Below are 144,179 nucleotides of genomic sequence, written 5' to 3' on the forward strand. Positions count from 1 at the left end.
ACCCACAATTAAAATTGGATGCAGGGTGGTATATTCTAATGGTGGGCGTACCACACACTTTTTCTGACAGAGATTTCTTCTCTTTTTTTCCCCATTCAGCCCACAGACTGCATACAAAAAAAAAAAAAAAAGGAAGAACAACATAGCATATATACCCAACAAGAACCGGGGACCGGCGACATACTGGTACATCACTGGATTTGAATGGTTATACCAGGATGATGCTTATAGCTGCAGGCATCATCCTGGTATCGTTTCTTTCAGCTGGCGATCGGCTGTCATGTAAAAAAATCCTAGTGACTAATTAGCTGCAGGATTGCTTTTACAAGCAGCGGGAGATGATGCCCCCCCTCTCTCACTGCCTTCTAAAGCCTTCTTGGGCAGTCCCGTGCCATCAAGGGAACCTGAGAATGCAGCTGGTGTTTCTGCCAGCTGACCATAGAGCTGATTGGAGACCAGAGTGGTGCCATTCATCTCTATAGTCTAAGAAATCAGAAGCTACAAGCATTTCATCGCAGGCCTTGACCCTATGCCGACATGTAAACAGCGGTTGCACCATGCATGTGAGGTATCACCTTGAACGTCAGATCAAGGGTAGTAATTCTAACACTAGACCTCCTCTATAAATCTAAAATGGTAGCTTGTAAAGGCTTTTAAAACGTTGCCTATGGATATTAAAAACATATGCAGTTTGTCGCCATTGCACGGGGCATGCTCAGTTTTAAAGCATGTCATGTTTGTATCTATTTACTCGGCATACCATCATCTTTTATATGTTACCAAATAATTGGCCAATACATTATGTTTTTGTGCATTAAAAATTGTCAGTTAACCCCTTCATGCCGGCGCCTCCCGGCCCTTTAAGGGTTCAGAAGCCGGGAGGCGGGGCGGGGTTTAGAGTCATGTGACTGCTGTGACACAACGTCATGGTGGTTACATGATCGGGAAAGGTCCCGATCGAAAGAGAAGATCGGGACCTTTCCGTGAATAACGGACATGTGTTCTGAGAGCGCGCGCTCTCAGCACATGTTCTTTTTTAAGAAAACGCAAAATGTGTGGCCGCTCGGCGCCTAGGCCCAGGCGCCGGGAGGCCGCACATTTGCATTCGGCCAGCGTGAAGAGGTTAAACTAGCACAGCGCTGTATAGCAAAAAAAATGGTGTAAATTGCAGTATCTATACCATAATTTGTAGACACGATTACTTTCACACAAAACAATCAATATACACTTATTGGAATTTTTTTTACCAAAAACATGTAGCAGAATACATTTTGGCCTAAATTTATAACTAACTTTGAGTTTACTATATATTTTTTATAGCCAAAAGTAAAAAATATAGTTTTTCTTCAACATTTTCGGTCTTCTTTTGTTTATAGTGCAAAAAATAATAAGCGCACAGGAGATCAAATACCACCGAAAGAAAGCTCTATTTTTGTGAAAAAAAGGACTTAAATTGTTTGGGTGCAGCATTGCATGACCGCGCAATTATCAGATGAATTAGTGCAGCGCCAAGTAGCAAAAAGAGGCCTGGTCATTAAGGGGGGGGGGGGTAAATCCTCTAGAGGGCAAGTGGTTAATTCTTAATTGTAATATTTATTCTTTTTTAAAACGCTTTTTTTTTTTAATTCAACTTTATTGTTATTACGAATGATGAACAATATCCCTTGTTACAGATTGGCCAATGACAGGTACTCTTTATTGAGCGATCAAGAGATCAGGAGGTCTATAAACTCCCAGTTCCTCCCCTGCCCTCAAAGTCAGCCAATCAAACACAGATCTGTTGGTAACAGCCAGGTAAACAAAGCTTTCAACAGTGGGAGCACTCTTATGCTGAATTCCCCATGTCATGCACATTTATGAAACCACAGTCAAGTATTATTTGTATTTAAGTGCTCTGTAACTTTCAAATGCTCTGCCCAAGACGTGTGCACCTCAGATAAACCCCTACAATGATCTTAAAACCATAGAAGCTAAATACCATAATACCTGTCTTCTTATCGTTTACATTAGGATTGTATTACAGCCTTCATTCTCAGTCTGTTGTCAGGCAAAGTAACAAACAGTGCACTTTGGAATGAGTACATACAGTATGTTTTGCAATGCAATTAAACAACTTGTTCCAGGGATGCCTTGCTCGCATGTACTGAAAAAAGTCAAACGCATTATGCAATGGTTTGCAGGCAGCAAGTTTCATACTGTTTGTGTTAAAGATCACTATGGAAAATAAATAAAAGGCAGAATCACATAATTTAAACCTGTAATGAAACCAACTTCATAAATTGCATTAGCCCCATATCTTTTTAGCTACACCCAGTGTTCAACTATTGACATGTTTGTCAAATAAAAATCACTTTCTCAGGATATGCACTGAAGCCTGGGCTTTGTCCTTCTTGTCCAAACTGAAGTCATGGAAAAAAATAAATCTGAAAACATACAATCAATAGTAATACTGTCCACACCTCTGCAGGAAATTAATTCTCCCCTCTCTGGATAAAAAACACTTGGCTCCGCCCACACCTGGTATAAATTATTATTATTATAATACAGGATTTATATAGCGCCAACAGTTTGCGCAGCGCTTTACAATATAAGGGAGACATTACAATACATTTCAGTACAGAAGGAATGTGAGGGCGGAATAAGAGGGCGGGATATGCCCTACTCGGTTGGCACAGATGGGGAAGCAAGGAGCACTATGCCACCATTAGTAGTGGCCTTAGCTCTGGTGCCAAAATTTAACAGGTCCAACAGCTCACTGATGAAGTGGGAGGAAAGTTTAGAGAGTGTTATTCTTCCCTACCACATACCCACTCAGTTGATTGCTGAACTGGCTATTAACTCTTTAGAGGATGATGTCTGCTAAGTGGTTATGGTGCTACCAGAGGATGGACATGTTAGCGAAAATCATGGCACGGCTAGTAGGCCTTTTTGGGGAGAATGTGACCTTGACTGGTTTGAGACGCAGGTTCTTCATCTGCAGGCAACAAAAGGGCAAGAATCTCACTCTCTTGCTCTAGCCCTCTAAAAGTTATGGAAACGATTGGAAAAGACGGACTTGCAAAAGTGTTCTGACATAGGTGCTCCAGATAAACGGCTATGGGGCCAGTACATTGGAAGGGTGAGTGTTGGCCTCATCCAGCAAGCCCTAAAAAAATGAGTGAGATCTTAACCCTCTCTCACCTTTGATATTGTGGTAGATGCTGTCGGTGGGAACAGGAGGACACAAAAATCACTATTGCCATGACAGAGAAAAGTGAGCCCCTATATGTTAGAGACGAGGCTTTGACCCCTTCTCCATTTTCATCCCTGCAGGCAAGAAATGGCCACATTTAAGCAGGGAACCATTTCTCAAAGGGCAGGAATCCACTGTGGTGATATCCAGATGAAGACGGGGGGGTGCTCACAGTACGGGCACTATGAGTACTGGGCCAGAAACTGCAGCAGCCCTGAGAGTAAAAGCTGTTAAACTAGAGGTTCTAGGGGTAGAAGGAACAGCACACCAATGTCTCACAAGACAAGAGAGCATGGTTCCCCCAAGCCCTGTAGTTACCACCTTAGTGAATGGCCAGCTGGTCCCTTGCTTAATCAACATTGGATCTGAAGTTATGATCATAGAATATGACTATTAAATACAGTGGTTAGATCCATCACTGTTGACTCTGAAAGCAGCCAACAACTTACAAATCATGGTGGAAGGGGTTAAGGTCCAGATAGTCGATCAAGTAGTGGAGTGAGGCGGAGTCGTAGTTACCCACAGTCTGGTAGTTTCTTCAGTGTCCATTGTCCTGGGTATGAATGTCCTGAAAAACTTGGACTTGCTCTGCTTACTAGCAGAGGTTGAGCAGTTGAGTAAGCCCAAATGGGGTTGTGGCTTGTGGGCTGTCTGGCTCAATGTGATTCGGGTCTATGAGGCCTACTGCTGGGCAAATACACGGCAGACCGCACATGTGGGTATTGTTTACACACCAATAAAGCAAAAGGTACTATTGTCCCTCCTTCCAGATGTTGTTTGGCCACTGCCTATCCTGGCTCACAAGAAGCTTCAAGGGTCTATGGTCATGGCAGAACCCCACAGGTCCCCCAGGTTTTGAATGAATGGTTAATGGCTTGCACCCTGTCCAAGATTCATCAGGATAGCATTTTGGTCCAACTAATCAACTTGAGTACATCCCTTGTGCTCCCACTGCCAAACAGCATTTGCCTCACAGAGCTTTATGTGGTACCAAAGCAGTTAAAGCTATACAGTATGTGTCCTGCTGCAACCTACTATGGCCTCCTTGGATGTTGATCAGTTGCAGGAATCTGTAAACTCCCTTCCATGTTAGCCTATGTGTCCGTGCACACTATAGGCATTTTCAGATGTTTAGTGGCAGGAGAGTTTACAGCTAGAAAAAAACATCACTTGTGGGTTCAGGAGAGGAGCTTTTGAGCATTAAAACAAAACTGAACAGTGAAAAGATGCACATTGGTGCGCATTAACGCTAGGCGTATTAACGTGCGTTCCCTCGTTAAGGCATTGCAATGGCCAGAATTCTGACCAATAGAATGCATTAACACCAGATGCGGGAACATTCATGAAAGCTCACGAACGCACATTAACAAGCTTGCAAAAATGTGTCTTTTTACCTTGTTTTTAATGCTGAAAACTTCTGTAAACTCCTGTAGGGGAAAAAATGTTTTTGAGCTGTAATATTCCAAAATAATTTGGAATCTGCCATTGCTGACTCTCCCTCTGTAAAATGTTACTTGCCTGGCTGTCATGCTGATCCAGCGACTTTAATATTTTCTCTGGTACAGACCTGGGCAAGTATGGATGGTAGATCCAAAGCTCTGACTTCACTCTGACTCTAATCTTCATGCTGATTTTGGCTTAGTGATTTGAAGTATAAAAACAAAAGAACTGGGAAACTGGCATTTAAATAATAGTATGACATTGTGTTTGCTAAAGTACCATGTATACATAGACACCATTATTGTATTTAAAGTGGTTGAAAAGTTCGGTTTTTAAAAATTCGCTGACAGGCTGGGTATTTATGACAGAAGAGATCCTATTGTGCTCTTCTGTCAAAAAAGCTTCCCCCTGCCTGTCAGCCATTAAGTACGCTGAGCCGTACATGTGCGGCTCATGATACACTTAAGGCCCCAATCTGTGCAATGGTGATGCGATTCCAGTGCCCATGTGCAGGAGTGACATGAAAATGACTGATGGTACAGTACCCGGAAGGAAGAGCGGGTAAAGATGGATGGGCCCACCGGATCGATTTTGACACAACACTGGAAGGTTTCTTTGGTAGGCAAATCTGTCATAATGTGATAATATGCATTGCAAACTAGCACATTATGGCGTAACCCACTTGGGGGCCCTTAAGAAAAAGAAAAATTAAAAATTGCAGACTTAACTACTGCTTTAAGTGCTGCAGATAGTCTACATGCTCTATGTTCCAGCATCAGCTACCTATTATAGACAGCAAATACACTATCCCAAGTGTTATAATAAAAAAAAAAAAGCCAGCACTTCCCAAACTGCCAGTAGTAACAATTCAATAACCCACTTCACAATCCAATCTAGGCACTGTAGTGTCTTTAATTCTCATAAGAGGATTATCTCATGATTGCAGTACTCTCCCTCTATCTACTACTATACCAAACAGAGTGCAAATATACTATTGCATTGCTTTTTCAACTATCTCCAAGATGTAATCCAAAAACAACCGTCCTCTTAATAGTACAAATATATATGCACATCCACATATAGAAGCATACCCACAGGTAGTATATGTGAATGCACTATGCAATGTTGGGGAGTCAGCTGATTGCAGTGCACACAGAAAAGAAGCACACTGCAATGGCTTCCATATATCAGTGCCCTCAACCCTCTGCAAACAAAATAGTTACAACTTAAAACAAAAACCTGATAGATATTCCTATGGGCATATATCAGTTTAGAGATTGTGACATATCTCACAGACTAAATGCAAGGAAGACCAAGAATGTAGCTCATCCTCTTCATCTCAGAACACAAGCTGAGGCCGAGCTGTGTCCTGCTCTGAAAAACTGAATAGTGTAGCCTCACTCTCACCTCCATGTTTCCTTGATTATTAACTGATTAATTGTCCTTTCACATGGGCGTTCTGTTTTTTTTCAATCAGTTCAGCAATGTTTTTTCAAAGAAAAAAATGGGTCAGTGTTTCCTCAGTTTACATCAGTTTTCACATCGGTTGTACATCAGTTTTTACATTGGTTGTACATCTGTTTTTTATCAGTTTACATCGGTTTTTCAGCAGTTTACATCAGTTTTTACATCGGTTGTAAATCAGTTTTTTATAAGTTTACATCAGTTTTTATCAGTCTACATCAGTTTTTACATTGGTTTTACATAGGTTGTACATCAGTTTTTTATCAGTTTACATCAGTTTTTACATAGGTTGTACATCAGTTTTTCCATTGGTTTTACATAGGTTGTACATCAGTTTTTTAGCAGTTTACATCAGTTTTTACATCGGATGAAAAACAGTTTTTTACCAGTTTACATTAGTTTTACATCAGTTTACATCAGTTTTTACGTAGGTTGTACATCCATTTTTTATCAGTTTACATCAGTTTTTACATAGGTTGTACATCAGTTTTTTTCCAGTTTACATCAGTTTTTCCATTGGTTTTACATAGGTTGTACATCAGTTTTTTATCAGTTTACATCAGTTTTTACATCGGTTGTAAAACAGTTTTTTAGCAGTTTACATCAGTTTTTACATTGGTTTTTTTTATCAGTTTATATCAGTTTTTAAATCGGTTTTACATCAGTTTACATCACTTTTTACATCAGTTTGTACACTGTTTTTTCATCGGTTTACATAATTTTTTTTGGCCCCTTTCACACTGACGTCCTGATTGGGTCCACCTGCCCCTATCAGAACCTTATTCTCTATGGAGCGGCAGGTGTAAATGGACATGTGTCCGTTTACACCAGCCAATATCCAATCCGATCTGCCAAAAAAGAGATGGGGATCTATTCCCCTTCCATCCATCAGATCGGATGGGATGGCAGTTGGATGGAAATGGAAAGGCGGTCCGTTTCTATCTGACCGCTCATAGAGGACAGTGGGCTGTGTCTGTGTCCATTCTGCAGTGGCAGAGCGGACACAGACCTGTCATCCTCTTGCTCAGCAGAGACCAGTGGAGAGATCCCCCGTTGAGCAAGCGGATCCGCTGATGGGTCCACTCCGTGTGAAAGAGGCCTTTACATCAGTTATTATATTCACTACCAATGCAGATTGTTTGTCTGTTGTTTTTTTTTTTTAACTATAGCGTCTTATTAAAATGTTTAAAGGGTAACACAATTCATATTATAATTGAATGTTATTAAAAATTACCTTATCTTTTCAATCGGCAGCTCTGTCATTTTCTGTAACATGCAATGTAATGTGGCTACCTGGAGGTGTTCTGTGCACAAATGGTATACAGAACGCACAAAGACAGGCAAGGTGTCCAGTGCGCCCCCTCACCAACAATTCAACAGTGCAAAAAATGGCCACTGCCCCAGTCTATAACTGGCCTTCACAGCAAGGAGCCCGTGGAAGGGCGAAGCATGTCAAACAACAAAAGAGAAAAATTCCCAGCTCAGCTTACCAACCAGCTTGCAAACAAACCGAATTAGCCTGTTTAACAGTATAGGTTAAAAACAGGGGGTTTTGTAATACAGAACGCCCCCCAACAACATCATTTCCTGCTCTTGTGATTGATTAACTGATTTTTACAGAAGTCTGCACTAAGATACAAGTCAGATTTTGAGCATCTCCTGAAACAAAAATGTCATTGTTGGTGAACTTCTACTGTTAGGAAATCACACCTAAAGGGATGTAGACCTTACTATTTTGCTCATTAGAGGCCTGAATGTGCAACAGCTGATAGGTAATTATGAAATCACTCCCATGCATATTCCCATGGACACAGACAAACATACATCTATTTCTTCATAATAACAAAAGGTAGGAATCTGCAACAAAGTTTGTTAAAACCTTTGCAATGTACATAGATCACCCAGAGGGGAAGGTATTTTCTCAACAAAAGTGGAGTTGCTCTTAACCTTGTGACAAACAAAAGTACATTTCGGTATACAGCAGCATCAGTAGTAAAGGCAATGTAGTTCACACATGATGGACTGTCAACATCAAGATTAAGATGTCAAGATCTGTATAAAGCATTCATATTTGCAGGAGCATAAACAGATCAGCAAAATAACAAGACTCCCCCAATCTACCCTGTGCAAGGAAAGGGAAAAGGGTAGGGAAGGGAAAAAGAGGAGGAGGGGAGGAGAGTAGCCCCAGAAGGAGCTAGTGGGTAAGGACACCTGGGGTGCACTTCAGGGTTCCTGGATAAGTATGCAAACCAACCAGAGAATGGCATTAGCAAATAAAAGGGCAACAGATTTAAACCTTGGACACCAATCCACTTGCTCCAAATCTCATCAAACTTATGGGAACAGTTTCTACTAGCATAAGCTAGCTTATACAGAGGTAGGGATGTGTTAATGGTGGCCTTCCAATCTGAGAGCGTGGGTGGGGAAGGGGATTTCCACTTAAGGAGTTTTTTCCATCTGGCAAAATATAAGACATAAAAAATGTAACAACTTAGTGTGCTTAGGTACTGTGAGCATATCCTTAAGACCTAGCAGTAAAATTAAAGGGTCCCTAGGTAAAGACAGTATATTGAGAGCATTGATAGTATTCACCACTCCTTGCCAGTACTTTTTGTCCATTTACATCTGCCTCCAGTGCTTAGGGCACTAGTCCATAGAGAGTGTGCTCAAGCAGGAACACAATTCCAGTCACCTCTGACCTGGTGTAAAATGGTATGGAGTCAGCCATCTCCTAGCCTGCCTGTCCCTGGAGAGCCTTCCAGAGTCTATAGACCAAGGTGGCCCCTGTCTACCAGGAATACCAGCTCCACAGCAGAATGACAGCATTGGACATAGGACATTGCATAGTTTCTGGGGTGTTTGGGACAGGGGAGGACTGGTAGCTCTGAGAAGTGTCTGCATACATTACACAGAGTTGCACCACCAGCTACAACAACATTGAGTTCTGTCCTGCATTCTTCTCAGCTGCTATCCTATTTGTCCAGTGTACTGTGTAGGTGATGTACTGTTTCTGCGCACGCTTGCTGGACCACATGCTTGTGGTCATGTTGACCCTGATTCTGAGATTGTGGTCCAGCTGGAGGAGAGCAGGAGTGGCCTTCTGGGCAAAAAATGGCATCTATGTATCTGCCTTTGTGGTGCAGCACAGGTCATGAACTGGTGGGGGGATGTTGGTACAAAAAGAGCAGAACCAAAAACCTATGCTGCTGAACTAATTCACAGTTTACCACTAGCAAATATCATCTTTTCCCTGCTAGAGGCTGATTTAGAAGATTTCTGTAATGAATAACTAGGCGATAGCCCCCCGAAAGAAATGTTTAAGAAAAGATGTTGGTAATGTCGAGATCCAGAATATAACCACCTACCCAGTTGAGATACCAGTTTGGCAGGATATGGATGAAGTTTAGGTTTCTGAGAAGCAATGATTTGCAGGTTACTAATGCAGCTGTTTGCTGCAATTGAAATCAAGTATTATTATTACAAGTACTTATATAACGCCATCAATTTACGCAGCGTTTTACATATATATTGTACATTCACATCAGTCCCTAACCCTCGAGGGGCGTACAATCTAAGGTCCCTAACTCACATTCATACTGTACATACACAGTAGAGGGAATTTGGTAACCGGGAGAGGAAGGTCATTTGTGCTGGCAGGGAGGATGGGGGGAATCTGTGCTGAAAGGGGAGGGATTTTGCAAGGTGGCAGAGGATTTGTACTGGGAGGTGGGATTTTGGGGGAGGTTAGGATTTGTGCTGGAAGGGGGGATCTGGAGGAAGAGAGGATTTATGCTAGAAGAGAGGAATTTGGCAGATGTGTGTTGGGAGGATGAAAAAGATTTGTATTGAAAGGGGAAGATGTGGGCATTTGTGCTGGGAGGGTGGATTTGGGGAGAAAGGAGGATTTGATCTGGGGGCAGGATTTGTGTTGAGAGAGAGGATTTTGGGGGGGGGGGGGTTCTGGGCTGCAAAGGCTGAGCTTGTTCTTCTGAAACTTTTTTCGTGAGGGATTTTTGCTGAGTGGGAAAGTGGCTGAGGGTATTGTTTGCAGGGTGTATTTTGCACTCTCCTGACCCCATAGTCTGTGCATCACACAGCACTGATTTTTCACCCTTTGTTTGTCATTTGTGTCCACTGCCCTCTGTGCATTACTCCTGCCAAAGATTTGTGCTGGGAAGGAGAGAAAACATTTGTACCGGGAGGAGGAAGTTGATGGGGTAATAATCTGTGGTGGGGTAGGTATGTGCTGGAGAGGGGGGAGATTTGTGATGAAAGAGGGGATTTGGGGGGTTGATTTGTGCATGTAGGGATGATTCCAGGAGACCAATAATTGCACAGATAATGCATATACTTGTGCAGTTAGTGCTCATACCTGTGCTCATGTGCTTGTGCCAGCAAACAGATGGCTTTTGGCCAGTAACCAGCATGCACTGACACAGCGGTGCATCCGTGTGTACTAATGCACATCAATGTCCAATCCAGGGAATAGAACTAAGCTGCCTATTTAAAGAAAGTCCTGATGTGTGCTAATCCCTGGGTGTTTTTCATCTTCTTGTGACCAGTGTTCCTGCATTTCTGCTCTTGTTGTCTGATCTTCTGTTGCTGCCCTGGCCTGCTCCTGGCATTGCTTTGTGGATTCTGGTCTGTCCTTGGCTTGCCTCTGACCACGTTCTGCTATTTTCTTGGTATTGACCTTGGTCTGCTGCTTGACTACGCCTACTCCTGCTCCTCCTGTATGACTCTGGCTTGGATACTGACTACATCATGTGACTTGACATGTCATATGGGGTGTTAACATCAGCCCTCACCAGAAATGGCATTGCTGATGTAGCACCTTCCTAGATAGGCACTAGGATAGGTAAATATAGTTTGGGCCTATTGTAGTCAATTAAGTTAATTAGTTCTATAAGGCAAATCTGGTTTGACCCACTGTATCCAGTGGGGCTGCAATTTGTTTGGGCTTTAGTATAAATGTTAGGGTAGGTAAATTGAATTCTGGCTCACTGTAACCAGTGGAGCTGCATTTGATTCCTTTGGTTTGCTTCAACCTGTTCATTTGAAGGAGCTCTGGGTAATAGAGGCAGAAATTTTCTAATCAGCAGGTTAATATTTATGTGGGCCTAGCCAATTCTTGGTAGTCCTGGCCCAGAGGATTTTGGGAGAGTGTATAATTACCCTGGAACAGAGAGCAACCTTGTCTTCTTCCAAAGGGAAGGATCACTGCCATGTGCTTGCTAAGTGGAGGTCCCCGCTGAGTGTTAACTGAGGGGCTGTCATTTGAGGATCTGGTCAGGTACTACTTGGAGCATGTGCCTTTAGGATACTGGTAGGAGGCAGCAATTTGTCTGGAGACATCAGTGAGTACAGACAAGGGTGAGAGATCCTATAGGCTGAGTTCTGCTGCCACCCCTCCTGTGTGTTAGAAAGTTAATGTTTGCAAAGGAAATATTGGGGTATATTCAGAAAAACTGAAGAGTGCAAGTCTGCATAGAAACCAATCAGCATCCAGATTTTATTGCCAAAGCTTAATTGAGCAAGCTGAAGTTAGAAGCTGATTGGCTACCATGCACAGCTCCACCAGATTCTGAGTGAACAAGTTTTAGTAAATCTACCCCATTGTGTCCTGAAGAGCATTCCTTGTGAAGAGACTTTGCTTGGACTGTCCATAGAGGAAGAGTATCAGAGGATCAAGCGAAAAGAGATGGGCACTGTCACCAATACTCATCATGGCCAGAGGTTGCGTGCTCCCGCGCACATAGGTGCATGCAGGGCACGATCGCACACACAGGAGCGCTAATGCGTGAATTACACAGGACCCAATCATTTCTGGTGCTCATTTTCCTTTAAAAGGACTGCAGCTCTGACCACTAGTTGCTGGATGACTGCCCCCCCTGTGTCCCTGTGCCTTTGCCTTGTGATTATCCGATTTCCTGTTGCTGACCCGGATTGCCTCTGACCAGTCTGATCTTCTCTCCTGACTCTGACCCCTGACTTGTTCTACTGACTCTGCTGCTCCCTGATCATCTGTATATGACCTTAGCTTATTCTCCTGACCTCGCTCCTGCATGATGTCTTGTGTTTGACCTTCGGCCTGCTCCTGACCTTGCTTCGGCTTCTGATTGATCTCCTGTGCATGACCTCGGGCCTGACTTCGACTTTGATCCCTGCGTGCTGCCAAGTTCTGCCTGCCACATCTGGGGAACGTGTATGTGCTGTCAAATTCTGCATGCCAAGTCTGGGGAACATATACCTGCTGCCAAGTTCTGCCTGCCACGACTAGGAAACATCAGCTCTGCAGCTCTTCACCCCAACTCTTTGGGCTCAAGACAGCTGGCAACCCATGCTTCTCTGGGCCGAACACCCCCTGTTCCTACCTACAGGAGTGTCCCGCACTCAGCTGCAAAGGGAGCCCTCTCAGCACTCTGGCCTCTGACCAGATACGTGACAAAGCATTAATCTCCTCAATACTGCCACTGCAGAGCCTGTCTGACAGGTGATTTTACAGGGACTGTGCTGTGTGCTAAGAAGCAAGTTCAGTTGTCCTGAAGGTTCTTACTAGATGTTATTGGAGTATCCCATCATTTCCCGCTGCTATCCAAGTTCAACCTTTAATAAAGCATCAGCAAATCATCCCCTAGACTGTTTCTTGAGCCAACGGAGTGACTGTCCATGTGTGCCTGACTGTGGGGCAATTATGGGAAAAGGCCTAGGGACCTACAAAATTGCTGGCTCCTATGAGGGGACCACTACATTAAGAATGGCTATGTTCCCATAGTTGTGATAATGAAAATGAGGCTTGACTAAATTTGTAATGCGCAAGATTACAAACAAAGAAACCAGAGAAAAGGCAGAAGTTTACTGTGTGATGGAATCAGATGAGAACACCTAAGATGGTGCAGCCTTCTGCAGAGAGACAGCAGATGTAGAGTAGGCAAAATTATAGAAATAAAACAAGATAAGGGGAACATTTCTACTGCAATGTGTTTATATAGCAAAGGAATAGTGGCCTTGTATGTATTTTGAATTGTGGTGCCTTAGTTTACTACTGCTTTAAATATCCCCCAGCAGGGGCGGACTGACAACTCATGGGGCCCCCGGGCAATAGGGGATCATGGGGCCCGTGTCCTTGCCCAAACTCAAAAAAGCCTATGAAAAAGGTACCAGGGGCATCTCATGGGGCCCCCTACTGACTCCAGGTCCTCAGGCAGTGCCCGAGTTTCCAAATGATCAGTCCGCCCCTGTCCCCCAGTAGTGTCCAGCTTCCCTTGCTCCTTCTTTTACTATAACTTGCCTATTAGCCTTAAAAATGACCAGAATGTGAGAATGAGTCACGTCCACCCCCCCCCCCCCCCAAGGACTTCAATGCTAAGTATGGATTTCACACAAGCCTCAACGAACCCTCCATGGATCAAACCAAGCCAAATTCACTGAAGACTATGGCTTCGAAACCCCTACAACACCTTCACTTTCTGTAATAAACTCAGTTCACCTACTATCAAACCAGATAACTCCCTTCACCTCTGTCAAGTAAAAACACTTGCTTCACCTGGGTCAGTCAGAAAACTCACTTCACCTCTGTTAATAGGAAAATGGTCTTGTCAGCAAGAAACCTCGCTCAATATCAGCCAGAAAGGAAACTCATTTCACTCGTGTAATGTCACGGAACATAATCATTAGCTAAAAGTCCTCTGACCTCTTCTGTGCATTTATGTATGGTGTAACTAAAAGACACCAGTAAGCAAAATAAATCCCCTACCCAGAAATACAAAATCACACACATATATATATATATATATATATATATACACACATGATTTTGTGTACCACTGCTGCCCTGTAGCAGTATATCTGCTATAGGGTGGTGGGAAAGCGGTTAATAACGCTCTTAATATGCCGTTAATTCACGCATCCTGATGTTGTGCCTCGTCATCAGCATTCATAGCATTGCTTTGCAATACCGCAAGATTGCTGATCCATACTTGTGTTCCTGAAACACCCATGTGACTTGATAGGCACTATGATAGGTAAATTTAGTTTGGGCCCATTCTAATCAATGGAGTTAATTTCTTCTGTCAGGAAAATTTAGTTTGGTCCAAAGTATGGAGCTGTAATTTGTTTGGGTTGTGGTATAACTGTTAGTGTAGGTAAATTTAGTTCTGGCTCACTGTAACCAGTGGAGCTGGACTTGATTGTTTTGGTCTGGTCTGTGTTCCAGATGCTTTCCACTGTTTACCTGGAGGAGCTCTGGGTAATAGAGGTGGGAAGATTCTAATCAGCAGCTTAATATTTATGTAGCCCTAGCCAATCCCTGGGAGGCCTGGCCCAGAGGATTCTGGGAGAATGCATTGTAGCACTACCTCCTTAAAGGTTGCTTAGTACTTTCTTTGGGTTCCCTGTCAATCTGAACCTTTTGTTGTAAGCCCAACCTCTGCTGACACCACCTTGCTCCCGTGACCAAGTAAATCAACTGTAAAATGGACTAACGCACAAGATAGTGTGAACCAATATGAAGTTTATATTGGAATCAAAAGTAACTTGGTCAAAAAGAACAAAATTACATTGATATAAGTATGCAGCAAATATAACCACTCTTGGTAATTGTGAACAAACGTAATGACATTCACCATAAAGCACCAATAACTGTTAGCAGGCCTGCTTTCTGATATAATCCACTGCCTCCAATCTGAGGGGACTGCTGTATCCCCAGTGAGCAGAAAACAACTATCAAGAAATAGGTAAGCTCACTGTGGGTCCTCAGAACTAGATGACAAGGATTAGATGTGAAGGAAAGAGAATTCTCATTTTAAATTGAGCACTGTCCCTTTAAAAACACTACAATGCACACTCTTTGGGGCCCAGTTGGTATGAAGTTGAGTTGAGGAGTATAGTTCCTTGGGATAGTAACACAAAGATAGCGAAGGAAAGAGGGAGATTTAACACTTTCCCTCTTGATGTTAGCAAATTAGGGCTGGGTCTCCTTTAAAGCATTAAACATAGGGCAGGCTTGATGTAATTATTAGCAACAATAGCCATAAATGTAAATAGGCAAAGACATCTGCCTCTGTACATCAAAGGAAAAAATGAACATGGGAATCCTGCTTTGTTGAAGAAGGGAAACATATTGTTTCAGTTGGCACTGCTGTATCCTGGCCTGCAACTGCATGTCCTGTGGTCAGCTTGTACAATAAACTGTAATGTAGATGTATCACAATGATGGCGGCTGCGAGAACTAGGCCGCAAACTGAAGCAACTATATGTAATGTTCACAACTATGGGTAGGTAATGTGACAGGAAGCCAGGAAGAACTAGGGGATGTGTCCAGGATGGAAGGTATATTTGTCTCAGATACATGCTGTACACTGACTGTTTTTCTTTTTGTGTTGTGTAGTGAGCCTGTTTGGATGAGCTCAGATGTAGCATATTAAGGGCTCTGGGCTCTATAAAACTCCCAGGCTGCTTAGGGAGAATGCTCCAACATAGAACCAGATTTTTGTGCAGGTCAGACTGGGGAGCAACCAAGTAGGGCTGTGGTGAGATTAAGTGTGGCTATGGACTTTGAGATACTCTGTGTGAACGCCATGGCCCTGATTTACTAAGAATTGAGTCTACAAGCAGATGCTGAACATTCAGGCAGACTCAATTCAAACCATAAAACATAGCAGCATGACAAGAACAACACTGCTCACAAAGAGTGGTTATTAGAAAATCCAAGTGGAGTAATAAATCCAAGCGGAGTAATTTATTACTCCGCTTGGATTTTCTAATAACCACTCTTTTTGAGCAGTGTTCTTGTCATGCTGCTATGTTTTATGTAAAGCTTTTGGGTTTATAAATTCTCACTATCAGTGAGACGGAGATATTTATATGGCATATATTTACGTGTCATGTTAGGTGGCTACCCCCCTCCTTTTTTCAATTCAAACAATCTAGACCTGTCAGTCTTCTGAAAGGCGTCTACTTGTAGACTCTTTCCTGTTAGTAAATGGAATTGTGTCTGGCACATTTTTAGGTGCAAATATGTTAGGTGGCGCACAACCACAGGCTTTGTTGGTGGTTTTCTGTTTGCATATGAGAATACTTATAATTTAAAGTAAAAGTACACCTCTAAAATATATATATATATATATATATATATATATATAATATATAATTTTTTTTTTTTTTTTTTTTTTTTTTGCTGTTTCTCTAAAATGATCAGACAACTAATGCATTTCCTAATGAGTGTCACATTCTATTTTCAAAGGTCAAACATTTTCACACTTCTATCTCAAATAATTGGGAATATCTAGTTCTAATTTCCCAATATAATTATATATCTTCCTTCTCTTTAATCATGTAACTATTCTATGTTAAAGTAATGGTGCAGTGCTATAAATGCATGTTATCAATCATAAACACATGTAAAATCAAAAATGTGCAAATAAGTACCACACGTGCCATTCATAGGCACTCTCTGAGTTGGTACTCACACACGAAGGACATTCCATTATTCAGGAATGATTGTATGAACTTTTTTAGCACCATTTACCAGTTTACATAATTATTGCACTTATTTGCACTTTTTATTTTACATGCGTTTATGATTGATAACATGCATTTATAGCGCTGCACTATTACTGTAACATTTCTGTTCTGGGACTGTTGCCAATACCCTGAGTGCTAGCTGCTACCTTCATATCTATACCTAGATTTATATTTATCTTGTGTAATACCATTTTAGTAGTCTATATAATTTTACCAGCGCTCGCTTTATAATTTTTAAACAATGTAACTATTCTACATTGCAGCTCAAACTCTGTCTCCCTCAGTGGCGTAGTGGTTAGAACTCAGAATTTACAGCACATGGGTCATGGGTTCTAATCCCAGTCATGGCTGCACCTGTCTGCATATCAGTTTGCATGCTTTTTCTGCACAGGTGTGTTTCTGCCAACACTCCAAAAATATGCTGTTAGGTTAATTGGGCCTGGTATATGTCTGCGTTTCTGGTCTTATGCAGGCCATAGATGGGTCAAAAGCTGTTTTTTTTTTTAAATGAAAATTCGATCATTCAATAAAAAAATTGGCCGATTTTTGTCCCGTCTATGGCCGGCATTTTTACTTCTCTCCCTTGCAGAGAGCTCTGCTATTATATTTTACATGAAAAGTCTTGCGGTTGCAACAATGTATCCATTTGTATCCATTTCGGATACATATGTTTTTATTCGGATACAAATAGATACATTGTTGCAACCGCAAGACTTTTCATGTAAAATCTTCTTCTTCCAGGACACGGCTCATGCGCATATTTTTATCGGTAAAACAATCGCCCGATTTGCCCATCATTGCCGGGAAAATCGGCTGATAGTCAAATTCGTCCACGTCCTGTTATTCTGACACGTTTGACACTTTTTCAATCTTCCTTCTGTTTATATTTCATTGCAACTTTATCTTCTCTAAGGCAATGTTCACACTAGCTTTGTGAGCAGGCGTCAGACAGGTGTTTGGGAAGCGTTTTTTACTCTTTTCAAATGCCTATGAAAATTCTGCACATGGCAGCACACAGTGCTGTTCACACTGAAGCGTTAGCATTGCATCATAGCCAAACTGGTGCCTCATGTCGAGTCAGGAGGAGTTGAAGCCTCCCATTCAAGTCTATGGTTCCGCTCCTCAAATGCCTGGCAGACATTTGCGGTGTGGTTGCGAGGCATTTTCGGAGCGTTAATACCATTTAACTTCATTACAGGAATTTGTGGTGCAGTTTTAACATTTAGTAAATGCTTATCACATGCCTAAAAACTGCACATAGGGCGTTTCGGGAGCATTTGAGGAGCATTAAAAACGCTTCTCAATCACCTGTCAAACACTATAGGGCCATTTGGCAAGAGTTAGAAATAAAGTTAAGTGTGAACGAGCGTTTAAACTCTCTCCTTATACAACTTGACCCCCTCCCCCCACCCCCGTCATCACCTGTTCCATCTGCCAATCTATGTATCCCCACCCCACTCTTTTTATTTAACTATTTATTTACTGATCAAGTTAATGTCTCATTTCCTATCACCTCCAGTTCAGATCTCGCATTATGTGATTCCAGATTTTATCTCACCACTAATTTGATTGAATTCACAATTCCTGGTCAGTCCTGTTCCCTGACCTATAATAACCTTTAGGGCCAGTTCACACTTCATGTGTTTCAGTTGCTTTTTTTTTTGCATCCAAAATGCACAGAAAGAAGGTTATATGGTTGTCAATGTCATAGTTCACATCAGCGCTTGCAGTTCCAGTGTGTTGCAGGTGCTGCCAAAAAAGACGAACAGGCTGCATTGTTTATGCATAGAACTGTACTGGAACGCGGTAAAACGCACATGTCCCTAACTAAATTTAAGAAAAAGAGGGGAAAAAAATTAACTGGAATGCATAAAAAAATGCACTGGAACATGTCAAAAACACATCCCAAATGCACTGGAACACGCTAAACATGCATCAAAAAAGTGCATGCAAAAACATCTGGAACACATCTAGACTGTTTCTATATTGTGAACTGACCCTTAGGACTTGTTCACACCATTTGTGGTGCAGAAACACATGCATGTTTTTTCCAGCACAGCAAAGAAATGCAATGCCCTTTGCAGATGTGCACAGGTACCATGGTGAAAACTTAATTGCACCTCCACATGTCTAGTAAATACAGAGGCATTCACAGCCACCAACGCATGGCATGACACTACTGTGCGGTTAGGTGCAACACACTTTTAAAATAATATGCCTGCAGTGTTTTTGCATGTTCCCACACATAGGCAGCCTATTAAAATTAATGAGCTGAGGAAAAAAAGTAAAAAATTCCCCATTCAGACAAGTCCTCTGGCCTGTACAACATGAATGAGGGGGTTGTTCATGTGGCTAGAGCCACCTGTTACACTATGGGGAAACAGCAGCTGTATAATCACAGGTTGTCATCTGACAGGTGTGAAGGCGTGGGGAAGTGGCCCTGAATGCTCACTGTCTGTGTTCAGGGCTGTACACCTGCACCCATATGCTTGTCAAATTATGACCTGCAGTAATTCTATAGTGTAACATAGGTTACCTGCAAACGGCAATAGCCACAAAAACAAACCACTGTTTCCCACTCTACAGGCCACAGCACCCATGAACACAAGACCTAAATTACACCTCAATTACACACAGCTTCATTTATGAACTGAGTACAGTTTTATCATTTAGATTTCACAGGAATTTGGTTGGGATTATGTCCATTAATAATTTTTTTGTGTATTTTTACCATAAATATAATCTGGATATTTTCTCTGGCGGTGGGGGGCTGTCAGGTATGCTGTACGGGGCCCCGTGATATCTAACAGTGGCCCTGGGTGTATGCTTGTGTCTGTGCCGCCTGTATAGTTAGGAAGAACCTTGAACCTCTGCTATGTACCGCAATGGATCTAGGAATTGGACATGTTTTCAACTGAAAATACAATTATTAGCAATGTTTCCCCAGCAAATGAGGGTCAGCTCCTCGGTGGAGAACAGCGATCTCGCCATGTCCAGATGTGGTCTGGAATTCCACAAAAGAACAATTCACAAAACTAAAAAATAGACTTGCAAATTACCACTAAACTCTCCTAACTACACTCCCATCCACTCACACTCCCCACTTCCACTTCCGGGTGTGTGCAAACGTCCTTCTGCAAACGTCATGACTTATTTCCGGTATGACAGCTGCTCTAGCGCCTCCTCCAACAGCCATCTTGGCGTTGATTTGTGCACCATAGCAATTTTACATGCGGCTCCATTGTGTATGACATTCGCAAATATATGTTTGCAGTTCTATTGTGGATTTGGCATTTGTGACTGTATGCTTGCAGCTATACTGTGTATATGACATTGGCGAATATATATTTGCTGGTAAAGGCCCAAAGTCGACATAAATTGGGGGCCCAATTTATTACTGTTAAGAGGATTGTAGAAAAATAGCTAGATGGACATTGAACACGACCTATTCATTGGTACTTAACATGGTCTTGTGGTGCAATAGGGGTTGGTTTATTTTGGACATACATGCATATGTGTGCTCTAACAAGGAAGACTTGGGCATATTATATAGCTAGCAAAAATAAGAGTTAAGGGGTGCTAGTAGATTTATTTATGGAACTTATATAGCGCTGTCAATTTACGCAGCGCTTTACATATATATTGTAAATTCACATCAGTCCCTAACCCTCAAGGGGTGTACAATCTAAGGTCCCTAACTTACATTCATACATATACTAGGGCCAATTTTGACAGGATCAAATTAACCTACCAGAATGTCTTTAGAGTGTGGGAGGAAACTGAAGTACCCGGAGGAAAACCACACAGGCACAGGGAGAACATGCAAACTCCAGGCAGGAGGTGCCGTGGCTGGGATTTAAACCAACAACCCTAGTACTGCCAGGCGGAAGTACTAACCATTTAGGCACTGTGCTACATTCAACTAGAACATGAAATAATCCCCCAAAAATATAGTCCAAATGTTTATTGATCAAATACACATTCCACATTTATTTGGACAGCAAAAAGTAAGTACATTCAATTTCTTGGTTAAAAAAAAAAAAAAAAGCAGGATTGATGTTGCTAAAATAGAATGGTCCTGCTCATAAGAGTTTACAATCTAAAAGATTATACTTCTAATGAACTGTGCTTTCACAGGTTACAGCAGGAAACAAACAGTTAATATAAATCACGTATTGGGCTTATCTATCCACAAAACAAGCTGCAGATCGAAATATCAATATAAAAATACATACGTGCCAAAATAAAAACACCTCCCCAAATCCCCCACACATACATTTCTCACCATGTTTGTCTGAAGACTGCATTTCAGTCTAAATAAAGCAAACTTGGAAGAGCAGAGCAATGGACATGTGTTAGGATTATAATAAAAAGATAATAAACACACAATCATTGTACAATAACACACAAACACACCTTAGAAGGAAGAACATGCAAAACATTTACAGCCCACATCAAAACACAGCGTGAGCATGGCCTGGGGCAATTCACCACATTATCTCTTCCTCCCCAAGCCACCACAGACAAAGACTTGCAGAAAATAATATGCCTGTGCAAGGAAAAATCACCCACTACTGCATCTCTTTATATAAGGTAGGCCACACCCACCACTGTCAATCATTTGGTCAGAGAAAGTGTTTGCACCTGATTAATCCTCTTCCCACCTGCGTTACCCCTTGGTACACAGGCCCCACAAATCAGAGTCAGAAAGAAAGCCACAGTGAAGTGTACCTGTGCAGCATACAACAGAACATTGAACAGGGATGTGAAAGGGAATCCTATTGGCAATATTTCTTGGCCCTATGGGCACAATTCACTCCAAATTACCACATGTGTTAAGGCAGTCACATGACCACATCTCGTATGCAATACTGAAAATGTCAATTCACTTTTGCTAGTATGCGGCAATTTCCCATAGATCGGAAAAGACTCAGGAAATCAAACATAAAAAGGCCTTACACTGCAGTCACATCAAAGCGGATTTAGAAATCGTGCGACTTACAGTGAAGATGACGATTTTCCTTGTGATTTGCAAGACATCTGACATCAATATCTATGCAAATCGCCACAAAAGTAGTACATGTCCTACTTTAAAAATCAGTGTCGGAAGCGCACCCATGTGACTGCTCTAGTAGCAGACAATAGGGTGCGACTTGGCATATGATTTGCAAGCCTCATGTCATGCAAATCACATGCCAAGTCGCACTCAATGTGACCGCTATTAGAGTGTTCATATTGGTGTGGTTCAAACTTGGTTGGAGCCGCAGCAATTTCTAAAGTAATGAATACACTACTTTTCGTGAGTTTTGCAGAGAGATCTGTGTAAGATGTCTTGCAAATCGCACTTTAAATCAGCATGTCCCCCGACTTTGAAATCCTGTGACGTCACTGTAAGTCACATGATGTGACTGTAGTGTAAATAACACCACTTAGAAATCTGCTTTAATGTGACCTGGTGGCCCCCAGTAACATTGTTTGCGATTTGGCATGCAATCGGCATGACAGGCAACTTGCAAATCGTAGACCAAGTCGCACCCTACTGTCCACTGTAGGCTCTGTTCACATCCAATTGGATTGTGAACTTGTGCAACTTCACTGCAAAGTTGTGCAATTGCCACATCAAATTAGATGTGACAGTGGTGTTAGCCCCCAATAACATTGTGTGCAATTTGCCATGCAAATGACAAGTTGCTGGCCATGCCAATCGCATGACAAGTTGCATCCAGGGTGTACAATTTCAGGTGCGATTTGTGAATTGACATCGTACTTGATATCGGATATAATGAATGTGAGTGTATGAATATACACGATTTGTTGCAGCACGATTTCAAAGGTAGTTCTTGTCGAACTTTTGGGCCATTTAGTAGCAATTTCACATCTAGACTCCAATAGAAATTACAATGTTAAACAAAATTGAAATCACAACTAGTTTGAAAATCTCTAGAAAACGGTGAAATTGGCAACTTAACGCGCAATTTTCAATTGCATATAGTGTGAGCGAAGCAGCTAAATCAACAAAGGAAATAAATCTTTGAAGGCATGTGGTACCTGCCTGCTCAGATAAGTGTCTGCTATGCATTTGGGGGAAAAATCGACGCCAGTATTTGTAACAATTTTGATGTGTGGATTACCCAGCCAAGTCTTTTCTCTCTCTCACTCTTCTGTATGTCTCTTTATCACTCTTCAGTATGTATCTCTCGCTCACTCTTCTGTATGGCTCTTTATCACTTTTCAGTATGTCTCTCTCTCTCTCTCTCTCTCTCTCTCTCTCTCTCTCTCTCTCTCTCTCAGCTCTTTGCTTGTCAAATCCTTCACAAAAGGGGGTGGAGTGTAAACCAGCATTATCAAATCTATTAGTAGTCCAGGCCCTTATCTCATCCCATTGTATGACATTCACATTAGGTGCAGCTTTGAAGGTGTTTCGACAGACAAGGCCTCATTCTAATTCACATTCTAGGGATCATTTAGACAGAAAGCAAAGATGTTGCCAGAACATCTATTTGAAGACAGCCACACAGGGAGATCATGCTACTTTCTTGCCGTGATTGGGATTCAAACCAACAACCCTAGAGCTGTGAGGCAGCAGTGCTAACCACTAATCCACAGAGCTGCAATACTAATCCACCCTGTATTTCTGTGCTGTGAATCAACCCTAAGTCCCTGGGCAAGGTCAGTGTAACTAGCCAGATATCTCCAATGTGACACAAATGTTGTGCTATGTTGCCAAATCTGATGTATGTTGGTTCTATGTATCCCAATACAAAGGATTGCAATACTAATACAGGCGTACCTCGGTTTACGCCTCGGGGAAAGTCATATTTGGTGTACAAATGCCAAACCATTTAAGTTAATTGGTCGGTTTACAAATGTTCGAATAATTTGGTTCACAATACAAAGTATATGTCGGTGCTGATTTTTCAATGCTAATGGCGTGCCTTTTTGTCCTTCACTATAGTTCACAAGCTTAGCTGTCACTTTCCCTGAAGTTACAGAACAATTTCTTAATTTTAATTAACTAAAAGTCAACCTTGTTACCTTTAAGCAAATAAACTCAAACAAAACTTTCTCTTTGAGCCAGGGAAAGTGACAGCTGAATTTCTGAGCTATAGTGAAGACCAAAAAAAAACAGAATTACATTAAAAAACCAGCACCATAATAAAAAAAACAGTGTGGGGTCCTCTGTCCCATCCATACCAAGCCATTTGGGTCAGGTATGGATATTAAGGGGTAACTCCACGCCGAAATGTAAAAAAACAGCGTGGGGTTCCCCCCAAATTCCATACCAGACCCTTATTCGAGCATGTAGCCCGGCAGGTCAGGAAAGGGGGGACGAGCGAGCACCCCCTGATCCATACCAGGCCACATGCCCTAAACATGGGGGGGGTGCTTTGGGGGCAGGGGGGCTCCCCCCCAAGCACCTTGTCCCCATGTTGACGGGGACAAGGGCCTCTTGCACACAACCCTGGCCTGTGGTTGTGGGGGTCTGCAGGCGGGGGGCTTATCAGGATCTGGAAGCCCCCCCTGCCCACAGACCCCCACAACCATCGGCCAGGGTTGTGGGGAAGAGGCCCTTGTCCCCATGGGGACAAGGTGCTTTGGGGGGAGCCCCCCTGCCTCAAAGCACCCCCCCATGTTGAGGACATGTGGCCTGGTATGGTTCAGGAGGGGGGGCACTTGCTCGCCCCCCCCCCCCCCTTGTTTCCTGACCTGCCGGGCTGCATGCTCTGATAAGGGTGTGGTATGGATTTTTGGGGAAACCCCACACTGTTGTGTGTGGTTTTTATTTTATTGCAGACCTTTATTTTTACATTCAGCTGTTAAAATAAATATTATCTAGACCTTCAAAATAAGTAAAATCATTACAGAAATAATTATAAAGGATAAGAAACAAATAGAATCAATAGAACTAAGGAAATCAAATTAGAATACATAAAGATATGCCTAGTGCTGTTTGTTAAACACAGACTTGATCGAGTGCCGTCTGTCAGTGGACTCCACACAGAGCTTAACTATTGAACAAGGTCTAAAAAGAAAACTCCCACAGAAGACGTCTAAAATGTGTTCTGCACATGCTCAGTTATATCCGGCTATAGACACTGGAGAAGCGTCTAGTTCTTCACTGTGACAACTTGCTTTAAAAAAATTTTTTACACCTTTTAAAAATGTTTTGAAATGTCAGATATTGTTTAAAGTGAAGTCCTGATATTTGGCAAGGCAAATTTCAATGTGAACATGTCTCTGCAGTGATTGGTTTTTTTTTTTGTTTTTTTTTTTGTGTTAAATGTGCTTCTTAGCAAGTCTGCTTTTTGAGTCTGATTCCTGGGCTGTATCTGGTTAGTAAATTCGATTTGGAGTCTACTTGTTGACGCTTCACTTTAGTAAATGTCTTTGCAGTCTAAAAGTAGACGGTCGCTATTAAAAGGTAGACGTTAGCCCACAGAAATGCGCCCAGGCACAATAGTAAATCGGGGTCTATGTGTCTGAGCAGTGGTAGGCTGTATCCAGATGAGTAGTTAGGATCCTGTGTTTGCAGTTAGATGCCCCAACGTGGCAAGGCTTTATTTTCTGTTTTTGTTTTACTTTTGCAGTTGTGGATATCTGCACGTTGTGATCACAGACCTTGTAAATAAAGTACCATTTGATTCACCAAGATCCTGCTGTGCCTTTTTCACCATGCTCTGACTCATCCAGGGGTCAAGAACAACCGACTACTAAGCTAATTCTTCACAGTAGATAGCTGCGGTGGCAAACTGTTAGTATTTACTTGGTTAGTGGGTGCATGGGTCTCTCACACCATCAAAGTAGTCTGCCAGATCGTAGCGGTCTGTCTTTCTCTGCAAACTGGGTCAGCCAACAGACTCTCTGCTCAGATTTGGCATCCCATCTGGTCTCCTGCTGTCAGATTGGCCTGCTGGGCACTGTGGCCGACCGAGTTGTCAGTAGCCTCTTCCTCTGTCCAACCCTGACCTAGTTTAGCACGTCAGTCATGAGCATACTTCCTTCTCCTTCAGTCTCTCGCCACACTCTCCTGGCCAATCTCCTGCTATACAGGATATAAGTTCCATGTCCATTTTTATGTTACAAATAATAACATTTCAATGGGTTACACACTCCCCCCACTTGAAATCTTTGGTCCCCAAAAAACTGGAACAAAACAAACCGAAAACGTTTGGCATAACATATTTACATTAAACAAAGATAAGCCCCATCAGTCAGGAGATGCAATCATTGGCAAATACACACTATTACTCAGCTGCTGCACTAGTGACTCCCACTCTTTGGATTATAGTTCTTACATATTTAAGAACTGTCAAACCACTGGAGCAGGCAGACGGCATGAAGCCATTGTCGGGAACGGAGCTTTTTTTTATTCATTTTTTTTAGGTCGGCGGCGGCGGCCATCATGATTGACCTTGGATCTACTGTGTGGGACATTGTGTTCCTTTTTGTGTTTTTTTTCTTTTTTTTTTTTTTCTTTTCCACACTACACTTTGTTTTTTGGGAATATGTACCCCCATACTCATTCACATAGGGGGAGCCAAGATTTGAGGGCATCCAGATTCTAAAGCCCCCTGCCCACAGACCCCCACAATCACCGGCCAGGGTTGTGGGGAAGAGGCCCTTGTCCCCATCAGCATGGGGACAATGTGCTTTGGGGGGGAGCCCCCCTGCCCCAAAGCACCCCCATGTTGAGGGCATGTGGCCTGTTATTATTCAGGAGGGGGGGCTCGCCCCCCATTTCCTGTCCTGCCAGGCTGCATGCTTGGGATAAGGGTCTGGTATGGATTTTGGGGGGACCCGCATTCCATTTTCTAAAAAATGCTGGCGTGGGAGTTCCCCTCAAAATCCATACCAGACCCGAAGGGCTTAATATGGATAGGAGGGGGGACCCCACGCAGTGTGCTTTTCTGTTTTCTTTTTCTTTTTTTTTTTTTTCTTTACTTTCTTTCTTCACTATAGCTCAGAAATTCAGCTAACAGTTTTCTTAGTTTATTTCCCCAAGTTGAAAAAAACAATGTTTCCTTTTAGTTTCTTAAAAGAAACAAAGTTTTTTTCTTTAACGCCAGGGAAAGTAACAACTAATCCTGTGAGCTATAGTGAAGAAAAAAAAAAGCAGGCAATTGCATTTAAAAATCTGCACCGACATACACTTCGTATTGTGAAAAAAAATTAGTAAAGCGAGGCATTATTGTCAATGGATTTTCATTCGTAAAAATTACGTTGACCGAGGTATTCGTAACAGTATTACTGTATTTGAATTCCCGTTTTTTCCTTTTGTATAATAAATAAAATTTGTATTTTATGCAGTGTCACAGAAGTGAGTACTCCCCTCACATTTTTGTACATATTTTTTATTATATCTTTTCATGTGACAACACTGAAGAAATGACACTTTGCTACAATGTTAGTGAATGTACAGCTTGTATAAGGCTGGCCATACGTGGGTCGAAAATCGACCTATTTTTCGTCCAAAAGTTGGACATAAGAATAATCTGCTTATTTTGGCTGGGTACCAGCCGATTTTCGCAGTTCCTCCCCTTTTCGGTGATCAGGCATGTTGGAAAATTCGTTAAAAACGACCGATTTTCGACTCCATGATGGTCAAATTGTACAATCGTTTTTCTGAAAAGAATATGCACATGAGCCATGACCTGGAAGAAACAGAAGTTTTGCATGTTATATGGGGTGAACTTTATGACTTGGTCGGACGATTTTCAAAATCAATGATGGCACCACCGGATTACCGAGCGAACATTTCCAATTTTCGGACGAAAAATCATTCCAAATTCGAACCATGTATGGCCTGCATAACAGTGTAAATTTGCTGTCCCCTCAAAATAACTCAACACACAGCCATTAATGTCTAAACCGCTGGCAACAAAAGTAAGTAAAAATGTCCAAATTGGGCTCAAAGTGTCAATATTTTGTGTGGCCACCATTCTTTTCCAGCACTGCCTTAACCCTGTTGGGCATGGAGTTCACCAGAGCTTCACAGGTTGCCACTGGAGTCCTCTTCCACTCCTCCATGATGACATTATGGAGCTGGTGGATGTTAGCGATCTTGCGCTCCTTCACCTTCCATTTGAGGATGCCCCACAGATGCTCAATAGGGTTTAAGTCTGGAGACATGCTTGGCTATTCCATCACCTTTACCCTCAGCTTCTTTAGCAAGGCAGTGGTCATCTTGGAGGTGTGTTTGGGATCGTTATCGTGTTGGAATACTGCCCTGCGGCCCAGTCTCTGAAGAGAGGGGATCATGCTCTATTTCAGTATGTCACAGTACATGCTGGCATTCATGGTTCCCTCAATGAATTGTAGCTCCCCAGTGCCGGCAGCACTCATACAGCCTCAGACCATGACACTCCCACCACCATGCTTGACTGTAGGCAAGACACACTTGCCTTTGTACTCCTCACCTGGTTGCTGCCACACACGCTTGACACCATCTGAACCAAATAGGTTTATCTTGGTCTCATCAGACCACAGGACATGGTTCCAGTAATCCATGTCCTTAGTCTGCTTGTCTTCAGCAAACATTTTGGGGGGGGGGGTTTCTGTATCTTTAGAAGAGGCTTCCTTCTGGGATGACAGCCATGCAGACCAATTTGATGCAGTATGCGGCGTATGGTCTGAGCACTGACAGGCTGACCCCCGACCCCTTCAACCTCTGCAGCTATGCTGGCAGCACTCCTACATCTATTTCCCAAAGACAGCCTCTGGATATGACACTGAGCACGTGCATTCAACTTCTTTGGTCGACCATGGCGAGGTCTGTTCTGAGTGGAACCTGTTCTGTTAAACCACTGTATGGTCTTGGCCACCATGCTGCAGCTCAGTTTCAAGGTTTTGGCAATCTTCTTATAGCCTATGCCATCTTTACATAGAGCAACAATTCTTTTTTTCAAATCCAGAGTTCTTTGCCATGAGGTGCCATGTTGAACTTCCAGTGACCAGTATGAGAGTGAGAGCGATAACCCCAAATTTAACACAACTGCTCCCCATTCACACCTGAGACCTTGTAACACTAACGAGTCACATGACAACGGGTAGGAAAAATGGCTAATTGGGCCCAATTTGGACATTTTCACTTAGGGGTGTACTCACTTTTGTTGCCAGCGGTTTAGACATTAATGGCTGTGTTGAGTTATTTCGAAGGGACAGCAAATTTACATGGTTATACAAGCTGTACACTCACTACTTTACATTGTAGCAAAGTGTCATTTCTTCAGTGTTGTCACATGAAAAAAAACAGAATAAAATCTTTACAAAAATGTGAAGGGTGTAATCACTTCTGGGAGATGCTGTATATACACCTGAGTGTGTTCCCCTTTAATGCCAGCAAAGTCCAACATTTAGGTTTTTTTCTGATTATAGATTTGACATTTATGGATGTGGCATTTGAGAGGTTTACTATGCCCTATATTTAAAACTGTAAATGGGAGCTTCTAAGATTCTTTATCTTCCATGGAAGGCTTCTTCAGAGCTTTCTCCCAGAACATTGTAAGTCAGTCTTTTGGGTGCCCTTATCTCCCTTCATTCTCTAAACTCCTACTGAGGGGAAGCACTCTCTGCCTCTTCTGGGTTTAAGAGTTTGGCAGCATGCTTTGCTTTAAGATCCTGTTCAAATGACCCTTTAGGGAATCCACTTTAAATTCAGGAAAGAAGGAAGTCTTCAATATTGAAGCTTAATGAAGAAGTGGGCTCAGCAAGTCCTGGGAGGATTGCTTCTGAGGAAGATGGAATCTCTGGATGAAAACTTGTAGAAGGGGCAGTTGAACTCGAGGCAGGGGTGGTTGTCAAAAGGCCATCTTTTATAGCAGTCAGCAGTGATTGCCAGTCTATACCCATTTCCACCCCCTCCTCCTCTTCTAGAGCCCTCAACTCTCTGACAATTCTCTGGTACACTTGGCAAAGCTGTGGGTGTATGCTTTCTATACAGTAGGTACTGTTTTGTTCAGTTAGTGGAGTAAGGAGTCTATGTACTAAGTTGGTGTTGGTCCCAATAAGTTGTGAACACTGCTTTATCCCCACGGGTTTGGGACAATCACCAGAGTGTCAAGTCTCTGCTCTTCTTGTCATGATTAGCTCAAAGATCAAACTAATAGGTATGTAATTGTCTTAGGGGCACTTTGGGGTCATGTGTTCCCCAGATCTCTAGTTCCTCTAACGTCTGGAAGGAGACCGGCTTCAGATGTTTTTCATAAAAATCCCTATACAATAGTCACCTGGGCCCCTGTGTCCAACAAAGCTTTGGTGTATACTCTCTACTTGAATGGAGACCACTGGAGATCTCAGGTTGAGGCTTTTCACTTCTGATGTAAGCTTTCCCAAGTTTGGTCGCTCACTTACAGAGTTTGCTTTTCCCACTTTCTGGAGTGGTGTGCATTGATTTGCCACGCTAAAATCCCAGTCAGTGGGGTTGGGATCTGACTTGGCTCTGGGGGACAGCTGTGAACAGGAGTCTGTGTTTTGGGCTCTAAAGTCTGTTCCTTGAGAGTTGGAGCTCAGAATGTTCATTTATTAATGTCCATTTTAATGTATTGCAAGTAGTAATTCACTGAGGTACAACATAGATACCCTGATGCTGAGAGCAGCTTGTCTTCTTGCACAGGGAAAGATCACTGCCATGTGCTTGCCAAGTGGAGGCCCCAGCTGGGAGAATGGAGGGCCTGGAGCTACCAAAAGGTTGAGAGTTAACTGAGGGGATGTTATCTAAGGTTACTACTGTGAGGAAGTGCCTGCAGGATACTGGCAGGAGGCAATCATTTTGTCCAGAGGCATCAGTGAGTACAGACAAGGGTGAGGGCTCCTACAGATGGAGTGCTGCTGCCACCCCTCCTGTTTCACTCAGCTGTGGTCAGCTGAGTGAAAAAATAGTGTCCCAAAGAGCATAGTCTAATTCCTTGAGAAGGGACATTGCTTAGACTGTCCACAGAGGAAGAGTTAACCTCCTAAATACTGTCACTGCAGAGCCTGCCTAACACCTGTATTATAGGGACTGTGCCCAGTGTTCTAAGAAGCAAGAACAGTTGTCCTTAAGTTTATTACTAGGGGTTATTGGAGTATCCCATCCTCCACCACTCCTATCCAATTTCTTGGGCCAACGGAGTGACTGTACATTTGTGCCTGGCTGTAGGGAAATTACAGGAAAGGCATGTACAAAATTATTGGCTCCTAGGGGGGTACCACTTACACTAAATGTTTCTATAGTAGCGAAGCGATAATAAAATTGAGGCTTGGCTAAATTTGTAATGTGCATGCGCAAGATTACAGACAAGAACAGGCAGAAGGTTACTGTGTGATGAAATTAGAAGAGAACACTTAAGATGGCACAACCTTCTGCAGAGAGACAGCAGATGTAGAGTAAGCAAAGTTATAGAAATAAAGCAAGATAACGGGAACATTTATACTGCAGTGTGCTTATATAGCAAAGGAATAGTGGCCTTGTATGTATTTTGGATTGCAGTTCCAGAGTTTACTACCGCTTTAAATATTCCCCAGTAGTGTCCAGCTTTCCATGCACATTCTTTTATAATTTCCCTATTAGCCTTAAAAATGACCAGAATGTAGAGTCAAGATCCCCTGCTCCATCAAAGACTTCAATAGGGTTGGATGCCAGGTTTGGCTTTTGCACAAATGTCAACAAACCCTTCACGGATCGAACCAAGCCAGAATTACCGAAGACTATGACTTCAAAACCCCAACATCCCCTTCTCTTTGTGTAATAAACTCAGTTCATCTACTGTCAAACCAAGAAACTCCCGTCACCTCTGTCGGACAGAAAACTTGCTTCACCTCTGTCCTAAAAAAATGGCTTCACTGGGTCATCCAGAAAACTTGCTTCACCTCTGTCAATGGGAAAACTATCTTGTCAGCAAGAAACCTTGCTCAACATCAGCCAGAAAGGAAACTCCTCTCACTCGTGTAATGTTGCGTAATATAATCATTCGCTAAAACTCCTCTTACCTCTTCTATATATTTATGTATGGTGTAAATAAGACACCAGTAAGCTGTACACATTAGATGGTAGTTGTACCATGCATGCCAAAGTCTGTCTTAGCCTGTGCAATAAAACACAAATTCAAATGACTTCTTAATGCAAAAAGGTGACAATCTTTCTTAATCCCCAGTTAATCTTGAGGGAACAGAGATAAGAAATATAGATATAATTTTTTTTTTTTTTTTTTTTTCCCCTTAGATTTGTCTGCTTTCATGGGAAGGTATTAATACCATCAATGAACACTTTAAGACAAACTTAGAGAAGTGACTATCTACCTGAGCAGCATGGGAGAAGTCAAAGATCACCATGCACAGTGTCACCCAATGTCTCCTCCTCACCACCTGGTTTAAACCTATAACTGCTGTACTACCACACCCCAATCACATGCATTGTACGGCAGTTATAGATTTAAATAACTCAGTATTGCCTCTTCACCACCTATCAAACATGCTTGGAGACAGTGCCTGCTGCCCTTGTGAATGAGCCCTTAGTTGCATTTGGTGGTGGCAATCTAAGGGATCGTTCACACATGAGTTCGGGGTAAGGGGGTGGTATAATTGTGCAGTCGAGACATGGGTTTACCATCCCCAGTCCCTACCCCCTCCAGCTGCAGAGGCAGAAGCCAAGGGTGTAAACATGTGATGGCAGGGGTTATACCCCCTGTGGCTTTCAGTGGGAACTACCACCTGCCAGTCATGACCCATTCAAGTGGGGCCACTCTGCAAGCACCCTCCATCCGCATGCAATGCAGGCGGTTGCAGCGTGCTAGTGTGGGGTCCAAAGATTTAAAGCAGGTGATGAGGAGATGATACAATGCCTCCTCACCACCTTCTTTAACCCCTTGGTCGATTGTATTGTACAAGGTTGCAGGGTGCTTGCAGAGTGACCCCATTCACTGGAATGTATCACGCTTGGTGGGCGATACACCCACCAAACGTGACACAGCATTTATTTCCTTCTGTGACCGTGGCCACTGCAGCGTCCCTGGCTACTGCCATTTATAGCACTACTCCGGCACTGGCTACTGCTAGTAAAATATAGCCCCACTCCTACTGCTTCTCTATAAAGCTCCTCATTCTGCAGGTGGCGGGTCGATCAACCAGTCACCTGGCCGCAATCCACTGGTAGATCTCAATCCTGTGATTTGTGAACTTATGATTTGCTCAGGCACTTTTATTTTTCACCCTCATTATTTACTGCAGCTGTTGGGAGGAATATAAATTTGAATAATCTATGAATCACTGGGGTCATAGTGCTCATGAGGCTATAGACTCAGCTTGTGAGGGCACTGGCTGGCCACTGGCACATTCTGCAAATTGTATGATCTTTCAAGGCTGAGCAATTCTTCAGATACTGGTGCTAAAGGAAACATTAGGTGAGCATAGGAAAGGTAAGTGTGTGCTGCCATTCCAGTCAGGTTTATTTTTGTCTAAATCCATTGGGGATGTTTTCCAAACCTTTTCTGTCCCTATGATGCCTGTACTAGAAATGGGGGGGGGGTGGACAACACCAATATGCATAGATAAATCTAACATAGATAAGAACTTGGGTAAATATATTATTTGTATCCTGATTGCAGCTTAGATGTATTAGATTTGTTTTAGAAAGGTATTGTATTTCTGAATGTTCAGCTAAAAATGTTCAGCCACTTTTGGGTCACCATGAAAACTCCTGGCAAGCTGTTTGTATCATTACATACCAATACAATTATAAACCCTCCACAGCGCAAATAAATTATATATAAAAATTAAAATACTATAAATAAAGTCCAAAAAAATTTTAATTACACACAGTGCTGTGAAAGTATTTGCCTTCTTCCTGATTTCTTTTTGCATATTTCTCACACTTAAATTATATTCGGTTAACTGCTTTCCTGCCACCCTGTAGCAGATATACTGCTACAGGGTGGCAGGGGTGTGCAAAATTATATATATATATATATATATATATATTACAGTGGGATCGCAAGTTTGGGCACCCCAGCTAAAAATATTTATTAATGTGCATAAAGAAGCAATGGAAAAATCTCCAAAAGGCATCAAATTACAGATTAGACATTCGTATAATATGTCAACAAAAGTTAGATTTTCTTTCCATCATTTACACTTTCAAAATCACAGAAAACAAAAAAATGGCGTCTGCAAAAGTTTGGGCACCCTGCAGAGTTAATATCTTGTACTGCCCCCTTTGGCAAGTATCACAGCTTGTAAACGCTTTTTGTAGCCAGCCAAGAGTCTTTCAATTCTTGTTTGAAATATCTTTGCCCATTCTTCCTTACAAAAGTCTTCCAGTTCTTTGAGATTTCTGGGCTGTCTGTCACGCACTGCTCTTTTAAGGTCTATCCATAGATTTTCAATTATGTTGAGGTCAGGAGATTGTGAAGGCCATGGCAAAACCTTCAGTTTACGCCTCTTGATGTAATCCCCCGTGGATTTCATGGTGTGTTTTAGGATCATTATCCATTTGTAGAAGCCATCCTCTCTTTAACTTCAGCTTTTTCACAGATGGCATCAAGTTACCATCCAAAATTTGCTGAAATTTTATTGAATCCATTTTTCCTTCTATTCATGAGATGTTCCCTGTGCCACTGGCTGCAACACAACCCAAAAGCATGATTGATCCAACCCCATGCTTAACAGTTGGACAGAGGTTCTTTTCATTAAATTCTGTGCCCCTTCTTCTCCAAACGTACCTTTGCTCATTCCGGCCAAAAAGTTCAATTTTAACCTCATCGGTCCACAGAACTTGTTTCCAAAATGCATCAGGCTTGTCTATATGTTCATTTGGCAAAGTTCAAACGATGATTTTTGTGGTGAGGACGTAGAAGAGGTTTTCTTCTGATGACTCTTCCATGAAGACAATATTTGTACAAGTATCTCTTTATAGTGGAATAGTGTACCACAACTCCAGTGTCTGCCAGATCTTTCTGGAGGGATCGTGCAGTCAAATGTGGGTTTTGAATTGTTTTTCTCACAATCCTGCGAGCTGTTCTGTCTGATATTTTTCTTGGTCTTCCAGATCTTGCTTTAACTTCCACTGTTCCTGATGACTGCCATTTCTTAATTACATTCCAAACAGAGGATATTGACATCTGAAGATGCTTTGCTATCTTCTTATAGCCTTCTCCAGCTTTGTGAGCGTCAACTATTTTCAGTTTTCTAGACAACTGCTTAGAAGAACCCATGGTGCTGATTGTTGGGGCAAGGTCAGATGAGTCTGGGCATTTAAAACCTTTGAGATTGACATCACCTGGTCTTCCCAGACGATGATTGAGAACAATCCATGACACTGGCAGGTCTCAGCTTCGCAAAGGGGGCAGTGCATGCTATAAATTCTGCAGGGTGCCCAAACCTTTGCAGACGCCATTTTTTTGTTTTCTGTTATTTTGAAAGTGTAAATGATGGAAATAAAATCTAACTTTTGTTGACATATTATAAGAATGTCTAATCTGTAATTTCGATCCCCACTGTGTATGTATGTATATGTGTGATTTTGCATTTCCAGCTAGGGGGGCGTGCGTGCGCCCTACACGTGCCACTATTTGCGGCCTCTGCTGTCAATCACCAGGTCCCGGATGGTGATTGCTCGACTGTACCTGGTGATCAAGGAGCATTACCGATGGAGGGAGAGCACTGTATGTAAACAATACAGATCTCTCCCCTGTCAGCTCCTGCACGCTGCTTTGCATAGAAGAGCCATACAAAGCCGTGTGCTTACAGTGAAGCGCACATACACAGAGCACACAGTTAACCCTTTGATCGCCCCACATGTTAATCCCTTCCTACCCAGTGCCATAATTAGTACAGTGTCAGTGCTTTTTATTAGCACTGCTCACTGTACTGTGTCACTGGGGATGTGAGTGACAGTCAGTTCCTCCCAGTGTCAGAATGCCTGCTGCAGTCCTGCTATAAGTTGCTGATCGCCGCCATTACTAGTAAAAAAAAAAAAATCCCAGTGTGTGTATATATACCGCCACTTGTAAGCGGTATAACTTTCATGTAAACCAATTTACACGTATTGGGATTTTTTTTTTTTTTTTTTTAGCAAAGACATGTCACAGAATACATTTTTTTTGTCCTAAATTTATGCTGAAATTTGATTTTTAATTTTTTTTATTGGACATGTTTAATAGCAAAAAGTCAAAAATATATATATTTTTTTTTTCCTCAAAATTGTCGGGTTTTTTTTATAGCTCAAAAATAAAAAATGCACAGGCAATAAAATACCACCGAAAAAATGCTCTATTTGTGGGAAGAAAAGGACACAAATTTAATTTGGGTGCAGCATTGCATGACTGCGCAATTATCAGTTAAAGTAACGCAGTGCCGTATCTCAAAGAAATGGCCTGGTCAAGAAGGGGGGTAAATCCTCTGGAGGGCAATTTAGTTATTAGGTTATTATTGCTATTAGTTATGATTACTTTTTTACACTTAAATGATTCAGATCAACACCCGAATAAATACAAAATGCAGTTTAATAAATATGCAATAAAAAAATCAGGGAGGGGGCAAATACTTTTGACAGCACTGTATTTGGGGGTAAATCCTCTGGAGGGCAATTAATTAGTTATTAGGTTGTTATTGCTATTATTAGTAGTAGTATTATTATTAGGTTATTAGTTATGATTACTTTTTACATTTAAAAACTGCATTTTTGTATTTACTCGGGTGATTATCTGAATCGTTTAAGTGTGATAAAAAATCAGGGAGGGGGCAAATACTTTTGACAGCACTGTATTTGTCTATACATTCTATATCATACATGCAGGTTAAAAATTAAAAGTCACAGTATACGTTGCTGTGTTAAAGGTGTAGGTGAAAGGTGTGTGTGGTTTTAGTTATATTCCTACAGATCTCACACAGGACTTTTTTTTTTTTTTTTTTACGTAATATTTTTCAATATTTGTAGGCAAGGCTTCTTCGAATTTAAGGCTTTGTTTGCATTGTAAGGTATATAAATACATTCCAAAGGGTACTGACCACAACTGAGCTTAGGAGTTACTGAGAACAAGAGCTGAAATACAATCCTAACGTGAAAGGTAAGACGTAGTCATGAATGGTGTTAAAATCATTTGGGGGGGTTTATCTGGAGCACAATTATTATGCAGGGCTTTTTTTTTAAGTTTCTGAGCTTTTTGATAAATACAGCTAACGTTTAATAAATGTGCATGCCACTGGGAATTCAGTATAAAGGGCCAGCAATTGCTAAAAAAAGTGTATATAGACAACTGCAACTAATGAAAACAGGAGTTTAGTACAATGGGGGGGGGTGCTGCAATTGATAACCACCTTCTAAAAAAAAAAATTCATTTTTTATATGCTTCCTTGGCTTCAATACTTTGGTGGAGATTTAATAAAACTGGTGCAGCTGTGCATTTTAATTATTATTATTAATAGAGATGAGCGAAGTATTCAAAAATTCGATTCGGCGAATTCGTGGAAAATATTCGATTCGAGTCGAATATATTCGCTGTGAATTTAACTTAAAAAAGGGTGTTTCTAGGCTTCAGAGAGACTTAATATTAGTGCAGAACACTGTACCTTTAATTTAAATGCCCTTGGAGTCTGCTGGGGAAGAGAAATAATACTGTCAGTCAGTATGACATGCAGATGAGTGCCGTCGATCTTAGAATCACCGCACACTTCACTCATTTGGGCAGTCACGGGGCCAAAACCAGTGTTTGGAGCCACAGTGTGGCGGTGGAGGCAGCAGCAATGGGAGGCCATACAGCAACCTATGACAAAATGGAAACCAGCAGGAGTGTGAGGAGACCTCAAAGTGGCACATGGCAGAGTGGGAGCAATGGGAGGCGGTACAGGGACCCATGTCACACTGTGGACCCAGCAGCAGCGTGACCAGGCGGTACGGGGGCCCATGGCAGATTTGGGGCCTGGCAGCACCTATGGGAGGCCTGTAATCTGCCAGCAACCTATGACAAAATGGAAAACAGCAGGAGTGTGAGGAGACCTCAAAGTGGCACATGGCAGAGTGGGAGCAATGGGAGGCGGTACAGGGACCCATGTCACACTGTGGACCCAGCAGCAGTGTGACCAGGCGGTACGGGGGCCCATGGCAGATTACAGGCCTGGCAGCAGCAATGGGAGGCCCGTAATCTGTCAGCACCCTATGACAAAAAATGGAACACACCAGCAGTGTGTGAGGAGACCTGAAAGTGGCACATGGCAGAGTGTGGCGATGGAGACAGCAGCAATGGGAGGCCGTACAGGGACCCATGAGAGACTCTGGACCTGGCAGCAGCATGAGGAGGTGGTATAGGGGCCCATGGCAGATTAGGGGCCTGGCAGCAGCTATAAGAGGCCCGTAATCTGCCAGCACCCTATGACAAAAAATTCAACACACCAGCAGTATGTGAGGAGACCTGAAAGTGGCACATGGCAGAGTGTGGCGATGGAGACAGCAGCAATGGGAGGCCGTACAGGGACCCATGACAGACTCTGGACTTGGCAGCAGCATGAGGAGGCGGTATATAGGGGCCCATGGCAGATTAGGGGCCTGGCAGCAGCTATGGGAGGCCCGTAATCTGCCAGCACCCTATGTCAAAAAATTCAACACACCAGCAGTGTGTGAGGAGACCTGAAAGTGGCACATGGCAGAGTGTGGCGATGGAGACAGCAGCAATGGGAGGCCGTACAGGGACTCATGAGAGACTCTGGACTTGGCAGCAGCATGAGGAGGCGGTATATAGGGGCCTATGGCAGATTAGGGGCCTGGCAGCAGCTATAGGAGGCCCGTAATCAGCCAGCACCCTATGTCAAAAAATTCAACACACCAGCAGTGTGTGAGGAGATCTGAAAGTGGCACATGGCAGAGTGTGGCGATGGAGACAGCAGCAATGGGAGGCCGTAAAGGGACCCATGAGAGACTCTGGACTTGGCAGCAGCATGAGGAGGCGGTATATAGGGGCCTATGGCAGATTAGGGGCCTGGCAGCAGCTATAGGAGGCCCGTAATCTGCCAGCACCCTATGTCAAAAAATTCAACACACCAGCAGTGTGAAGAGACCTGAAAGTGGCACATGGCAGAGTGTGGCGATGGAGACAGCAGCAATGGGAGGCCGTACAGGGACCCATGACAGACTCTGGACTTGGCAGCAGCATGAGGAGGCGGTATATAGGGGCCCATGGCAGATTAGGGGCCTGGCAGCAGCTATGGGAGGCCCGTAATCTGCCAGCACCCTATGACAAAAAATTCAACACACCAGCAGTGTGAAGAGACCTGAATGTGGCACATGGCAGAGTGTGGCGATGGAGACAGCAGCAATGGGAGGCCGTACAGAGACCCATGAGAGACTCTGGACTTGGCAGCAGCATGAGGAGGCGGTATATAGGGGCCTATGGCAGATTAGGGGCCTGGCAGCAGCTATAGGAGGCCCGTAATCTGCCAGCACCCTATGTCAAAAAATTCAACACACCAGCAGTGTGTGAGGAGATCTGAAAGTGGCACATGGCAGAGTGTGGCGATGGAGACAGCAGCAATGGGAGGCCGTACAGGGACCCATGACAGACTCTGGACTTGGCAGCAGCATGAGGAGGCGGTATATAGGGGCCCATGGCAGATTAGGGGCCTGGCAGCAGCTATGGGAGGCCCGTAATCTGCCAGCACCCTATGTCAAAAAATTCAACACACCAGAAGTGTGAAGAGACCTGAATGTGGCACATGGCAGAGTGTGGCGATGGAGACAGCAGCAATGGGAGGCCGTACAGGGACCGATAACAGACTCTGGACTTGGCAGCAGCATGAGGAGGCGGTATATAGGGGCCCATGGCAGATTAGGGGCCTGGCAGCAGCTATGGGAGGCCCGTAATCTGCCAGCACCCTATGTCAAAAAATTCAACACACCAGCAGTGTGAAGAGACCTGAATGTGGCACATGGCAGAGTGTGGCGATGGAGACAGCAGCAATGGGAGGCCGTACAGGGACCCATGACAGACTCTGGACTTGGCAGCAGCATGAGGAGGCGGTATATAGGGGCCCATGGCAGATTAGGGGCCTGGCAGCAGCTATGGGAGGCCCGTAATCTGCCAGCACCCTATGTCAAAAAATTCAACACACCAGCAGTGTGTGAGGAGACCTGAAAGTGGCACATGGCAGAGTGTGGCGATGCAGACAGCAGCAATGGGAGGCCGTACAGGGACCCATGAGAGACTCTGGACCTGGCAGCAGCATGAGGAGGCGGTATATAGGGGCCTATGGCAGATTAGGGGCCTGGCAGCAGCTATAGGAGGCCCGTAATCTGCCAGCACCCTATGTCAAAAAATTCAACACACCAGCAGTGTGAGGAGACCTGAAAGTGGCACATGGCAGAGTGTGGCGATGGAGACAGCTGCAATGGGAGGCCGTACAGGGACCCATGAGAGACTCTGGACTTGGCAGCAGCATGAGGAGGCGGTATATAGGGGCCCATGGCAGATTAGGGGCCTGGCAGCAGCTATGGGAGGCCCGTAATCTGCCAGCACCCTATGTCAAAAAATTCAACACACCAGCAGTGTGTGGGGAGATCTGAATGTGGCACATGGCAGAGTGTGGCGATGGAGACAGCAGCAATGGGAGGCCGTACAGGGACCCATGAGAGACTCTGGACTTGGCAGCAGCATGAGGAGGCGGTATATAGGGGCCTATGGCAGATTAGGGGCCTGGCAGCAGCTATAGGAGGCCCGCAATCTGCCAGCACCCTATGTCAAAAAATTCAACACACCAGCAGTGTGTGAGGAGATCTGAAAGTGGCACATGGCAGAGTGTGGCGATGGAGACAGCAGCAATGGGAGGCCGTAAAGGGACCCATGAGAGACTCTGGACTTGGCAGCAGCATGAGGAGGCGGTATATAGGGGCCTATGGCAGATTAGGGGCCTGGCAGCAGCTATAGGAGGCCCGTAATCTGCCAGCACCCTATGTCAAAAAATTCAACACACCAGCAGTGTGAAGAGACCTGAATGTGGCACATGGCAGAGTGTGGCGATGGAGACAGCAGCAATGGGAGGCCGTACAGGGACCCATGACAGACTCTGGACTTGGCAGCAGCATGAGGAGGCGGTATATAGGGGCCCATGGCAGATTAGGGGCCTGGCAGCAGCTATGGGAGGCCCGTAATCTGCCAGCACCCTATGTCAAAAAATTCAACACACCAGCAGTGTGTGAGGAGATCTGAAAGTGGCACATGGCAGAGTGTGGCGATGGAGACAGCAGCAATGGGAGGCCGTAAAGGGACCCATGAGAGACTCTGGACTTGGCAGCAGCATGAGGAGGCGGTATATAGGGGCCTATGGCAGATTAGGGGCCTGGCAGCAGCTATAGGAGGCCCGTAATCTGCCAGCACCCTATGTCAAAAAATTCAACACACCAGCAGTGTGAAGAGACCTGAAAGTGGCACATGGCAGAGTGTGGCGATGGAGACAGCAGCAATGGGAGGCCGTACAGGGACCCATGAGAGACTCTGGACTTGGCAGCAGCATGAGGAGGCGGTATATAGGGGCCCATGGCAGATTAGGGGCCTGGCAGCAGCTATAGGAGGCCCGTAATCTGCCAGCACCCTATGTCAAAAAATTCAACACACCAGCAGTGTGTGAGGAGATCTGAAAGTGGCACATGGCAGAGTGTGGCGATGGAGACAGCAGCAATGGGAGGCCGTAAAGGGACCCATGAGAGACTCTGGACTTGGCAGCAGCATGAGGAGGCGGTATATAGGGGCCTATGGCAGATTAGGGGCCTGGCAGCAGCTATAGGAGGCCCGTAATCTGCCAGCACCCTATGTCAAAAAATTCAACACACCAGCAGTGTGAGGAGACCTGAAAGTGGCACATTTTTGAGGCATGATTCATGGCGGATTTAGTCAGTTGTGTCAGGAACTGGTGGTTTGAAATCCAGACTAATCCACGCCTGATTCATTTTCACAAACGTGAGTCTCTCCACACTTTGGGTGGACAGTCGTGTCCTCCGCGGAGTTACAATACCTCCTGCCGCACTAAACACGCGCTCCGATGCCACGCTACTGGCCGGGCATGACAGCCTTTCAAGGGCAAATTCAGCTAGTTGGGGCCAAAGGTCAAGTTTCTTTGCCCAGTAGTCAAGGGGATTGTCTACCTCGGTTGGCAGGGTGCTGTCCAAGTAGGCCCAAGCCTGTTGTTTGAGGTCCTGCTCCAGGTCCACCTGATGCTGCTGCTGCTGCGGCTGGTTAGTAGTTTCCTCACTGCGCTGGTGAAGAAAGCTACTCATCATCGACTGCAGACTGAGGCAGCCGCTGCTGGTGGAGCTGCCACTGCTCCTACCACCCCTCCCCTCCCCTGCTGCCATGGCAGCGGAACGCGAGCGCACAGGGCCCACAGTATCTGAGGATGGACATTGGCGCACAAAGGCAGAGACCAACTGACTACATAGGTGGTTTTTATAGTACGTTATTTTGGCCTCCCTCTCAGCAGGTGTGAAAAAGGCCACCATTTTTGAACGGTAGCGAGGGTCCAACAAGGTGGACAGCCAAAAGTCATCCCTCTGTCTGATGGTTATTATTCGGCTGTTGCTACGCAAGCAACCGAGCATGCTATGGGCCATTTGTGCCAAGGAATGCGAGGGACTCCCTGCCTCCATCTCCACAGCATACTGCCACGGTGCGTCTGGGTCCTCTGTCTCCTCCTCCTCCTCCTCTACCAGATGCTCCTGCTCCTCCACTCCTGTCCGCTGAGTGGAAAAACCACCCATTTCACTCAATAATTCCTGAGCACAAATGTCCTCCTCTACCTCCTCCTCTTCTTCCTGTCCTGCCCCCACAGGGGTCATGTGGCGTTGAGATCTGTGCGCCACGTCTACCGCACCCTGACCAGCCATTGTTAACAGCATTTGTTCAAGGACGTGCAACAGAGGAATGACGTCGTTCATCCCATAGTCCTGCCGACTCACGAATAGCGTGGCCTCCTCAAAGGGCCTGAGCAAGCGGCAGGTGTCACGCATGAGCTGCCAATGGCTGACATCGAAGTTACACAGGGGAGTACCTTTATCCGCTTGTAACATCAGGAAATCGGTGATGGCCTTTCGCTGCTCGTAAAGGCGGTCTAACATGTGTAGGGTTGAATTCCACCTTGTTGCAACGTCGCAGATCAGGCGATGATGTGGAATTCCGTTCTGCCGCTGCAGCTCAATGAGGGTGTGCTTTGCGGTGTAGGAATGGCTGAAATGCATGCAAAGTTTACGTGACATTTTAAGGATGTCTTGCAGTGGGATGGTGGATTTTAGGAACCGCTTGACAACCAGATTGAACACGTGAGCCATGCATGGCGCATGGCACAACCTTCCTTGACGCAGAGCAGACACCATGTTCTTTCTGTTGTCGGTCAACATGGTTCCGATTTTCAGTTTGCGCGGAGACAGCCATCTGTCGATTTCTCTGTTCATTACACTGAGAAGTTCCTCCCCTGTGTGACTACGTTCGCCAAGGCATACCAGGTGCAGAACAGCGTGCCACCGTTGCGCCCTGCACATGTGATATGCCGGTCGGGTAATGGGACTTGGCACGGGGGTGGCGGCTGAGGACACGGCGGAAGAAGAGGTGGTAGAGGCGGACATCTTTTGTGGACCAAGGACGTGCAAACATGGAGGCAAAAGCGGCGTGACCTGTCCAAGTTGCTGGTGCGGCTGTGACGGCACCACGTTCACCCAGTGGGCCGTAAATGACATGTGCTGTCCCTGACCGTAGTTACAGCTGCACACGTCGGCGCTGCCGTGCACTTTGGCAGAGACCGACATGCTCAAAGACTGGCCCACCATGTCTTCTACATGTGAATGCAGGGCTGGCACTGCCTTTTTGGCGAAGAAATGACGGCTTGGCACTCTCCACCGCGGCGCGGCACAAGCCATCATTTCTCGGAAAGGTGCTGAGTCCACCACTTGGAAAGGGAGGGACTGCAGCACCAGCAACTTAGACAGGAGGACGTTCAGCTTTTGCACCGTTGGGTGCGTGCTCGCAAACTGTTGTCTCTTGGAAATGGATTCCAAGAAAGACTGCTGACGGAATCCGTGAAGAGGAGTAGCAGGAGAAGGAGCATCTGAACGAGCGGAAGATGCCAACGAGCGACAACTCCCCTCAGCAGAGGTGTTGGAGCCTTGACTGGCTGATGGAGGGCGATTGACGTCGGGTGACGGAGCAAGTAACGGAGCGGGTGATGGAGCGGGGGCTGGGGCGGGCAGAACCGCCGTATCTTTATCACGGTTTTCCCAGGCCAAAAATGGCGACGCTGCATATGCTGCCGCAACGCTGTAGTCCCAACATGGGCCCCCTGGCCACGCTTGACTTTCTGGCCACATAGTCGACATACGGCTACGTTTACTTCCTCGGGCGGCTTGACGAAAAATTGCCACACCGCCGAGTAGGAAACTTTGCCCCCGATACTCCTCACTGGCTGACTGCTGCTTCCTCCGTGCACACCGGCACCACTACTGGCCGTGGTGGTAGGCTGCAGTGGAGCTGGTGCTCTACTCCGTGGCCGTTTGGCTCCACTGACACTGCTGCGACCCTGCTGCCTCCTGGGCAACCCACCGACTGTTTCGCTCGCTGCCAAGCTGCCACCCTCTTCTCCTGATGATGCGGAAGAAATTGCCTGATGACGACCAGGCTGCCAAGTGCGATCAACCTCCTCATCATCAAGTAGGGTCTCCGCCTCACTACTAGCCCCCTCGGCTGCGTCTGGGTCAGGAGACAGACCTGTCTCTAGACCGGCTACCGAGCCACTCTCCTCGCCACTACTTCTTCGCCTGGCTGCTGAAAAGGCGGATGTCTCCCCCCGTTCCTGACTGCCCTCTGTTAGCTCTTCCTCACTGTACAGTGGGGCTGAGCCCACAGCATGCGATACTTCGCTTGGTGAGGGAACACCAAAGGACAGGGGCAGGTAGAGGACACGTGATTTCAGTGGGCTTGGTCCCGGGCCATGCCAACTAACGGTTGTGTCTGACGTACCCACCGACCGTTGGCTGTAGGTGTCAGAGGTGACCTGGGAAGAGGAAGACGACCGAGCCAACCAATCGATGACGGCAGGGTTGTCGGTGGAGACACGACCGCTGGATGACACCGGGAGCACTGGCCTCTGGCTGCGAATAGTGCTGCCTCGACCCCTTCCTCTGCTGCCACGTCTGCTCGCTCCTAAAACATTGCCTCCTCTGCCACTCCTCTGCATGTTGTCTGACATACTCTATAATTCAACGATTCTGTGTCCCTGAGTAACAATTCTGTGTCCCTGAGTAACAATTCTGTGTCTGTCCCTGAGTAACAATTATGTGGCCCTAAGTAACAGTTCTGTGGCCCTCAGTAACAATTCTGTGTCCCTGATTAACGTTTATGTGGCCCTAAGTAACGGTTCTGTGGCCCTCAGTAACAATTCTGTGTCCCTAAGTAACAATTCTGTGTCTGTCCGAGTAACAATTCTGTGGCCCTAAGTAACAGTTCTGTGGCCCTCAGTAACAATTCTGTGTCCCTGAGTAACAATTCTGTGGCCCTAAGTAACGGTTCTGTGGCCCTCAGTAACAATTCTGTGTCCCTGAGTAACAATTCTGTGTCTGTCCGAGTAACAATTCTGTGGCCCTAAGTAACAGTTCTGTGGCCCTCAGTAACAATTCTGTGTCCCTGAGTAACAATTCTGTGGCCCTAAGTAACGGTTCTGTGGCCCTCAGTAACAATTCTGTGTCCCTCAGTAACAATTCTGTGTCTGTCCCTGAGTAACAATTCTGTGGCCCTAAGTAACGGTTCTGTGGCCCTCAGTAACAATTCTGTGTCCCTCAGTAACAATTCTGTGTCTGTCCCTGATTAACGTTTACGTGGCCCTAAGTAACGGTTCTGTGGCCCTCAGTAACAATTCTGTGTCCCTCAGTAACAATTCTGTGTCCCTGATTAACGTTTATGTGGCCCTAAGTAACGGTTCTGTGGCCCTCAGTAACAATTCTGTGTCCCTGATTAACGTTTCTGTGACCCTAAGTAACGGTTCTGTGGCCCTCAGTAACAATTCTGTGTCCCTGAGTAACAATTCTGTGTCTGTCCGAGTAACAATTCTGTGGCCCTAAGTAACGGTTCTGTGGCCCTCAATAACAATTCTGTGTCCCTGATTAACGTTTATGTGGCCCTAAGTAACGGTTCTGTGGCCCTCAGTAACAATTCTGTGTCCCTGATTAACGTTTCTGTGGCCCTAAGTAACGGTTCTGTGGCCCTCAGTAACAATTCTGTGTCCCTGATTAACGTTTCTGTGGCCCTAAGTAACGGTTCTGTGGCCCTCAGTAACAATTCTGTGTCCCTGAGTAACAATTCTGTGTCTGTCCGAGTAACAATTCTGTGGCCCTAAGTAACAGTTCTGTGGCCCTCAGTAACAATTCTGTGTCCCTGAGTAACAATTCTGTGGCCCTAAGTAACGGTTCTGTGGCCCTCAGTAACAATTCTGTGTCCCTGATTAACGTTTCTGTGGCCCTCAGTAACAATTCTGTGTCCCTCAGTAACAATTCTGTGTCTGTCCCTGAGTAACAATTCTGTGGCCCTAAGTAACAGTTCTGTGGCCCTCAGTAACAATTCTGTGTCCCTGAGTAACAATTCTGTGGCCCTAAGTAACGGTTCTGTGGCCCTCAGTAACAATTCTGTGTCCCTGAGTAACAATTCTGTGGCCCTAAGTAACGGTTCTGTGGCCCTCAGTAACAATTCTGTGTCCCTGAGTAACAATTCTGTGGCCCTAAGTAACGGTTGTGGCCCTCAGTAACAATTCTGTGTCCCTCAGTAACAATTCTGTGTCTGTCCCTGAGTAACAATTATGTGGCCCTAAGTAACGGTTATGTGGCCCTCAGTAACAATTCTGTGTCCCTGAGTAACATTTCTGTGGCCCTAAGTAACGGTTCTGTGGCCCTCAGTAACAATTCTGTGTCCCTGAGTAACGTTTCTGTGGCCTTAAGTAACAATTCTGTGGCCCTCAGTAACAATTCTGTGTCTGTCCCTGAGTAACAATTCTGTGGCCCTAAGTAACGGTTCTGTGGCCCTCAGTAACAATTCTGTGTCCCTGAGTAACAATTCTGTGTCTGTCCGAGTAACAATTCTGTGGCCCTAAGTAACGGTTCTGTGGCCCTCAATAACAATTCTGTGTCCCTGATTAACGTTTATGTGGCCCTAAGTAACGGTTCTGTGGCCCTCAGTAACAATTCTGTGTCCCTGATTAACGTTTCTGTGGCCCTAAGTAACAGTTCTGTGGCCCTCAGTAACAATTCTGTGTCCCTGAGTAACAATTCTGTGTCTGTCCGAGTAACAATTCTGTGGCCCTAAGTAACAGTTCTGTGGCCCTCAGTAACAATTCTGTGTCCCTGAGTAACAATTCTGTGGCCCTAAGTAACGGTTCTGTGGCCCTCATTAACAATTCTGTGTCCCTGATTAACGTTTCTGTGGCCCTCAGTAACAATTCTGTGTCCCTCAGTAACAATTCTGTGTCTGTCCCTGAGTAACAATTCTGTGGCCCTAAGTAACAGTTCTGTGGCCCTCAGTAACAATTCTGTGTCCCTGAGTAACAATTCTGTGGCCCTAAGTAACGGTTCTGTGGCCCTCAGTAACAATTCTGTGTCCCTGAGTAACAATTCTGTGGCCCTAAGTAACGGTTGTGGCCCTCAGTAACAATTCTGTGTCCCTCAGTAACAATTCTGTGTCTGTCCCTGAGTAACAATTATGTGGCCCTAAGTAACGGTTATGTGGCCCTCAGTAACAATTCTGTGTCCCTGAGTAACATTTCTGCTGCCCTAAGTAACGGTTCTGTGGCCCTCAGTAACAATTCTGTGTCCCTGAGTAACGTTTCTGTGGCCTTAAGTAACAATTCTGTGGCCCTCAGTAACAATTCTGTGTCTGTCCCTGAGTAACAATTCTGTGGCCCTAACTAACGTTTCTGTGGCCCTAAGTAACAGTTCTGTGGCCCTCAGTAACAATTCTGTGTCCCTGAGTAACGTTTCTGTGGCCCTAAGTAACGGTTCTGTGGCCCTCAGTAACAATTCTGTGTCCCTGAGTAACAATTCTGTGTCTATCCGAGTAACAATTCTGTGGCCCTAAGTAACGGTTCTGTGGCCCTCAATAACAATTCTGTGTCCCTGATTAACGTTTATGTGGCCCTAAGTAACGGTTCTGTGGCCCTCAGTAACAATTCTGTGTCCCTGATTAACGTTTCTGTGGCCCTAAGTAACGGTTCTGTGGCCCTCAGTAACAATTCTGTGTCCCTGATTAACTTTTCTGTGGCCCTAAGTAACGGTTCTGTGGCCCTCAGTAACAATTCTGTGTCCCTGAGTAACAATTCTGTGTCTGTCCGAGTAACAATTCTGTGTCTGTCCGAGTAACAGTTCTGTGGCCCTCAGTAACAATTCTGTGTCCCTGAGTAACAATTCTGTGGCCCTAATTAACGGTTCTGTGGCCCTCAGTAACCATTCTGTGTCCCTGATTAACGTTTCTGTGGCCCTCAGTAACAATTCTGTGTCCCTCAGTAACAATTCTGTGTCTGTCCCTGAGTAACAATTCTGTGGCCCTAAGTAACAGTTCTGTGGCCCTCAGTAACAATTCTGTGTCCCTGAGTAACAATTCTGTGGCCCTAAGTAACGGTTCTGTGGCCCTCAGTAACAATTCTGTGTCCCTGAGTAACAATTCTGTGGCCCTAAGTAACGGTTCTGTGGCCCTCAGTAACAATTCTGTGTCCCTGAGTAACAATTCTGTGGCCCTAAGTAACGGTTGTGGCCCTCAGTAACAATTCTGTGTCCCTCAGTAACAATTCTGTGTCTGTCCCTGAGTAACAATTATGTGGCCCTAAGTAACGGTTATGTGGCCCTCAGTAACAATTCTGTGTCCCTGAGTAACATTTCTGTGGCCCTAAGTAACGGTTCTGTGGCCCTCAGTAACAATTCTGTGTCCCTGAGTAACGTTTCTGTGGCCTTAAGTAACAATTCTGTGGCCCTCAGTAACAATTCTGTGTCTGTCCCTGAGTAACAATTCTGTGGCCCTAACTAACGTTTCTGTGGCCCTAAGTAACAGTTCTGTGGCCCTCAGTAACAATTCTGTGTCCCTGAGTAACGTTTCTGTGGCCCTAAGTAACAATTCTGTGGCCCTCAGTAACAATTCTGTGTCTGTCCCTGAGTAACAATTCTGTGTCCCTAACTAACGTTTCTGTGGCCCTAAGTAACAGTTCTGTGGCCCTCAGTAACAATTCTGTGTCTGTCCCTGAGTAACAATTCTGTGGCCCTAACTAACGTTTCTGTGGCCCTAAGTAACAATTCTCTGGCACTCAGTAACAATTCTGTCTGTCCCTGAGTAACAATTCTGTGGCCCTAATAACGTTTCTGTGGCCCTCATTAACAATTCTGTGTCCCTGAGTAATGCTTCTCTGTCCCTAAGTAACGTTTCTCTGTCCCCAAGTAACGTTTCTGTGGCCCTAACTCTGTCCCTAATACAGAGCGGTCTGCCTCTCTTGAATGACTGGAGGCAAATGAAGAATTCTAAAATGGCCGCTATTTATAGCTCGACCATTACACAGTGCTGGCTGGCTGGCTGCTGATTGGCTAATGCGATCACATGTCATTAAGGAATGCATTATGGGTCAGCGCGCCTTGTCTGCGCGCCTTCCCAGACATCCCCGCTCCGTCGCCGCACATGTCCGCCGCCATTTTAGGAAAAATTTCGATTCGCGCGTCCGAAGTCGGCTATTTTTCGGATTCGGCGCGAATCGAAAATTTTCCAATATTCGACTCGAATTCCACTTCGCCTACTTCGATTCGCTCATCTCTAATTATTAATAATAATAATAATAATTAAAATGCTTATTATACAGGATTTATATCGCGCCAACAGTTTGCACAGCGTTTTACAATATAACGGGAGACAATACAGCAGGTTGTTTGTCTAATTCATCTGATGTCTTTAATAGATACATCTTGGCTAGCTGGGACTGGTGTAAAGATGAAGTTTATTATTTTACAGCAGGGAATACAGCACCAAACGCAATCATTATCCATAATGGTGTGTGATGGTAATGTAGTCTATTTCCTGCAGACAGCTTATTCGGGTAAAATCCTCCTTACTGAGTTCTGTCATTACACTGCACTTATATAATGTGATTCATTGTTGGACAATATTAGTATGAGTTCTGTGAATGGTGCAGAAGGTGTAGGTGGGTGGCACAACTTTTCTCAGTAGCAGTGGCTGTTGACATTTACAGTGTCCAAAGGCAGCTGCTCAGTGTAGTATTTGGTGGCTTGGAGGCACAGCAAGGAAGATTTGTAACAGAAGCAGCTGCCTGCAGTTAATGGGATACATACTATTAAGTGTTCTTGCATGGGAAGACCACTTACTGTTATCTCACATATATACTGTATTCTTATTAATATAACCAAATTTACCACCCTAACTCCTACCACAGTTTTTACACTACATAGACAGTAATATACCGAAACGTGCAGATTGTTCCCGATTGGTGTGCTATAACTTTGTGGAACGTTTCGCCAAACGGTTCAGGAAATATCGGTGTTTTTGTGGTGAAATTGGTCCCATAGGAATGAATGGCGAAATGTTCAAAACTGGAGTGGGAGCTGACAAAAGCTAGAGTGTGAGCTGAAAAATCAGGACATGATTTCTAAACTGCCATCACTCCCTCATTTTCAAGCCCACCTACACAAATCTTATATCAAAACGTTCAGCTATCCCTGCTGCCACTAAAAATGTCCACGCCTAAGCCATAGTCCTGATAGTTTTCACAATATGACCATTTGTTTGCAACGCACGCCGCCCATTGACCTTTTCACACAGTTACTCCAACCACACAATAGTTACTCAAGCCACTCCACCCAGTTACTCCGCGAACTGAGCGATCAGTGGTCATGTGATCAGTTCTTGGTGTAGAGCCGGCGGGGGACTGCTGCAGCTCAGATCCATACTGCAGCCATTTAGGTGAGTATGTAGATTTTGTTTTTTTCAGAAACCCACACTTGTTTAAACTGCCATTGATCGAAAAACTCCCACCAGCAGTTAAATTTGGTAAATCCTCTAGGGGACCCAGTTCACCTAATACTTTTCCCTGTTAACATTCATGCTGTGGTTTTGAAAAAAAAAAAGCTGCTTTTTTTTTTTTTCTTGTCCGTGCTGAATGTAGCTGCACCCCAGTCAGAAGCCCAAATTGTGGGCATTCCTGTGTGGTAAGTGTAAGCAGCTATAAAGTCAGTCATCCCTCCATTCTGCAGCTCTCCCTTCCGTGCAGCCATGTGCCTCTTCTCCATTCTTTGTAAAAGTTTGAGCCCCCAACCTCCTGCAGCCGCCAGTTACTTCAGAGAAATTCATTAGTTTTTGGCAACTTGTGAATAACAGCGACTACATAGGCAGGTGGAGACTGGAGTACATTCCTTCAGCCTGTAGGGGGCATTGTGTCCCTTTTCTATGTGCAGAGGAGTTCGATAAGGAGAATTGTCTCCCTTGGTGGACTCCAACAACTGTGTTGGGGAGGATGGCTGTCCAAATGGATGCTGAAACCTCACAAAGTTTGAGATGGCCATCTTGATGGGGAGACCTGATAAAAGAGGCGCCCTGTGTCATTCGGGGGGATCTGCAGTCTGTGTAAAATGGAGAACCTTGCTGGCTAGGGACAGAAGTGTAGTGCAGGGAGAGGTTCCCGATAAGAAGGGACAGAATAGAGTTCCCTTGCCATGTGCAAATATATTCCGGTATTCAGGAGAGGATTTCTGGACAGCTTCTTACAGCAGGAATGTGTATAAACTGTGCCAGCTGGCAGTACCACCACCCCTCTACAGAAGTGCTGCTCAGTGTGTGTAAGTCAATCAATCCTGTGAACCTAAATACCATCTTTGGATCTCCATTCTGGTTTCTGTGGCCATGTCCGAGGGATTCCGCTAGGGTGCAGGCTGGGAAAGGAGTCCATTTGGACTCCATGCAATCTATAAGAGCAAAGAAAGTGTCCAGAGTTTTTTAGGGGTTTGTTTAGGGTCCTTTTTGGTAGCTTATTTATCTATTTCATTTATTTTTGGTCACTTTTTTTTTTTTTTTTTTCTAAGGGTTGCAAATTGTTTGATACATCAGGATTGAAGCACACTCTAAATATGCCAGTAATGAATATATTTTTTACTAAGTATGATGAGATCTGAGGTGGTCACTGGCTTTATAGATATATACTTTGCAGTACATTTCTCTTTCCTTTTTGCCCTTTTCAATCTTCACCTGGTGTTGTCTAATTAAAGCAGAGGTTTATGATGCAATATATCTCCTCTGCAACAGAGAATCCCTACCTCCATGACTAAGCCCCATGGGAAGGGCGAAATGTATCAGAGGTGGCTTACACAGTCTTGGCTGCGGCGATCGGGACACTTTGTTTGCGCTCAGTCAATCCTATGTTGGTCATTTGTTTATAGCCACTCTGCTTGTACATCTCATATCAGCGAATTGCTGTACATTCTTGTAAAATGTGATTTCAAGTGACAAGATACTTAGTGTTGACTAAGTTTGTGTGGTGGTCACTCCCAAACTGGAGACCCTCGTTAGGCCTCACCTACATAAAATGGAGCATCATTATACACACACAAGCCCACAACACAAGCCAGCTGCTACACTAGTCTCTCTCTGACAAATGTAGTAGCCGGAATGACGTTGTGGGCTTGTGTTTTTGTGATTTACAACACAAGCTGCCAGCTACTACTATAATAATCTTCTCTGTGGGAAGTTGTGGATAGATAATCATTTATCAGTACAAAGCGATCAGAGAAGGTACAGGGCTGCATGGCAAGCAGTGCTGCATATGTTCCATCTGGTAGAGTTTAGAAGAGGTGGGGGCTTTACAGGCTCTGTGCTCAGTATGTCACATCCCCTCTCCTGTCCTGTAAAGCTGGAAATGTTCTTATTCAATTTACCTTCAATCAGAGGTGTAGCTTGCTGCCTGTGGGCCCTGATGTAAAAGTTGACCTGGGGCCCCCCACTACCTCCAATCGTGCGCCAAGACATGATAGTTGTATGGTGGCTGTCTTTCTTCTCTCTCTCCTGCTGCTGTCTGCACGTGCACAGAGTGGGGGGCAGGCAGGCCATACTCTGAACTGTCGGGTGAAAGCTGTAGGTCTGTTTGTAAAATAGGAAACTCAGCAGGCACTCTGACTTCCAGATCCACATACAAGCCCACCGCTTTCATCCAGCAGCTCATAGTGTTGCCTGCCTGCCCCCTCCTTGTGTGCACGTGCAGGGCTGAACAGTGTGCCACTGCAGATATCGCGTTTTTTTTTTTTTTGTTTTTTTTAAATGCCTTTATAAATTAACCTCCCTAGCGGTCTGATTATGTCAGTATTTCTGTGCTCAAAGCGGTACATTATTTTCAATGGAAATTTGTTTTTTATTGTAGGCCTGTAATTCTTAGGAATAGCTCACTGAAATCTGTCCAAACAAGAGTCTAGTAAACATCCCCGGCATGATAAAATTTGAAACACAATCAAATTATAATATAATATTCATACAAAATAATATAATACATTTTATTCAATAATGTAATCAAACCAAAAACTGAAATTTGAAATATAGCGCCAAGTTCGCACATCACTGATCTTAGTCGCAAAATCGTTTTCAGTGTCTGATGCATTTCCCCACAAATCATAACTCGATTCTGCAAGTAGTTCTAATTTACTATCGCTTTTGACCTAAAGGGATGCTTTTTGGACGCCATGGACATTTCTCAGTTTCAAGGCAGAAAACTGTAAAAATGCAGGCAGGGCACAGGACAAAGCACTCGGGACAAAATGTATGTGAAATGGTTTGATACGGTAATGTAATTCTATCAAATTTTAGTGTATTGAGTAACTTTTTGAATTTCCCGCTGGTTCCGGAGGACATGGCCGGGACGCTGCAGGGAGGACATCGCGTGAGCGCAGGACAAGGTTAGTTAAACAGGGATCACTGGAGAAGAGGTGCAGAGTATTCCAGAGTGTAGCTCGGGGTTACCGCTTCTGGTACTGAAAGTTAACTCCGAGCTACACTCGGGAATACCGCCAGGGAGGTTAAACAGCACCAAGTTACCTCTCTCATGGCCAGGCTGCAGTGATATGGAAGTAAAGGATACTAGGGAAAGTAACACCCCCCTTCCTGGTAATGACACATGCCTTCCTGCCTCCTGTTGGTATTGACGGATGGCCCCTCCTTCAAGATTCCCCCCTTTTCAGCTAATCATAGATCTCCACCTCCTGTACAGACAGATGACTTCCCCTCCTGGTAATGGCCCCCTCCTCCCACCAGGTAATAGCAGATGACCCCCACCTTCAGATGCCCTCCTCCTAGTAACAACACACGGCCCCCAGGGAATTACTGATCCCCCCCCCCATACCACCATCCTGGTAATGTCACATTATTCCCCCCCCATGCTGACAATGACAGATTCCCCATCCAGATCATCCTACTTAAACTGTCAAAGTGAACTCTGGAGCCCCCAGTCCCTTGGGGGCCCCTCAGAAGGTGTTACAGAATTTTGTGTGAATGTCAGCAGGAATTGTGGGGAGTGTCTGTTCTCTGCACAGATCCGATCAGTATCTTTTTACTTCCCCCAATGACAGCAGTACCAACTCCTGTACAGTGCTCTCCTCCTCCTCGCTTGCTCAGCCAAGTGACAACTTGGTGTCCATCCCTGTCTGCTTGCCCTGCCCTTCCTCTGCTACTCACTGGCTCAGGACTTGAAAATGGAGCCAAAAGCTCAGAACTTCTGCTTTCTCAGGATTCCGCCTTGCCCGTCATAGTGACAGGGAAACAGCATAGGCCCCCCCTGGAGCATAAGTGGGGTTACAATTATGACCCCTGAGGCCCATGCCTTCAATTATGTAGTGCAAGGGCCTGTCTGATTGCATACAAATTAGGTGTTTTGTTTTGACCTCATGTTATCTGGTTTTGGTAAATCTAAAGGAAAATTGTACAATGTATGGCCAGCCTTAGGCAGAATGAATAATTTTTGTCTCCTTGCTCCAGTGTGGTTGGAGAGCAGGGGGTGAAGGAGGGAGAGTTGTATAGGTGTTTTTTTGTTTATCTGGTTCAATTGTTACATCACTATTTCAAGCTGTTCATTTTCCTTAGATAACCCTATAATTAAGAACACTGGGAAAAATCTATTTTTGCTGCCCGGGGGACATTGAAGATCCTATTGGATTTCCCCCTAGGAGACAACCTGACTTGACCTGTATTAGGAGGTCATAACAATTTGGCGAGTGTTAGTTCAAGAAGTAGAGGTTCCAGCACATTGATTTAAAACATTATGGTGGTGTGGCTTGTAAGATTTATTTTGAACATATCTTAACAGAGTTTGGATCATTGGATTACAGACACTGGAATGTTTTAGATTTGCTTAATTGGTGTTGAAATACAGTGTTCATGTATTTTATGCGACAACTACATCAATATTCAGTAGGGCTATATTCTTCAACCAGTAGATGGCAGTGTTTATACGTTTGTAGCAGCATCTATGGTACTGTATACTCTCTCTCTTCTCTGAATAAAGTTTCCTGTTTGCAGTGAAGCAAGCAGATAAGCACATGTGAACTGCCTGTACGGCCATATACAGAATCTCTAACAACTGGTACATTGTATAGAGTTCTGCCGATATGTACAGTCAGGGCTTTTTTTCTCAGAGGAAAGGTGGTGGAACTCCCCCACCCAAACCTGGCCACGCCCCCATCAAACCCTAGGACCACCCCTTTAGAGAACAGGAATGCAAGTAAAATTTGGGAGGGGCTATAAAAGTAAATGTATGGAATTAACACCGCCCCCCCCCCCACATTAGTAAGAATAGCGAGTAACACTGCCCCCCCCCACATTAGCAAGAAAAGCGAGAAAAATTGTATCGCCGCTCCTTACCTGATGCTGACGATCCGCGCTATGGTAGGATCGACGAGCAGAGGGCGTGATGACGTCAGCGCGCACCGCCGGGTGTACTAAGATACACCTTTCCTATGGGGGTGGCCGCGCGCCCCCGATGTTTACACGCTGGCGGTAGAGGGGGGGGGGGTGAAGCGTGCATGTCCCCGCTCACCGGCTGTGAGCAGCGGCAGTGACAGGTGCCGGGCACGCGCAAGCATGACATAAACAAGCCGCGTCCGGCACCTGTCACTTTCGCTGCTCTGCATAGCTTGTCAGCTCTGCAGAGGCAGTCGGTGAGCGGGGACAAGAAGAAAAAGGTGGCGGAACGCAGTACCGCCGCGTTCCGGCAGAAAGAAAGCCCTGTGTACAGTATATATGCAGCATTTTGATTAGGTTATCAACCCTTTTTTTTAAAGTTTGGGCCACAGTAAAGAAGGCCTAGAACTCCTATCAGATTTTTATGACTGTCATTGTACCAGCTGAGGAGATCTACCCTTTCTATATGTATTGGTAGTCATTGAAGATAACATAAAATTAAAAATTGTCACCAAATTAAGAGGTGAGGGTAATTCTTCTAAAGGGACATCTATTGCAATGTCAGCTGCCTAATAGGGGATTTTTCTTTTCTTATTTTGGAGAGATTTCCCCTCACTTCATGTTGTCTATATGACAGGAAGTGAGGAGAAATGTCCCAATAGCAGGGGTTTTAACTTCTTTTTTGGCTTGGATATACAGGTGTACCTCGATTTATGAATGCCTCTGTTAAAGTAATTTTCGGTTTATGAATGAAAAGCCATTGAAAGTAATGCCTCGGTTTACAAATTGTTTGTTGGTTCCGATTTTTAAATGCAATTGCCGGCTTTTTGTTTTTTAAACTTCACTATAGCTCACAGAATTAGCTGTCACTTTCCCCCCAGCTAAAGGAAACTTTATTTCTTTATCTCGGGAAATAAACTAAAAGGAAACATTGTTTCTTTTAGGAGAAATAAACTAAAGTGAAACCTTTTTTTTTTTTTTTTTTTTTTTTTTGCTGGGGTGGGGGGAAGTGAGAGCTGGTTCTCTGAGCTATAGTAACGAAAAAAAAGCCAGTAATTACTTAAAAACTGGCACTTGCCTATAGTGACAGACTTTTTTTTTTTTTTACTTTTTTCTGACCTCGAACAGATTAATCGATTTTCAATGCATTCCTATGGAAAACAACCGTGTTTCGGTTTACGAATTTTTTTGCAATACGAAACGTCCTGGAGAACACATTAAATTCGTAATCCAAGGTACACCTGTACTTGAAAAACAACCCAAAGCACACCAACTTGCACATGTAAGATGTTTATTAAGGAAACAATATTAAAACTGAGTCAGATGCTCCTAAAGCAGCCTTCCTCAAACAGGGTGCCCAGGAACCCTGGTGTGCCTTCAGGCTTCTTCAGGGGTGCCTCGACAAAATGCCCCAAAATTGTATAGAATAATTCACCTCTAATGTTGGGTGTCATGGATGTGTGTAGAATAGTTTATTACATTTAAGATTGGGGTGCTTTGCGATTGTGCAGAATTTTAAAGGGTGCCTTGAGATTATCCATAATTGGTGCCTTGACTGAAAGGTTGGGAAACACTCTCCTAAAGTAACATGTCAGTTACAGTAGCAGTGAGTGAGAAGCAATATCAAGAAAAATCTCAATGTTAAGAATCTAATGCGAAAAAATCTTTTCTATTGTACATAGCAAAGTCATTGTGTTTCAGGGTTTGAAACAAATCCCAATAACAGAGAATGAGTTCCAATTTTCCCAAAATATTCTATTTTGGTTCCACAATGAACCATTACCATGTGTATAGGGATAACTATGATCCTTACTGAGTCACATATATAGAGTATTATAAAATGGCTATGTATACTCCATTTTGTCTCATCAGAAATGCTTAACCTCCCTGGCGGTATTCCTGAGTGTAGCTCAGGGTAAAGTTTCAGTACCACAAACGGCAACCCCGAGCTACACTTGGGAATACCATGCAGCATTGTTCCAGGATCTCTTCACTTACCTTGTCCTGCACTCCCGCAATGTCCTCCCTGCAGCATCCCCGGGAATGTCCTCCGGCCGATGCCGGCATCAGTCTTTCGGGTTCTGTTCCCTGCGGCGTCAGGACATACGAGGACAGAACTTGCGGGAAATTTGAAAGTTGTAAAAGCGACATTCACTAAAATCATATAGTATAACATTACTGTATCAAACCATTTCGCATACATTTTGTCCCTACTGCTTTGTCCTGTGCCCTGCCTGCATTTTTACTGTTCTTTCTGCCTGGAAACTGAGAAGTCCATGGCGTCCAAAAAGCATCCCTTTAGGTCAAAAGCAGTTTTAGACCAGCTAGAGAACAGAGATAGTAAATCAGAACCACTTGCAGAATTGAGTGATGATTTGTGGGGAAATTTGTCATCAGACACTGAAGAGGATTTTGCGACTAAGCTCAGTGATGAGCAAACTTGGTGCTCTATTTCAAATTTTCAGTGTGTTTGGTTTGATTATATTGAATTAAATGTATTATATTTTTATGATTATTTACCCCCTCTGCCTCTCCCTCCACTGGCTCCCTATCGCCCAACGCATCAAATTCAAACTACTCACTCTGACCTACAAAGCCATTCACAACACTGCCCCTAACTACCTCACCGACCTGATTCCCAAGTACCACCCTACCCGTACCCTTCGCTCTTCACAGGACCTCCTTCTATCTTGCTCCCTGGTCTCCTCCTCACACGCACGTCTGCAAGACTTCTCCAGGTCCTCCCCCATCCTCTGGAACTCACTACCCCAATCCATCAGACTGTCACCTTCCCTCCTCACCTTCAGGCGCTCCCTGAAAACCCACCTCTTCAGGGAAGCCTACCCCACCCTCACCTAACTGCTGCTCTCCTTCATTCCTCCTACCACTCCATCCCCCACAGCCACTTCCTCCTGTACCACTACCCCCTCCCTCCCAGATTGTAAGCTCGAAAGAGTAGGGCCCTCTTACCCCTCGTGTGCTGTTCGTAGCTGCTGTAATGTTTCATGTATTGTCCCCCCCTCTATTGTACAGCGCTGAGCAAACCCTTTGGCGCTATATAAACTCAATGTAATGTAATGTAATGTAATTTATTACATTATAATTTATGATTTCGTGTTTCAACTTTTAACATACCCTGGATGTTTACTAGACTCTTGTTCGAACAGATTTCAGTGAGTTATTCCTAAAAATTACAGGCCTACAATATAAAAAATACATATTTCCATGCAAAAAAAGTACTGCTTTGAGCACAGAAATATGGACATAATTGGACCGCTAGGGCAGTTAAAGCTGTTTACTGCAAATAACACACGTATCTAGATTGTAACTGTGCCAGCAGGCTTATCTAACATTTTAGGTGCAATGTCCGCCCTGGTCTTTTCATGTTGTTGTTTGATAAGAGGCTATATAAGCAGAGAAGAACTCTATGAAAAGTGGAATATATTGTTGCACATGTGTATTTCCCATACACATGTGCAACAATAAGGTTTCATGTACACGAGTTTAGGAGCTTTGGCAAAAAAATGCCAAAAGCTCCTAAACTTGAGTTTAGGAGCTTTAGGCATTTTTTTGCCAAAGCTCCTAAACTCCACTCCATAAAAGCCTATGTCCATGTACACACAGGCTTTTAGCAGAGTTTAGGAGCTGCCGCATTTTAGGTGAGGTTAAGCCTCCCTCTCCTGAACGCAGAAGATTCATGCTCAGGATAGGAACGTTTTGACTGCCGACTGCGGGAAAACGTTGCAAAATCGTGGTGCCATGTTTTGCTGCGATTTGCGTTTCCACGCACCTGGTGGTCAGGGTAGGCTCATGTACATGTAGCCTAAGTATAGTTTGAAGTCATAACTTGTCTGCAGGTAATTGTTAGTTTCCTTTAAAAAATAGAGGAACTTGAGCAGGAGGTACAATCCTCCCTATACACATGCAATGATTTACAGTTCAAAGCTTTGAGGTCTGAAGAAGGGAGTCTAACCCCTGAAACATGCTGACTGTTATATACACATACTTTCAAATTAACTCAAGATTTCTAATGACTGAAGACTTTGGAGACTTTCCTTTATGGCATCCCTCAACCTCTGCTACAGCCACCACACCTCAAAGGGACCAACAACTCTAGGGTCCCTCAAGGAGTATGTATGCACAGAAGGCCCTCTGCTACAAGTTTCAGCGCCACTCCACATATCCATAATAACAAAGTGTCATCCTTGATCTATTTTCCTAGCATATCACTTATGATTGGTATAGTGAGCCAAGGAACACATCCACTATAACTGATACAAAGCGTATCTTCTCAGCCCCTCTGATTTCCTTACTTTGCTTTTGGTTTTGTTAAGTTTATTTTATGATTTTCTTTTCTATTTCTCCAGGTTTTGCTACAGACATGTATTTCACAGATGCAGCTACTATTCTCTTTATTGTCACCTGTGTTTTGTTGGTAATTTTGTCATTCAGTCAGAAGAAAAAAGTCCATTTAAATTATCCTCCTGGACCACCATGCTTGCCTATTATTGGAAATATACACCTTATGAATCTGAATAAACCTTACCTAACATTTCATGAGGTAAGATCTTAGACTTTCAAGTGAGTGGTCAAAGTGTATGTAAGTAGAATCCAGCTCAGGAAGAACCGTTTCATCATGAGGAATATACTGTACCAGGGGATTCATAAAAGGTGTCGTAGTGTTGGTGTTGGCACCCGATTCATTTACCTGTCAGATAGGTATTTGAATCTTGCAGTGCTGGACACTCTCCTCCTCTGTGCACTCCCTTCCACCAGGCTACTGCAGCCTTCACATTGGTAGGCACATGACCAAGAAGTTTCACAGTAGGGGTGGGTGGAACTTTATGGGGAACTGAGAGATTAGATTTTTCTAGTTCAAGGCCTATTTTTTTTCTTTTTAATACTAGAATTTAGCCACATAAGCTTTTTATTTTAGTTTTTTTTTGTTTGCTACATAATGGAATATAATTGATGCACTTGTTTAATTCATCTTTGGAACATTCCTACTTGCTTTGTGTGCTCTTTGTTGCAAATATTTGGTGTTGAGTGTAGTGCAGTAAAGATCAGACTATCCTGTGCCTTAGGCAAGACAGGCTATGCAACTTCAACATTTTTTTAAAGCAGTAGAAAGTATTAAAACAACCGAAACTGCTAAACTTCTTTATTTTTTTTTTTTTCTCTAGTAGTTAACTGATTCTTGCTGTCATTGTGTAAATGCCTGCCTTTTCGAGCTACGAGTAGACAGATTACATGATTACTCTGCAGGAGTAAAACAAACATTCTCTGCAAGGCAATGGTATCACATACTAGCACATTATGTAAAACTTGCCTTAAAACTAAGTCCTCCAGCGGCGCACTGTCACGCTGGAAAGGTCTCCATCTTCACATGGTCCTCCTTCCGGGTTCACGAGCTCCGGTCGTCTGACTGGCTGAGCCATGATGACGTCACTCCCGCACATCTGCACGGGCCACAGCAGTGCTCTGAAGATATGGCACTGGGTATGCTGTTACTTCAGAGCACATGCGCCAGTTAACCCTTTGAGGACCGTAAGGTTTTGGAACGCCAAAAGAATCCATTTTTTTTGTTTTTAAAGTTCATACACTTCAGTTGCTGTAACTAACCCATTTCATGAAATAATTGGCAAAAAGCTAGATCCATTTGTTTGTTGATAAGAACTAATATTTTGACTCAAACCAAAAAAAAGCATTAAGTTCTTAATCAGATGATACACGCAATTACAAACATGGGACAAATACGTCCCTTGGTCCTCAAAGGGTTAAAGAAAACCTGAATATTTCCTAAAGAGTGCATGTAGGTAAAAATGAACAAAGTGGGTTTACTACCACTAAGCTCTTGGCTGCTGGTGTAACTACCAGAAGTGTTTTCTCCCACTGACTGTTAATGTAAGTAGGGTCTTTTTTCTCCCACTGAGCACGAATTTAAAGTGTCCTAGGCCACTGCTTCACCAACCACCAATATAAAGAAGCACTGCTCCTCTTGCCACTAATGTAAGGGGTTATTTATACTGACCACTAATATAAAGAAGGCACTTGTATTGACCAAGAGGTGTTAACAGGAAATCTTGCCCTGTCCACCAGTGTACACTAAGGGGGCTGTCTGACCATCAGTGCAAAAGTGGTGAAAATAGAAGGGATGCACAGAACCCCAGTAAATATAAGGTAAAAATTGTTGGCTATATAGACAGCAGACCATAAGTAGTAATGGGGCCTGTTTAAAAGAGTTGGCAAAATATTAGGTGCTTCAAAGATTTCATTGGAAGGGGGATTTCCTAATTTCGCCATGTGGACTGATGATTTGTAAATATGTCCCTGGCACTGGTACTTCTGAACTTGTTCTGTGGCTGGCTGCAGCAACATTGAAGCAGTTCTGCTATCTATGACTCGGGTGTTTACTAAAGATACAGTTAAACAAACAGAGTTGAGCGTTAAATATTTAATTTTTCAGTGAATAAGATCTTTGTGTCAATATACATGATACAGTTCTACATTTTAAATTTTATAACCACTTTTTTTTATTAGCTTGCTGAGAAATATGGCTCTGTGTACAGCCTACAGATGGGATCTCAGAATATGGTTGTGCTGTGTGGCTATAAGACTGTGAAAGAGGCTCTGGTTAACCATGCTGACAAATTTTCTGGAAGACCCCATGTTCCAGTTTTTCGTGACCTGTTCCTGGATCATGGTATGTATCAGCCATAATGTTATGATGACCCACCTAATATTGAGCAGGTTCATCTGTTGCCCCTAAACAGCCTTGACTTGTCATGGCATGGACTCCACTAGACCTTTGAAGATATGCTGTGGTATCTGGCACCAAGCCTTCAGTAGCAGATCCTTTAAGTCCTGTAAGTTACAAGGCGGGGCCTCCATGGATCAAACGTTTACTAGCACATCCCACAGATCTGGAGATTTTAGACTTTGAACTTGTATTCCTCAATCCATTCTTGAACCATTTTTTTCAGTATGGCAGAGTGCATTATCCTGCTGAAAGAGGCTGCTGCTATCAGGGATTACTTGGTCAGCAACAATATTTAGGTAGGTGGTACATGTCAAATAACAATCCACATGAATGGCAGGACCCAAGGCTCCCAGCAGAACATTGCCCAGAGCATCACACTGCCTCTGCCAGCTTGCCTTCTTTCCATATTGCATCCTGGTACCATCTCTTAACCAAGTAAGCAATGTACACACACCCAACCATCCACATAATGTAAAAGAAAAGGCCAGGCGACCTACTTCCATTGTTCTGTGGTCCAGTTCTGATGCTCACATGCCCATTGTAGGTGCTTTTGGCTGTGGACACAGGTCAACATGGGCACCCTGACTGGCCTGTGGGTACACAGCCCCATACACAACACAGATGCCCATTCTTCCTGCTTTCAACACATCAACTTCCTGGACAGCATAATTACTTTCTGCCTAACATATTCCACTGATTTTCCAATGCTACTGTAAGAAGATAATTGATGTTAATCACTTTTACCTGTCGGTGATCCTAAAGTTGAACTATTTGCATTAGGAAGATTCTCCCCCTCTGTTTGTCCTGTTAACCATTATCATTGAAAGTAAAAAGAAAATCCCACATTTTGGGTTGTCCTCAGAAAAGTAATAGAGGGGAAATATTTTCTCTGTAAACCCTAGAGATGGTTGTGTGTGAAAATCCCAGAAGATCAGCAATTTTTTAAATACTCAGACCAGTCCGTCTGACACCAACAACCATGCCACATTCAAAGTCCCTTAAATCCCCATTCTGATGGTTGGCTTGAACGTCAGCAAGTTGTCTTTACCACATCTAGATGTCTAAATGCATTATGTTGCTGCCATGTGATTGGCTGATTTAGCAATTTGTGTTACCAAGCAATTGAACAGGTGTACCTAACAAAGTGGCCGGTGAGTGTAAATCCCACCAAGGCTGGTGCATGTAGACGTCTCAATCAACCACAGCTGCTTTTCTGAGTTGGAAACCGCTCTGTTATTTATTGTGGAAAGGAGTTTAAATGCAAGGGAAATGCTTATAAAAATGCATTTTAGCAATCGGCACAGCAATGGGTCCAGAAGGCAACACCTCCAATTTGACATAAGTACAGGTCTGTAAATTTAGACTGCAATGGATTGTACAGTGCACAAATTAAAGTAAATTGGATACGCTGTATAAACACTAGTAAATGTGGGTGTTTTTGGAGGTTTTCTTTGTCCATATTGATTGTTGTGCTGGCAGCGAGCTGGACATCAACAGGACTGTTCATTAAGCATGAGCACTGCTGATTAGAGTGGAGCACTTTGCATGGAATTGTAACCCTTGCTAAAGCACAATGGTACAATAAAAAAAACGCCCACATTTATTATGGTTTAGGCAGTTTGGCTGTACCCTTAGCTGCCAGAGCCATTTTTGCATTTTTGGCCCTCGTGTTTAAAAACTAATTTTAGGCCTAAAGATTGCATAAAAAACCCCAAACCATTATATATTTTTTGAAAGCAAATACCCCAGAGAGTAAAATAGTGGTAGTTCCAATTTTTTGTTACACGATATTACCGCAAAATTTCACTAAAAGTTATACTAAAGTAAATTTTAGGGCACACAAACAAAATAAAATTTCCAATTTTTGTAAAATATAAAAGGTGATGGCTGCACCAAGTAAATACCCTAAATTTGCATGTGCTCATGTAATGGCCACAAACTTCAGTACCCTATATTTTCTATAGGAGACACTTTAAAAGCCCCCTATAGGTCAGTTTAGTGTTACGGAGGATGTCTGGTGCTAGGATTATTACTCTCACTCTGGCGTGCGTGGAGATATGTAACATTTGTATCGCTATCAACGTTTTCATAGATAGGCACCCCTGACGTGTGCGTTTATGTTTGTATGTGTATATATGTGGGGTGGGCTCAATTTTTTTTTAGGGGTGTGGAATTATGTGCTTTCATGTAACTTCAATTTTTTTAGAATTTAAAATGTATTTATTTAGTTACACTTTTTTTCATCAATTAGGGGACAAAAAGTCCATGTAGTAGTTTTTTTTTGGTGACAGGTTCTCTTTAATAAGACATCCAGGGTCTAAGACCCTGGGTGTTTCCCCTGTGCTCCACTGATTGTAATTCAATGCAGATGGCATATCTTTACATTCTTTTCTGATCATACCAGCTGGGGAAACTGAGAGAAGGACCTAGTAGTGACCAGGGGCGGACTGACAACTCATGGGGCCCCCGGGAAATAGGGGATCATGGGGCCCCTGTGTCCTTGTCCAAACTCAAAAAAACCTATGAAAAAGGTACCGGGGCATCTCATGGGGCCCCCTACTGACCCCAGGCCCTCTGGGCAGTGCTCGAGTTTCCAAATGGTCAGTCTGCCCCTGGTAGTGACGTCAAACACGTCGCTTCCAGAGGAGACTGTGTGTTTGCACAGTTCCCTCCCCCCCTATCCAGCAGGACTTGCTATGCCAGTCCAAGGCTCACAGATGGGCAAGCGGAGCCCAGGATACATGGCGGGGATGCGCACGGGTGGGGTTCCATTACAGGGGGGTTGTGAAAGCAGTCTGGCACCTCCTTCACCTGACAAGAGGCAGTCTGCTTGTCAGATTTACACACAATCTGGCTTCTGTGTAAAACCCCTCGCTGTCAGGTCCATCTGATGTATGGACCTGGCACTGAAATGGTTAAAGTAATGTAGCACCCTCCTAGTTAGCTAGGGGGAGCTCTAGCTTCAGTTGTTAGATAGGGGCTGAGCAGTAGCCCAGGTGCAACAGTAAGAGGGAGGTTAAATTTGGGTCAGAGCTGAGAGGCTCTGCAGGCCAGTCTCTCTGGAATTTCCCCCTGATCTAGAACATTGGAGAAAGGTCTAAAAGCAGCGGGTGGATCTAAGTGGCTGGATTGTACTCTTCAGGGATCCTGGCCAATCCCCAACAGGAGGCTTAGTAAGGGGTCAGGACAAGTCTTAAAAGTGAGAGCCTGCTCAGCTGCAGGAGAGTTCAGATGAAAGATGGAGAAGTAGGCTAAAATGCAGGAGCCTGGGAGGGAGCTCAAAAGTGGAAAGGGACTCGCCTACAGGTGGAGGAGCTGGACAGGAAGAAAGCTTGTACCTTCACTGCCCCCTGAGAGAGGACCACCTGATCAGCTGAGGAGGAGCTAGAAGGCCTGATAGCAGCCACTGCATCTATAGCAGCACAGGAGAGGGACAAGTGAATAAACCTACACCCCCCTGGGCCAGATAAGGAAAGGAGCACTCTGGTGGGAAACTAGATTAGCAAACCTGGTGGGGTGTGTGTGTGTGTGTTTCAGCATTTCGCCTAGGATTGCCCTTTAACCACTTCACATCTGGCCCATGTACATAAACGGCCGGACGGGAGCAGTGCAGGGGCAGGTGTCTGTTTATAAATGTCCTCAATTCCCTGCCTGTGCATGCTCCCCAGTTGTGTCCTCTGGACTCAGCGGAACACCGTTCGCTGTACGGGACCTCTGTGTGAGGTCCCGATCATGTGATCACTGATTGGCCAATCATGAATAGTAGTAAGCAAGATGTCACTTGCTGATATCATTGCTTACAACTAGTGAAATCTGTGAATGATTACAGGTCACATGGTACAAGGCTATTCACAACAGCCTTGTACCATGTGACTAATTCAATCACAGCCCTCACAGTATTTCTCAATGGCTGCAAGAATGCAGCCAGAGAGGAGAAATTTTTGCTATTACAGCCTTTATGGGTGCAAAAGCAATCTTTCAGGGACTGCGGGTCTCGCAGTGGCGCACAGGTCTGCACATACACAGATTGCCTAGGTGCACTAATGTGCAGGCACTAGGACCTGGGCGTCGGTGTCGGTAATTGCACCAATGACTGTGCAGGGCGCACTATTTAAACTGGCCAGACGGTGACTAGGTTGCCGCAAGGTCTAGTTCCTGTACCCGTGTTCTGAAGTGTGTTCCTGTTGCCGATCCTGCTTGTCCTGATTTGTGTTGACCTTCTCCTGCTCTGAACCCCGGCTCGTCCGTGACTACTCTCCTGCCTGTTGTATATTACTATTGGACCTCCCGTTGCTGAACCTTGGCTTGTGACCCGGCTGCTCTCTGTCTACTGTTTGGTACCTACCTGCCTCCACCGTTACCGACCTGGCTAGTCTGACTACGCTCACTCCTGACTGTCATCCATCCATCCCGCTCGGGACCTGGACTTGTCAGCCTCTTCACAGCAGGCTCACCCCCCCCCGGCACGTACCCTCAGCGGGACCCCTCTACCACAGTTGGATGCACTCATGGGTCGCGACCTGGTTTCAGTCTCGCACCAAGTCCATCCCCACCATCAGGGGCTCTGGTGAAAAGGCAGACTGGGGCTTAGACTCTGCGCCCTGGGGAATCCTGTTCTGTGGGTCACTAGAGATCCCGCCGGGCGGTGCCTGACACAATCGGTATAAGACAAAAACATAATATAAAAAAATAAAATAAAAATGTAGAAGAAAATTTAAAAAAATTTTTGGTTAAACTAATTTAGATTTTTTTTTTTTTTTTTTACTTAAAACATAGATGAATACATTTTGGCTAAGATTTCTGAAAGATTGTTTGTTTATTTGGAAAGAAACTTTTTTATTTTTTTTTTTTCAAAATGTTTGGACTTTTTCATTTTTATAGCAAAAAATAAAAATCCCAGTGGTGAATACCACCAAAATCAAATGCATCTGTCTCAAAAAAATGCTAAAAAAATTCATATGGGTACAGTGTTGCATGACCGAGCAATTGTCATTCAAAGTGTGATAGCACTGAAAGCTGAAAATTGGCCTGGGCAGGAAGGGGGTGAAAGTGTGAAGACTTGAAGTTGTTAAACTGATAAAATGTATGCGTTATTTTATTTCTTCAGGACTTATATTTTCTAATGGTAATAACTGGAAAGCCATGAGACGATTCACTCTTTCTACACTGCGAGATTTCGGGATGGGGAAGAGAAAAATAGAAGATAAGATCACTGAAGAGTGCCACAGTTTGGTAAAGACTTTAAAAGCTTACAAAGGTCAGTAGTGGTGGATTGTGGTTGTTGGTTCTGGGGCTGCACAATCCCACATACAGGCCATACTGCACCTACTGTTCAGATTCTTCACGCTTCTCACACGGTCTCTGTCTCCTTTCATTGACAGTACCCTATTCAGAAGTCAGGGCAAACCACCTTACTAGAATCATATGTTTTTAGTTGGTGTCTTGCTCCTGATAGCAAGTAGTCAGAGGCTGCAATCAGACTCTTTAATGATTGAATAACTTGAATTCCATATGAAAACTGCTGTAAATTTGAATTAGGACTTAGAAGTCTATACAACATAAATTCCAATGTATTTCCCCTGCTTGGAAAGACCAAATGCCACTTAGACATGAAGTGTGACAGTGCTCCTGGGAAAACTCATAGCATACAGGTCTATGTAAAAAAAAAAAAAAAGAATCTTAATTTTTTTGCATAAGTCATACTCAATGTAAGTGCTTACAGTGAAGGAAATAAGTATTTGATCCCCTGCTGATTTTGAATATTTGCCCACCCACAAAGAAATGATCAGTCTAAAAATCGAATGGTAGGTATATTGTAACACTGAGAGACAGAATAGCAACAAGAAATTCAAAAGAAATGCCTGTCTAACAAATGATGCACTGATTTGCATGTTCATGAGGGAAATAAGTATTTGATCCCCTTCACAAAACATGACTTAGTACTTGATGGCAAATCCCTTGTTGGCAATCACAAAGGTCAGATGTTTCCTGTAGTTGGCCACCAGGTCATCTCAGGAGGGATTTTGGCCCACTCCTCTTGGCAGATCCTCTCCAAGTCATTAAGGCTTAGTGGCTGATGTTTGGCAACTTGAACTTTCAGCTCCCACAGATTTTCAATTGGATTAAGGTATGGAGACTGGCTAGGCCACTCCAGGATCTTAATGTGCTTCTTTTTGAGCCACTCCTTTGTTGCCTTGGCTGTGTGTTTTGGGTCATTGTCATGCTGGAACACCCATCCATGACCCATTTTCAGTGCCTTGGCTGGGGGAAGAAGGTTCTCACCCAAGATTTGACAGTACATTGCCCCGTCCATCGTCCCTTTGATGCGGTGCAGTTGTCCTGTCCCCTTAGCAGAAAAACACCCCCAAAGCAGAATGTTTCCACCACCATGTTTGACAGTTGGGATGGTGTTCTTGTGGTCATAGGCAGCATTCCTCCTCCTCCAAACACGGCAAGTTGAGTTGATGCCAAAGAGCTCGACTTTTGTCTCATCTGACCACAACACTTTCAACCAGTCCTCCTCTGCATCCAAGTGTTCAATGGCAGACTTCAGACGGGCCTGGACATGTGCTTTCTTGAGACACTCCACGAGGTGAGATCTTGCATGGTGCACCAGACCTGGCGAGACTGACAGTTGTTTTGTGTTTCTTCCATTTGCAAATGATTGCAGCAACTGTTGTCACCTTCAAACCAAGCTGATTGGCGATAGTTTAGTAGCCCAGTCCAGCCTTGTGTAGGTCTACAGTCTTGCCCCTGACATCCTTGGACAGCTCTTTGGTCTTTGCCATGGTGGAGAGTTTGGAATCTGATTGATTGCTCCTGTGGACAGGTGTCTTTCATACAGGTAACAAAATGAGATTAGCAGCACTCCCTTGACTGCTTCTAATCTCAGATTGTTACCTGTATGAAAGACACCTGATAGCCAGAAATCCTGCTGAATGATAGGGGATCAAATACTTATTTCCCTCATGAACATGCAAATCAGTGCATAATTTGTTAAACATGCAATTCTTTTGAATTTTTCGTTGCTATTCTGTCTTAGTGTTACAATACACTTAACATTCGATTTTTAGACTGATCATTTCTTTGTGAGTGGGCAAACATTCTAAATCAGCAGGGGATCAAATACTTATTTCCTTTAATGTACATGAGCATTTATGTGCATGGGAAGCTGTCTGCACTTTGGGATTTCCAGGCATGGGAAATGCACCAAAATGTACTTTGCAAGAGATTAGGCACCCATTTGTGAGATGCCTTATAATTGTTTCGCTACCTATCAGCAGAGCGGGCTAGATCATCTATACATGAGATTGTCTCATTTAGAGATTGTTCTTTCTTGACTGTAACATAAATATCTAGAGGGAACCCTACATTCCCATGGTACCCCGCCTGTGCTCAAGCAGCCTGTTCCAAGAAGAAGGGTGTACATTTTGTCGAAAGCACAAGCAGTCTCAAGGAATAAGTGACTGTTGTCCAACCCAATGAAACTCCTGAACTGATACTCTCATCACTAGACATATACAGAATTTGTTTTTGGTTTTGGTTCGGTTTACGTTACTAATTTCATCTTGTTGCATTTGTAACTAAATGTGTTTGCTTAGTTCCGTTTACTCGTTTGAATATTTGAATCTAATTTGAATCGAAAATATTGAATTAATGTGAATTCATTGTGAATAGCTGGTTTCATTCTATTTGAAATTAAAATTTCGGAAGACGGGTATATTTCTGTTTTTTTTTTTTTCTATTTTATTTTCTATTCTATGCCTTTTATTTTTTATATATATTTGTTTTATATTCTGTTTTATTCTATTTTCTTTTCGAAATTTGATTTTCGTAAGACGGCTATGTTCTTTCTATTTTATTCTATTCTAATCTGTTCTATTTTTTCCTATTCTTTTAAATTCTGTTCTATTCTACTATTTTTTTAATTTTGAAATTTAAATTTCAGAAGATGGCTACATTCTTTCTATTTTATTGTATTCTATTATAATCCTATTTTTCTATTCTTTTATTTTCTGTTCTTTTCTTTCCTATTCTATTTTCTGTTTTTATGCTATTCTGTTTTAGTCTACTCTACTCTTTTTAAAATATGAATTTCAGAAGATGGCTGTATTCTTTCTATTCTATTTTTTTTATTTTCTGTTCTGTTTTTCTTCTATTGTATCCTATTTTTTTATTTTTGAATTTTGAAAGATGGCTATATTTCTATTTTATTCTAATCTGTTCTGATTTTTTTCTATTCTATTTTTATATTTTCTAATCTGTTCTTTTCTTTTTTCTATTTTGGGTTTTTTTTTTCTATTCTAGTTCTTTATTTTCTATTTTATTGTATTCTTAATTTTTTTTTTTCCTGTTTGCTCTGTTTTTAAGCTATTTGCTATTATTTTATTGTATTCTTTTTGAAATTTGAATTTCGGAAGACAGCTATAATCTAACACTAATATAGCTTTTGAAGGAAATCAGCAATATGTTTATAGTTCGAATTTATTTTTTAATTCCTGATGAAATTTTGTTTCATTATTTTGGATTTGTTTAAATTTGTTACTGTTGTAATTCGAAAACCTCCGAATAACAAAAATTTGTCCGAATTTCCAATTTATCACCTTTGACTCTTCTTCAGAACTCTGCTTGGCAGGCAGAAGTCTGCTGCACACAGCAGGGTCCACCCAGAGATATCCACCAATCTGTGCTAGGAGACATATTTTGCATTTGATAAACAAAAAGCGAACCCCTTCTTCTCCTTGTGCCCTTTTTACATTAACTTCTTTGGCCCTTGTTGCTTAGAATTGTTTATTATTTTTAAACTATAGGTTCTTAGTAATATCTTTGCTTATATTCCAGGAAAACCATTTGAAAACACCATGATAATGAATAGTGCTGTGTCCAATATCATTGTGTCCATATTGCTTGGTTATCGGTTTGACTATGATGATCCAAAACTTTCAAGGCTTTTAACAATCATCAATGATGTGGCAAGAATTTCTGGCTCCCCAATGGTTTTGGTAAGGTCTTTACTGCAATACTTTAAACATCATACTGTTGGCTCACCTTACCCTGTAAGGTGACCCAAGGTCTGAAGACAGGCAGTACCCATATACACTGATAAAACAGTGTTCCTTTAATTTTTTGAGCAGAGTATAGCATCAAGTCAATGTTAAACTCCTGGGATATTGATCTGGTCAGTTAAGTAGCAGAAGGGGTTGTTAATCAGTTTCAGCTGCTTTGGTGTTAAAGAAATTTACAGGTGCACTAGATGGGCAACAATGAGCAGACCCCCAAAACAGGAATGGTTTTGCAGATGGAGGTCACTGACATATTTTTTTTTTTTTTTTTCCCTTACTCATCTTTTCTGTTTCACTAGTTTTGCATTTGGCTAGGGTCAGGGTCCCTACTGGTAGCATGAGGCGATACCTGAACCCTACAGAGGTTGCACAGGCAATCAAACTCCTCCAGGATGGCACATCAATACGTGCTATTGGCAGAAGGTTTGCTGTGTCTCCTATGGAGGAGATTCCAGGAGACAGGCAGTTAATCTAGGAGAGCTGGACAGGGCCGTAGAATGCCCTTAACCCATCACCAGGACTGGTATCTACTCCTTTGTGCAAGGAGGAACAGGATGAACCCTGCTAGAGCCCTACAAAATTACCTCCAGCAGTCCACTGGTTAAATTTCTCTGACCAAACAATCAGAAGCAGACTTCACGAGGGTGGCCTGAGGGCCCAACGTCCTTCCTGACACCTTTAGAGCTTGATTGTCATTTGCCATTGAACACCAGAATTGACTGGTCCTCCGATGGTGCTCTGTGCTTTTCACAGATGAGAGCAGGTTCACCCTGAGCATATGTGACAGACGTGAAAGGGTCTGGAGAAGCCGTGGAGAACGTTATGCTGCCTGTAACATCGTTCAGCATGACCATTTTGGTGGTGGGTCAGTGATGGTCTGGGGAGGCATATCCATGGAGGGACGCACAGACCTCTACAGGCTAGACAATGGAACCCTGACTGCCATTAGATATCAGGATGAAAGCCTACGCTATTGCAGTGGGTCCTGGGTTCCTCCTGGTGCTTGACAATGCCCGGCCTCATGCAGGCAGTTCCTGGAGGATGTAGGAATTGATACCATTGAATGGCTTCCACACTCGCCTGACCTAAATCCAATAGAACACCTCTGGGATATAATGTTTCAGTCCATCCAATGCTGCCAGGTTGCGCCTCAGACTGTCCAGGAGCACAGTGATGCCCTGGTTCAGATCTGGGAGGAAATATCCCCAGGACAGCATCCATCGTTTCATTAGGAGCATACCCCGATGTTGTCAGGCATGCATACAAGCACGTGGGGGCCAAACAAACTGAGGACCATTTTGAGTTGCAATGAAATTTCAGTAAAATGGACTCGCCTGCTGCATCATTTTCTCACTTTGATTTTCGGGGTGTCTTTGAATTCCATACTCTGTAGTTGATCATTTTATTTTCCATCAAACGATGGGGCATCCTTATGTTCCTAACACATTACCCAGTCCACATCAGTATAGATATCCAGCATGAGATTTTTTCCCCCTTGAGATCTGATGTGTTTTCAAATTTTGTTTAATTTTTTTGAGCAGTGTATATGGCAATACAGAGGTGAGCTTTATTTTGTGTTGTCACACATACTGTATGTGCACCTGGTTTGGGCAGGGAGCAATTGCATCAGTGTGAATACACTATCACTGACAGCTCCTGGTCACATAGCAACTATCAGGAGCTGGTAAAACAGGCTCCCAATCATATGATCACTGTGACAGTCAATGACAGTGACCTCAGACGTTAAAATACTCTTAAGATACTCCTTAGATTCACATTAGCGCATCTCCAAAGTTGCACAATTTCCAGTACGACTTTGAATCTCGACTTTATTGTAACTTTTGATCTGACTTTACATTCTCTGGACCAAAGTCGCACCAAAGTAGTGCAGGCACCTTTTAAAATCGGTGCAACTTTAACTCTCATTGATTTGAACAGGTGCCATTGAAAAGCATGGGCTGCAACTTATGTGACTTTGATGTCCATGTTGCACAAGTTCTTTCCTCTGAAGATGTGCTTGGCACGCAACGCGTAAGGAGGAACCTACGCACGCCTTGACGCCACGCCGTCGGAGCACTGGGGAGCTCCGGCGGCCACTACATCTGACAGGACGGTTAGTCCTCTTTGCTTTGGCTGCTAACTATATGCAATATTTGTTGGCGGTGTTATCTATACGTTTTTACCTAACCTGGATGCATCCTGTTTTTACTTCAATAAATGTCATATATTATACCTTACTATGGGCATTTCTTTTTTGTGAGGAGTTTCTCCTCTTAGATATCGTGGATGTAAAGTGAAGGAGTGGTGGTTTCCTTTGGTGTAGCTGTGACTGCTTCCTTATTATCTTGGGAACGTATGCTTCTTAGACCTGGGGATCTTCATTGATCCGGGGATCACATCTACCCATCTTCAACTGCATCTTTTACCACAGTATATACATCATTGATCTGTGTGTATGGACGTCTGAAGCCGTCCATTCCTTTTGGGACTTTGTATTGACTTTGGAGTACCTATCAAGTATATTGACTATTCATTTATTTTATCTATTTATTTTCTAGCGCTGCACTTTTTTATTCATAATTAAGACTCTCTCCCTGCTAAATGGTAATTTTTTTAATGTGTTGCATCGACACTTGTCTCCCAGGGCAGTGCCCAGCTCCCTATGCCCGTTCTTCCACAACAGATAGTGTATTAGCATGAAAAATGGCAGTTTTGTCTTCTATAAACATTAGTAAGATGTGCTTCTAAGACCAAGCTTCACAGACTTCCTACTGGGTTCCCCAAACCTCCCACAAGGATGCCTTCACTCATCCCTACTGCGTATAACTCTCAGCATATAGAGCAAAGGAAGTGTGGCTGTTCAACATGATGTGGCCATGTGATCAGAGACACTTACATATTTATGGAACCATTTTGCAATGACATTCGACTGGAACAATTAATCTATGGAGTTAGGAAATCTGTCGTCATTCTACCATTATATATTTTTCGTGCTATAAATTTAAATAGACTGAATTAAAAAAACAAACAATATTTTTTTTTTTTACTTTTTGCTATAAAATCTATCCAATTAAAAAAAGTCATCATAAATTTAGTCTAAAATGCATTTTGCTTCATGTCTTTGGCAAAAAAAAATCCAAATAAGTGTATAATTGGTTTGCGTGACAGTTACAGCATCTAAAAATGTGTGTGTGTGTGTGTATATGTGTGTGTATATGTATATGTGTGTATATATATATATATATGTGTATGTGTGTGTATATATATATATATATATTACTGCAATTTGTATTTATTTTTTAAACTAGTAACGGCCACAATCAGTGAATTATAGCAGAACTGCAAAAGTACGGTGGGCATTCTGACACTGGGTGAGAACTAACTTCCACTGACCTCTCCAGTGACACTAACACAGTGATCAGTGCTAATAAAAAGCACTGACACTGTACTAATGACACTGGGTAGGAAGGGATTAACATCTGGAGTGATCAAATGGTTTACAGTGTTAGGGAGTGTTTAGACTGTGTACTTTATTGTGCTTTACGAAGAGACATGCTGGTTTTTATCTCCCTGTTTGCAGGGAGATAAAAACCAGCATGTTCCCACTGACAGGAGGGAAATTTGTGTTTACACTCACAGATCCCTCTCCTGTCAGCTGCTACGCAAATCACTGAGTCTTGACCATAAATCGCAGGCCAGGACCCGGCGATTGACACAGGAGCCAATGACAGTGAAGGTAGGGCGACGTGCACCCGCTACCCAGCAATGCAAAGCCGTGTATGTATGTGTATGTACAGTATGTGTATGTGTGTGTGTGTGTGTGTGTGTGTGTGTATATATATATATATATATATATATATATATATATTTGATTTTGCGCAGAAAGACCGCCCTTTAGCAGTAAAACAGCTATAGGGCGGCCGGGAAGTGGTTATAAGATAAAATAAGACCAACTTTCACTGCAACATTCAGCTTCAATCTAGAGATTTCCATGGCAGTTTTTTCTGCCACTAGGTGTCCTCCGTTTGATCACATTCATTCGACCCACTTCTTTTGAGTCTAGGTTGTCCAAGACCTACCCAGCCTGTGACTGGACAGTGAAAGGAAAAGCAGCACAGTCATACGCTCATCTCCCTATTATGTATTTCTATCGTCATACTACTTGTGAGCACATGAAGTTATTGACTCCTTGTACTGCTTCTTCTTTACTGTTGTACATGAACTGCAAAGGGCTGATACCAGCTGAAATTCAGGTACTTACTAATTAGATGTCCATTGTAAACATGTTCTTTTTGCTTGGTCTCTTCACATGGAATATTGTTACCTAACATTATCAGGAAACTAACTGTATGTTTCTTCTTTTAGTTGTACAATGCATTTCCATCTCTGGTCCGATGGCTGCCTGGGAATCACAGAGATGTCATTTCATACAGGGAGGAAATGCACACTTTTATAAGAGAAACCTTCACCAATCAGAGGAATAATCTTGATATCAATGATCAGAGGAATTTTATTGATGTTTTCCTTGTCAAACAAAAGGAGGTATATGTCATTTTATACAGAACCTACTTGTTTCTCCCTGCTCACTTTCATTAAAGCTGTTAGGAGGACAGATTCAACTGCTGGTGACAGTGGTAAAACATGCATGACGGGAACATCCAGGAACAGTCAAAGCAGGTTGTTCCAGCACCTTTATTCAAATATACAGTAAACAATGTAGCAATGCAGAAGTGTAGAATTTGTGGTTCTCAAAATCGGAATCGGGTCACCCTTGTGAAAGAACGGCAGTGCTCATCCAATGGCCTCATCCAGTAGAGGCTAATCCAATGGCCCATAGACTGAACAAAAGGAAAAAACGGCTGCTCTCCAACTTTATTCATCCAAACATGGAGAGAATCCCCACCTGGAACCTCCTCCTTTGATGTATTTTATCCACAAAGCTGGGCCTATGATTAAGCTAGCCTTGCAGGGGAAAAGGGTCTTTGGATTTGGTCTTTTTGATTTGTACAATTCAGTATAGTTAGTGTAGAAAGTCCATAGCATAAAACAAATGCAAAACATCTGTTCTTCTGAGCCATTTACAAAACAAATGCCAGTTCCTGACGAAGTATTAGTTTGGTTTCGGTTTTAACTGGGCTCACCGTGAACCTGTCATTGCTGGGCTATTGAGCTGCGAGCAGGAGAATACCTACCCCACAGCTGCATGTATACAAGGGGGCAGGGATGCTCGTAACATAATTGGCCTAATATGGTCACATGGTCATATTTGGTCATTGACATTGACCTACTAGTACCTGTATTAGGTCAATGATATCATGAGCATCTCAGCCCTTTTTGAGTGTATTAGCTGCAGGATGACACATTTTACGTTATCCACAACCCTGCCAGCCGGTGCCTCACAAGGTTAAATCTATAAAGAGAGCCTGTCACCCTTAAAGTGAATCTTAACTCCAAACGATGTTTTTGTGATTTGCTATTGTATTGATTACCCAGCGTGAGATCATCTAAGGCACTGCTAGTTTTAGAAGATATTGAGTGAGAATAGGTGATGTCACTACAGTGCTGTTCACTGTTCTTCTTGCTGTAAAGCTCTCTGCTTCTGCTTCATCTATGCTGTAAAGAAAGCCGCAAACCAGCTCTGCTTCTGCTTCATCTATTCTGCATCTGTGCTTCCTACACCTCTCCTGCATCTTGTATTTTCCCCCATCAATCATCAGGGGGCAGATATGACTTGAGGAAGCAAAGCCATGCTTCCACCAAGATGGCCGCTGGCACACAAAGACACAGCACAGAACAAAGCATGGCAAGTTAGTAATGGGGAAACAATCAGCTACATATTGACTACAGACTAACCTTTTTCCCTCAACTGCCTTTTTAGGTCACAGCTTCCACAATTCAGGCACTTTTTAACAAAGCAGGTAGTTATTGGTCACTTTTTTTTTTTTTTTTTTTTTTCTTAACAATAAAAATAATCCTCTATTATAACCTTATATGCACATTGGTATAATATTCTAATTCATATTGGGACCAGCAAACTAGAAAATGTTGTGTAAGAGGTGATCCTTGTACAGGGATGAGGGAGGAAACTTTGAACTCCAAATACTGAAAGTCTGTAGGCCCTAGTGATAGAAATCTAGCCTTGCATGTAAGAGCTAAAGCAAATATGACATTCTCTAAATTGTATGAATTTCAGGAAAAACCAAATCCAGAGTTATATTTCAATGACACAAATCTAACTGTTCTGGTGATGGACTTGTTTGCTGCTGGAATGGAGACAACCTCCACCACTCTCCGATGGGGCATCCTGCTGATGATGAAATACCCAGAAATACAAAGTAGGTGATTTATTTTGTGTGCTGTTTTCTTTTACCATCACTATGGTATTATCCATTTACCCCAATCTTCCAATTTACATGACAACTCATTAATAACTGCTTAGACCATATGATTGAATTATAGTTTGTCCATGAGGTATGCCATATGATCAATAATATGGAACATTACTAAAGACAACACTTCAAATCGGGAGGACCAGCTTTCATTGTTATCTGGGCAGGTTACAAATACAGGAAACAGAGGAACCCCCTTATGGTGAATAATTATCAGTCTACTAAAACGTTGTTAAAACTGCCCTCGTTGAACTAACAAACTTAGAAATTACTTAATTTATCTTAAGAGAAAATATAAAACCCCTTATATAAGCCAGGATGCCTTTCTTTCAACACCAGAAAATGTTCAGAAGGAAATTGAAAAAGTCATCGGTTCTGGAGAGCCTCAACTGATACACCGAAAAGAAATGCCATATACTGATGCCGTTATCCATGAAATCCAAAGATTTGGTAATATTGTGCCAACAAGTGTTCCACATGCTACTACTGAGGATGTGAATTTCAAAGGATTCTTCATACCCAAAGTAAGTATTACATTTTTATTCTTCATCTATTATATAAAAAAAGAAAAGCAACCAACCTGAAAAACTCAAACTACAGAACACTTGCCGTGTTGTCCCTTTTGGGGAAAAAAAGGTGGTTCCTAGATCAAAGTGACCCAAACTCATTACACTATTCAAAACTGAAAATGTTTTGCCTTTATTTCAGAGGAACTAGAATATCTGTCAGGGCCCGTGCCCCTGTTATCCACCCACTTTATTTGGAGAGTTTGCTTTTAAGTTCTGTTATGACCTTTCAGTTAAGTAGAGTTCACTTTTAAGTTCTATAAGTGGAAAGTAAACTGTCAAGTTTGTTGGCCAATTTGCTCAACTTCAGGCCAAACTCCTACTTTTTTTTTTTTTTCTTTTTTTTTCTTTTAGTTTTGTATAGTAAAATGTGATATTACTCTTTGTGACAATGTTTTTCAGATTTCCCCTCACTTACTGTCCCTTTTTAAGCAGGAAAATTAAATAAATGAGCAGTAAACCCCAGCATAGGAAGGTAGTGATTTGTAAAAATAACCAGACAGTTATAATCACCCTCCTTTTTACTGAAAAAGGTGGGTATTTTTTTTTCTGCGTTTTTTTTTTTTTTGTCCCCAATGGGGAGCTTTCCCATTACTCCCTGTCATAAAATTAAGTAAGGTCAGATCTCCATAATATGGAATTGGATAGTCCTCACCTCCGTAGATGCAGCATTGTTCAGGATCAGTCTATTTTGCTCCTGGTCCCATGCTTGATACCTAATTGATTCTACCACTCCCCAGAAACAAGCTCTAGATTTTCCCAATCCACATGTTTAGATGTTCTCGCAATTACCCTGTGGGTTCTAAGTGATAAGTGCTATTTACACTTCCTCTGAGGTCTTGTCTGGGAAAGATGTATGTATGTCTATTTGCATTAATGAGTTGCTTAAGCAAATACCTCCCTCAGTATCTGTTCCCAAGCTCCTGTACCCACTGTGATCTCTTTTGCAGTTCTGATGCCCATGTACAGCCTCTGCCAATTTCTCGACAGTCCTTGTTTTCCACTTGCCTTGACCTTTTTACTTGTTTGACCACAATCTTGCCTGCCCATTTTTGTACTGCACTTCATTTCTGCTGGCTTTCAGCTTCTGCCACTTCAAATGTAACTGAGGGCTACAACTGGGGGCCATTTATAGCACAGACCATCATTCCTAGCGGATTGCTGTAGTGAACAACCAGCTTTTCCTTTGACCCCGTGACTCGGCCCTCTTTAGGGCCTATATTCAGCTAGCAACACAAAGGGTCCACCACCTTCATTTTCCAGTTATCTGCAATCCAGTGTTCACTGAGATTCACATTTTTGGTTAACTGGTTTCTGTTACTGTGTGCTGGATAATTTCCCTCCATTTTCTGTATGCTGTATCACTTAGACTAAAACCTTCAAGCATTTTACTGTTGATGCTGGTAGCAGTGAGCGCTGTTTTATTATAGATTCTTTAATACAACTGAAATTGTGTATGTAAGAGACAGCTAGTAGTCTATGGTGGGTGTGTCTGGAAACAGAGATCCTGCACAGGAGGAGCTTCCCTCTGCTCTGAACTGTAGCTGTCAAAAAGAGAAATGAATCACTGTAGTGATAATATTTTAGGCACTGAAGTACCATGCAAAAATAAAGTCAACACCTCCAGCGTGCCGACACCCGGTGAAGACCCCAACCCCACGCCCCACATAGTATGCCACTGGGATCTTATGTCTATTCTCCTTGGGAAATATAATGTGATCAGTTTGGCTGCTTCACATTATAGCACTGGCATGTTTGGTCTCATACTTATAATAATATCTCCATTACTGCACAAGTTATGAAATTTGCCTAGTGGTAAGTGCTTTATTTGTATAAAAAAGGTTAGTTTTGGATAAAGTAAAGCCAAAATTTCCAATTTGTATTGCTGCTAGACTATTTTACAAATATTTATGATTGGGTTGTATTCAAAAGTCTGACTTTCCAGGCCCTTTTAGGTGTTTAAATGTATGTTAAGGCTGGAGTGAGGGATTCAGTCTAGTCTGTGGCTTTTAAAAGTTGTCGTCCCTTTCTGGAATACATAGGTCTGATTTAAATGTTTTGTTGCAGACGTGTGAATTTTTGAGAAACTAGGATTAAATTTCCCCCACTCCCCACTAAAGCAATATAAAAATATTGAATGAATGAGTTGGTAATCTGTGCTTTCTGAAATCGTTTCAGTTCCTAATCTTTAGTTTTGACTTGAATGTACCCATTCAAAGGTCTCTCTCCTATATTCTTTGCAGGGAACCCAAGTGATTACATTACTGTATTCTGTCCTACAAGACAAAGAGCACTTTGAGAAGCCAGAAGAGTTTTACCCTCAGCATTTTCTGGATTCAGAGGGAAACCTTGTTAATATTGAAGCTTTTATACCATTTTCTGCAGGTGAGTAAACCAAAGGGGGGGGGGGGAGTCTATATTGCCACAAATGTATCAAGGGTCTTTGTATGGATGTGACCAAAACAGGAACAGACCAAGTAAGCAGAGGGCAGCAATGCAAAAATTACAAATGGGGCCACATTTAGTCATTTCCTTCTTGCCGGTTTTCTGATGTAGGGTTGACCCCCAGAGAGGCTGCTGGAAATACACTTGGTCCCCCATGCCTGTTCAGAGGCTGCCCCCCTGTTTCCAGTCCCAAAAGTTCACTGACAAATTCTGGCTTCAGCCTAGTGGTCTTTTTAAGATTTAGTTCAGTCAAAATGATGCCACTCCAGATGAGTTAACGGCTCTCACATCTCTCGTCTGTGAGATTCAGTAACATGCAAAAATCCAGAATGTTGCTGCACTCCTTTGTATCCTTATTGAAACATTAAAATTACATCACAGGTATGACGGGAACAATAAAAAGGTGACTTGTTTCACGCTAAATTTAGCGCTCACTCAAACATATATAGAGTGTAGCAATATTCCGGATTTGTGCATTTTACTGAATCTCAGTCAAAATGCATGGAGGAGGGTTAAGGGTGCAGGATACCCAAGGCACACAAATCTAAAGACAGTTTCCTAAATATCTTTTCTCAGCAGTGGTAGGCCCTTTTAATAGCAGCCTCAAAATTAATGCTGAAGAAGAGGGGACAACCAATAAATCTATATACCTTTTTTAAATGTTGCGCTCCTTAACACAATATCAAAATATTATATCCTTCCTATAATGTGACACCCCTTAAATTTATAATAAGGGATCAATAGTCATAAGTGATCAGGTTATATAAAAATATATTATACCATCAAACCAATTTAATATATAATAGTTCCATCAATCAAATATAATCCAATATTTGTGACAGAGTGATTATCAATCTTCAATTTGTGACTTTCAGTGAATCCTCCAATTTGTAAAGATGTATGCTCACCTCCTTTAATGCCTACAATTAGGCTATACACACTTGTGGTTCCCCTTCCTTGGAACCTGCCAGAATTAACTCTATATGGATAAGTTGTAAGGTCCTTCCTTTTGGATTAATACAGATATCCTGTGTGGGTTGCTTATCCCAGCAGGGATTAATCCCTCCTTCAGCTGTAATATACCACCTATTGATCCTCTTTATACGTTCCTCCGCATGTAAAAAGAGTGGAGACATAGTGCTTTATCCTTTAAATGATTTATTCCCACTAGCCAGGTAATACACTCACATTTAAAACATCTAAAATGCGCTCAAGTGATATGCAAGCCTTTGCCAGCCGCCGAGGCATGTACTTGCCGTTTTACTCTATTTCCTTCTGAGTGACGTCGTAGCCCCACCCCTACGTGTTACGCCATAGGTCACGTGGCTTCATCAGGGGGTATATTTTATGTGCACAGTTGAAGTTATGTGTTTTTTAATGTTGGCGATCCATTTGAAATTGAGTTTGGCTCGCAAGTCACACAAACATATATTTTTAACCAATAAATCTATGACCCTATGAGAGCAGTCATAGTCCTTGAGCAGCAACTTCTTGCATCTCGGTCGATCTTTACCTACAGGCGATATTTCCCACATACCAAGCCAAGCTTCTACAAGTAAGTTTCCTTCAGGCAGTAAGCCCATAGCACCTGCTGAGGCCTAGTAGCAGTAGCTTCTCTGGAACACACAGACAAGCTCCCTCCCAGGGGGAAGCCCCAGGAGAGAAAGCTCTGATCAGATCCTCCCAATTGTTTATCTCCTGCCCAGCCACACTTTCTCGGTCAGCCTACCAGGGAATGTCTAGGGTGCAATAAATATTCATAATCCAGTGATTGATCCTCCTACTCTAATGTTGGAATATTCTTCAAGCAACAGACCGAAGTAGTCAGCTGCTAGGTTTAGGACAAAACTTTGGTTAACTACAGCAAAGCCATAGGCTATATGTAGCCAGCTGAGGGCAGGGCTCAACACTGAGATGGAAAGATGGATCATGTACAAGCCAAAAATGCTCTAACCCTAGGTTCACACCTAAGCATATTTTGCAGAAATGCACTACAGTCCATTTTAATATAATTTCCTATGGGACACGTTCACATCTCTGCATTTTTTTTGGAAAGGGTCAGGGACTTTATAGAATCAAAAATGCAATTTTGTGCACTCAAGAGACTTCAATGGAAATGCTACAGAAAAGCATGTAGTGCATTTTTGCTGCGTTTGTGATGTGTTTTGTGTTTCAAATCTTCTTAGCAACAAGAAAAAAAGTGTCAAACGCAAGTTTGAAAAAATGCAAAGCACACTGCAGAAACTGATCAAATGAAAACTGCATAGGTATGAACATAGCCTAAGACAGAAAAAGCTCTGTAAATATTAGCCGGGGGAGCAAAGAACCCATTAGGGTTCTATCAAAGTGATACACAAACTCCCTCGCACCTACTTTTAAAAGGGTAAAAAGATGGTGCATGCAGATGTTGCTAACCAAAACTATTTGTCCCCAATTGAACCTAGAGAGACACAAAGATGGAAAGATGTCTGTGGGGAGGTGCAGCATGGTGAGGTGTCAGTAATTACAGAGTCCAGTTGCAGATAACAAGAGCTTGTATTGAAGGAATGGCCCGACTTTACAAATAGCCTAGCAGGGAGAACACCAAGCCAGGAAACACTCAATGTGCAGGTTGGAGATACATCAGGTTCACATGCACCGACAGCATCTGTCTCAGAGGGTGGAATGCAGCCTGGGCAGTCCAGTGGCATGGGCCATGTCCCTGCTCATCTGAAACCTCTCCCTGATGCTGTCAGACAGGTGTTCTTTCCCTATACTATCGACTTTGCAAATGCGAGCCCAAACCTGGGAGCAAGGGAGAATGTCACCAGCACATCGAGGATCACATGGGTCCAAAAGTTTTTTTAATGAACGATCACATAATTACAGCAAGGCAACGTTTTGGAGTCTCACAGGACCCCTTTATCAGGCCAGGCAGTCATATTCCTGATGAAGGGGTCCTGCGAGACTCCAAAATGTTGCCTTGCTAAAAATTTTTGATTTTTGATTAACTTTTGGACCCATATTGGTCATCCTCAGTGTGCTGGTGACCTTCTCCCTTGCTAATTCTCCCTGGTTCTAGCCGACAATCATTGCAGCACCCACTTATACACAGCCATTTTAATGCAGGAACATGTGCTTTTGGATTGTACACTTGCATTAAAACCTGGGAGCAGGGACATAAAAAGATTGTGTTGACCCAAGATGGCCGCCAGGGGTCACCTGGATGCAACATAGCTGAACGCTGCCCCAGGGGCCCAGGAAACCATAGAGAAACCAGGTTTATTCTGACTTCCTTTCCAGCTGCAGTACTGCTCCATTCAAGTACCACCTACAGTGGAGGAAGCAGACTGCGCCTGCCTACATGTTCTCTTACAAATGTAAAAGTCAATATTCTTCCTTAGTCATTTTATTATTTTACACTTTATTTCTTTTTTGAGGTAAGAGAAGTTGTGCTGGAGAAAACTTGGCTAAAATGGAACTGTTCCTCTTCTTTACCACACTGCTGCAAAACTTCACTTTTCAGGCTCCACCTGGAGCAAAACTGGACCTCACAGGTGCTGTTGGCTTCACAACCCCTCCAATGAAGTATGAGAGCTGCGCAATTCCTCGCAATTAAAGTCAAATAACAATTGTGGACTGGGTTTAATCACTTCAGAAAGAGAACCTGTTTTTGATTCGTATAAATGTAGTTACTATATGGAAATCAAAGAAATCTCAAGACTGGTAATTACATGCTGTAAAACTGAACAATGAGAAATAATGAACCATGTACAGTAGGTGAATAATTACATACTATGCTAAAGGGTAATAAGTATTCATACAGGATCTGGTCTTTTGATACACTGATGGTCAGCTGTTTACATATATTTTCTGACCTGTCAGGAATGTATCTGAAAATTTGCAGTTACTACACTGTAATAGGGCTACCGTAAAAGAGGAGTAGGAGTCTAGTCGGGTAAACAACAACCTAGTAAAAAAAACTATATGGTTAACACTTGTACCTATCTTTGTTGGCATCCCAGGTTGTTAGCATGGTGTTCTCATATTTGCTTTAGTTTCCCATAACCGGTTTATAGGTAAGTAAAACAGACATCATAAGGGGCCAGGGTATACCTCCTATATATCTGTGCATCCAGCAGAGCTTGTGACAGGCCTTTGCATAGGTTGTTACACAGTCAAACCTAAAGTGGTTACAAAGTTCGTCTGGCTGAAAAAAGACAAAGTCCATCCAGTTCAACCATAAAAAAAAGTTATCCTATACCCACAGTTGATCCAGAGAAAGGCAAAAAAAACCAGCAAACCACAATCCAATTTGCTCCTGTAGGGAAAATAAATTCCTTCCTGATCCCCCGTGAGGCAATCCGATATTCCCTGGATCAACTTTACCTATAAATGTTAGTATCCAGTTATATTCTGTGTATCTAGGAAAGAATCCAGGCCTTTTTTAAAGCACTCCCACTGAGGGAGTCTATTCCACTTTTTCACAGCTCTCACTGTGAAGAAACCTTTCCGTGTTTTGGTTCTAAAGCTAAAACCTTTTGAACCTTGGGGTACACCACTGATGACCCTAGACCATTCAGAGTATGAATCCTTAACTACTACTCTTTGAATGGTGTAGTAACTGATGCCAACCAGGCTCTTCTTGCCAACAAGTATGTCTTCAAATCTGCTGCTCTTGCACTGACTATCGGCGCACTTCTTCATCATTATGTACAACTGAGACAGTACTTCAGTGGTAGAAAGTACACATGGAGCCATGATGGGTGTAGCCAAACCACAGAGCTGGCATAGGAGTAAACATTTTTATATATTTTTAATGGAGACTGCTGCTAAGCTATGGTGTTTAGGCTTCAAGCACATATAACATTACCAGGCTTTTTCATTTAGTGCAAATGTGCAAAGCGTAGTAACTCAAAGAAACTAATCACATTTTAGTTTTCAATGAACTCTTTGCAGTTTGCCTTTTAAAGTTGAACTGAACTCAAAAAGGACACATTTTCTGTGTTGCAGAGGTTATTTAGAAATGCGGAAATATTTGGGGGGTGGCGGGATTGTGGGGGTCAGCGCTGTCATCCACTGAATCTCTGCTTGTACAGAATGTTGGAAGATTAGACAGTGATATATGCATTTTCTACCCTAGGGGACCTAGGCATCAAAATAACAAAGTTAGACTTCTTCTGTAAAGTACATATATTCAAAACTGAATGCCATTTAACATGTTAAAGTACTGTTTATAATCAATGTCCTTTTTGTAAATAAAATACTTGTTTTCACCTCTCGTGTTTTTTTGATTATCAGAACTTCTGATCTCATGTATTCTCTTTGTTGACATTTCCTGGATACATACCCCCTAGTGATGGCTGTATAGGCATTTCTTGGTGGTTTGGGCATTAGCGCAAACATTTACCTATGTATAATAGCAAGATTACTTCAGCTTTTACATATAACAGCCACACACTGTTAATGGTGGTTAAGGATGCTAGCAGGTGCAGGTACCACGGAGTCCCTAACGGCCAGTGATGCTGCCATCCCCATTTACTTACATGGCCAGGAATCCCCAACTACATTACACACACGAACATTAATGGCATCCCAATCTTAGTTCGTAGGGTTCAATATTGAGTTGGCCCACCCTTTTCAACTCTTCTGGGAAGACTGTCCACAAGGTTTAGGAGTATTTCTATGGGAATTTTGACCATTCTTATAGAAGTGCATTTGTGATGTCAGACAAGAAGCCCTGGATCCCTCCCTCTGCTCTAATTCATCCCAAAGGTGTTCTATCTGGTTGAGGTGCTGGCAAGTCAAGTTCCTCCCAAAACTTGCTCATCCATGTCTTTATGGACCTTGCTGTGAGCACTGGTGTGCAGTCCTGTTGGAACAGGAAGGGCTCATCCCCAAACTGTTCCCACAAAGTTGGGAGCATGATATTGTCCAAAATGTTTTGGTATGCTGACTCCTTAAGAGTTCCCTTCACTGGAACTAAGGAGCCAAGCCCAACCCCTGAAAAACAACCCCACACCATAATCCCCCCTCCACCAAACTTTACATGTGGCATAATGCAGTCATGCAAGTACTGTTCTCCTGGTAAATGGCAGGCTCAGAAACGTCCATCAGATTGCCAGACAGAGAAGCATGATTGGTCACTCCAGAGAACAAGTCTCCACTGTTCTAGAGTCTAGTGGTGGCGTGCTTTACACCACTGCATCTGACACTTTGCATTGCACTTGGTGATGTAAGGCTTGGATGCAGCTGCTTGGCCATAGAAACCCATTCCATGAAGCTCTCTACACACGGTTGCGCTAATCTGAAGGCCACACAAAGTTTGGAGGTCTGTAGCTATTGACTGTGCAGACAGTTGTCAACCTCTGTGCGCTGCAGCTTGCGCTGACTCTGCTCTGTTATTTTACGTGGCCTACCACTTCTTGGCTGAGTTGCTGTTCCCAGTTGCTTCCACTTTGTTATAATACCACTAACAGTTGACGGTGGAATATTTAGTATCCAGGAAATCTCACAGATGGACTTATTGCACAGGTGGCAACCTATCACGGTACCACGCTTGAATTCACTGAGCTCCTGAGCGATCCATTCTTCTACAAATGTTTGTAGAAGCAGTCTGCATGCCTAGGTGCTTGATTTTATACACCTGTGTCCATGGAGGTGATTGGAACACCTGAATCCAATGATTTGGAGGGGTGACCCAATACTTTTGTCAATATAGTGTATGTAAGAAAAGGAGTGGGGAAAAACAAATAGTGAGGTTGTGTGTGTGTTTGTGTTTTTTTACCAGAGCCTTTTGCATCTGGTATGGATTTTTAACCTCTTTTTTTGTATGGGGTAAAGTCCCTCAGGAAATCCATACCACAGCTTTTGGGCCTGATTTTAAGGGAGACCTCATGCAAAAAAAACCAAAAAAAAAAAACGTGAGGATCCCCATAAAAATCCATACCAGCCTCTTAGTCTAAGTATGCAGCATGACTGTCTATGAAAGGGAGGACAAGCATGCAGTATGCAGTCTGCACCTCCTGAACCATACCAGGCCATATGCCCTCAACATAGAGGGTACCTTGACAGGGGAGACACCCCTGGCAAAGCACTTTGTCCCCATGTCGATTTGTACAAGAAGGAACACAAGGGGGCACCAACTAAGTGCTGCACCCCTTGATGCTGCACTTAGCTGGTGCCCCCTTATGTTCCTTTTTGTAATTTCAGAGATTTGTTCCTGTCTCAGGTGGAGCTGCCTACTGAAGTGCAACACGCTGCGATTTTTATGAACTTCCTATGCTATACAAGCATATCTTCACATTTATATAGGAGGTCGAGACTAATTTATGTGGATGGTGTACTGGTATTTGTCTGCACCACAATTTCATTTGTTTGTGGATTTGTACAAAAGCCTCTTCCCCACAGCCATGAGCCAGTGCTTGTGGTGCTTTGCAGGTGGGTGGCTCATCAAAATCTGGAATCCCTATTTAACAATATTGGCTCTCCCAGATACCACCTCACCCAAGTGAATGATTATGGGGTGCATAGTATTCCCATGAATTCACAATCACTGTAACGAATTGCTGTAAATCCATCATCAATGATAGTATCTAGCAATGCAGATCCATGTCAATTGCAATGCCTACCAATTCAGTGAAAAAAAAAAACTGGGGCAGGGTCCCCTAAGTGACATAATTGACTAACGCAGCCATCACATCTAAGGACTAAGTAAACTGAATTACATTGTATTCTTTTTTGGTTTAGATGCACTTTATATTGTATACTTGTTAGGACATTTTCGTATGTGTCAGTATCCAAGGGAGGAAATTGATTTTAAAATATTGCTATAATAGTATTTATATTTTGAGAGTTCAGATGGTCCGTTTGTGACTTTGAGCTTTTTCTGAATGGGCCCATTCTCATGAAATCATTCCATCGCTTTTCTTTAATGCACACTTCTTATTGCCAGTTATGGTATGCATTAACATGCATTGTTTTAAGGCAGACCATTCATTGTGAATAGGCTGCTAATGCACTACCAGGGCCGTCTAACACCGGGCAAAAGGCGCAGCTGCCTGAGTCCCAACCATTGTTGTGGGGCCCAAAGTAGCTGCCCCTTGAGCCAGTAAATGATATCCCCTGCTTTTGTTTTTTCTTATCAAATTAAAACTGGCCAAAAATAGTAACAAAAGTGTGTTTTTTATTTATTTAAAATATAGCTGTATTTTTCTTGCTATTACCATAACTCATAACTCTTCCCACAAAGTTGGGAGCATGAAATTGTCCAAAATGTCTTGGTATGCTGATGCCTTAAGAGTTTCCTTCACTGGAACTAAGGAGCCAAGCCCAACCCCTGAAAAACAACCCCACACCATAATCACCCCTCCACCAAACTTTACACATGGCACAATGCAGTCAGGCAAGTACTGTTCTCCTGGCAAATGGCAGACTCAGACACGTCCATCAGATTGCCAGACAGAGAAGCATGATTGGTCACTCCAGAGAACAAGTCTCCGCTGTTCTAGAGTCTAGTGGTGGCATGCTTTACACCACTGCATCTGACACTTTGCATTGCACTTGGTGATGTAAGGCTTGGATGCAGCTGCTTGGCCATAGAAACCCATTCCATGAAGCTCTCTACACACGGTTGCGCTAATCTGAAGGCCACAAAAAGTTTGGAGGTCTGTAGCTATTGACTCTGCAGACAGTTGGCAACCTCTGTGCGCTGCAGCATGCGCGCTGACTCCGCTCTGTTATTTTACGTGGCCTACCACTTCTTGGCTGAGTTGCTGTTGTTCCCAGTTGCTTCCACTTTGTTATAATACCACTAACAGTTGACCGTGGAACATTTAGTAGCAAGGAAATTTCACAGATGGACTTATTGCACAGGTGGCAACCTATCACGGTACCACGCTTGAATTCACTGAGCTCCTGAGAGCAATCCATTCTTTCACAAATGTTTGTAGAAGCAGTCTGCATGCCTAGGTGATGATTTTATACACCTGTGGCCATGGAGGTGATTGGAACACCTGAATCCAATGATTTGGAGGGGTGACCCAATACTTTTGTCAATATAGTGTATGTAAGAAAAGGAGTGGGGAAAAACAAATAGTGAGGTTCTTCGTGTGTGTGTGTGTGTGTGTGTGTGTGTGTGTGTGTTGGGTTTTTTTTACCAGAACTTTTTGTGTCTGGTATGGATTTTTAACCTCTTTTTTTGCATGGGGTAAAGTCCCTCAGGAAATCCATACCACAGCTTTTGGGCCTGATTTTTAAGGGAAACCTCATACAAAAAATAAAATGTGAGGATCCCAATAAAAATCCATACCAGCCTCTTAGTCTAAGTATGCAGCATGACTGTCTATGAAAGGGAGGACAAGCATGCAGTATGCAGTCTGCCCCTCCTGAACCATACCAGGCCATATGCCCTCAACATAGAGGGTACCTTGACAGGGGAGACACCATTGTGAATAGGCTGCTAATGCACTGCCAGGGCTGTCTAACACCGGGCAAAAGGTGCAGCTGCCCGAGTCCCAACCATTGTTGTGGGGCCCAAAGTAGCTGCCCCTTGAGCCAGTAAATGATATCCCCTGCTTTGTTTTTTTCTTATCAAATTAAAACTGGCCAAAAATAGTAACAAAAGGTGTGTGGTTTTTTTTTTTTTTTTTTTTTTTTTTAATATAGCTGTATTTTTCTTGCTATTACCATAACTCACCACCAAAGAGCAACCCAAAATAAATCCTCCTGCTCCTGATGATTGCGGTGATACTACATATGTGTATTTGTCGTCTGTACCCGTAGTAGGGCTTTAGAAACAATAGTACACATTTTGCCTTTTTATTAATCCTACCTAAAACACACTGATACTAATTTAAAAAATAATTTAAAAATCCTACACAAAATATACTTGCCTTGACCCTGTCCCTAACACTATGGGGGTTATTTCCTAAAGCAGAAGAGTGCAAAACCTAATGCAAGTCCGCATAAAAACCAATCGGCTTCCACGTTTTATTGCCAAAACTTGACTGAATAAGGTTAGAAACTGATTGGCTACCATGTACAGCTGCACCAGATTTTGAGTGTACCTGTTTTAGTAGATAACCCCCTAAGCCTAATACCGACCTAGATCAAATCTTGATCTAGTTATTTTTTTCTTTATTTTTTAAATGTATTAACCGCTTTTCCGCTGCCCTATACTAGAAATACTGCTACAGGGTGACAGGGGTGCGCAAAATCACGTATGTATAAGTGATTTTGTATTTGCAGGTAGGGAGTGCTTGCAAAATGAGCGTGCGCCCTACCCGCGCCGCCATTAGTCCTTTAAGGTATTTAGTGTGGCAATCATTGAGAATGGAAGTCAATTTTTCATGTATCATGGTTCCCATGAGGCAGGGTATTGATGATTGTTTCCAGGCTCTAACTAGAGTAAGCCGGGCAGCCAGGAAAACCTATCCCCGTGGCATCCGCTGAAATTTGTTGAGATGTGGGATGGGTATATGAAGGAGAGCCTCCCAAGAGTTCTTAAGGGTGATATGAAGAATCTAATGTATTAAATTATAAATTTTAATCCAAAAACAAGAAGCTATAGGGCAAGATCACCATATGTGGAGTAAGATGCTCCAATCAGTAGAGCCGTGGAAGCATTGTGAGGAAGTGTTGGGGACAAATTTAGATAGACAATCTGGGGTCATGTACTAATGGGACTATATCTTGTAGGCATTTTCTGGAGCAAGAAAATTGAGTGAACATTTGGAAGTAGCTAGCCATATAGATCTCATTCCCATTCTACCATGTAAGATAGTTTTTTTAGGACCTATGGAGTCAATAAGTGACGCATAACAAGATTAAGACCTTTAAAATGTGGTTATATCCTGCAATGGTTTTCGAAATGGGTTAGTTGTTTCGGTGAAGAAGTTCGGAAAGTGACAAGGTTGGAAAAGTAATGTTGGATTTGAGAGTAGTGGAAGTATTCTCTTTCAGGGAGATTCCTATGTTCACAAAGGTAGGTGTAGGATTTAATACCATCTGAAGAAAAAAATACTTGATGCCACCAATGGAATGCAAGAGGGTTGTCCTAAGCAGGGGTGAAGGAGGGGGTACCATGGATTATGGATAAAGGTAGATGTGGAGAGATGAGATTGCTAGCGTATTTGACTCTAGTCCCAAAGTTTAAGAAGATGTCATAAGGAGGTGTCAGAGATCTTGGGCGTGAAGAGGGAGGAGTACCAATTAAATTATGTATGGGGAGGGAAAGACAAGCCATTTTCACCAGATTAGTCCAAATTGGGCGTTTGTGAGTGGCATGAAGAGAGGCTAGTCAAGAGATTTGTTCCGCCATGTAGTAATGTTTAAGAGTGGGGACTGTTTATGATAGTGTTCAGGATGGAAATCTACAGTAAGGAACAGAAGTATTTGAGCACCCTGCAATTGTGAAAGTTCTCCCACTTAGAAATCATGGAGGGATCTGAAATTCACATTTCCACTCTGAGAGACAGAATTAAAAAAAAATTCAGGAAATCCCATTGTATGATTTGTAAAGAATTTATTTGTCTTGCACTGCTGAACATAAGTATTTGAACACCTGAGAAAATCTGTGGTAATATTTGGTACAGAAGCCTTTGTTTGCAATTACAGAGGTCAAACGTTTCCTGTAGTTCTTGACCAGGTTTGCACACACTGCAACAGGGATTTTGGCCCACTCCTCCACACAGATCTCTTCTAGATCTGTCAGGTTTTGGGGCTATTGCTGAGCAACACGGAGTTTCAGCTCCTCCAAAGATGTCCTATTGGATTTAGGTCTGGAGACTGGCTAGGCCACTCCAGAACCTTGATATGCTTCTTATGGAGCCACTCCTTGGTTATCATGGCTGTGTGCTTCGGGTCGTTGTCATGTTGGAAGACCCAGCCACGACCCATCTTCAATGCTCTGACTGAGGGAAGGAGGTTGTTGCTCAAAATCTCACAATAAATGGCCCCATTCATCCTCTCCTTAATACAGTGCAGTCGCCCTGTCCCCTTCGCAGAAAAGCACCCCCAAAGCATGATGTTACCACATCAGTAGGGATGGTGTTCTTGGGATAAAACTCATCCTTTTTCCTCCAAACACGACGAGTGAAGTTTAGACCAAAAAGTTCTACTTTGGTCTCATCTGACCACATGACTTTCTCCCATGCCTCCTCTGGATCATCCAGATGGTCATTGGCAAACTGCAGATGGGCCTGGACATGTGATGACTTGAGCAGGGGAAGCTTCCGTGCAATGCATGATTTAAAACCATGATGGCGTAGTGTTCTACTGACAGTGACCTTTGAAACTGTGGTCCCAGCTCTCTTCATGTCATTGACCAGCTCCTCCCTTGTAGTTCTGGGCTGATTCCTCAGCTTTCTTATCATCAGTGATACCCCACGAGGCGAGATCTGGCATGGAGCCCCAGTCCGTGGGAGACTGACAGTCGTCTTTAGGCTCCTCCAATTTCTAACAATTGCTCCAACAGTTGATCTATTTTCACCAAGCTGCTTGGCAATTGCCCCATAGCCCTTTCCGGCCTTATAGAGGTCCACAATTTTGTCTCTGGTGTCTTTTGACAGCTGTTTGGTCTTGCCCATGGTAGTAGTTGGCTTCTGACTGACTGTGGGGTGGACAGGTGTCTTTTAAAGAGCTCAGACAGGTGCTACTAAGTTAGATTAATGAGTGGAGTAGAGGTGGCCTTTTTAAAGGCACAGTAAAAGGTCTTTGAGAGCAAGCATTCTTGCTGTTTCTTAGGTGTTCAAATACTTATGTTCAGCAGTGCAAGACAAATACATTCTTTAAAAATCATACAATGTGATTTCCTAAATTTTTTTTAATTCTGTCTCTCAGAGTGGGAATGCACCTACAATGTGAATTTCAGACCCCTCCATGATTTCTAAGTGGGAGAACTTGCAAAATCGCAGGGTGTTCAAATACTTCTGTTCCTCACTGTATATTTGCGATGCACCCAACTAAATTAAACATTTTCCATTGTAAGATGTGCAAAGTTTTACTTGGAATGGGGGCAGGTTACATTCTAAAGTAGTTTTGGACAGAGTGGGAAAAATATACAATTTCAGTCAGGTTTATTTCTGTCTAAACCCGTTGGGGGCAGTTTCCCTCATTTACTGCCCCTGTTACACCTATATAAGAAATAGGGATGTAGACATTTTTGTCCCCATTGCAGATATTTCCCATCAACTCCTATGTTGGGCCTTTAGTTTGGAAAAAACTGCAGCTTGGGTGCATTAGATTAGATTTACAGAGGTATTGTATTTCTGTATGTTCAGTCTCCTGTACTTTGGGTCACCATACAAACACCTGACAAGCTATGGGTACAATTACACAATTGTTCATACATTCTATAGCATGCATACAGATTAAAAAATATGTCACGGTATACCTAGCTGTGAATTTAGGTGAAAGGTGTATGGTTTTAGGTATGTTTATACAGAATTCACATGAGACTAGTTTTAGCACACCTCTACATTTTTTTTTTTTTTTACTTTTTTTCAATACACATAGGCAAGGCTTTCCTGGATTACGGCTTTTTCTGCATTGTAAGATATATAGATGCATACTCAAGTATATTGTCCATTACTTCAGCTGAAGATTGGCTCAGAACAAGGACTATACTAGAATCCATGTAAAAGGTAAGAAGTAGACAAGTTTCAGATAAAAAGCTCAGCAATGACAGCCTACATATTATCACAGCTTAGACTTTCTTTTGCAAGCTTTGACAGCTTTCTTGAAGCCCCCAAAGCTCCCTTCAACTCAATTCTTGGAGCTCTAAGTAGAGATCTTCAGGAATTGTGCCTGTCATTTTTACAAAAGCTTCAATTTGGCTTGAAACTGAAGCATGTTTGAAGCTCCTGTAAAGCTACTGTTACACTTCCAAGTAGCTCTGTATTTTCCTTTCCATTCCTGGACTCAATCTGAAGTGTGATTTACAGTATAACTATAGGTAAAACTCTTTTCTTTTAATATAGTTTTGGATAGAGTGGAGATGGATTACAACACCTATCAGTTATTACTGCTGTAAATAAATCATAAATCTATGTTTCCAGGAGCAATAGGGGGAAGATGAGACCTTTAGTCAGTCAGCTCCCAATGCTTCCTGCCACCACATGCAAAAAAAGCAATATGGCACAAGTTATGCAACCTAGGTAGGAGTTCTCCATTAAAATAAACAAGTGCTACATCAGCAATAATAAAAAAAAAAGATAAACTCTGTAGACTTAATCCTTTGAATGAAGAAATCCTGGAACTAACTGTATCCTTGGTCTTCAGTAAGCTTAAGGTGAGACCCAAAGTTATCACTGTGTGATGGTAACTAGCAGAATGAACAGGATAGCAAAAAGTATTCTCCAACAGAAGCCCTTAAGTAGGTAAAGAGGGGGAATAATGGTGTTTGCAATCAGTCTATACTGTGTTAGGGAAAATGTTGGACTTGCACCCGCTCACCCGAACTCTGGGAGAAGACACAACCGAAATCTGCTGTGGAGGATCAGGGCTCCTGGCAGAGTAGATTGGCTCCGGATTGCCTCCTGACAACCAATCAAGACAATGGGTAGTGATGTCTGCAGAGTGCTCAGCAGTGGCTAATCCAGTTTTCAGAGATTACTGCCCTCCCTGTAGCGTTAAGAGTCGCCCCATAGTGCTGGGTGATACTGGACTGCCGAGCAGGTTTACTGTGCTGCACAGTGGAGCCACGGACTGGTCTTGAAAGGGAAGATGACACGCTCCCCTCCGTTAGACTCCAAGTTCCCACACCAAATGAGAGAGTGTTGCAAGGGAATTTATCTGCCTCCCAAGGATGCCCTTCAGTTTTGCTTTCCTCTGGTAATTGTAGTCCAGACCATGCTGAAAAATAGGCGATGGAAATACAGATCAACCACAAACTATGGTTCGCTACTCAAAAAAAATCAAATACAGATATAGTGATAATATAGAATCAATCACAAAAATAGTTCATGTGAAACAAACTAAAAACTCTGCATTTATATACAACAAAGAAACAAACAAAAGTCCATATTATGAAAGTGATTAGATGTAAGTCCACATAAGTGTTGTGATGAAAATCATTCCATAGACAAAGGTGTCAGCGTATTATCTTCCACCACATATAGATGGCATCTTACCAAATGATTAAATCTCGATTGCAGAGATCAATATATGCTTGTGTATGTGTGCCCTTGCACCAGATCCACTGCGATCCACTGCGATCCACCATGCAGTTCCTTGTACCATAAACAGACACTGGTTGTCTCGCCGCCACCCTCCAAAGAGAACCACGGGAGCCACAATAGTGTTATACTGTTTAAAATCACTTTATTATAAAAAAGACAGCTACTTACAATATCCAAGAAAACGTGAGCATAAAACAAGCAAGCAGAGGATGTGTTCACATCATGCAATGTATCTCACTGGCTAAACCCCTCCCAACATGTTTCGCTGACCAACGAGCATTGCCAGGGGTATGGAGCAAGCTAATCATTTGGTAAGAGGGCCAGCTATATGTGGTGGAGGATAATACACTGACACCATTGTCTATGGAATGATTTTCTTCTAATCACTTTCATAATATGGACTTTTGTTTGTTTATTCGTAGTATATAAATTCAGAGTTTTTAGTTTGTTTCAAATTAACTATTTTTGTGATTGATTCTATACTATCACTATATTCACTATATTGCCAAAAGTATTGAGACGCCTGCCATGTGCCAAGCACACAAACTTTAATGACATCCCAGTTTTAGTCCGTAGGGTTCAGTATTGAGTTGTCCCACCCTTTGCAGCGATAACAGCTTCAGCTCTTTTGGGAAGGCTGTCCACAAGGTTTAGGAGGGTGTCTATAGGAATGTTTGATCATTCTTCTAGAAGAGCATTTGTGAGGTCAGGCTTGATATCGGACGAGAAGATCTGGCTCACAGTGTCCGCTGTAATTCATCCCAAAGGTGTTGTATTGGGTTGAGGTCAGGACTCTGTGCAGGCCAATCAATTTCCTACACTCCAAACTCGCTCATCCATGTCTTTATGGACCTTGCTTTGTGCACTGGTGCGCAGTCATGTTGGAACAGGAAGGTCCATCCCCAAACTGTTCCCACAAAGTTGGGAGCATGAAATTGTCGAAAATGTCTTGGTATGCTGACGCCTTAAGAGTTCCCTTTACTGGAACTAAGGGGCCAAGCCCAACCCCTGAAAAACAACCCCACACCATAATCTCCCCTCCACCAGACTTTACACTATGCCAGGGGTGGGCAAACTTTTTGACTTGAGGGCAGCAATGGGTTCATATATTGGACCCGGGGGCCGGACTAGCTGCTGGCTGGCCCAGCCACTACCATGCCATCCATAGTAAGTATAGTAATATTCCCCCATAGTAAGCATAGTAATTAATCCCCCATATAGTAATTCATCCCCCATAGTAATTCATCCCCCATATAGTAATTCATCCCCCATAGTAATTCATCCCCCATAGTAATTCATCCCCTATATAGTAATTCATCCCCCATAGTAATTCATCCCCCATATAGTAATTCATCCCCCACATAGTAATTAATCCCCCATAGTAATTCATCCCCCATATAGTAATTCATCCCCCATAGTAATTCATCCCCCCTATAGTAATTCATCCCCCATAGTAATTCATCCCCCCTATAGTAATTCATCCCCCATAGTAATTCATCCCCCCTATAGTAATTCATCCCCCATATTGTGTCAATTCACTTACCTTTGCTCCGCGTGTTCCTCTCGCCGTGTTCCCGCGCCGTTCCAGTCTTCAGGGCGGACTGTGAGAGGAGAGGAGTTCGTCACGCTGCCCCGCCTACATCCTGACAGCCAATGTTTGCCACGCTCCGCGGGCCGGATTAAAAGGTCCGCCGGGCCGTAGTTTGCCCATTGCTGCACTATGCAGTCAGGTACATACAATTCTCCTGGCAACTGCTAAGCCCGGACATGTCCATCAAATTTCCAGACAGAGAAGCATGATTCATCACTCCAGAAAACACATCTTCACTGCTCTAGAGTCCAGTGGTGCCGTGCTTTACACCACTGCATCCAACACTTTGCATTGCACTTGGTGATGTAAGGCTTGGATGCAGCTGCTTGGCCATGGAAACCCATTCCACGAAGCTCTCTACACACTGTTGTTGTGCTAATCTGAAGGCCACACAAAGTTTGGTGGTCTTTAGCTATTGACTCTGCAGACAGGTGGTGACTTCTGTGTGCTACAGCATGCGCTGACCCCGCTCTGTCATTTTACGTGGCCTACCACTTGGTAGCTGGGTTGCGTTTGTTCCCAGTTGCTTCCACTTTGTTATAATATCACTAACAGTTGACCGTGGAACAGGGGCGGACTGACAATTCATAGGGTCCCCGGGCAATAGGGGATCATGGGGCCCCTGTGTCCTGGCCCACACCCAAACCACACCCAAAAAAGCCTATGAAAAGTACCAGGGACATCTCATGGGGCCCCCTACTGACCCCAGGCCCTCGGGCAGTGCCCGAGCTCCCCAATGGTCAGTCCGCCCCTGCCGTGGAATATTTAGTGGCAAGGAAAGTTCACAGATGGACTTATTGCACAGGTGGCAACCTATCACGGTACCACGCTTGAATTCACTGAGCTTCTGAAAGTGACCCATTCTTTCACAAATGTTTGTAGAAGCAGTCTGCATGCCTAGATGCTTGATTTTATACACCTGTGGCCATGGAGGTGATTAGAACCGAATCCAATGATTTGGAGGGGTGTCCCAATACTTTTGGCAATACAGTGTATGTATTTTTTTGAGTAGTGCACCATAATTTGTTTTTGATTTTTTTATGGCACTTTTCAGGCTATTTTTGGTTGCAGCACGTATCCTCTAATATTTATTTAATTTCACCAAGCGCAGGGTATTCCACAAGGGTTTGGTGGGACTACAGATCCAAAGATCCTCTGCTTCTGAGGCACACTTCCCACTCTGTGAGCAGGAAATTATGTGTTTACCCTGCATTGAACACTAGAAGGGAAGAAAGGGGATCTCAGTCTGTGCAGAGATGTCCCTGAATTGCAGAATGACCCAGCCTGGACCTGGCTACCTCGTGATACCTCAGCCACTTACTTAGCCGCAATATTCCAGGCATCTCCATCTTAGGCCTGGCTCTTTTTCTAGGGTGGTAGCAGAATTGGTTGGGCACCAGTTCCTTTTTTCATTACTTTTAGAAGATTTATTGCAAACTACTTAAGATGGAAAGGATACATAAAAAAGATGTTTCTCAACCCAGATCTAATCTTCACATTCATGATGTTCTCCCTGCTCTCACAAGCTGTGCTGGCTAGTTACAACCTCAGAAAACTTCAGTTCTTTGAGGACCAAGGTTACAATGGTATCTTGGTTGCAGTTCTTAAGACAAGAGAACTGAGTAGGTCTTTTTGTTCAACTTCTCCCTCAGTCAGTCATTCACCACATTTCAAGGGCATCCACAGATGCTTTTTCAAGGCCAAGAATGTATGGATGTAGGCCAAAAGGATTGACTACAACACACACTTTATTAGGCCTAAGCCCAGGGGAGACAAAACTCAGCAAGCTATCCCTATGGGCCACAGCACTAAATGAGAGGTTTCTAAACTGACATAGTTTATTTTCTAATGTATTGGTTAAATAAACCCACAAGGTAGGTATTGCACAAACTTGGTAAAGTGTCAATTCTTGGTTTTCCAACACATTTTCTGTAAGGTCTATCTTAGCCTAGAAGGTAAAATTCTGCAGTAGGGCTGTATAGAGGAACAGCTCCAGGTTGGCCAAGATTCTACCAACACAATTTCTTTTGCCTAGAGAAACCCAACAAGTGTATTTTAGAGTGCAATCAACTTAACTGCATTGTTTAGTTCTTGTCTGGTAACCTGTTGTTCTGAATATTTACATTTAGACATAAATGACAATAAAGATCAAATGAAAGCAACTTAAAACACTTATGGCAAAACCATAACAAAAATCTTGGTGCAGCAAGCTTTCACATTGCCTCCAGGGCCAGACAGCAACTGACTGTAGTCTTGATTCTGTGCTATTCTTCTTCCCTCATTCTAACACTGTTCATATGCTAATGATAAACAATCTATCATGGATGGGGTTGATTTACTAAAACTGGAGAGTGCAAAGTCTGGTGAAACTGTGCACAGTAGCCAATCAGCTTCAGTTTGAGCTTTGACGAAAAAAAAAACCTTGAAATTAACTAGTTTCTATACACCAGATTTTGTGCTCTCCAGTTTTAGTAAATCAACCTCAATGTATTACAACAATAAAAAAAAACGGATATCTTGAGTTCTAATAGATTTTTCACTAGGACAGATTATTTCTTTTCCTTAAAAATAAAAATGCCCTACACGTGCCACTATTTGCGGCCTCTGCTGTCAATCACCAGGTCCCGGATGGTGATTGCTCGACTGTACCTGGTGATCAAGGAACATTACCGACGGAGGGAGAGCACTGTATGTAAACAATACAGATCTCTCCCCTGTCAGCTCCTGCACACTGCTTTGCATAGAAGAGCCATGCAAAGCAGTGTGCTTACAGTGAAGCACACACTTAACCCTTTGATCGCCCCACATGTTAACCCCTTCCTACCCAGTGCCACAATTAGTACAGTGTCAGTGCTTTTTATTAGCACTGCTCACTGTATTGGTGTCACTGGGGATGTGAGTGACAGTCAGTTCCCCCCAGTGTCAGAATGCCTGCTGCAATCCTGCTATAAGTTGCTGATTGCCGCCATTACTCGTAAGCACTATAACTTTCATGTAAACCAATTAATTTACACGTATTGGGATTTTTTTTAGCAAAGACATGTCACAGAATACATTTTGTCCTAAATTTATGCTGAAATTTGATTTTTAATTTTTTTATTGGACATGTTTAATAGCAAAGTCAAAAATATTTATTTTTTTTTCCTCAAAATTGTCGGGTTTTTTTTATAGCGCAAAAATAAAAAATGCACAGGCAATAAAATACCAACGAAAGAATGCTCTATTTGTGGGAAGAAAAGGACACAAATTTCATTTGGGTGCAGCATTGCATGACTGCGCAATTATCAGTTAAAGTAACGCAGTGCCGTATCTCAAAGAAATGGCCTGGTCAGGAAGGGGGGTAAATCCTCTGGAGGGCAATTGGTTATTAGGTTGTTGTTGTTGCTATTATTATTAGTTATGATTACTTTTTTACACTTAAACTGCATTTTGTATTTATTCGGGTGATGATCTGAATCATTTAAGTGTAATAAATATGCAATAAAAAATCAGGGAGGGGGCAAATACTTTTGACAGCACTGTATTTGGGGGTAAATCCTCTGGAGGGCAATTAATTAGGTTATTATTGCTATTATTAGTAGTATTATTATTAGATTATTAGTTATGATTATTTTTTTACTTTTAAAAACTGCATTTTGTATTTACTCGGGTGATGATCTGAATCATTTAAGTGTGATAAAAAATCAGGGAGGGGGCAAATACTTTTGACAGCACTGTATTTGTCTATACATTCTATATCATACATGCAGGTTAAAAATTAAAAGTCAGTATACCTTGCTGTGTTAAAGGTGTAGGTGAAAGGTGTGTGTGGTTTTAGTTATGTTCCTACAGATCTCACACAGGACTTTTTTTTTTTTTATTACGTAATATTTTTCAATATTTGTAGGCAAGGCTTCTTCGAATTTAAGGCTTTGTTTGCATTGTAAGGTATATAAATACATTCCAAAGGGTACTGACCACAACTGAGCTTAGGAGTTACTGAGAACAAGAGCTGCAATACAATCCTAACGTGAAAGGTAAGACGTAGTCATGAATGGTGTTAAAGTCATTTGGGGGGGGGGGTTATCTGGAGCACAATTATTATGCAGGGGTTTTTAAGTTTCTGAGCTTTTTGATAAATACAGCTGATACTTTTCTAACATTTAATAAATGCGCATGCCACTGGGAATTCAGTATAAGGGGGCAGCAATTGCTAAAAAAAAGTGTATATAGACAACTGCAACTAATGAAAACCGGAGTTTAGTACAATGAGGGGGGAGCTGCAATTGATAACCACCTTCTAAAAAAAAATGCATTTTTTTATATGCTTCCTTGGCTTCAATACTTTGGTGGAGATTTAATAAAACTGGTGCAGCTGTGCATTTTAATTATTATACAGGATTTATATAGCGCCAACAGTTTGCTCAGCGTTATACAATGTAATGGGAGATAATACAGCAGGTTGTTTAATTCATCTGTCTTTAATAGATACATCTTGGCTAGCTGGGACTGGTGTAAAGATGAAGTTTATTATTTTACAGCAGGGAATACAGCACCAAACGCAATCATTATCCATAATGGTGTGTGATGGTAATGTATTCTATTTCCTGCAGACAGCTGATTCGGGTAAAATCCTCCTTACTGAGTTCTGTCATTACACTGCACTTACATAATGTGATGCATTTAGAGATGAGCGAATCGAACTTGGCGAAGTGGAATTCGTTTCGAATATTAGGAAAATTTCGATTCGCGCCGAATCCGAAAATTAGCAGACTTCGGATGCGCGAATCAAAATTTTTCCAAAAATGGCGGCTACATGTGCAGCGACGGAGCGGGGATCTCTGGGAAGGCGCGCAGACAAGGCGCGCTGACCCATAATGCATTCATTCATGACATGTGATCGCATTAGCCAATCAGCAGCCAGCCAGCCAGCACTGTGTAATGGTCGAGCTATAAATGCGGCCATTTTAGAATTCTCCATTAGCCTCCAGTCATTCAAGAGAGACAGACCTGTCTGTATTGAGGGACAGAGTTAGGGACACAGAACCGTTACTTAGGGACACAGAACCGTTACTTAGGGACACAGAACCGTTACTTAGGGACACACAATCGTTACTTAGGGACACAGAACCGTTACTTAGGGACACAGAACCATTACTTAGGGACACAGAATTGTTACTCAGGGACAGACACAGAATTGTTACTCAGGGACAGACACAGAATTGTTACTGAGGGACACAGAATTGTTACTGAGGGACACAGAATTGTTACGGAGGGACACAGAATTGTTACTGAGGGACACGGAATTGTTACTGAGGGACACAGAATTGTTACTGAGGGACACAGAATTGTTACTCAGGGACAGACACAGATTTATTACTCAGGGACAGACACAGAATTATTACTCAGGGATAGACACAGAATTGTTACTCAGGGACAGACACAGAATTGTTACTGAGGGACACAGAATTGTTACTCAGGGACAGACACAGAATTGTTACTGAGGGACACAGAATTGTTACTGAGGGACACAGAATTGTTACTCAGGGACACAGAATTGTTACTCAGGGACACAGAATTGTTACTCAGGGACAGACACAGAATTGTTACTGAGGGACACAGAATTGTTACTGAGGGACACAGAATTGTTACTGAGGGACACAGAATTGTTACTCAGGGACACAGAATTGTTACTGAGGGACACAGAATTGTTACTCAGGGACAGACACAGAATTGTTACTGAGGGACACAGAATTGTTACTGAGGGACACAGAATTGTTACTCAAGGACAGACACAGAATTGTTACTGAGGGACACAGAATTGTTACTGAGGGACACAGAATTGTTACTGAGGGACACAGAATTGTTACTCAGGGACACAGAATTGTTACTGAGGGACACAGAATTGTTACTGAGGGACACAGAATTGTTACTGAGGGACACAGAATTGTTACTCAGGGACACAGAATTGTTACACAGGGACACAGAATTGTTACTCAGGGACAGACACAGAATTGTTACTGAGGGACACAGAATTGTTACTGAGGGACACAGAATTGTTACTCAGGGACAGACACAGAATTGTTACTGAGGGACACAGAATTGTTACTGAGGGACACAGAATTGTTACTCAGGGACAGACACAGAATTGTTACTGAGGGACACAGAATTGTTACTGATGGACACAGAATTGTTACTCAGGGAAAGACACAGAATTGTTACTGAGGGACACAGAATTGTTACTGAGGGACACAGAATTGTTACTCAGGGACACAGAATTGTTACTCAGGGAAAGACACAGAATTGTTACTGAGGGACACATAATTGTTACTGAGGGACACAGAATTGTTACTGAGGGACACAGAATTGTTACTCAGGGACACAGAATTGTTACTCTGGGACACAGAATTGTTACTCAGGGACAGACACAGAATTGTTACTCAGGGACACAGAATTGTTACTCAGGGACAGACACAGAATTGTTACTGAGGGACACAGAATTGTTACTGAGGGACACAGAATTGTTACTCAGGGACAGACACAAAATTGTTACTGAGGGACACAGAATTGTTACTCAGGGACACAGAATTGTTACTCAGGGACACAGAATTGTTACTCAGGGACAGACACAGAATTGTTACTGAGGGACACAGAATTGTTACTGAGGGACACAGAATTGTTACTCAGGGACACAGAATTGTTACTCAGGGACAGACACAGAATTGTTACTGAGGGACACAGAATTGTTACTGAGGGACACAGAATTGTTACTGAGGGACACAGAATTGTTACTGATGGACACAGAATTGTTACTCAGGGACACAGAATTGTTACTCTGGGACACAGAATTGTTACTGAGGGACACAGAATTGTTACTCAGGGACACAGAATTGTTACTCAGGGACACAGAATTGTTACTCAGGGACAGACACAGAATTGTTACTGAGGGACACAGAATTGTTACTGAGGGACACAGAATTGTTACTCAGGGACAGACACAAAATTGTTACTGAGGGACACAGAATTGTTACTGAGGGACACAGAATTGTTACTCAGGGACACAGAATTGTTACTCAGGGAAACAGAATTGTTACTCAGGGATAGACACAGAATTGTTACTGAGGGACACAGAATTGTTACTGAGGGACACAGAATTGTTACTCAGGGACACAGAATTGTTACTCAGGGACACAGAATTGTTACTGAGGGACACAGAATTGTTACTGAGGGACACAGAATTGTTACTCAGTGACATAGAATTGTTACTGAGGGACACAGAATTGTTGCTCAGGGACATGGAATTGTTACTGAGGGACACATAATTGTTACTGAGGGACACAGAATTGTTACTCAGGGACACAGAATTGTTACTGAGGGACACAGAATTGTTACTGAGGGACATGGAAATTGTTACTCAGGGACACAGAATTGTTACTCAGGGACACAGAATTGTTACTCAGGGACAGACACAGAATTGTTACTGAGGGACACAGAATTGTTACTGAGGGACACAGAATTGTTACTCAGGGACAGACACAGAATTGTTACTGAGGGACACAGAATTGTTACTGAGGGACACAGAATTGTTACTCAGGGACACAGAATTGTTACTGAGGGACACAGAATTGTTACTGAGGGACACAGAATTGTTACTCAGGGACACAAAATTGTTACTCAGGGACACAGAATTGTTACTGAGGGACACAGAATTGTTACTGAGGGACACAGAATTGTTACTCAGGGACAGACACAGAATTGTTACTCAGGGACACAGAATTGTTACTCAGGGACAGACACAGAATTGTTACTGAGGGACACAGAATTGTTACTCAGGGACACAGAATTGTTACTCAGGGACAGACACAGAATTGTTACTGAGGGACACAGATTTGTTACTGAGGGACACAGAATTGTTACTCAGGGACACAGAATTGTTACTCAGGGACAGACACAGAATTGTTACTGAGGGACACAGAATTGTTACTCAGGGACACAGAATTGTTACTCAGGGACACAGAATTGTTACTCAGGGAAAGACACAGAATTGTTACTGAGGGACACAGAATTGTTACTCTGGGACACAGAATTGTTACTCAGGGACACAGAATTGTTACTCGGGGACAGACACAGAATTGTTACTGAGGGACACAGAATTGTTACTCAGGGACACAGAATTGTTACTCAGGGACACAGAATTGTTACTCAGGGACAGACACAGAATTGTTACTGAGGGACACAGAATTGTTACTGAGGGACACAGAATTGTTACTCAGGGACAGACACAGAATTGTTACTGAGGGACACAGAATTGTTACTGAGGGACACAGAATTGTTACTCAGGGACACAGAATTGTGACTCAGGAACACAGAATTGTTACTCAGGGACACAGAATTGTTACTCAGGGACAGACACAGAATTGTTACTGAGGGACACAGAATTGTTACTGAGGGACACAGAATTGTTACTCAGGGACACAGAATTGTTACTCAGGGACAGACACAGAATTGTTACTGAGGGACACAGAATTGTTACTCAGGGAAAGACACAGAATTGTTACTGAGGGACACAGAATTGTTACTGAGGGACACAGAATTGTTACTGAGGGACACAGAATTGTTACTCAGGGACACAGAATTGTTACTGAGGGACACAGAATTGTTACTCAGGGACACAGAATTGTTACTCAGGGACACAGAATTGTTACTCAGGGACAGACACAGAATTGTTACTGAGGGACACAGAATTGTTACTGAGGGACACAGAATTATTACTCAGGGACAGACACAGAATTGTTACTGAGGGACACAGAATTGTTACTCAGGGACACAGAATTGTTACTCAGGGACAGACACAGAATTGTTACTGAGGGACACAGAATTGTTACTGAGGGACACAGAATTGTTACTGAGGGACACAGAATTGTTACTCAGGGACACAGAATTGTTACTCAGGGACAGACACAGAATTGTTACTGAGGGACACAGAATTGTTACTCAGGAACACAGAATTGTTACTCAGGAACACAGAATTGTTACTCAGGGACAGACACAGAATTGTTACTGAGGGACACAGAATTGTTACTGAGGGACACAGAATTGTTACTGAGGGACACAGAATTGTTACTGAGGGACACAGAATTGTTACTCAGGGACACAGAATTGTTACTCTGGGACACAGAATTGTAACTCAGGGACACAGAATTGTTACTCAGGGACAGACACAGAATTGTTACTGAGGGACACAGAATTGTTACTCAGGGACACAGAATTGTTACTCAGGGACTGACACAGAATTGTTACTGAGGGACACAGAATTGTTACTGAGGGACACAGAATTGTTACTCAGGGACAGACACAAAATTGTTACTGAGGGACACAGAATTGTTACTGAGGGACACAGAATTGTTACTCAGGGACACAGAATTGTTACTCAGGGAAACAGAATTGTTACTCAGGGACAGACACAGAATTGTTACTGAGGGACACAGAATTGTTACTGAGGGACACAGAATTGTTACTCAGGGACACAGAATTGTTACTCAGGGACACAGAATTGTTACTGAGGGACACAGAATTGTTACTGAGGGACACAGAATTGTTACTCAGTGACATAGAATTGTTACTGAGGGACACAGAATTGTTGCTCAGGGACACAGAATTGTTACTCAGGGACATAGAATTGTTACTGAGGGACACATAATTGTTACTGAGGGACACAGAATTGTTACTTAGGGACACGGAATTGTTACTGAGGGACACAGAATTGTTACTGAGGGACATGGAAATTGTTACTCAGGGACACAGAATTGTTACTCAGGGACACAGAATTGTTACTCAGGGACAGACACAGAATTGTTACTGAGGGACACAGAATTGTTACTGAGGGACACAGAATTGTTACTCAGGGACAGACACAGAATTGTTACTGAGGGACACAGAATTGTTACTGAGGGACACAGAATTGTTACTCAGGGACACAGAATTGTTACTGAGGGACACAGAATTGTTACTGAGGGACACAGAATTGTTACTCAGGGACACAGAATTGTTACTCAGGGACACAGAATTGTTACTGAGGGACACAGAATTGTTACTGAGGGACACAGAATTGTTACTGAGGGACACAGAATTGTTACTCAGGGACAGACACAGAATTGTTACTGAGGGACACAGAATTGTTACTCAGGGACACAGAATTGTTACTCAGGGACACAGAATTGTTACTCAGGGACAGACACAGAATTGTTACTGAGGGACACAGAATTGTTACTGAGGGACACAGAATTGTTACTCAGGGACACAGAATTGTTACTCAGGGACAGACACAGAATTGTTACTGAGGGACACAGAATTGTTACTCAGGGACACAGAATTGTTACTCAGGGACACAGAATTGTTACTCAGGGACAGACACAGAATTGTTACTGAGGGACACAGAATTGTTACTGAGGGACACAGAATTGTTACTCAGGGACAGACACAAAATTGTTACTGAGGGACACAGAATTGTTACTGAGGGACACAGAATTGTTACTCAGGGACACAGAAATGTTACTCAGGGACACAGAATTGTTACTCAGGGACAGACACAGAATTGTTACTGAGGGACACAGAATTGTTACTGAGGGACACAGAATTGTTACTCAGGGACAGACACAGAATTGTTACTGAGGGACACAGAATTGTTACTGATGGACACAGAATTGTTACTCAGGGAAAGACACAGAATTGTTACTGAGGGACACAGAATTGTTACTGAGGGACACAGAATTGTTACTCAGGGACACAGAATTGTTACTCAGGGACACAGAATTGTTACTCAGGGAAAGACACAGAATTGTTACTGAGGGACACAGAATTGTTACTCAGGGACACAGAATTGTTACTCAGGGACACAGAATTGTTACTGAGGGACACAGAATTGTTACTGAGGGACACAGAATTGTTACTCAGGGACAGACACAGAATTGTTACTGAGGGACACAGAATTGTTACTGAGGGACACAGAATTGTTACTGAGGGACACAGAATTGTTACTCAGGGACACAGAATTGTTACTCAGGGACACAGAATTGTTACTCAGGGACAGACACAGAATTGTTACTGAGGGACACAGAATTGTTACTCAGGGACACAGAATTGTTACTCATGGACACAGAAATGTTACTCAGGGACACAGAATTGTTACTCAGGGACACAGAATTGTTACTGAGGGACACATAATTGTTACTGAGGGACACAGAATTGTTACTCAGGGACACAGAATTGTTACTGAGGGACACAGAATTGTTACTGAGGGACAAAGAATTGTTACTGAGGGACACAGAATTGTTACTGAGGGACACAGAATTGTTACTCAGGGACACAGAATTGTTACTCAGGGACAGACACAGAATTGTTACTGAGGGACACAGAATTGTTACTGAGGGACACAGAATTGTTACTGAGGGACACAGAATTGTTACTCAGGGACACAGAATTGTTACTCAGGGACAGACACAGAATTGTTACTGAGGGACACAGAATTGTTACTCAGGGACACAGAATCGTTGAATTAAAGAGTATGTCAGACAACACGCAGAGGAGTGGCAGAGGAGGCAATGTTTTAGGAGCGAGCAGACGTGGCAGCAGAGGAAGGGGTCGAGGCAGCCAGAGGCCAGTGCTCCCGGTGTCATCCAGCGGTCGTGTCTCCACCGACAACCCTGCCGTCATCGATTGGTTGATCGGTCATCTTCCTCTTCCCAGGTCACCTCTGACACCTACAGCCAACGGTCGGTGGGTACGTCAGACACAACCGTTAGTTGGCATGGCCCGGGAGCAAGCCCACTGAAATCACGTGTCCTCTACCTGCCCCTGTCCTTTGGTGTTCCCTCACCAAGCAAAGTATCGCATGCTGTGGGCTCAGCCCCACTGTACAGTGAGGAAGAGCTAACAGAGGGCGGTCAGGAACGGGGGGAGACATCCGCCTCTTCAGCAGCCAGGCAAAGAAGTACTGGCGAGGAGAGTGGCTCGGTAGCCGGTCTAGAGACAGGTCTGTCTCCTGACCCACACGCAGCCGAGGGGGCTAGTAGTGAGGCGGAGACCATAATTGATGATGATGAGGCTGATCGTACTTGGCAGCCTCGTCGTCATCAGGCTATTGCTTCCGCATCATCAGGAGAAGAGGGTGCCAGCTTGGCAGCGAGCAAAACAGTCGGTGGGTTGCCCAGGAGGCAGCAGGGTCGCAGCAGTGTCAGTGGAGGCAAACGGCCACGGAGTAGAGCACCAGCTCCACTGCAGCCTACCACCACGGCCAGTAGTGGTGCCGGTGTGCACGGAGGAAGTAGCAGTCAGCCAGTGAGGAGTAGCGGGGGCAAAGTTTCCTACTCGGCGGTGTGGCAATTTTTCGTCAAGCCGCCCGAGGAAGTAAACGTAGCCGTATGTCGACTATGTGGCCAGAAAGTCAAGTGTAGCCAGGGGGCCCATGTTGGGACTACAGCGTTGCGTCAGCATATGCAGCGTCGCCATTTGGTGGCCTGGGAAAACCGTGATAAAGATACGGCGGTTCTGCCTGCCCCAGCCCCCGCTCCATCACCCGCTCCGTTACTTGCTCCGTCACCCGACGTCAATCGCCCTCTATCAGCCAGTCAAGGCTCCAACACCTCTGCTGAGGGGAGTTGTCGCTCGTTGGCATCTTCCGCTCGTTCAAATGCTCCTTCTCCTGCTACTCCTCTTCACGGATTCCGTCAGCAGTCTTTCTTGGAATCCGTTTCCAAGAGACAACAGTTTGCGAGCACGCACCCGACGGTGCAGAAGCTGAACGTCCTCCTGTTCAATTTGCTGGTGCTGCAGTCCCTCCCTTTCCAAGTGGTGGACTCAGCACCTTTCCGAGAAATGATGGCTTGTGCCGCGCCGCGGTGGAGAGTGCCAAGCCGGCATTTCTTCGCCAAAAAGGCAGTGCCAGCCCTGCATTCACATGTAGAAGAGATGGTGGGCCAGTCTTTGAGCATGTCAGTCTCTGCCAAAGTGCACGGCAGCGCCGACGTGTGGAGCTGTAACTACGGTCAGGGACAGTACATGTCATTTACGGCCCACTGGGTGAACGTGGTGCCGGCACAGCCGCACCAGCAACTTGGACAGGTCACGCCGCTTTTGCCTCCACGTTTGCACGTCCTTGGTCCAGCAAAGATGTCCGCCTCTTCCACCTCTTCTTCCGCCGTGTCCTCAGCCGCCACCCCCGTGCCAAGTCCCATTACCCGACCGGCATATCACATGTGCAGGGCGCAACGGTGTCACGCTGTGCTGCACCTGGTATGCCTTGGCGAACGTAGTCACACAGGGGAGGAACTTCTGAGTGTAATGAACAGAGAAATCGACAGATGGCTGTCTCCGCGCAAACTGAAAATCGGAACCATGTTGACCGACAATGGAAAGAACATGGTGTCTGCTCTGCGTCAAGGAAGGTTGTGCCATGCGCCATGCATGGCTCACGTGTTCAATCTGGTTGTCAAGCGGTTCCTAAAATCCACCATCCCACTGCAAGACATCCTTAAAATGTCACATAAACTTTACATGCATTTCAGCCATTCCTACACCGCAAAGCACACCCTCCTTGAGCTGCAGCGGCAGAACGGAATTCCACAGCATCGCCTGATCTGTGACGTTGCAACAAGGTGGAATTCAACCCTACACATGTTAGACCGCCTTTACGAACAGCGAAAGGCCATCACCGATTTCCTGATGTTACAAGCGGATAAAGGTACTCCCCTGTGTAACTTCGATGTCAGCCATTGGCAGCTCATGCGTGACACCTGCCGCTTGCTCAGGCCCTTTGAGGAGGCCACGCTATTCGTGAGTCGGCAGGACTATGGGATGAACGACGTCATTCCTCTGTTGCACGTCCTGGAACAAATGCTGTTAACAATAGCTGGTCAGGGTGCGGTAGACGTGGCGCACAGATCTCAACGCCACATGACCCCTGTGGGGGCAGGACAGGAAGAAGAGGAGGAGGTAGAGGAGGACATTGGTGCTCAGGAATTATTGAGTGAAATGGGTGGTTTTTCCACTCAGCGGAGAGGAGTGGAGGAGCAGGAGCATCTGGTAGAGGAGGAGGAGGAGGAGACAGAGGACCCAGACGCACCATGGCAGTATGCTGTGGAGATGGAGGCAGGGAGTCCCTCGCATTCCTTGGCACAAATGGCCCATAGCATGCTCGGTTGCTTGCGTAGCGACAGCCGAATAATAACCATCAGACAGAGGGATGACTTTTGGCTGTCCACCTTGTTGGACCCTCGCTACCGTTCAAAAATGGTGGCCTTTTCCACACCTGCTGAGAGGGAGGCCAAAATAACGTACTATAAAAACCACCTATGTAGTCAGTTGGTCTCTGCCTTTCTGCGCCAACGTCCATCCTCAGACACTGTGGGCCCTGTGCGCTCGCGTTCCGCTGCCATGGCAGCAGGGGAGGGGAGGGGTGGTAGGAGCAGTGGCAGCTCCACCAGCAGCAGCTGCCTCAGTCTTCAGTCAATGATGAGTAGCTTTCTTCACCAGCGCAGTGAGGAAACTACTAACCAGCCGCAGCAGCAGCAGCATCAGGTGGACCTGGAGCAGGACCTCAAACAACAGGCTTGGGCCTACTTGGACAGCACCCTGCCAACCGAGGTAGACAATCCCCTTGACTACTGGGCAACGAAACTTGACCTTTGGCCCCAACTAGCTGAATTTGCCCTTGAAAGGCTGTCATGCCGGCCAGTAGCGTGGCATCGGAGCGCGTGTTTTGTGCGGCAGGAGGTATTGTAACTCTGCGGAGGACACGACTGTCCACCCAAAGTGTGGAGAGACTCACGTTTGTGAAAATGAATCAGGCGTGGATTAGTCTGGATTTCACACCACCAGTTCCTGACACAACTGACTAAATCCGCCATGAATCATGCCCCAAACATGTTAACTCTGCCATGTGCCACTTTCAAGTCTCCTCACACTGCTGGTGGGTTCCATTTTGTCATAGGGTGCTGGCAGATTACGGGCCTCCCATTGCTGCTGCCAGGCCCGTAATCTGCCATGGGCCCCCGTACCGACTCCTCATGCTGCTGCCAGGCCCGTAATCTGTCATGGGCCCCTGTACCGCCTCCTCATGCTGCTGCCAGGTCCAGAGTCTCTCATGGGTCCCTGTACGGCCTCCCATTGCTGCTGTCTCCATCGCCACACTCTGCCATGTGCCACTTTCAGGTCTCCTCACACTGCTGGTGGGTTCCATTTTGTCATAGGGTGCTGGCAGATTACGGGCCTCCCATTGCTGCTGCCAGGCCCGTAATCTGCCATGGGCCCCTGTACCGCCTCCTCATGCTGCTGCCAGGCCCGTAATCTGTCATGGGTCCCTGTACGGCCTCCCATTGCTGCTGTCTCCATCGCCACACTCTGCCATGTGCCACTTTCAGGTCTCCTCACACTGCTGGTGGGTTCCATTTTGTCATAGGGTGCTGGCAGATTACGGGCCTCCCATTGCTGCTGCCAGGCCCGTAATCTGCCATGGGCCCCCGTACCGCCTCCTCATGCTGCTGCCAGGCCCGTAATCTGTCATGGGTCCCTGTACGGCCTCCCATTGCTGCTGTCTCCATCGCCACACTCTGCCATGTGCCACTTTCAGGTCTCCTCACACTGCTGGTGTGTTCCATTTTGTCATAGGGTGCTGGCAGATTATGGGCCTCCCATTGCTGCTGCCAGGCCCGTAATCTGTCATGGGCCCCCGTACCGCCTCCTCATGCTGCTGCCAGGTCCAGAGTCTCTCATGGGTCCCTGTACGGCCTCCCATTGCTGCTGTCTCCATCGCCACACTCTGCCATGTGCCACTTTCAGGTCTCCTCACACTGCTGGTGGGTTCCATTTTGTCATAGGGTGCTGGCAGATTACGGGCCTCCCATTGCTGCTGCCAGGCCCGTAATCTGCCATGGGCCCCCGTACCGCCTCCTCATGCTGCTGCCAGGTCCAGAGTCTCTCATGGGTCCCTGTACGGCCTCCCATTGCTGCTGTCTCCATCGCCACACTCTGCCATGTGCCACTTTCAGGTCTCCTCACACTGCTGGTGGGTTCCATTTTGTCATAGGGTGCTGGCAGATTACGGGCCTCCCATTGCTGCTGCCAGGCCCGTAATCTGTCATGGGCCCCCGTACCGCCTCCTCATGCTGCTGCCAGGTCCAGAGTCTCTCATGGGTCCCTGTACGGCCTCCCATTGCTGCTGTCTCCATCGCCACACTCTGCCATGTGCCACTTTCAGGTCTCCTCACACTGCTGGTGTGTTCCATTTTGTCATAGGGTGCTGGCAGATTACGGGCCTCCCATTGCTGCTGCCAGGCCCGTAATCTGTCATGGGCCCCCGTACCGCCTCCTCATGCTGCTGCCAGGTCCAGAGTCTCTCATGGGTCCCTGTACGGCCTCCCATTGCTGCTGTCTCCATCGCCACACTCTGCCATGTGCCACTTTCAGGTCTCCTCACACTGCTGGTGGGTTCCATTTTGTCATAGGGTGCTGGCAGATTACGGGCCTCCCATTGCTGCTGCCAGGCCCGTAATCTGCCATGGGCCCCCGTACCGCCTCCTCATGCTGCTGCCAGGTCCAGAGTCTCTCATGGGTCCCTGTACGGCCTCCCATTGCTGCTGTCTCCATCGCCACTCTCTGCCATGTGCCACTTTCAGGTCTCCTCACACTGCTGGTGGGTTCCATTTTGTCATAGGGTGCTGGCAGATTACGGGCCTCCCATTGCTGCTGCCAGGCCCGTAATCTGCCATGGGCCCCTGTACCGCCTCCTCATGCTGCTGCCAGGCCCGTAATCTGTCATGGGTCCCTGTACGGCCTCCCATTGCTGCTGTCTCCATCGCCACACTCTGCCATGTGCCACTTTCAGGTCTCCTCACACTGCTGGTGGGTTCCATTTTGTCATAGGGTGCTGGCAGATTACGGGCCTCCCATTGCTGCTGCCAGGCCCGTAATCTGCCATGGGCCCCTGTACCGCCTCCTCATGCTGCTGCCAGGCCCGTAATCTGTCATGGGTCCCTGTACGGCCTCCCATTGCTGCTGTCTCCATCGCCACACTCTACCATGTGCCACTTTCAGGTCTCCTCACACTGCTGGTGGGTTCCATTTTGTCATAGGGTGCTGGCAGATTACGGGCCTCCCATTGCTGCTGCCAGGCCCGCAATCTGCCATGGGCCCCCGTACCGCCTCCTCATGCTGCTGCCAGGTCCAGAGTCTCTCATGGGTCCCTGTATGGCCTCCCATTGCTGCTGTCTCCATCGCCACACTCTGCCATGTGCCACTTTCAGGTCTCCTCACACAGCTGGTGGGTTCCATTTTGTCATAGGGTGCTGGCAGATTACGGGCCTCCCATTGCTGCTGCCAGGCCCGTAATCTGCCATGGGCCCCTGTACCGCCTCCTCATGCTGCTGCCAGGCCCGTAATCTGTCATGGGTCCCTGTACGGCCTCCCATTGCTGCTGTCTCCATCGCCACACTCTGCCATGTGCCACTTTCAGGTCTCCTCACACTGCTGGTGTGTTCCATTTTGTCATAGGGTGCTGGCAGATTACGGGCCTCCCATTGCTGCTGCCAGGCCCGTAATCTGCCATGGGCCCCTGTACCGCCTCCTCATGCTGCTGCCAGGCCCGTAATCTGTCATGGGTCCCTGTACGGCCTCCCATTGCTGCTGTCTCCATCGCCACACTCTGCCATGTGCCACTTTCAGGTCTCCTCACACTGCTGGTGGGTTCCATTTTGTCATAGGGTGCTGGCAGATTACGGGCCTCCCATTGCTGCTGCCAGGCCCGTAATCTGCCATGGGCCCCTGTACCGCCTCCTCATGCTGCTGCCAGGCCCGTAATCTGTCATGGGTCCCTGTACGGCCTCCCATTGCTGCTGTCTCCATCGCCACACTCTGCCATGTGCCACTTTCAGGTCTCCTCACACTGCTGGTGGGTTCCATTTTGTCATAGGGTGCTGGCAGATTACGGGCCTCCCATTGCTGCTGCCAGGCCCGTAATCTGCCATGGGCCCCCGTACCGCCTCCTCATGCTGCTGCCAGGTCCAGAGTCTCTCATGGGTCCCTGTACGGCCTCCCATTGCTGCTGTCTTCATCGCCACACTCTGCCATGTGCCACTTTCAGGTCTCCTCACACTGCTGGTGTGTTCCATTTTGTCATAGGGTGCTGGCAGATTACGGGCCTCCCATTGCTGCTGCCAGGCCCGTAATCTGCCATGGGCCCCCGTACCGCCTCCTCATGCTGCTGCCAGGTCCAGAGTGTCTCATGGGTCCCTGTACGGCCTCCCATTGCTGCTGTCTCCATCGCCACACTCTGCCATGTGCCACTTTCAGGTCTCCTCACACTGCTGGTGGGTTCCATTTTGTCATAGGGTGCTGTATGGCCTCCCATTGCTGCTGCCTCCACCGCCACACTGTGGCTCCACACTCTGGTTTTGGCCCCGTGACTGCCCAAATGAGTGAAGTGTGCGGTGATTCTAAGATCGACGGCACTCATCTGCATGTCATACTGACTGACAGTATTATTTCTCTTCCCCAGCAGACTCCAAGGGCATTTAAATTAAAGGTACAGTGTTCTGCACTAATATAAAGGCTCTCTGAAGCCTAGAAACACCCTTTTTATAAGTTAAATTCGCAGCGAATATATTCGCATCGAATCAAATTTATTCCTCGAATTTGCCGAATCAGCCGAATCGAATTTTTGAATAGTTCGCTCATCTCTATATGCATTGTTGGACAATATTAGTCTGAGTTCTGTGAATGGTGTAGGTGGGTGGCACAACTTTTCTCAGTAGCAGTGGCTGTTGACATTTATATCAAATGGAATGGTGCAGCGCTAAATATTAGAACACAGTTTATGCACATGCGTGATATCACTCTGATGGTGATCTATATATACAAAAGTTCAATACAATAGTGCGGATCATGGAGAGATCCTAATTCCAGGTGAGTGGACGTCCTGATCCAAGGTGTGGTGATAAGTGTGAACCACACAAATAGGTGAAAAACGCACTCACCAGATGTGCGTTTAACATACGCAATATGTAATCCTGCGTCACCAGGCCATAGAACGATCATCAGATCCCAGATCAGATTGCACCCAGATCACCATCCCGGCTCCACAGAAGTAAGATCATCCGAAACTGCTACCAGGTATCACCACCAGGGTCCTGAGTCCTCCAGATGGGCACTGCGAATGATAGCACTCACACAGAGTGCTCAATAAGAGACCTCATAGCGTGATACTGCTTAAGATACCTTTATTCAGGGTTGGTGTGGGGTACTTAAAAGATTTTGAACGAAAAGTTTACTGACCATATGTTTCCAGGGTGTCCACCAACGGTGGTTAGGTGTCCTGCTGCTACTGCCCCCCTGACACATTTCGTGCGATGCACGTATTCACGTATTCAACTGGTAGCAGTTTCGGATGACCTTACTTCTGTGGAGCCGGGATGGTGATCTGGGTGCAATCTGATCTGGGATCTGATGATCGTTCTATGGCCTGGTGACGCAGGATTACATATTGCGTATGTTAAACGCACATCTGGTGAGTGCGTTTTTCACCTATTTGTGTGGTTCACACTTATCATCACACCTTGGATCAGGACGTCCACTCACCTGGAATTAGGATCTCTCCATGATCCGCACTATTGTACTGAACTTTTGTATTTATAGATCACCATCAGAGTGATATCACGCATGTGCATATATTGTGTGTATAAACTGTGTTCTATTTAGCGCTGCACCATTCCATTTGATACATACGTTTGGAGGTTTTTGTTTGGTTACCTTTTCGGTGTATCAGCTGCTCATTGGCATTGTTGTGTATACATATTTATACACCTTTTCATTTAAGTCACGCTCACTATAACATCTTTTACTACAATTTTGGCTGTTGACATTTACAGTGCCTGAAGGCAGCTGCTCAGTGTAGTATCTGGTGGCTTGGAGGAGGCACAGCAAGGAAGATTTGTAACAGAAGCAGCTGCCTGCGGTTAATGGGATACATACTATTAAGTGTTCTTGCATGAGAAGACCACTTACTGTTATCTCACATATATATTCTTATTATAGCCAAATTTACCACCCTAACTCCTCCCACAGTTTTTACACTACATAGAGAGTAATATACCGAAACGTGCGGATTGTTCTCGATTGGTGTGCTATAACTTTGTGGAACGTTTCGCTGAATGGTTCACGAAATATAATTTTTTGTGGTGAAATTGGTCCCATAGGAATAAATGGCGAAATGTTCAAAACTAGAGTGGGAGCTGAAAAATCAGGACATGATTTCTAAACTGCCATCACGCCCTCATTTTTCAACCCCACCTACACAAATCTGATATCAAAACGTTCAGCTATCTCTGCTGCCACTAAAAATGTCCACGGCTAAGCCATAGTCCTGATAGTTTTCCCAATATGACCATTTGTTTGCAACTCACACCGCCCATTGACCTTTTAGTTACTCAAGCCACTCCGCCCACTCCTGTTGTAGACTACTGGGGGAGGCAAGAACACTTCACACAATTTCCCCAGAAATTGTAGCTTTTCTAGTTATATTATTATACAGGATTTATATAGCAGCAAAAGTTTGCTCAGCGCTTTACAATGTAACAGGAGACAGTACAGTTCAATACAAGAGGGTTAGGAGGGCCCTGCTCCTGAGCTTACAATCGAAGAGACTATTACACATAACGTTTTTGCTGCTGTATTCCCCCCCCCCCTCCCCCCCCAAAAAAATCCGCTTTTAATCTTCTGTATCATGTATCTGCCAAATCCTTTGACAACCACATTCATGCTCCATGCCTTCACATTCATCAAATTACAGAGGAATTATATCAGATGACAGTCTTGACTCCCCACACGTACACCTTTCTGTAGTCTCCGTTCTGCAGTCATTAAGGCTCCATTCACACTTGTGCGACTTCAAAATTGTGCGATTTTTCATTGCGACTTTACAGTGACTTTCATGCAACTTTGGCGTGACTTTGATGCGACTTTGGATGAGTGACTATGGTGCGACTGTGGCTTTGACCAAGGAGAATTGTTTCTGCTGTACAAAGTCACACACAAGTCGCATATGCGACATTCAGGTGCGACTTTCATGCGACTTTGGAGGGTTTACATTGAAGCCCATGGCCCTCAAATCGCATTAAAATCAGAACAAAGTAGTGCAGGAACTACTTTGAAGTTGCACAGATATGAATGGTACCCATTGGGAAACATGGGGGGCAACTTGTAATGCAACTTTGGGCCCCAAAGTCACATGACAAGTAGCATAAGTGTGAATGGAACCTAAAGATGAAGTAGGATCAAAGCTCTTTTGGCTCTACTTTTTCTTGGGGTTCCCGGGAGTGCATTTTAGTTCTGCACTCCTGTGACCCATTTTCTGCCAGCTGATGTCACAGAGCTGATCCAGTAACTGACAGTGACTGACAGTCATGGTTCACTGAACCCAGAGAACTGAGCGATCAGTGGTCATGTGATCAGCGGGTGACTGCTGCAGCTCAGATCCATCTAGGTGAGTATGTAGGTTTTGTTTTTTTTGTTTTTTCTGTCAGTGCTGAATGTAGCTGCACCCCAGTCAGAAGCCCAAATTGTGGGCGTTCCTGTGTGGTAAGTGTAAGCAGCTATAAAGTCAGTCATCCCTCCATTCTGCAGCTCTCCCTTCCATGCAGCCATGTGCCTCCTCTTCTCCATTCTTTGCACTTGTAAAAGCTTGAGCCTCCAACCTCCTGCAGCCACCAGTTACTTCAGAGAAAATCAGTAGTTTTTGGCAACTTGTGAATAACAGACTACAGAGGCAGGTGGAGACTGGAGTACATTCCTTCAGCCTGTAGGGGGCATTGTGTCCCTTTTCTATGTGCAGAGGAGTTCGATAAGGAGAATTGTATCCCTTAGTGGGCTCCAGCAACTGTGTTGGGGAGGATGGCTGTCCAAATGGATGCTGAAACCTCACAAAGTTTGAGATGGCCATCTTGATGGGGAGACCTGATAAGAGGCGCCCTGTGTCATTTGGGGGCACTTGCAGTCTGTGTAAAATGGAGAACCTTGCTGGCTAGGGACAGAATAAGTGTAGTGCAGGGAGAGGTTCCCGATAAGAAGGGACAGAATAGAGTACCCTTGCGATGTGCAAATACATTCCGGTATTCAGGAGAGGATTTCTGGACAGCTTCTTATAGCAGGAATGTGTATAAACAATGCCAGCTGGCAAGTACCACCACCCCTCTACAGAAGTGCTCCTCAGTGTGTGTAAGTCAGTCAATCCTGTGAACCTAAATACCATCTTTGGGTCTCCGTTCTGGTTTCTGTGGCCATGTCCGAGGGATTCCGCTAGGGTGCAGGCTGGGAAAGGAGTCCATTTGGACTCCATGCAATCTATAAGAGCAAAGAAAGTGTCCAGAGTTTTGAGAGTTTTAGGGGTTTGTTTAGGGTCCTTTATGGTAGTTTATCTATTTTTCATTTATTTTTGGTCACTTTTTTTTTCCTGAGTAAGGGTTGCAAATTTTTTGATACATCAGGATTGAAGCACACTCTAAATATGCCAGTAATGAATATATATTTTTTTTTACCAAGTATGAAGAGATCTGAGGTGGTCACTGGCTTTATAGATATATACTTTGCAGTGCATTTCTTTTTCTTTTTCCTTTCGCCCTTCTCAATTTTCACCTGGTGTTGTCTAATTAAAGCAGAGGTTTATGATGCAATATATCTCCTCTGCATCAGAGAATCCCTACCTCCATGACTAAGCCCCATGGGAAGGGCGAAATGTATCAGAGGAGTGGCTTACAGAGTCTCGGCTGCGGCGATCGGGACACTTTGTTTGCGCTCAGTCAATCCTATGTTGGTCATTTGTTTATAGCCACTCTGCTTGTACATCTCATATCAGCGAATTGCTGTACATACTTGTAAAATGTGATTTCAAGTGACAAGATAAATACAGTGTTGACTAAGTTTGTGTGGTGGTTACTCCCAAACTGGAGACCCTCGTTAGGCCTCACCTACATAAAATGGAGCATCATTATACACAAGCCCACAAAAACACAAGCCAGCTGCTACACTAGTCTCTCTGACAAATGTAGTAGCCGGAGTGGAGTTGTGGGCTTGTGTTTTTGTGATTTACAACACAAGCTGCCAGCTACTACTAAAATGATTATCTATCCACAACTTCCCACAGAGATTATTAATCAGTACAAAGCGATCAGAGAAGGTACAGGGCTGCATGGCAAGCAGTGCTGCATATGTTCCATCTGGTAGAGTTTAGAAGAGGTGGGGGCTTTACAGGCTCTGTGCTCAGTATGTCACATCCCCTCTCCTGTCCTGTAAAGCTGGACATTTTCTTATTCAATTTACCTTCAATCAGAGGTGTAGCTTGCTGCCTGTGGGCCCTGATGTAAAAGTTGACATGGGGCCCCCCACTACCTATAATCGTGCGGCAAGACATGATAGCTGTATGGTGGCTGTCTTTCTTCTCTCTCTCCTGCTGTCTGCCCGTGCACAGAGTGGGGACAGGCAGGCCACACTCTGAACTGTCGGGTGAAAGCTGTAGGTCTGTTTGTAAAAGAGGAAACTCAGCAGGCACTCTGACTTCCAGATTCACATACAAGCCCACCGCTTTCACCCAGCAGCTCATAGTGTTGCCTGCCTGCCGCCACCTTGTGTGCACGTGGAGGGCTGAACAGGGGCAGGAGGGGGGCTGAACAGAGTGTGCCACTGCAGATATCACTTTTTCCTTTTTTTTTTTAACCCTCCCTAGCGGTCTGATTATGTCAGTATTACTGTGCTCAAAGCGGTACATTATTTTCAATGGAAATTTTTTTTTTTTTATTGTAGGCCTGTAATTCTTAGGAATAGCTCACTGAAATCTGTCCAAACAAGAGTCTAGTAAACATCCTCGGTATGATAAAATTTGAAACACAAAATCATTAATTATATAATCATACAAAATAATATAATATATTTTATTCAATGTAATCAAACCAAAAACACTGAAATTTGAAAAATATAGCACCAAGTTTGCACATCACTGATCTTAGTCGCAAAATCGTTTTCAGTGTCTGATGAATTTCCCCACAAATCATTACTCAATTCTGCAAGTGGTTCTAATTTACTATCGCTGTTCTCTTGCTGGTCTAAAACCGCTTTTGACCTAAAGGGACGCTTTTTGGATGCCATGGACGTTTCTCAGTTTCAAGGCAGAAAGAACAGTAAAAATGCAGGCAGGGCACAGGACAAAGCACTCGGGACAAAATGTATGTGAAATGGTTTGATACAGTAATGTAATACTACCAAAATTTTAGTGTATTGAGTGAATGTGACATTTTTGAATTTCCCGCCGGTTCCGTCCCCCGTACGTCCCGACACTCGCAGGGACCAGAACCCGGAAGATGGATGCCGGCATCGGACAGAGGACATGGCTGGGATGCTGCAGGGGGGACATCACGGGAGCGCAGGACAAGGTTAGTTAAACAGGGATCGCTGGAGAAGTGCTGTAGAGTATTCCCGAGTGTAGCTCAGGGTTACCGCTTCTGGTACTGAAAGTTAACCCCAAACTACACTCGGGAATACCGCCAGGGAGGTTAAACAGCACCAAGTTACCTCTCTCATGGCCAGGCTGCAGGGATATGGAAGTAAAGGATACTAGGGAAAGTAACATCCCCCCCCCCTTCCTGGTAATGACACATACCTTCCTGCCTCCTGTTGGCATTGACAGATGGCCCCTCCTTCAAGAGCCCCCCCCACTTCAGTTAATCATAGATTATCTCCACCGCCTGTACAGACGACTTCCCCTCCTGCTAATGACCCCCTCCTCCCACCAGGTAATAACAGATGACCCCCACCTTCAGATGCCCTCCTCCTAGTAACACACGGACCCCCAGGGAATTACTGATCCCCCCCCCATACCACCATCCTGGTAATGTCACATTATTTCCCCCCCATGCTGACAGATTCCCCATCTAAATCATCCTACTTAAACTGCCAAAGTGAACTCTGGAGCCCCCAGTCCCTTGGGGGCCCCTCAGAAGGTCTCACGGAATTTTGTGAGAATTTTTGTGTGAATGTCAGCAGGAGTTGTGGGGAGTGTCTCTGCACAGATCCGATCTGTATCTTTTTAGCTCCCCAATGACAGCAGTACCAACTCCTGGACAGTGCTCTCCTCCTCACTCGCTCAGCCAAGTGACAACTTGGTGTTCATCCCTGTTTGGTTGCCAGCAGGGCTGGCTTCACCCTGTCCTTCCTCTGCTACTCACTGGCTCAGGACATGAAAATGAAGCCAAAAGCTCAGAACTTCTGCTTTCTCAGGATTCCGCCTTGCCCATCATAGTGACAGGGAAACAGCATAGGCCCCCCTGGAGCATAAGTGGGGTCACAATTGTGACCCCTGAGGCCCCTGATGCTACGCCCATGCCTTCAATTATGCAAGGGCCTGTCTGATTGCATACAAATTAAAAGTGTTTTGTTTTGACCATGTTATCTGGTTTTGGTAAATCTAAAGGAAAATTTTACAATGTATGGCCAGCCTTAGGCAGAATGAATTATTTTTGTCTCCTTGCTCCAGTGTGGTTGGAGAGCAGGGGGTGAAAGAGGGAGAGTTGTATAGGTTTTTTTTTTATCTGGTTCAATTGTTACATCACTATTTCAAGCTGTTCATTTTCCTTAGATAACCCTATAATTAAGAACACTGGGAAAAATCTATTTTTGCTGCCTGGGGGAAATTGAAGATCCTATTGGATTTCCCACTACGAGACAACCTGACTTGACCTGTATTAGGAAGTCATAACAAATTTGGCGAGTGTTCAAGAAGTAGAGGTCCCAGTACATTGATTTAAAACATTAGAGTGGTTTGCCTTGTAAGATTTATTTTGAACATATCTCAACACAGATTTGCTTAATTGGTGTTGAAATACAGTGTTCATGTATTTTATGCAACAACTACATCAATATTCAGTAGGGCTATATTCTTCAACCAGTAGGTGGCAGTGTTTATACGTTTGTAGCAGCATCTATGGTACTGTATACGCTCTATCTCTTCTCTGAATAAAGTTTCCTGTTTGCAGTGAAGCAAGCAGATAAGCACATGTGAACTGTGCACTCTGTTCTGTAGGGCCATATACAGAATCTCTAACAACTGGTACATTGTATAGTGCTGCCAATATGTGCAGCATTTTGATTAGGTTATCAACCCTTTTTTTAAAGATTGGGCCACAGTAAAGGCCTAGAACTCCTCCTATCAGATTTTTATGACTGTCATTGTACCAGCTGAGATCTACCCTTTCTATATGTATTGGTAGTCATTGAAGATAACAAAATTAAAAATTGTCACCAAATTAAGAGGTGAGGGTAATTATTCTAAAGGGACATCAACTGTAATGTCAGCTGGGATTTTTTTTCCCCTCATTTTGGAGAGATTTCCTTTCACTTCCTGTTGTGCCTATATGACAGGAAGTGAGGAGAAATTTCCCCAATAGAAGGGGTTTTAACTCTCTCCTTTTTTGGCTTAGATATACAGGTGTACCTCGGTTTATGAATGCCTCTGTTAAAGTAATTTTTGGTTTATGAATGAAAATAATGCCTCGGTTTACAAATTGTTTTCTCAATACGAAGTGTATGTCGGTGCAGATTTTTAAATGCAATTGCCGGCTTTTTGGTTTTTTTCTTCACTATAGCTCACAGAATTAGCTGTCACTTTCCCCCCAGCTAAAGGAAATTTTATTTCTTTTATCTCGGGAAATAAACTAAAAGGAAACTGTTTCTTTTAGGAGAAATAAACTAAAGTGAAACTTTCTTTTTTTTTTTTTTTTTTTAACTTTTTTCTGACCTCCGGATCGGTAACTGGTTTTCAATGCATTCCTATGGAAAACTGTTTCAGTTTACAAATTTTTTGCAATATGAAACGTCCCGGAGAACGCATTAAATTCGTAATCCAAGGTACACCTGTACTTGAAAAACAACCCAAAGCACACCAACTTGCACATGTAAGATGTTTATTAATGAAATAAAACAATATTAAAACTGAGTCAGGTGCTCCTAAAGCAGCCTTTCTCAAACAGGGTGCCCAGGCACCCTGGTGTGCCTTCAGACTTCTTCAGGGGTGCCTCAACAAAATGCCCCAAAATTGTATAGAATAATTCACCTCTAATGTTGGGTGTCATGGATGTGTAGAATAGTTTATTACATTTAAAATTCTGCATAATCGCAAAGCACCCCAATCTAAAAGGGTGCCTTGAGAGTATCCATAATGGGTGCCTTGACTGAAAAAAGGTTGGGAAACACTCTCCTAAAGTAACATGTCAGTTACAGTAGCAGTGAGTGAGAAGCAATATCAAGAAAGATCTCAAAATGTTAAGAATCTAATGCTAAGAAATCTCTTCCATTGTACATAGTAAAGTCATTTTGTTTCAGGGTGTGAAACGAATCACAATAACAGAGAATGAGTTCCAATTTTCCCAAGATATTCTATTTTGGTTCCACAATGAACCATTACCATGTGTATAGGGATAACTATATGATCCTTACTGAGTCACATATATAGAGTATTATAAATTGGCTATGTATACTCCATTTTGTCATTGGAAATACCGCCAAGGAGGTTAAGCATTTCTGAGTGTAGATCGGGGTAAAGTTTCAGTACCACAAACGGTAATCCCGAGCTACACTCGGGAATACCCTGCAGCGTTGTTCCGGGATCTCTTCTTAATTTACCTTTTTGTCCTGCGCTCCCACAATGTCCCCCCTGCAGCATCCCCGGGAATGTCCTCCGGCCAATGCCAGCATCCGTCTTCCGGGTTCTGTTCCCTGCGGCGTCAGGACATACGAGGACAGAACTTGCGGGAAATTCAACAGTTGTAAAAGTGATTCACTAAAATCGCATAGTAAAACATTACTGTATCAAACCATTTCACATACATGTTGTCCCGAGTGCTTTGTCCTGTCCCCTGTCTGCATTTTGACTGTTCCTTCTGCCTGAAAACTGAGAAACGTCCAAAAAGCGTCCCTTTAGGTCAAAAGCGGTTTTAGACCAGCTAGAGAACAGCGATAGTAAATTAGAACTACTTGCAGAATTGAGTGGTAATGATTCGTGGGGAAATTCCTCATCAGACACTGAAGAGGATTTTGCGACTAAGCTCAGTGATGTGCAAACTTGGCGCTCTATTTCAAATTTCAGTGTGTTTGGTTTGATTTATATTGAATTAAATGTATTATATTATTTTTATGATTATTACATTATAATTTATGATTTCATGTTTAAACTTTTAACATACCCGAGATGTTTACTAGACTCTTGTTCGAACAGATTTCAGTGAGTTATTCCTAAAAATTACAGACCTACAATATAAAAAATACATATTTCCATGCAAAAAAAGTACTGCTTTGAGCACAGAAATATGGACATAATCAGACTGCTAGGGAGGTTAAAGCTGTTTACTGCAAATAACACACGTATCTAGATTGTAACTGTGCCAGCAGGCTTGTCTAACATTTTAGGTGGAATGTCCGCCCTGGTCTTTTCATGTTGTCTGTTGCTATTTGATAAGAGGCTATATAAGCAGAGAAGCACTCTATGAAAAGTGGAATATATTGAAGGCGGACACTGTATTTCCCATACACCTATGTGCAACAATAAGGCTTCATGTACACGAGTAGCTCCTAAACTCAAGTTTAGGAGCTTTTGGCATTTTTTTTGCCAAAGCTCCTAAACTCAACTCCATAAAAGCCTATGTGTCCATGTACACACAGGCTTTTGGCAGAGTTTAGGAGCTGCCGCGTTTAGGTGAGGTTAAGCCTCCCTCTCCTGAACGCAGAAGATTCACGCTCAGGATAGGAACGTTTTGACTGCCGACTGCGGGAAAACTCAAAACGCTGCAAAATCGTGGTGCCGTGTTTTGCTGCGATTTGCGTTTCCACGCACCTGGTGGTCAGGGTAGGCTCATGTACATGTAGCCTAAGTATAGTTTGAAGTCATAACTTGTCTGCAGGTAATTGTTAGTTTCCTTTAAAAAATAGAGGAACTTGAGCAGGAGGTACAATCCTCCCTATACACATGCAATGATTTACAGTTCAAAGCTTTGAGGTCTGAAGAAGGGGGTCAAACCCCTGAAACATGCTGACTATGTTATATACATATATTTTCAAATTAACTCAAGATTTCTAATAACTGAAGACTTTGGAGACTTTCCTTTATGGCATCCCTCAACCTCTGCTACAGCCACCACACCTCAAAGGGACCAACAACTCTAGGGTCCCTCAAGGAGTATGTAGGCACAGAAGGCCCTCTCCTACAAGTTTCAGCGCCACTCCACATATCCATAATAAAGTGTCATCCTTGATATATTTTCCTAGCATATCACTTATGATTGGTATAGTGAGCCAAGGAACACGTCCACTATAACTATAGCGTATCTTCTCAGCCCCTCTGATTTCCTTACTTTGCTTTGGTTTTGTTAAGTTCATTTTATGATTTTCTTTTCTATTGTTTCTCCAGGTTTTGCTACAGACATGTATTTCACAGATGCAGCTACTATTGTCCTCTCCATTGTCACCTGTGTTTTGTTGGTAATTTTGTCATTCAGTCAGAAGAAAAAAGTCCATTCAAATTATCCTCCTGGACCACCATGCTTGCCTATTATTGGAAATCTGCACATTATGAATCTGAATAAACCTTACCTAACATTTCATGAGGTAAGATCTTAGACTTTCAAGTGAGTGGTCAAAGTGTATGTGTAGAATCCAGCTCAGGAAGAACCGTTTCATCATGAGGAATATACTGTACCAGGGGATTCATAAAGGGTGTCGTAGTGTTGGTGTTGGCACCCGATTCATTTACCTGTCAGATAGGTATTTGAATCTTGCAGTGCTGGACACTCTCCTCCTCTGTGCACTCCCTTCCACCAGGCTACTGCAGCCATCACATTGGTAGGCACATAACCAAGAAGTTTCACAGTAGGGGTGGGTGGAACTTTATGGGGAACTGAGAGATTCGATTTTTCTAGTTCAGGGCCTATTTTTTCTTTTTAATACTAGAATTTAGCCACATAAGCTTTTTATTTTAGTTTTTTTTTGTTTGCTACATAATGGAATATAATTGATACACTTGTTTAATTCATCTTTGGAACATTCCTACTTGCTTTGTGTGCTCTTTGTTGCAAATATTTGGTGTTGAGTGTAGTGCAGTAAAGATCAGACTATCCTGTGCCTTAGGCAAGACAGGCTATGCAACTTCAACATTTTTTAAAGCAGTAGAAGTATTAAAACAACCTGAAACTGCTAAACTTCTTTATTTCTTTATTTTTTTTCTCTAGTAGTTAACTGATTCTTGCTGTCATTGTGTAAATGCCTGCCTTTTCGAGCTATGAGTAGACAGATTACATGATTACTCTGCAGGAGTAAAGCAAACATTTTCTGCAAGGCAATGGTATCACATACTAGCACATTATGTAAAACGTGCCTTAAAACGAAGTCCTCCAGCGGCGCACTGTCACGCTGGAAAGGTCTCCATCTTCACATGGTCCTCCTTCCGGGTTCACGAGCTCCGGTCGTCTGACTGGCTGAGCCATGATGACGTCACTCCCGCACATCTGCACGGGCCACAGCAGTGCTCTGAAGATATGGCACTGGGTATGCTGTTCCTTCAGAGCACATGCGCCAGTTAACCCTTTGAGGACCGTAAGGTTTTGGAACGCCAAAAGAATCCATTTGTTTTGTTTTTAAAGTTCATACACTTCAGTTGCTGTAACTAAGCCATTTCATGAAATTGGCAAAAAGCTAGATCCATTTGTTTATAAGAACTAATATTTTGACTCAAACCAAAAAAAAGCATTAAGTTCTTAATCAGATGATACACGCAATTACAAACATGGGACAAATACGTCCCTTGGTCCTCAAAGGGTTAAAGAAAACCTGAATATTTCCTAAAGAGTGCATGTAGGTAAAAATGAACAAAGTGGGTTTACTACCACTAAGCTCTTGGCTGCTGGTGTAACTACCAGAAGTGTTTTCTCCCACTGACTGTTAATGTAAGTAGGGTCTTTTTTTCTCCCACTGAGCACGAATTTAAAGTGTCCCAGGCCACTGCTTCACCAACCACCAATATAAAGAAGCACTGCTCCTCTTGACACTGATGTAAGGGGTTATTTATACTGACCACTAATAAAGAAGGCACTTGTATTGACCAAGAGGTGTTAACAGGAAATCTTGCCCTGTCCACCAGTGTACACTAAGGGGGCTGTCTGACCATCAGTGCAAAAGTGGTGAAAATAGAAGGGATGCACAGAACCCCAGTAAATATAAGGTAAAAATTTTGGGCTATATAGACAGCAGACCATAAGTAGTAATGGGGCCTGTTTAAAAGAGTTGGCAAAATATTAGGTGCTTCAAAGATTTCATTGGAAGGGGGATTTCCTAATTTCGCCATGTGGACTGATTTGTAAATATGTCCCTGGCACTGGTTCTTCTGGACTTGTTCTGTGGCTGGCTGCAGCAACATTGAAGCAGTTCTGCTATCTATGACTCGGGTGTTTACTAAAGATAGTTAAACAAATGGAGCTGAGCGTTAAATATTTAATTTTTCAGTGAATAAGATCTTTGTGTCAATATACATGATACAGTTCTACGTTTTAAATTTTATAACCACTTTTTTTATTAGCTTGCTGAGAAATATGGCTCTGTGTACAGCCTACAGATGGGATCTCAGAATATGGTTGTGCTGTGTGGCTATAAGACTGTGAAAGAGGCTCTGGTTAACCATGCTGACAAATTTTCTGGAAGACCCTATGTTCCAGTTTTTCGTGACTTTTTCCAGGATCATGGTATGTATCAGCCATAATGTTATGATGACCCACCTAATATTGAGCAGGTTCATCTGTTTCCCCTAAACAGCCTTGACCTGTCATGGCATGGACTCCACTAGACCTTTGAAGATATGCTGTGGTATCTGGCACCAAGCCTTCAGTAGCAGATCCTTTAAGTCCCGTAAGTTACAAGGCGGGGCCTCCATGGATCAAACGTTTTACTAGCACATCCCACAGATCTGGAGATTTTAGACCTTGAACTTGTATTCCTCAATCCATTCTTGAACCATTTTTTCAGTATGGCAGGGTGCATTATCCTGCTGAAAGAGGCTGCTGCTATCAGGGATTACTTGGTCCGCAACAATATTTAGGTAGGTGGTACATGTCAAAGAACAATCCACATGAATGGCAGGACCCAAGGCTCCCAGCAGAACATTGCCCAAAGCATCACACTGCCTCTGCCAACTTGCCTTCTTTCCATATTGCATCCTGGTACCATCTCTTAACCAAGTAAGCAATGTACACACACCCAACCATCCACATAATGTAAAAGAAAAGGCCAGGCGACCTACTTCCATTGTTTTGTGGTCCAGTTCTGATGCTCACATGCCCATTGTAGGTGCTTTTGGCTGTGGACACAGGTCAACATGGGCACCCTGACTGGCCTGTGGGTACACAGCCCCATACACAACACAGATGCCCATTCTTCCTGCTTTCAACACATCAACTTCCTGGACAACATAATTACTTTCTGCCTAACATATCCCACTGATTTTTCCAATGCTACTGTAACAAGATAATTGATAATCACTTTTACCTGTCAGTGATCCTAAAGTTGAACTATTTGCATTAGGAAGATTCTCCCCCTCTGTTTGTCCTGTTAACCATTATCCGTGAAAGTAAAAAGAAAATCCCACATTTTGGGTTGTCCTCAGAAAAGTTAGAGGGGAAATATTTTCTCTGTAAACCCTAGAGATGGTTGTATGTGAAAATCCCAGAAGATCAGCAGTTTTTTAAATACTTAGACCAGTCCATCTGACACCAACAACCATGCCACGTTCAAAGTCACCTAAATCTCCTCCCTTCCCCATTCTGATGGTTGGCTTGAACGTCAGCAAGTTGTCTTTACCACGTCTAGATGTCTATATGCATTACGTTGCTGCCATGTGATTGGCTGATTTAGCAATTTGTGTTACCAAGCAATTGAACAGGTGTAACTAATAAAGTTACAGCTGCTTATCTGAGTTGGAAACCGCTCTGTTATTTATTGTGGAAAGGAGTTTAAATGCAAGGGAAAGGCTTATAAAAATGCATTTTAGCAATTAGCACAGCAATGGGTCCAGAAGGCAACACCTCCAATTTGACACAGGTCTGTAAATTCAGGCTGCAATGGATTGTACAGTGCACAAATTAAAGTAAATTGGATACGCTGTATAAACACTAGTAAATGTGGGTGTTTTTGGAGGTTTTTTTTTTTGTCCGTATTGTTGTGCTGGCAGCGAGCTGGAGATTAAGCAGCAGTGCTTGTGCTTAATGAACAGTCCTGTTGGAGTTGAGCACTTTGCATGGAATTGTAACCCTTGCTAAAGCACAATGGTACAATAAATAAAAAAAAAAAAAGCCCACATTTATTATGGTTTAGGCAGTTTGGCTGTACCCTTAGCTGCAAGAGTCATTTTTGCATTTTTGGCCCTCGTGTTTAAAAACTAATTTTAGGCCTAAAGATTGCATAAAAAAACCCAAACCATTATATATTTTTTTTGAAAGCAAATACCCCAGAGAGTAAAATAGTGGTAGTTCCAATTGTTTATGTTACACGATATTACCGCAAAATTTCACTAAAAGTTACACTAAAGTAAATTTTTAGGGCACACAAACAAAATAAAATTTCCAATTTTTGTAAAATATAAAAGGTGTTGGCTGCACCAAGTAAATAGATACCCTAAATTTGCATGTGCCCATGTAATGGCGACAAACTTCAGTACCCTATATTTTCTATAGGAGACCCTTTAAAAGCCCTATAGGTCAGTTTAGTGTTACGGAGGAGGTCTGGTGCTAGGATTATTACTCTCACTCTGGCATGCATGGAGATATGTAACGTGTATCGCTATCAATGTTTTCATAGATAGGCACCCCCGACATGTGCGTTTTTATGTTTGTATGTGTATATATGTGGGGTTGTCTCAATTTTTTTTTTTTTAAGTAATGTAGCACCCTCCTAGTTAGCTAGGGGGAGCTCTAGCTTCAGTTGTTAGACAGGGGCTGAGCAGTAGCCCAGGTGCAACAGTAAGAGGGAGGTTAAATTTGGGTCAGAGCTGAGAGGCTCTGCAGGCCAGTCTCTCTGGAATTTCCCCCTGATCTAGAACATTGGAGAAAGGTCTAAAAGCAGCGGGTGGATCTGAGGAGTGGCTGGATTGTACTATTCAGGGATCCTGGCCAATCCCCAACAGGAGGCTTAGTAAGGGGTCAGGACAAACCCTAAAAGTGAGAGCTTGCTCAGCTGCAGGAGAGTTCGGATGAAAGATGGAGAAGTAGGCTAAAATGCAGGAGCCTGGGAGGACACTCAAATGGGAGAGGGACTCACCTACAGGTGGAGGCTCTGGACAGGAAGAAAGCTTGTACCTTCACTGCCCCCTGAGAGAGGACCACCTGATCAGCTGAGGAGGAGCTATAAATTCTGATAGCAGCCACTGCATCTATAGCAGCACAGGACAGGGACAAGTGAGTAAACCTACACCCCCCCTAGGCCAGATAAGGAAAGGAGCACTCTGGTGGGAAACTAGATTAGCAAACCTGCTGTGGATGTTTTTTGTTTTGTGTGGTTTTTTTTTTTTTTTTTTTTTTTGTGGCAGAACCAGATCCCCTGTGCAGGGATTTCCTTCAAGCAGCCAGATTGAGGAATAGTTGGAGTCTGGAGAGGTACACTAGGAAATGCTGGCTAGCTCTCCAACAGACTGTGTTGCAGTGCACTTGTAAATAGCTCCAGGAAGTTGTTGTCAGTTCATTGGTTCCATTGGGCATCCCATATACCCTTTCCCCCTCCAAGTTGATATCCCCTCAATAAAATATAAAAAAACAAGCTCGAGGACTGATTTTTGACTCCTGGATGCAAGTCTGAGAAATGAGTGTTGCCTGGCTGTGCAGGACTTCTAAGGGGGTAGTGCTACAGTAATATAAAACTAAGTTTCGGTTGGGTTTTCAGCATTTCGCCTAGGATTCCCCTTTAACCACTTCCCATCTGGCCCATGTACATAGACGGCCAGACGGGAGCAGTGCAGGAGCAGGTGGCCGTTTATAAATGTCCTCGCGCATTCCCTGCATGTGCACGCTCCCCAGTTGTGTCCTCTGGACTCGGCAGAACACCGGTCGCTGTACGGGACCTCTGTGTGAGGTCCCGATCATGTGATCACTGATTGGCCAATCATGAATAGTACTAAGCAAGATGTCACTTGCTGATATCATTGCTTACAACTAGTGAAATCTGTGAATGATTACAGGTCACATGGTACAAGGCTATTCACAACAGCCTTGTACCATGTGACAAGCTGTGACCAATCACAGCCCTCACCGTATTCCTCAATGGCTGCAAGAATGCAGCCAGAGGAGAAATTGTTGCTATTACAGCCTTTATGGGTGTAAAAGCAATCGGTGTAAAACAAAAACATAATATAAAAATGTAGAGGAAAATTAAAAAAATGTTTGGTTAAACTAATTTGGATTTTTTTTTTTTTTTTTTTTACTTAAAAGATATATGAATACATTTTGGCTACGATTTCTGAAAGATTGTTTGTTTATTTGGAAAATTTTATAAAACACTTTTTTGGAAAAAAAAAAAAGTTTAGACTTTTTCATTTATATAGCAAAAAAATAAAAATCCCAGTGGTGAATAAATACCACCAAAATCAAATGTATGTGTCTCAAAAAAAATGCTAAAAAAATTCATATGGGTACAGTGTTGCATGACCAAGCAATTGTCATTCAAAGTGTGATAGCACTGAAAGCTGAAAATTGGCCTGGGCAGGAAGGGGGTGAAAGTGTGAAGACTTGTAGTTGTTAAACTGATTAAAATGTATGCGTTTTTATTTTTTCTTCAGGACTTATATTTTCTAATGGTAATAACTGGAAAGCCATGAGACGATTCACTCTTTCTACACTGCGAGATTTCGGGATGGGGAAGAGAAAAATAGAAGATAAGATCACTGAAGAGTGCCAAAGTTTGGTAAAGACTTTTAAAGCTTACAAAGGTCAGTAGTGGTGGATTGTGGCTGTTGGTTCTGGGGCTGCACAATCCCACATACAGGCCATACTGCACCTACTGTTCAGATTCTTCACGCTTCTCACACGGTCTCTGTCTCCTTTCATTGACAGTACCCTATTCAGAAGTCAGGGCAAAGCACCTTACTAGAATTGTATGGTTTTTAGTTGGTGTCTTGCTCCTGATGGCAAGTAGTCAGAGGCTGCAATCAGACTCTTTGATGATTGAATAACTTGAATTCCATATGAAAACTGCTGTAAATTTGAATTAGGACTTAGAAGTCTATACAATGTAAATTCCAATGTATTTCCCCTGCTTGGAAAGCCCAAATGCCACTTAGACATGAAGTGTGTGACAGTGCTCCTGGGAAAACTCGTATAGCATACAGGCCTATGTAAAAAAAAAAATACACTTTTTGCATAAGTCATACTCAATGTAAGTGCTTACAGTGAAGGAAATAAGTATTTGATCCCCTGCTGATTTTGAATGTTTGCCCACTCACAAAGAAATGATCAGTCTAAAAATTGAATGGTAGGTATATTGTGACACAGACAGAATAGCAACAAGAAATTCAAAAGAAATGCCTGTCTAACAAATGATGCTCTGATTTGCATGTTCATGAGGGAAATAAGTATTTGATCCCCTTCACAAAACATGACTTAGTACTTGGTGGCAAATCCCTTGTTGGCAATCACAAAGGTCAGACGTTTCCTGTAGTTGGCCACCAGGTCATCTCAGAAGGGATTTTGGCCCACTCCTCTTGGCTGATCCTCTCCAAGTCATTAAGGTTTGGTGGCTGATGTTTGGCAACTCGAACTTTCAGCTCCCTCCACAGATTTTCAATTGGATTAAGGTCTGGAGACTGGCTAGGCCACTCCAGGACCTTAATGTGCTTCTTTTTGAGCCACTCCTTTGTTGCCTTGGCTGTGTGTTTTGGGTCATTGTCATGCTGGAACACCCATCCACGGCCCATTTTCAGTGCCCTGGCTGGGGGAAGAGGGTTCTCACCCAAGATTTGACTGTACATTGCCCCGTCCATCGTCCCTTTTGATGCGGTGCAGTTGTCCTGTCCCCTTAGCAGAAAAACACCCCCAAAGCAGAATGTTTCCACCACCATGTTTGACAGTTGGGATGGTGTTCTTGTGGTCATAGGCAGCATTCCTGCTCCTCCAAACACGGCAAGTTGAGTTGATGCCAAAGAGCTCGACTTTTGTCTCATCTGACCACAACACTTTCAACCAGTCCTCCTCTGCATCATTCAAGTGTTCAATGGCAAACTTCAGACGGGCCTGGACATGTGCTTTCTTGAGACACTCCACGAGGTGAGATCTTGCATGGTGCACCAGACCTGGGGAGACTGACAGTTGTTTTGTGTTTCTTCCATTTGCGAATGATTGCAGCAACTGTTGTCACCTTCAAACCAAGCTGATTGGCGATAGTTTAGTAGCCCAGTTTAGCCTTGTGTAGGTCTACAGTCTTGCCCCTGACATCCTTGGACAGCTCTTTGGTCTTTGCCATGGTGGAGAGTTTGGAATCTGATTGCTCCTGTGGACAGGTGTCTTTTATACAGGTAACAAAATGAGATTAGCAGCACTCCCTTGACTGCTTCTAATCTCAGATTGTTACCTGTATGAAAGACACCTGGTAGCCAGAAATCCTGCTGAATGATAGGGGATCAAATACTTATTTCCCTCATGAACATGCAAATCAGTGCATCATTTGTTAGAATAGCAACAAAAAAATTCAAAAGAAATGCTTGTCTGTCTTAGTGTTACAATACACCTAACATTCAATTTTTAGACTGATCCCCTGCTGATTTTGAATGTTTGCCCACTCACAAAAAAATGATCAAATACTTATTTCCTTTAATGTACATGAGCATTTATGTGCATGGGAAGCTGTCTGCACTTTGGGATTTCCAGGCATGGGAAATGCACCAAAATGTACTTTGCATGAGCTTAGGCACCCATTTGCGAGATGCCTTATAATTGTTTTGCTACCTATCAGCAGAGCGGGCTAGATCATCTATACATGAGATTGTCTCATTTAGAGATTGTTCTTTCTTGACTGTAACATAAATATCTAGAGGGAACCCTACATTCCCATGGTACCCCGCCTGTGCCGAAGCAGCCTCTTCCTAGAAGAAGGGTGTACATGTTGAAAGCACAAGCAGTCTCAAGGAATAAGTGACTGTTGTCCAACCCAATGAAACTCCTGAACTGTTAGTCTCATTTATCACTAGACATATACAAAATTTGTTTTTGGTTTTGTTTCGGTTTATGTTACTAATTTCATATTGTTGCATTTGTAACTAAATGTGTTTGCTTAGTTCCGTTTACTCGTTTTCCAATGGATTCAAACTATTTGAATCTAATTTGAATCGAAAATATCGAATTAATGTGAATTCATTGTGAATAGCTGGTTTCATTCTATTTGAAATTCGAATTTCGGAAGACTGGTATATTCTTTCTGTTCTTTTTTTTTTTTTTTTTTTTTTCTATTTTATTTTCTATTCTATGCCTTTTATTTTTTATATATATTTATTTTATATTCTGTTTTATTTTATTTTCGAAATTTGAATTTCGGAAGACGGCTATGTTCTTTCTATTTTATTCTATTCTAATCTGTTCTATTTTTTCCTATTCTTTTAAATTCTATTCTGTTCTAGTCTCATTCTTTTTAATTTTTGAAATTTTAAATTTCAGAAGATGGCTATATTCTTTCTATTTTATTGTATTCTATTATAATCCTATTTTTTTATTTTTTTTATTTTCTGTTTTTCTTTCCTATTCTATTTTCTGTTTTTATGCTAGTCTGTTTTAGTCTACTCTTTTCAAAATAGGAATTTCAGAAGATGGCTGTATTCTTTCTATTCTATTTTTTTATTTTCTGTTCTGTTTTACTTCTATTGTATCCTATTCTTTTTTTCTTTTTGAATTTTGAAAGATGGCTATATTTTTATTCTAATCTGTTCTGATTTTTTCTATTCTATTTTTATATTTTCTAATCTGTTCTTTTCTATTCCTTTATTTTCTATTTTATTCTTTTTTGGGGGTTTTTTTCTATTCTAGTTCTTTATTTTCTATTTTTTTTTTTCCTGTTTGCTCTGTTTTTAAGCTATTTTCTATTATATTTTATTATATTCTTTTTGAAATTTGAATTTCGGAAGACCGCTATAATCTAACACTAATACAGTTTTTGAAGGAAATCAGCAATATGTTTATAGTTCAAATTTATTTTTTAATTCCTGATGAAATTTTGTTTCATTATTTTGGATTCGTTTAAATTTGTTACTGTTGTAATTCAAAAACCTCCGAATAACAAAAATTTGTCCGAATTTCCAACCTGAACATGCCTATTTATCACCTTTTGACTCTTCTTCAGAACTCTGCTTGGCAGGCAGAAGTCTGCTGCACACAGCAGGGTCCAATCTGTGCTAGGAGACATATTTTGCATTTGATAAACAAAGCGAACCCCTTCCTCTCCTTGTGCCCTTTTTACCTTAATTTCTTTGGCCCTTGTTGCTTAGAATTATGTTTATTATTTCTAAACTTCTTAGTAATATCTTTTGCTTATATTCCAGGAAAACCATTTGAAAACACCATGATAATGAATAGTGCTGTGGCCAATATCATTGTGTCCATATTGCTTGGTTATCGTTTTGACTATGATGATCCAAAACTTTCAAGGCTTTTAACAATCATCAATGATGTGGCAAGAATTTCCGGCTCCCCAATGGCTTTGGTAAGGTTTTTACTGCAATACTTTAAACATGCTGTTGGCTCACCTTACCCTGTAAGGTGACCCAAGGCCTATAAGACAGGCAGTACCCATATACACTGATAAAACAGTGTTCCTTTAATTTTTGAGCACTGATAAAACCGTGTTCCTTTAATTTTTTGAGCAGAGTATAGCATCAAGTCAATGTTAAACTCCTGGGATATTGATCTGGTCAGTTAAGTAGCAGAGGGGGTTGTTAATCAGTTTCAGCTGCTTTGGTGTTAAAGAAATTAACAGGTGCACTAGATGGGCAACAATGAGCAGACCCCCAAAACAGGAATGGTTTTGCAGATGGAGGTCACTGACATTTTTTTTTTTTTTTTTTTACTCTTACTCGTCTTTTCTGTTTTTCACTAGTTTTGCATTTGGCTAGGGTCAAGGTTCCTACTGGTAGCATGAGGCGATACCTGGACCCTACAGAGGTTGCACAGGCAGTCCAACTCCTCCAGGATGGCACATCAATACGTGCTATTGGCAGAAGGTTTGCTGTGTCTCCTATGTAGCAGTCTCAAGAGCATGGAGGAGATTCCAGGAGACAGGCAGTTACTCTAGGAGAGCTGGACAGGGCCGTAGAATGTCCTTAACCCATCACCAGGACTGGTATCTACTCCTTTGTGCAAGGAGGAACAGGATGAACCCTGCTAGAGCCCTACAAAAGTACCTCCAGCAGTCCACTGGTTAAATGTCTCTGACCAAACAATCAGAAGCAGACTTCACGAGGGTGGCCTGAGGGCCCAACGTCCTCTAGTGGGCCTTGTGCTCACTTTCTGACACCTTTAGAGCTTGATTGTCATTTGCCATTGAACACCAGAATTGACTGGTCCTCCGATGGTGCTCTGTGCTTTTCACAGATGAGAGCAGGTTCACCCTGAGCATATGTGACAGACGTGAAAGGGTCTGGAGAAGCCGTGGAGAACGTTATGCTGCCTTTACATCGTTCAGCATGACCATTTTGGTGGGTCAGTGATGGTCTGGGGAGGCATATCCATGGAGGGATGCGCAGACCTCTACAGGCTAGACAATGGAACCCTGACTGCCATTAGATATCAGGATGAAAGCCTATTGCAGTGGGTCCTGGGTTCCTCCTGGTGCTTGACAATGCCCGGCCTCATGCAGGCAGTTCCTGGAGGATGAAGGAATTGATACCATTGAATGGATTCCACACTCGCCTGACCTAAATCCAATAGAACACCTCTGGGATATCATGTTTCAGTCCATCCAATGCTGCCAGGTTGCACCTCAGACTGTCCAGGAGCACAGTGATGCCCTGGTTCAGATTTGGGAGGAAATATCCCCAGGACACCATCCATCGTTTCATTAGGAGCATGCCCCGACATTGTCAGGCATGCATACAAGCACGTGGGGGCCAAACAAACTGAGGACCATTTTGAGTTGCAATGAAATTTCAGTAAAATGGACTCGCCTGCTGCATCATTTTCTCACAGAGTACGGAATTCAAACGATTGGGCATCCTTATGTTCCTAACACATTACCCAGTCCACATCAGTATAGATATCCAGCATAAGATTTTTTCCCCCTTGAGATCTGATGTGTTTTTTTTTAATTGTTTGTTTAATTTTTTTGAGCAGTGTATATGGCAATACAGAGGTGAGCTTTATTTTGTGTTGTCACACATACTGTATGTGCACCTGGTTTGGGCAGGGAGCAATTGCAACAGTGTGAATACACTATCACTGACAGCTCCTGGTCACATAGCAACTATCAGGAGCTGGTAAAACAGGCTCCCAATCATATGATCACTGTGACAGCCAATGACAGTGACCTCAGACATTAAAATACTCTTAGATTCACATTAGCGCATCTCCAAAGTTGCATCTCCAAAGTTTTAAAAGTAGTGCAGCACCTTTTAAAATCGGTGCAACTTTAACTCTCATTGATTTGAACAGGTGCCATTGAAAAGAATGGGCTGCAACTTGTCATGTGACTTTGATGTCCATGTTGCACAAGTTTGAATGGAGCCTTACAGGGCCAGAGGGAACCCTACAGCAAGGGGTGAATGGACTTTTTCATGGTGTTACTGTGTTGTCTTTTATGTTGTCGCTTATTTTAGGAATAAATAAATACTACTAATAATGCAATTCTGTACTCTTTTTTTTTTTTTTTTCCTAGAAGGGGCAATATCTGGTGGAGGGGTCTCAGGTTGGGGTGGGATTGATCATGCTTGGGGGGGGTCCTAGGGGACAGTGGGGTGGGTTTTTTTTGGTCACACATGATGCATTGCATTCTGTTTATTTTTTGTGAATAAATATTTTGTATGAGGAAATAGCCTTATGGGTGTGTAACCTTCTTCTTCTCCTCCTCCTCCTCCTCCTCGCAACACCCCACCAGACTATGTTGGTGGCCCCTCATTATATTTGCATTATTTAAGTGGGATCCCCAGGCCATTTTTTGTTGGTGGTTCAGATATTTGGTGGCCCTCTTGTTCTAAAAGGGCTTCAAAATTCCTATAAATCCCTGCACAAACCCTGTTTTTGGGGGTCCCTTCACAAACCTGTTTGGGTGACAAAGAGAAATAGGCCTTCAACAATGGGATAAGGTATCTTAAAAGGGAGAAGAGGCTTTTCTGCCCCTATTGCAATGTAGGGTTGACAGGCATGGGGACTTCCATGACACAGGAAGAGGAGTCCCATGTTTGCTGCCCTCCCTTTTCTGCCCTCCTCTGCTGTTTTTCCCATGTTACATTTAAAGAACTACAGCATATTGTTGGATAACTTTATGTGCAGAATTACAATATCCCCCAGCATGTTATTTAAAAGAATTTTTTGTTTTCAGTATTGCCCTTGAAACATAATTAAAAGACTCTCTCCCTGCTAAATGGTAACTTTTTAATGTGTTGCATCGCCACTTGTCTCCCAGGGCAGTGCCCAGCTCCCTATGCCCCTTCTTCCACAACAGATGGTGTATTAGCATGAAAAATGGCAGTTTTGTCTTCTATAAACATTAGTAAGATGTGCTTCTAAGACCAAGCTTCACAAACTTCCTACTGGGTTCCCCAAACCTCCCACAAGGATGCCTTCACTCATCCCTACTGCGTATAACTCTCAGCATATAGAGCAAAGGAAGTGTGGCTGTTCAACATGATCTGGCCATGTGATCAGAGACACTTACATATTTATGGAACCATTGTGCAATGACATTCGACTGGAACAATTAATCTATGGAGTTAGGAAATCTGTCATGATTCTACCATTATATATTTTTCGTGCTATAAATTTAAATAGACTGAAAATTTAAAAAAAACAATATTTTTTACTTTTTGCTATAAAATCTATCCAATTAAAAAAAGTCATCATAAATTTAGTCTAAAATGTATTTTGCTTCATGTCTTTGGCAAAAAAAAAATCCAAATAAGTGTATAATTGGTTTGTGTGACAGTTACAGCATCTACAAATGCCAGTGTGTGTTTATATACTGCAATTTGTATTTATTTTTTAAACTAGTAATGGCCACAATCAGTGACTTATAGCAGAACTGCAAAAGTACGGTGGGCATTCTGACACTGGGTGAGAACTGCCACTGACCTCTCCAGTGACACTAATACAGTGATCAGTGCTAATAAAAAGCACTGACACTGTACTAATGACAAGGGGTATTAAGGGATTAACATCTGGAGTGATCAAATGGTTTACAGTGTGTTAGGGAGTGTTTAGACTGTGTACTTTATTGTGCTTTACTAAGAGACATGCTGTTTTTTATCTCCCTGTTTTGCAGGGAGATAACAACCAGCATGTTCCCGCTGACAGGAGGGAAATCTGTGTTTTTACACTCGCAGATCCCTCTCCAGTCAGCTGCTACGCAAATCGCTAAGTCTTGACCATGAATCGCAGACCAGGACCCGGTGATTGACACAGGACCCAATGACAGTGCAGGTAGGGTGACGCACACACGTGCACCCGCTACCCAGCAATGCAAAGCAACGTGTATATATATTTGATTTTGTGCAGAAAGACCACCCTGTAGCAGTAAAACTGCTATAGGGTGGCCTGGAAGTGGTTATAAGATAAAATAACCAACTTTCACTGCAACATTCAGCTTCAATCTAGAGATTTCCATGGCAGTTCTTTTTTCTGCCACTAGGTGTCCTCCGTTTGATCACATTCATTTGACCCACTTCTTTTGAGTCTACGTTGTCCTAAACCAGTGTTTCTCAACTCCAGTCCTCATGGACCCCCAACAGGTCATGTTTTCAGGATTTCCCTCAGATGAAACAGCTGTGGTAATTACTAAGGCAGTGAAACTGATCAAATCACCTGTGCAAAATAATGGAAATCCTGAAAACATGACCTGTTGGGGGTCCATGAGGACTGGAGTTGAGAAACACTGTCCTAAACCCACCCAGCTTGTGACTGGACAGTGAAAGGAGAAGCAGCAAAGTCATAAGCTCATCTCACTATTATGTAATTCTATCGTCATACTACTTGTGAGCACATGAAGTTATTGACTCCTTGTACTGTTTCTTCTTTACTGTTGTACATGGACTGCAAAGGACTGATACCAGCTGAAATTCAGGTGCTTACTAATTAGATGTCCTTTGTAAACATGTTCTTTTTGCTTGGTCTCTTCACATGGAATATGGTTACCTAACCTTATCAGGAAACTAACTGTATGTTTCTTCTTTTAGTTGTACAATGCATTTCCATCTCTGGTCCGATGGCTGCCTGGGAATCACAGAGATGTCATTTCATACAGGGAGGAAATGCACACTTTTATAAGAGAAACCTTCACCCATCAGAGGAATAATCTTGATGTCAATGATCAGAGGAATTTTATTGATGTTTTCCTTGTCAAACAAAAGGAGGTATATGTCATTTTATACAGAACCTACTTGTTTTCCCTGCTCATTTTCATTAAAGCTGTTAGGAGGACAGACTCAAATTGGTGGTGACAGTGGTAAAACATGCATGAGACAGGAACAGTCCAAGCAGGTTGTTCCAGCACCTTTATTCAAATACACAGTAAACAATGTAGCAATGCAGAAGTGTAGAATTTGTGGTTCTCAAAATCGGAATCGGGTCACCCTTGTGAAAGAACGGCAGTGCTCATCCAATAGCCTCATCCAGCAGAGGCTAATCCAATGGCCCACAGACTGAACAAAAGGAAAAAATGGCTGCTCTCCAACTTTATTCGTCCAAACAACATGGAGAGTCCCCACCTGGAACCTCCTCCTGTGATGTATTTTATCCACAAAGCTGGGCCTATGATTATGCTAGCCTTGCAGGGGAAAAGGGTCTTTGGATTTGGTCTTTGATTTGTAAAATTCAGTATAGTTAGTGTAGAAAGTCCATAGCATAAAACAAATGCAAAACATCTGTTCTTCCGAGCCATTTACAAAACGTATGCCAGTTACTGACTAGGTATTAGTTTGGTTTCCGTTTTAACTGGGCTCACCGTGAACCTGTCATTGCTGGGCTATTGAGCTGCGAGCAGGAGATTACCTACCCCACAGCTGCATGTATACAAGGGGGCAGGATGCTCGTAACATAATTGGCCTGATATGGTCACATGGTCATATTTGGTCATTGACATTGACCTACTAGTGCCTGTATTAGGTCAATGATATTATGAGCATCTCAGCCCTTTTGTGTGTATTAGCTGCAGGATGACACGTTTACATTATCCACAACCCTGCCAGCCAGTGCCTCACAAGGTTAAATCTATAAAGAGAGCCTGTCACCCTTAAAGTGGATCTTAACTCCAAATGATGTTTTTGTGATTTGCTATTGTATTGATTACTCAGTGTGATCTTCTAAGGCACTGCTAGTTTTAGAAGATATTGAGTGAGAATAGGAGATGTCACTACAGTGCTGTTCAATGTTCTTCTTGCTGTAAAAGCTGCAAACAAGCTCTCTGCTTCTGCTTCATCTATTCTGTGCATCTGTGCTTCCTACACCTCTCCTGCTGCATCTTGTATTTTCCCCCATCAATAATCAGGGCAGATCTGACTTGAGGAAGCAAAGCCATGTTTCCACCAAGATGGCTGCTGGCACACAGACATAGCGCAGAACAAAGCATGGCAAGTTAGTAATGGGGAAACAATGAGCTACATATTGACCACAAGCAATACTTATGACTAGCCTTTTTCCCTCAACTGCCTTTTTAGGGCATAGCTTCCACAATTCAGGCACTTTTTAACAAAGAAGGTAGTTATTGGTCACATTTTTTTTCTTAACAATAAAAATAATCCTCTATTATAACCTTATATGCACATTGGTATAATATTCTAATTCATATTGGGACCAGCAAACTAGGAAATGTTTAAGAGGTGATCCTTGTACAGGGATGAGGGAGGAAACTTTGAACTCCAAAGACTGAAAGTCTGTAGGCCCTAGTGATAGAAATCTAGCCTTGCATGTAAGAGCTAAAGCAAATATGACATTCTCTAAATTGTATGAATTTCAGGAAAAACCAAATCCAGAGTTATATTTCAATGACACAAATCTAACTGTTCTGGTGATGGACTTGTTTGCTGCTGGAATGGAGACAACCTCCACCACTCTCCGATGGGGCATCCTGCTGATGATGAAATACCCAGAAATACAAAGTAGGTGATTTATTTTGTGTGCTGTTTTCTTTTACCATCACTATGGTATTATCCATTTACCCCAATCTTCCAATTTACATGACAACTCAATAACTGCTTAGACCATATGATTGGATTAAAGTTTGTCCATGAGGTATGCCATATGATCAATAAAATGGAACATTACTAAAGACAACACTTCAAATTGGGAGGACAAGCTTTCATTGTTTTTATCTGGGCAGGTTACAAATACAGGAAACAGAGGAACCCCCTTATGGTGAATAATTATCGGTCTAC

The 144,179-nt window shown here is 43.4% G+C and overlaps 2 protein-coding genes across 2 annotated transcripts in view; both read left to right on the plus strand.

Moving 5' to 3' along the window:
* Positions 1-36,544: 36,544 nt before the first annotated feature.
* LOC149455657 (cytochrome P450 2B5-like) lies at positions 36,545-86,037 on the plus strand. The gene is made up of 10 exons (XM_089686053.1): positions 36,545-36,699; positions 59,928-60,121; positions 62,101-62,263; positions 67,428-67,577; positions 71,162-71,322; positions 75,748-75,924; positions 77,576-77,717; positions 78,111-78,295; positions 80,581-80,722; positions 84,202-86,037. Exons 2-10 carry the CDS (start codon positions 59,942-59,944, stop codon positions 84,378-84,380), a joined length of 1,479 nt encoding a protein of 492 aa, XP_089542179.1. The 5' UTR covers positions 36,545-36,699; positions 59,928-59,941; the 3' UTR covers positions 84,381-86,037.
* Positions 86,038-101,454: 15,417 nt separating this feature from the next.
* LOC149455658 (cytochrome P450 2K1-like) overlaps positions 101,455-144,179 on the plus strand; it is a 51,187-nt gene continuing 8,462 nt past the window's right edge. The window contains exons 1-7 of the mRNA XM_089686054.1: positions 101,455-101,547; positions 127,002-127,198; positions 129,162-129,324; positions 133,401-133,550; positions 137,145-137,305; positions 141,984-142,160; positions 143,762-143,903. Coding sequence (XP_089542180.1) covers positions 127,016-127,198; positions 129,162-129,324; positions 133,401-133,550; positions 137,145-137,305; positions 141,984-142,160; positions 143,762-143,903 — 976 coding nt within the window. The 5' untranslated portion in view covers positions 101,455-101,547; positions 127,002-127,015. The remainder of the gene's footprint in view (positions 101,548-127,001; positions 127,199-129,161; positions 129,325-133,400; positions 133,551-137,144; positions 137,306-141,983; positions 142,161-143,761; positions 143,904-144,179) is intronic.

The sequence above is a fragment of the Staurois parvus genome, unplaced genomic scaffold (assembly GCF_062004578.1).
Source record: "Staurois parvus isolate SC_StPar_1 unplaced genomic scaffold, SC_StPar_1.0 ptg000390l, whole genome shotgun sequence".
NCBI classification, from domain to species: Eukaryota; Metazoa; Chordata; class Amphibia; order Anura; family Ranidae; genus Staurois; species Staurois parvus.

Bases quoted from the DNA above. Each gene is read 5' to 3' on its own strand.
- LOC149455657 (XM_089686053.1), top strand. From the start codon at position 59,942: ATGTATTTCACAGATGCAGCTACTATTCTCTTTATTGTCACCTGTGTT. The intron at 67,578-71,161 runs GTCAGTAGTGGT...CTTATATTCCAG, and splicing joins GACTTTAAAAGCTTACAAAG to GAAAACCATTTGAAAACACC. The intron at 75,925-77,575 runs GTATATGTCATT...TATGAATTTCAG, and splicing joins TCCTTGTCAAACAAAAGGAG to GAAAAACCAAATCCAGAGTT.